Here is a 116,372-nt window from a genome sequence, read left to right on the forward strand (position 1 = left end):
AGCCGCTGTAACTCAGCTGATGTCCTTGCTCGTTTATCAGGGGCACAGATACAATCAACTGTTTTATTAAAGGAATAAAGAATAGCTTATCAATGTGAATTTACCTCAATGTAGACCAGGGAGACTATGGTCAAAACAAAGCAAGGAATAGGATAGTGTCAAAAGTCAGATGTATACATTCTGAAAAGTCTTAAATAACAAATACATCAATACCTTAAGGGCCATTGTTTGAAACTTCAATACAAAATTACAAAGAATTACTGGGTCTCTCTCTTTATTGGCTGATATGTGTCCACCAAACAAGAAGGCATTGGTGCTGACCCTGTGTCCCAACCTCCCAATCAAGGATTTACCCCGGCTTTGTCAAACCAAATCTCGTCTCTCAAAGTACTATCCAATTTTAGAACCAGAACATTTTCCTTTCAAGCAATTACATACCTCTTGGCAAGAGCTCACAATTAAACAAATTATTATATTTTGATACCCGTAATTATACGCATTCGCATGAGGTCCCCTTTTAAGTCCAACGTGCTTTTTATTACACGCATTTCTCCCGTGATGAGATTATGCATAGCGCAGGTTTGGATTGAGTTAGGGTACATTTAATCGAATAAAATGAGAATAACTCTGTAATGGAAGCATGCTGGAAGCAGCACTGCACAGCTCAGGACTTTCTCTTTGAGCTCGGTTTATGTTTAGCAAATTTCAGAAAATGAGAATGTTATGAGGGGGGAGCGTAGACGGAGTAGGCTAACCACCCTTCAATCTTCCTATATGTAGAGCATATGGCACATGACGTGGGCATTTGAAGTTGCATATCAACGACTGCAGTGTTAATCAATTTAGTTTGGTAATGAAGAGAGTATTATGGTCAATATATAAATCTATTTTGAAACAAGGTCAGGACCTTGCAGGAAGCGTCTGATAAATGAATACATTATCTTTGTTCTATCTCACATTCTGTGTTTAACAACTTACACAGACCTCATTAGTAGGCTATGTGGTTATTGTTCATATACTTTTGGACACTGGCTTTAACTATTGACCCATGAGCATATAGGCCTACTGTAATGCCTTTGAGATGTTAATGCTATGTATGGACTGCCCTCTTGAGGTGGGAGAAGTGCTAGTGCAGTTGATTAACAGGCTATCCCGTCCGTCGAAGTTCATAGGCCTCTTTCCTGAAATGTAGACTAATTCACCCAACTCCAGCAATGGCAGTTAAACCCTAACCCATTTAACGTACATTTACATTTACATTTATTCATTTAGCAGACGCTTTTATCCAAAGCGACTTCCAAGAGAGAGCTTTACAAAGTGCATAGGTCACTGATCATAACAACAAGATAGCCAAAAAACATCGCGAGTAGCCAAAATATGAAGCACACATTGTGAACAACCAAAGTAAGTGCCAAAGGGAAGAACCATAAGAGCATGTAGTTAAACAAGTTACAATTAAACAACATGAACAGCTATAAGTGCAAGTGTACCTGTGGAAAAAAGCAAGCAACAGTAATAAAACAATATATCACAGCGAGAACAAAAATTTAAATCAGTTACCACTAACCACAAGAGCAACAAGTCTCTAAGCAAGAGTCATTGTGATCCTTGAGGAAACTAACATCGGGTCAAGCGAGCCGTTCCTAAGTACCGTTGTACTCCCGGAACAAGTGCGTCTTGAGCCTTTTCTTGAAGGTGGAGAGACAGTCAGTGTCTCTGATGGAGGTGGGGAGTTGATTCCACCACTGGGGGGCCAGACAGGAGAAGAGCTTGTGTTGGGACCGGGTGGTCTTGAGCGGTGGGACCACCAGGCGGTTGTCTGAAGAAGACCTTAGGTGACGGGTGGGGGTGTAAGGCTGCAGGAGAGACTTGATGTAGACGGGTGCAGTCCCGTTCACTGCTATTATAGGCTATTATGTTTATTTTTATTGTTTTTTTTCTCCTGTAATGATTTTCATTCTGTAATGAAAATCTCATTTTGGTCCCAGACAAACATTTTATTTGAGTTTCAGTGTTTTCAAATCAAAATCTCAAACAGAACATTTCAAAGTATAATTTGCAATATGCCTACGACCTAATAGTATCTCACCAACGACCCATTAAAGTTAAAGTCCAATAGCCCTACTCCCTACTTTGGCCGATAGGCTTAAATGGCGCGTCCACACTTTTCTTGGAAGATGAAAGTTCCCCCTATTCATATGCAAAGATGACGTAAAAATGATATCATTCGGAAATGAACTTTAGCACACTTAAAAATCTGTACTCCAAGGCTTTTGCCCTTGTTGTCACCAGAGGGCGGCAGTGATCATCATTCAGTTAGTGTCGCCTACCATTAAATGTCGCCGTGAAGCAAAAGGCAAATTCAATGACATATTTATGGATTTGTGTTTTTATTTGACAATTCGTCAGCTGCTGATCCGAACCAAGGTGATCCTTAAGTGGGGCTAGGTCTATCATGGGATAAACAACATCATTAAGAATAGAACTTGGAGCATGTAGCCTAATTCTGCCCTTGGCAATACTCTCATGAGAACCTTTATCTTGTTAGCATGTGATCCTTTCTGGGCCTCTTTTTTCGTTTATATTTGTCTTTCTTTTTTTTCCCTTCTTTTTCTGTACATAGGCTACATAATGTTTTTCAAGACATCTCAATATTATTCCCGCCCCTGGGCATTGAGCTAGGCACCGCTCGGCACGACCTCCGTATCAAAGAATGAGACATTCCAGATGGATTCAACTCGGCCAACATGCTCGCATTAGAGATGATTTTTTTTAGATAATTCATCAGTCAGAACTTTCTATTTCCGGGTGAACTCACGGCCCCGAAGTTTTTGAGCCGGTTGTAGGCTGTAGATGAGGGAGAGCGTTGCCGGTTAGAGCACTGTTGCTAGAGCAGATACACAGGGAGGGGGATAGGAGGCGGACGGAAAAAAATAAGAGCAGCTAAGTAGTGCGTGTCCGTGGTGTGCACCTTCTGAAAAACAGGAAGCGACGCCTATCTGCCCACCTGCGCTCGGCATTGTCCTGCGTGGAAGACACGGGGCTTGCGGACTCTGAAGCGTAACTCAGATTTGAAACAAAACTCTTCAGTGTTCTGGATCTCTTCGAGCTGGAAACCCAGACTATTTTCCCGAACGTATGTTCACTATTCTACAATTGAAAACAGAAGAGTACCCCAAGGTAAATCCGTGGCTTTCTCCCCTTCCTCTATACCATTAATGAGTGCGTCGATCGAGTTGGACTTGGTGTCATACGCTTCATTGAAAGGCAAATTCACCGGTCGTTTGAAGTGTTTAAGCTACGTTCTTGCACTTGTGGTCGTTGATGTACCTCGAGTGAGTATTTGGTTGCTCGTTTTTGAATACGAATATAGAGGAACGGCAACCTTTTAACGGTGCAATGACATTCTTGCCAAATTATGTTCTTCCATGTGTTATGTCGGGATTTAGGGACCGTCACTTAGCGTAGCCAAATTGGTTGTTATGGACACTTCGCGCTCTACGCACCTTTTCCTGTCTTGTGTTCCAAACATTGTCTTGTTATGCTGTTTCAACATGCAAAAGCACAGACACACCACGTTATCGCATGAGAATTATGAAGCATATTCAAACTCAGCCGTTGTGATATGTCAATGTATGCAGCTTGCGATCCCGTTATTATTATGAAGCATATACGAACCCATTCGTTATGTTTTGTCGGTTCATACACCTTGCAAACCAACTTAACCCTTGTTGTCCTCTGGTAGTTAATTGTAGCGCCCCTAAACTGCCTTTGGCCAGATATTATGAAGCTCAAACACTTTTCAACACTTACTTAACTTTTTGGCTCTGCCGGCGTTCTACGTTTCTATCTTTTAATAATGAGATCCGAATTGTCATTGGGATATAATAGTTTAGGCTTGCTAGAAAAACGTGGGATGACACTTTCTTGGATTATGACGTTTTATTTACAGTGGCCTTATTCAATTTTAGAATAGGTTTCATGCTAATAGGCTACTGTAAATACGATGCGTGTTGGAGCATGTCTGGCATTCTCTTTTCCTCCCCCTCTTCCTCGCGGATTTCTCCAGTCTTCAACAAGGCGGAGAGGGATTTGAGTTCTCAGTAATGTGTTTTTGTCCACCTGCTATTCACATTCATATGGAAAGGATTGTTCTTATCTTGTTGATCAACATGTTTGCACACACAGACTTGACTGCTGTCAAGGCCACTGTTTGTTTTGAATTGCCTTACAGAGAAACTGAATTCAAACATATCTGAGGTTGATAGTGACAGACAGTCTATGAATATGCTGGTGATTGTTTTTGTGAATCATCATTGGGCTGGGACTCAAGCACCATGTGACAGTAGGTCTGGCCAGTAGGACGGGGGAGGTGATGATGTCACAGGTCAGGGGACCAGCAGGGATAGAAACTGTGTGTGAGTGTGTGTGTGTGTGATGTAAGTGTTGACCATGTAAAGCCCCTACCCCCTGAGCACCAACACACGAGGTCTGGGGAGATGTGGTGGTGGTGATTGGAGCCATGAATAGGGCAATTCTCTAAGTCATGTAAGAGCTCTCTGTGCTACTGAGCACACATTTGAGTATACATATATATATATATATATATATATATAATGTAAATATACAATATACATATGTCTTGGTCACTAACACACACCAAACATGGGACGCACACAACATGGATAGATGTACTTAAATATATTGATCTCTCATGCTTTGAGAACACCCCCTCTATAAACTCCCCTACGGGCAAGCGTGATTATCATTCAGCGCTATCGTCATTTTCTTTGGAAGGTCAAAATTGACGTGTGACAAGACTACCGCTCCCCACAGCGTGGGTGCACACGCGCACTCCCTGTTCAGCAAATGGCATTTAGGTCAAGATCTTCAAATGGACATCCTCGAGCAGTTCCCACCTTTCCTCAGGGTTTGAGTGCATGTGGATTTGGCCAATGGCATGCGTGAACTGTTTGTGATCAAGCACAAGCTGTGGGCTGGCTGCCCTTGTGTAGGGTGGGTCTCCTCCTGGCCTCCTCTGTGCTGCGAGGAGGACTGATAAGGCAGTGTGACGTCATTCTCTCGGTCTCGACACAGGCCTTTACACAACTCTGGGTTTGCTTTCCAAACTGACCTCTCCCAGGAAATGTCTCTTCATGGATCAGAAAGACCTGCGTCCCATTGAGAGGGCTTTGTCCCAGTGTTCCGATATCACTTCCTGTTTCAGTGTGGTCCCGTTGGTGCACCCCCGTGAGCAGGACAATACAGGATACATGTTCCAGTAGGCCCTGCATACGAGGAGCCTAAAGGGGAAGGATGGGAAAGGAAAGGAATTGAAGGATAACATTTAAAGCTAAAAAAGAACTAGCGGAGAGAAATGTGTGTGGGTAAATGTTCAGTCCAGCTGGATTTTTGATTGGCAGCCCTCCACCAGCATCAAGACACCTGCTTCTTGTGTGTCTGTCTTTGTCTCTGTGCTGTCTGCCTCCTGCTCTCTCTGTGACAGGCTGCTCTCTGCTGAGTCTCTTAGACCGAGTTGGATGTATGATTGACAGCTCCATTTAAGAGAGATGGAATAGGAGTAGCTTTGTGAGTCACTGGCTCTGTGTGTGTGTGCGTCAAGTGCGTTTTTAATTGAAGCACGCACATACAGGTGCCCTCACAGATATAGAAATGCATTCACATGCAGACACACATACAGATTGTAGTCACACACATGAACGCCCACTAAAACGCACAAACAGACTTACACAAACTGTCACACACTTCCTGCTGTCACAGCTCTAAAGTAATCAGGCCTCACTGCCGGTGATGGCTTGTGTAACATCCTCTCTGAGACTCAAATCTGAAGGCAAGCAGAGGGAGGGAGGCATGTGGTACTGTCTGTGTGTATCTGTCTGCTGTGTGTGTCTGCGTGGGTAGGGGGAGGTGTGTGTGTGTGTGCTCCTGTGTGTTTGTCAGGTAGGTCACTGGTTGCTCTGTGAAATAGCCCCATTCGGACCTGAATTTTTATTCAGATTTTGGGCAGTCCTATACATCCACTCACGCTATTGCACACACATTTAATCAAAATCCATCTATGAAAAACACATTCAATTCAAAATACACACACAGTATCCCAAGATTGGAGTGTTTAGGACGAGCTAGGCTAGCAGAAACTGGAGAGAGAGGAGCGCTACGTGGAATTCTCCTCTCCTTCCTGTACAACAAGCTGTGACCTGCCAAGGAATGCAGGGAAGAGTGGAGTAGATGAGGAACGAGGGAAAGGAAAAGAGAAAGGCAGAAGGCCGAGGAGGAGAGGCGCGGTGAGCGGTCAGGTAGAAGGAGACAAGCGCACGGGAGGACTGCGGCAGGGGAGGCTAGCGGGAGATGGAGGGGAAAGGGAGGTAGGGAGGAGGCCGGGAGAGATAGAGGTGTTTGAGTTTGGGGAGAGTTTGAAATGGTGAAGAGGCAGTGAAAGGAGGGCTGATCGTGGTGGATGGAGGGAAGCCATGCCTCCGCTCAGGTGAAGCCATGCCTCCGCTCAGGTGAAGCCATGCCTCAGGTGAAGCCATGCCTCAGGTGAAGCCATGCCTCCGCTCAGGTGAAGCCATGCCTCAGGTGAAGCCATGCCTCAGGTGAAGCCATGCCTCAGGTGAAGCCATGCCTCAGGTGAAGCCATGCCTCAGGTGAAGCCATGCCTCCGCTCAGGTGAAGCCATGCCTCCGCTCAGGTGAAGCCATGCCTCAGGTGAAGCCATGCCTCCGCTCAGGTGAAGCCATGCCTCCGCTCAGGTGAAGCCATGCCTCAGGTGAAGCCATGCCTCAGGTGAAGCCATGCTTCCGCTCAGGTGAAGCCATGCCTCCGCTCAGGTGAAGCCATGCCTCAGGTGAAGCCATGCCTCCGCTCAGGTGAAGCCATGCCTCAGGTGAAGCCATGCTTCCGCTCAGGTGAAGCCATGCCTCAGGTGAAGCCATGCCTCAGGTGAAGCCATGCCTCCGCTCAGGTGAAGCCATGCCTCAGGTGAAGCCATGCCTCAGGTGAAGCCATGCCTCAGGTGAAGCCATGCCTCCGCTCAGGTGAAGCCATGCCTCAGGTGAAGCCATGCCTCCGCTCAGGTGAAGCCATGCCTCAGGTGAAGCCATGCCTCCGCTCAGGTGAAGCCATGCCTCCGCTCAGGTGAAGCCATGCCTCCGCTCAGGTGAAGCCATGCCTCAGGTGAAGCCATGCCTCCGCTCAGGTGAAGCCATGCCTCAGGTGAAGCCATGCCTCCGCTCAGGTGAAGCCATGCCTCAGGTGAAGCCATGCCTCAGGTGAAGCCATGCCTCAGGTGAAGCCATGCCTCAGGTGAAGCCATGCCTCAGGTGAAGCCATGCCTCCGCTCAGGTGAAGGTGCAGAGAGGCGAAGGAGACGGAAGGAAGGAGCGGGGGCTGTGTTCTCTAGTCGTAGCCTGCAGCGTTGGAACTGACCCACGCTGAAACCTGAGAAACAATTCCTGCTCCTCACCATGGCAACGCTGCCCTCAGACGGAATCTCCCCGTCCGTCTCTGCTTCAGACACATCGCACACACACACACACACTTTTACACGTGGAAACGTGTCGCTGGTCAGTGTCCTCCTTCACTTTTCATCCCCGAATCACAAACCCTAACTTTTTACTTTGAGTACGTACCGTACTGCAGCTGCCCAATCACAGTATGCACTGGTGCATGCAGTATGCATACAAATGAGACATGGTACTTAGCCATATGACCTTGCCTTGAACTGGTTAATGTTCTCTACATGGTTCCTAGAAAAGCATGCTTGTTCGTATTCGTAATATTCTGGGGGTATTGTATCGCAACATACTAAAAGATTTTCAGGCATACTACAAAGAATGGTAGTACAGGTATTGGGATGCAGTTTGGGGTTCAAACTAGGGTCTTGAGTGGAAACTCACACGACAACTGCCATTCACATCTCTATAGCCAGCTACTCAACATGTTGTGCCTTCATAGCCCACGTAAAAGCGTGTGTGTGTGAACTAGCGATAGTGTCACCACTTACGTCCTTATCCTGCCCACATAGCTCCACTCTGCTGTTTATTTTTAAACAACATGCACCCACAGATGCCTGCACCCACAGATGCCTGCACACATCTTATGAGGACTTCAGATGCACAACAGTAGGTGTCCTGATCACCCCATATGGAATAGGAGAATAGAAGCATGTTACTTCATCAGCCCTACTGTCTGCCTGTAACCTGACACCTGCACTGCGAAAACAAATGTTCTTTTGACAAACCTCAATTGGGAAAAGGATTAGAATATATCGTATTTTAATACTAGAAACAGAAAACCAAGTGCTTAATGCGTTATGGATCCAGGCACAGTGACGAGCTTTGAACCCCGTGAACTTGCTCCTATCCAGGCCAGCTGAAGGAGCGGGGCCCCGTTACATAAGGACGTCCAGGCCTGGTCTGGTCCGCAATCTCTCCGTTTCCTCTTCAAGCTGGGACTTTGTCTACCTTCACATGATCTCCCCATACTGTGTCTGTGGACACATGCTCAATGCCTACATTTTCTCTTCCTGAATTTGTGCGTGTTGCCCTGGGCAGAGACGGACCTTTGTTCAGTCAGGCAGGCAGGAGGTAACTGATTTACAGCATCCTAGGGAACTCTTGAGAACTCTACACACACACACACACACATAGCCCTCCCTTTCACAACGGGCCCTATAAATAGGGAGAGAGCTGAGGAAAGGCCACAGGCTGTCTCACACACTCCAGGGGATCAACTCCCACATACACTTTCGCACACGGTGCAACACACACGCTATCGCACACTCTCTTCAACATACAAACACACAAAATGGGATACGTAGCCCACTTGCAATCATAGAGTGCTTTGATAAAGCATGCACCCAATGACCTTGTTGTGTTGGTAGTTTCAGCGTGAGTGTGTGTTGTGTACTACCTTGGGCGAAGCATGTGGGGGGGGGGGTTCATGTGTCACTTCGTGTGTGGGTTTGTGTGTGGCAAGCATCCCGGTGTGGGTGTGTGTGTTGTGTTTGTGACAGATAGACAGTGACCTTTTGTTTACGAGTCAGCCATGATGACGTTGGGCGTTCTGTAATACCCCCTTGAGGGCCCTGTTGTTGGTCAGTCCATAATGTTTGTGTTTGCCTGCATTCCTGTGCTGTGTGAGCATGCTCCCCCAGGCTAGACCTATCAGTGTGTGTGTGTGTGAGAGCCTTCCTCAGCGACAACCTAACTCGCTCACGTTGAGCAAGCACAGCCGCATACGTTCACAAACTTTACCCTGTGGATATCCGAAAATCGACAGTCGTTTCGTCCCTCTTGTTTTGGAATGGCCTACTTCCTTTATCCCCTTCCTTCGCGATAACCGTGCCAAATGTGATTTGAAAGGTGGAAGTGATGTCATCAAAGGCTCTACGATGCGCCTCTGGCCTGCAGAGGATATGAAAGGAGATGAGTTCATGAAAATACTACAGTCTTCGACCCAGAAAGCTCTCCTCGTTGAAGGCCACAGTACCTATTGTTTCAACTGTGCGTTAACGCTCCACCATCATGTTATTGACTTGAGAGAGAGAGAGGTGCGGCTAACCCAGGTACAAAAAAACAAAACATGGCCTTTTGTCAAGATGAGGTCATTATTCCTCAGGAGGCCCGTTTACAATACAGCCCCAGGGTCCTAAAACCCACCTTCCATTGTCGTTGATGCCTCCAGCCAGGAGCAGTTAGTTGCCCCACTGGGGCAGTAAGTGTTGTGAGGAGGAGGGGGCGGGTAATTGATTCTCCGGGCATGCGTTTAGGGGAGACTGTCAACAACTCTTTGAGAGAGTGCGAATGGCCTTTGGATAGCGTTGACGGTGAGGCTGTTTAGCGGCGTTCAGGATACAGCCATCTTATCAGCAGCTCTTGGGCTGATGATGCGGTCCTTGGTGATTTGAGAATCCTTCATTCCTCGCATTCCACAATAAGAGGATGGGTGGAGGAGTGGAAGGGGTGTGTGTGTTTGGACTAAATGTGTGTGATGGGAGACTGAAAACGGGGGTTTTGTGTGTGCCGGGAGAGGGAGGTTGAGAAGGAGTTGGGTGTGGGTTGGGAGAGAGGTTGAAAAGGGAGAAGGAGCGAGGCATGGAAGGCCCGAGCCAGACTCTGGGGTGTTTGTACAGTGAAAAGGGTGGGACGGTTTGGGAGGATGCCAAAGCTGGTAGATTTCAGAGGGTGATTCTGCAGGTATGTGTGTTTGCATGTTGATTGTACTTGCACTCTCCATACTAGGTGGAGTGTGTGTGTGTGTGTGTGTGTGTGTGTTGAGGGATGGGGTGGGGTGGGGGGGGTTGTCAGTGTCTGCGTAAGCTTGTACGCTCCCAGCTCTCATAGCCTGCGTCACTAGCCACTACATTGTGCATTGTGTATGTCCGGCTAGCATTGTTCGGCTAGCTAGCCCCAAAAGCCTGCAAGCGTTGCCTTCAATGAAGAGGCCTATGTTTTTTTTAGCCTGTGGATCACTCTCTACAAACAAGGGAGCTTTTCTGTGGCACTAGGCAGCTTAGACGTCCCTGGAATTCCAGTAATATCGCTCTCCCTCTCTTTCCTCGTATGTGGAGCTGTGCTCTGTTGCTCAGAAAGATCAATACCGCCAGACATGATGTGGGAATGTCCACAGTCAAGGGGCTTCAGTGTCACTTAGCGTTAGCTTAGCAACACACAATTAGCATAGCTATTGGCTAGGTAGTCAAAGGAACTTTTGACCAGTACGCTAACAGGGAAAAATCCCTAGATGTGCGTGCGTGCGTGCACATGTTTAGGGAGGGGAAATGTAACGAGATGCGCGCACTCGCACACACGTATTCGGATGCCGGTTGGTCATGTGATAGCCTCTTCTGTGATAAGCACAGCTGCAATGAATCCATCCAGTCAGTCAAACATTGACTCTCCAGACTAAAGATCTTATCATGATGTTCAACAGCCAGACAGTTCCTGGAACGAGCATGAATGGGTGGCACTCATTGTCGTTTGTGTGTGTGTGTGTTTCTGTCTGGGTCTGTCATTTGTCATGTGGTGATGACTGTTTGGGGAACAGATATTAGTGTGTGATGCTGGTGTCTTTTCAGAGGCTGTTTGAAATCTTCTCTTTATACTTCAGACTTAAAATACACACTATCGATAATCAATAGGGTTAAATTGATACTGATCAGTGAGTTTTTATGGAGTAATGGTTTTCAAGAATCCCCATACTTTCTTAGACCAAGAAGTATGCAAGTAGCAGTACCATTGAAGAAGCAGGTAAGTTGTTTAATGAAACATCCCACTGCAAGGAATTCTGGGATGAAGGCAGATGTGTCGTGTCACAGTTGTCTGGACTGGAGAGATGATCTGTCATGTCTGGTGGAAACATAAGTATTTAGTTTGAAACCTAGTAGACGACCTTCTACTCACCCACAAAATGCCTATTATATAATTTGGAGTATAGCTGTGTTAATGTAACTCACACACACACACACATTGTTTTTCTTTGGCCATAAGGTCACGCCCTTGTAAACAAGATCAGGAACATCTCGACCATCGGGGAAAACGCAGGAAGTCTGTAGCACTCAGTCTTGGAACTTGAGGCTTTAGGGCTGCATCTCAACAGGTCTTCCTTGATTATTGAAGCCTCCTTAACATCCCTGTTTTCTATCTCCAATGAGTGCAGATGTGAAAACAATGAGTGCGTACGGTAAACGGTACCGAAGCTTGTCGGACGCGCAACAGTAGCCCCAAAGAGCTTTGTCTGGTTTAAGTGGCCTAAAAAGTGGCTTGGGCTTGTAGATAAGTGGACGAGGCTCGAGTTCCATGCCATCTGTTGCTGAGAACTCACAACATCCATTAGCAGATATTTGCTGAACTTGATGTAGAAACGGGAATCACCGTTAGAAGGCCGTTCTGTGTGATCTACTCCAAATGATCGCACCGTACAAAACATCATCTCTACCCCTTTTATTTCTCATGCATTCCTTTTGAATGTACTTTATGGCTTTTGGAACACGAGCGAGCAGTGGTATTTGGTCCAATACCCTCAGATGTCTGTTTAATGTGATACGGTTTTATGTAATTGGAATTTCTATTCTATTCTGGGATAAGTGTTTTTGTGCTGGATGTTGATGCGTTGCTTTGAGGGATATTCTCTAGGCTCAGCAATGTTTTCAAATGTGACATGGTACTGGACTGAACGCAAGCAGGAGAGAGACAGGGAGGGATGGAGGCCGGGCTGAAAGAGGGAGCAAGTGAGGTGTTGATGAGAGAGGAAGACAAGAGAGATGGAGGACTGGATAGGGAGGGGGAGAGCCACTGTTAAGTACTGAATGCACTCTGATGCACTTAGTCACACACATACAGAGCACAAGTCCCCCAGTCGATCTCTCTCTTTCTACTCAGACACTTCCACACCTCCTTCACTCACTCCCTCTTATACCTCTCTCTCTCACACACACACACACACACACACACACACACACACACACACACACCCTGACAGCCTCCTCCTCTGTCCACAGATGCAGTGTCCCTTCAGCACCCCAGACTCTCCCAGCATGCATCAGAGCCACGGGAAATAAAAGACTCCAGGAGAGAACAAGTAAGGTGTGTGTGTGTCTGTGTGTGTGTGTGTGCTGGAATCTGGTAGGGTAGTGTCCTGACAGGTGGGGAATGTTGGAATCCTGCATGGTGTCTCCAGGGAAGGCAGGACTATGCTCCTGCTCTTCTCCTGGGCCCAGTCCCAGCTGTCTGTGCCCCAACCTCACACTGCTCTGTAGATCCAGCTTGGCTGGTCTGGCTTAGATCCAGCTTGGCTGGTCTGGCTTAGATCCAGCTTGGCTGGTCTGGCTTAGATCCAGCTTGGCTGGTCTGGCTTAGATCCAGCTTGGCTGGTCTGGCTTAGATCCAGCTTGGCTGGTCTGGCTTAGATCCAGCTTGGCTGGTCTGGCTTAGATCCAGCTTGGCTGGTCTGGCTTAGACCCAGTCTGGCCTGGCTTAGACCCAGTCTGGCCTGGCTTAGACCCAGTCTGGCCTGGCTTAGACCCAGTCTGGCCTGGCTTAGACCCAGTCTGGTAACAACACTGGACTTGATTGCCTTTAACAACCTTACTACCCTCAGTTTATAGGCTGGTCTATGATTCGTTTATAGCAGGAGAGAGAAAGTGTATGTGTGTGTACACAATGTACATAGGGGTGCTTGTTGTGCCCACAGACAGGATGTTCCACACACACTGTTTCACTCAGAGAAATGTACTGTACCTCTGGAAGGGTTTGTATCTACACTGTGTGTCTCCAGTGTGTCTGTAGCCAGGTGCAAATGCATAAGAGTCTTGGCAGCTGTTCACTCCACCCCCCCCCCCCCCCCCCCCCCACACACACACACACCAACACGCACAAACACACGCGCACACACATTCCAGCTGCAACCAGGTACCCACGGCATGAAATCTGTCACTTTGTAGCATAGCAGCCTTCTAGCCTTTTGTCACTCAATACCGTCTGCCAATAAAGCTCCAGCCAGCTACTCCCCCCGACACCCCCCCCCCCCCCCTTCGGCCCCTACTGTCATTTGGATTCATGTGGAAAACTAGCCTGATCCAGTTATCTTCACTTAGGCCCTGTCTCTTTGATCAGGAGGCTCGTTCCAACTCATTCGGCATCAGTGCGGAGCGCTGAATCTTTATGACGTTCCAAGCGGCTTACCCAATACCTTCCCTTTTCAGCCCAGCGTAAAAACCAATGTGCAACGGTACCGCCAGCGCCACTCGAACGCAGTCTCAGCATCGCAGCAGCCGAACGTAGCTTTGCTGAAACATGGGGGGGTGGGGGGGGGGGGGTGTTGTGGAGAGTTAGGGTTTTTGTTTTTGTACTTTTTTTATTTTATTTTTATGAAACTGGTTGGCAGATTGGCGTGCCAGGCAACCTTCTTACGCACACAATCCTAGGAAACCCTGCCCCGATGGCCTATTCTTATTACTCTGTGTAATGCCCCAATGCTCTCTGGGAGACAGCCTCAACATTGTAGTGGATGGGAGGCTAGCCTGAACTGTAGGGACTAGCAGTCTTCAGTTGACTCTATATAGTCCGAGTGTGGAGATGGGTGCCTGACACATTAAATGGAATAATAGTGAGGCTACACATTCAGCAATGTCACCAATGAGATATGGCTGAAGGAACATATTGAATGGTTAAACTGTATATAGGGTGCCGATATTGCTGGTATTATTAGAGGATTTTCTTTGAGTTCTTTCATGCAAAAATATTTTCGACCACTTCCTGTGATGTGGTGCACCTGGTTCACTGAAGGAAAAGGGATACGGGAGGGAGAGAGGGAGGGAGGGAGAGAGGGAGAGAGGGAGAGAAGGAGAGAGGGAGAGAGGGAGAGATAGGAGAGAGGGAGAGAGGGAGAGATGAGGGTGGGCGGGGGAGAGAGAGAGAAACGGAAGAACAGACAGATATGGATGAGTATCACTTACTAGAACACAGTATCCCTGGCAATCAATGTTCCTGGGCATCATGAGGCCTTAGTGGGAGGAGAAGACTGGAGCCAAACCATCTCCCCATTACTGCAGGAGTGAGTGTCTCTTATCGCTGTGTGTGTGTGTGTGTGTGTGTGTGCACGTTCCTCTGAGTTTACAATGTGTGTGTGCGTTGTACGTGTGTTTGCGAGTGTGTCTCGTCGTGCCACACACGCTGCAGCTTGATGTTATTTTTATCCGGTGGTTCCGGTTGCTGTCTGCTGCGCTCGGCCCACCGTCCTCCTCCTCTCCTCTTCCTCTTCTTCCTCTTCCTCCTCTCCTCTCCTCCTCTCTCCGTAGCAGTGAGGGGGACTGATATGTGAGGAGGGGTAACTGGTGCAGTATGCCTCAGCGCAGGTGGTGACCAGAGGAAGATGCACTGAAGAAACAGGAGAGGAGCGAAGGGAAGTGGAGTTCAACAAGGGGTTAATATGTCAAACATCACAATGTCAGAAGCAGCATGATGTACACACACACACACACACACACTTCTGTATTGGCTGAGAAACTGTTTCTCTGTGGACTAATATAGCCACAATTGACTTCCTTCCTTCGTATATAGAACTTGAGTATTAGTATTAGACTTAGTATTGCTAGTTATGTACCCTTAGTATAGTTAGTCCTCATATTACAATTTTAGATGTTTGCACCTTCCTGCCAGAGCAAATTCCTTGTCTGTGCAAACTTTCATGGCGAATATAACCCATTCTAAAACCCATACTTCTGAGTGAGAACTTACATTTCCAAGCAGAAAATCAATCTGTACATCTCATTCTGGAAACGTTATCGGCGTTGGGGAAAACCTGCGAGGGTCTGGGAATGGACTGTGTTGGGTAAAAGGTTGTGACAGAGTGGCGAGAACAAGCCTCTTGACATCCGATAGTTGAGGAACCCCTCTCTGACATCAGAAGACTCGTCGCCTCTCACCCGCCGTCACAGTTTCCACGTTTACTCATCACAACCAACTTCCTCAATGTACTTAGTTCTTTTCACAAAGAGTGTGTGTGTGTGTGTGTGTGCGCGCGTGTGTGTGTGAGACTGAACAAAGACGTCTCCTTGCCGCAAGAGAGATGCTGCTGAGGCAGCAGGAGAGGACCAGACCTAGCAGCCCGTGGCTGCACACTGAAAGAGCTGTTAGCGCCATCACTAGGGAGAAAGGGGAGGGCTGTTCAACTCCAGACACCCAGAAGTCGCTTATCTCCGATTTGGGAAAGGAATCAACGCGGGTGGGGTTGGGGTAGAGAAGAGTAGGCCGTGGAAATGATACCCTTGGTTTGTTTTGACACTTAATCTTTTCTTTTATTCATGGGATCTGGTTAGACTTGACTGCTTTGCATTTGTGGTTTTTCCTTCGAAAGTGTGTGTGCGTGTGTGTGCGCGTGTGCGTGTGTGTGTGTAGGGGGTAGGTTGCTTTGAATAACGATGAGGAAAAGATAAGAAAATGTGAGCTTCTGTAGAACCAGTCGTTCTATGGTAATATCCTTCCTTAAAAATAAATACAAAAGGGAGTTCCCAGCAACTTTGTTGAACCACTCTACCACCTGTTCCCTCATCGGCACTGTGCAGACCAAACACTGTGTGTGTGTGTGTGTACTGGTTGACCCCTGGGGCTGTGCGTGGGGGTGCACCGTACAGCATGTGAAAGTCTTGGAAAGGTCCATGTCCACCAACTAGACCACAGACGTGTGCGTGTTTGAGCGCATGTGACCTAAACTTGTTTAACCTCTGTCCCCCCAGGCCCCAGTGTTTGGCCTCTGTGCTGCACTGAGCTCCCTCTGCCAAGCTGTTGTCTCTGAGCTGGGGATGGGGGGGGGATTAGGGGCAGGGAGTGCAACTGGGATGATGGGGGGTGGGGGGGGCGTACGGGTGATACAAGGGTAGTGTTTGTGCTGGGCACGGGACTGTCCTCACTGACACCAGCGAGAAGACACACACACACACACACAGCCGCCGAGCTGGGCTGGGACAGAGGTCTATTGTGGAGGCCCAGCCCAGCCAGCACACTCATGCATTGTAGCTTTGCCTTCTCTCTCTCTACCTCTCTACCTCTCTCTCTCTCTCTCTCTCTCTCTCTCTACCTCTCTCTCTCTCTCTACCTCTCTCTGTGTACCTCTCTCTCTCTCTCTCTCTACCTCTCTCTCTCTACCTCTCTCCCTCTCTCTCTCTCTACCTCTCTCTCTGTACCTCTCTCTACCTCTCTCTCTCTACCTCTCTCTACTCCCAATAAGTTTCATCCTGCCTTCCATCCCTTTCTCTTTCTCTCCTTTTTACTCGTGTTTTTGCCATTTTCTTTGAAACTGTTGGTAGGATTCTAAAGACCCATTCCAGCTCTGGTTCTCCTCCTTTACCCCCCCCCCTCCTCCTCTCATGGGGGAGGTGTGAAAAGTGGGACTGACTATGTCATGGAGACTTCCTTGTTAAATTGATGTGTGTGTTTGTGCAGGTGTGTTGCCATGTATGTGTGTGTGTGCATTTCTTTTATGACTGTGAAATGAATCAGATCCCATGGAACATCAGATCGGCACATCTGACTCACCCGCTGTCAATCTCTCTCACACACACACACACACACACACACAACCCCCACCCGACAAGTACACACAAAATCCTACACGCACTCATAATAGGACTTCAGTAGAACGTGAACTCGATCCCCCCATTTTACATGAACATAATATGGTGACATCTTATTAAAGGCATAGACACATTTGATGTTGGATTGTGCTCTCTTTCTCTCTCTCCCTCTCTCGTATTTGCAGCTGTAGCCACATTCTTCTCAATATTTGTATGTTTCAACTGATCCACTTCTGAGTCACACCACACTGAAAGATTGACAGTAGAGTGCATTAGCACGCACAGCAGAGGTATTTGTAACCGAAGACGCACCTCCATCGAACATCACCGTGTCCTCAACTCTCACTCTCTCTCACTCACTCTCACACACACACTTTCTCTACTTATCTCATTCCCTATCTTGCCATTCTCCCCTGCTGGATCCATCTGTACGTCACTGTTTCCCTTTTAACGGCCCTCTTACTTCTTGTCAATCGCACTCCGAGTGAAAGAGAGTGCTCCTTCCCCGCTTATCTCTCTCTCCCTCTCTCCCACCCATCTCATCTGCATCCTAGAGGACCCAGGTTGAAGTCAAAGAGGGGGGGGGGGAGTCTCTCTCTCTGTGTCCCTGTCTCTCTGTCTCTGCGTCTCTCTCTCTCTATGTCTCTCTGTCTCTGCGTCTCTCTCTCTATGTCTCTCTCTGTCTCTCTGTCTCTGCGTCTCTCTCTGTCTCCCTGTCTCTTTGTCTCTGCGTCTCTCTCTCTCTGTCTCTCTCTGTCTCTTTGTCTCTGCGTCTCTCTCTCTGTATCTCTGTGTCTCTCTGTGTCTCTGTCTGTGTCTGTCTCTGTGTTTCCCTCCCTCCCTGCTCACAGGACCTGCTTCTCCATTCCTAATCTCTAAAATGTCACAATTTTCAACAGTTTCATTTCTCAACACATACACCCAGAGACAACCTTTTGTTACAAATGTCAGTCCTGCTATTTATAAACACACTCAAACTCCAGCCTCCGGTGTTGGGATTCGTCGCGCAGGAAAATAATCTGTCATCCCTTCATCCCCTTTTCCTCTACCTGCAGTGTGAGATGCAGGGCCTGTCCCTTAGCATGCAGCCCTTGTTCTCCAACGAGCTCTCCCAGCACCAAGATTTTGCAAACTCCCTCACATCTACTTTGGCCCAAACGCATGACTCAGGCCCCAGGCACGACCCGAGTCCAGACACAGACACGTGGGGCGTTCAGAAATACTACGTACCGGAGAGCGACTTGTTCATAGACTCAGCGGCGCGTTGTGCTGGGACGTTGGTGTGTGGCTGCGGGCAGAGAGAACTCCCAGATATCACACTGCTCCTTTCCCACAGAGTCCCTCCTTCTGTCGTTTCATCCTTCCTGACCTCTGTCCTGCACACAGCCCTCTGTCCTGCACACAGCCCTCTGTCCTGCACACAGCCCTCTGTCCTGCACACAGCCCTCTGTCCTGCACACAGCCCTCTGTCCTGCACACAGCCCTCTGTCCTGCACACAGCCCTCTGTCCTGCACACAGCCCTCTGCCCTGTACACAGCCCTCTGTCCTGCACACAGCCCTCTGTCCTGCACACAGCCCTCTGTCCTGTACACAGCCCTCTGTCCTGTACACAGCCCTCTGTCCTGCACACAGCCCTCTGTCCTGTACACAGCCCTCTGTCCTGCACACAGCCCTCTGCCCTGTACACAGCCCTCTGTCCTGCACACAGCCCTCTGTCCTGCACACAGCCCTCTGTCCTGTACACAGCCCTCTGTCCTGCACACAGCCCTCTGTCCTGTACACAGCCCTCTGTCCTGTACACAGCCCTCTGTCCTGTACACAGCCCTCTGTCCTGTACACAGCCCTCTGTCCTGTACACAGCCCTCTGGGGGGAGGGGGGGGGGTTGTGTTACAGTTGTTTTATGAGGTCACAGTAAAGGCTGAAGATGTCTGACTGAGGTGTCAAAATGGAATCCTTATGTCAGAATCAGTGCTCACTTTATTATGTCACAGTTGGGTGTTGAGATGCATACTGTTTATAGTGTCACTATAACACTATAAACTATAACACTATATATAATGTCCTGGATGCAGGATACACTAATTCAGATTTATAAATCAGTGACACCTTAATTAGCTACACAGTAAATTGTATTTGTTTTGTACTTCACTTTGAAAAAAAGCGAAGTACAAAACAAATACAATTTACAATAGTGCATGAAGGAAGGACAGGAGTGCTGTGTCCCACCAAGGCAGCGGGCTGGAGGAGGTTCCCGTCTGTGATGTCACCATAGCTGCATTATGAGGTCACATTACGTGTGTGTGTGTGCTTCCATCCCTCCATGTAATATCATAAGTGGGGCTAAGAGGATTGGCCTCTCGTGACTCGGGCTGCTCGTAACTCAGCCTGTGTGGCTCACGGCTCTTTGACTTACAGTAGGGAGGTGGGGTGGGGGGAGGAGGGGTGTTGAAAAGGTAAAAAAAAAAATGGGAGGGAAAGGAGAGATGTTCAGAGACGTGAGGCGGAGAGATGAGGTGTTCAAGTTTGAGACTTTCAGTAGATAAGCGAGGAGGGAGAGGTAGAGAACGGGGGAAGAGGGAGGGAGAAAGTGAGGCAGTGCAGATAAGCTAATCCAATTGCTTGCGCTGCATTTATGCCACTTCTCCCCCCCCCGAATTGAAAAATAAAAGATAAGTATTTTGACGTTTACCTGCGCACGGGCACAATGCAAACAGTGGACTGTGCTCCTGTGTCTCTGATACAGTACTACGCTGGATACAGGGCTGAAGGGCTCAGTGTTTTACTAGGGTGCTTGCGGTGTAGGTACCACACCTTCAGAATGAATGAAAACACTACTGTTTATTGTGTAATGCAGTTCCATTCTCTTGATTGCATCACTTCCTGTTTCAAGATCACAGTCCCCCCTGTGTGTATTCTGCCGTGGGAGGCTTTCAGAATCAGGGAGGATGGGACGGATCCTCACGCACACACACACACACTTACTAGCACTTCACACACACCTGTCAAGTCACAACAGAGACAGTGAGTCACAGTTTTCAAGATCTCTGCTGTCGAGTCAGTGTTTACCCTGCAATCTACTATGCCGTTCCAAACATCCCCCACCTACCACTTACACACACACACACACACACACACAGCTCATCTGACCCACACAGACACAAACACTACTTAGCTCTATGTCAAGTAGAAACACACCCTCGTGGATGCCACCTGCCAGCTCAAAGGCCTTTCTGCCAGTCACTCACTCACTCATTCACTCTGCGTATGGTAGCCCACGTGGACACCCCTGTGGAGATCAACTGTGGATCAATGTGGGCCACACACACACACACTTGCCTGAAGGTAGAACTATACACTCAACTAGCTGAAAGCGCTGACTCATGTTCCTGGTTGGTGAGTGTGTGCGTGTGAACTCTTTCACACTTGTACTGTATTTATAGCAGAATGTGGAGGCGCAGGGTCGACGGAGGGGGGGGGGGGGGGGGGGGAGAGGGAGGATAGGGGAAGGGTGGGTGGGTGTGTGGGTGGGGGAAACAGGGTGGGTGAGGATTGAATCCCTTTTTCAATGTTATTTTTAGAGGGAAAAACTGTCATAGGGTCCTTAGTCACAAAGCATGACCTCACACAAACACACACACACACACGTCCCATTGTACAGAAAAGTAAGGGGCTTCACTGTGTGTGTGTGAGAGAGAGGGGCCTGTCAGAAGGGCTGTCGCTTGGGGGAAGCAAAATGCATTTGGGCACAAAAGCTTTGGAGATGTCTCCCGGCTTGCTGAAACTTACAGTTACCATGGAAACAGGCTCCTCTTCCCCGATTCACTGACCATAACTGTCACATTCATAAAAAATAGAAATAAATCAAAGTAAAATCATTGTCAGGGGAATGGGTGTTCAAATGTATCTACAAAGTATTCATCTTTGTATTGATGTTGGGTGTCTGAGTTTGGGAACTCATTTGGATGTGCCAGACTTGTGAGAACCTCGGGATGGTCATCCAGCTGAAGGGACCGAGTCCCTCTCCCCCTCTGCAATTTACACTCAGCTGTACACTTGTACCCAAACAGCCGTGTTTACTTAGGAGGACAACAGTTCCTGGGGCCCAGTGCAGTTCCCCAGTATGTTCCCCAAGGTAAGCAGGTTTTGGATTAGAAGCAGAGGTTTCATTTTGTTGGTCCGGAAATGTACAAAGAATTTGTCCGATTTTTAGGTCAATTATATTTTGATTATGGCCAGCAGGAAGTGGTCGTAGTCTACATGCAGACATAATGACCTCATCAGATCTCCCCTTCGTCTGGTCTTCCTGCTAAATCCAACATGACTATGTACTTATACACTCACTGTATGTTACACTGTGTTCTGTTCCCTGGGATTACTGGATATAATGTGGGATTACTGGATATGATGTGGGATTACTGGATGTGACGTGGGATTAAATGTTCCACTGGATCTCCGTTCTACAAGTTTCCCAGTGACGGAACACACTGTCGGCCTGCGTATCTAGACACACCCTCCTGTCGCTGGCCGTGTCTTTAGGAGAGCAACCGAGAAGGCTCTGCAGACGAGGTCCAACATGCACCCTCCCCTTTAGCCTTCGTTTGTCCTCTGTTCTCCGACCAGCCTCTCCCCCTCCCCCCCTGTGAAATCTGACGCAGCACCAGCCTCTGGCTCCCTGCCACTGTGCACCCCGTAACCCTGCTCACCTGTGTGGATGTCTGCACAACTCCGGGCGAGTCACTCTGCGACAAAAAACAACAAAACATTGCCTTGTCTTAGCAGGGAGAAGACTAGACACTGTGCGCGTGTGTGTACTGCCGACCATTGTCTTGATATGGGCAGGGCCTCCGCCCTGTCAGGCTGACACTCCAGGGCTCGCGTTTCCTTTCATGTGGGTAAGGAGGCACCTGGGTGTCGTCTGTGAGGCTCGGGCCCACTATGGCAGCACAGGCCAGGCTTCCTCAGCCCGTCTGACGGGGCTCATCCGGGACAATCCATCTGTCACACCCTGTCTGCTTCTTAGCTGTGTGTGTGTGTTTACTGGTGTGTGTCTGTGTGTGTTTACTGGTGTGTGAATGCACGCATTGGGAGACACTCAAGAGCCTATGTACCATGCCAGAGTGTTTCAGACGGTGTGTGTGTGTGTGTGTTACGGGGGGCCTCCCTGTCCCTTTAAGAGGGCGTCCTCCACAGAGAGGAAGCGCCCGCCTTCGAGCCGTTCTTATTTGCATAGTTGATGATGTTCCGTAGTCGAGATAGTGGCCCCTAATGGCCACAGCACTGCCACGATCCAGGCCCATTACACAGTCTAATCCACAGTTACCTCAGCCATTTAACACAGAGGCAGGATGTCCAGGTTGAGTTGGTTTGGATGTCGAAAGGCCTGGTAATATTCAGCCAAAATGGAGTGTGACTTGTGGTGCGGTGGGCACTTAACACACATGCTCTCCAGGAAAGGGGACTTCCTGAGGAGTTTATTAGGCGTTGGTGGAGGCCAGCATGGAAACCAGCCTGTGGTCATTTCAGCAAAGCAGCTGGAGCACTTTAGCACTTTACTCTGAAGCTTACTGGCAATGTGTGTGTGTGTGTGCACACATGCTTTTGTGTGTGTTTGTGTACATCATTTGCATGCAGCCATATATGTGTACGTAACTGACTAATGAGGGTCAGTGTAGTGCTGGGTGAGCGGTTTGTGAGCGATTGATTTTGTGGGCTTCAACAACAGTCCTGGAACCACAACCTTTACTAGGCACATTTTACCAACCGGACGTTTTGCTTGCAAATCTGTGTTGACACACCGGAGGGATTTAGAACCTTGGTCTAAATTGACCCCCTCACCAGGTTTGATTGGATGTTTGCCTTGACAACGACCAGGGGAGGTGTGGGGCTGGGGGTTAGCAGGTTGTCACTGGTGAGGGAAGAGTGGGATGGAGGGGAGAGGGTGACCTTTTGTTCTGCTGTTTGCTTCGTGGGCATTCCTGGGAGAGCTGGCGTCCACCCAGGAACAGCCGCCGGCCGCCTCACACGGGGGGCCCCCTCTGTAGGGGAAGACGGGGTACTGCACCCCCCCTAAGGCCTTACCAGGAGGAGACCTTACCAGGGGGAGTCTATCACTCTCTCTTCCATCGCTCGGGGTTGAACTACAACTACGGCAACGACAGTGGTTAAACTACAAGTATGGCTGCATATTCACTGTCTGTCACTCCCTGTCTGTCCCCCCACAGCTCCTTATGGTCAGGCTGGCTGGCTCTTCCTGCCATGCCTCCCGCCATGACGGACCTCCTGGACATGTGGGCGGCCCACTCCCAGCTGGCGTCGTCTGGAGAGGACCTGGTCACTGTCGACTTCCTGCTGCCCACCGGCATCTACATCCAGATGGGCGTGCCCCGCGAGGCCACCATTCAACACATCAAACTGGTACGGGGAGCGCGTGTGTGTGTGTGCGTGCGTGCGTGCGTGGGGGGTGCTGGTCATGAATGTTTGTGTGACCATGTGTCACGCTGCGAAATGTGGAGCCGGATGTCTGGTTGAAGACTTTTTTTTTTCTTCTTCGTTTTCGAAGCCCCGGGCAAAATCTCAATGGCCTTTGGCGCATGGCTTTCACTCCAAGTCTAAAAATGAGAATGAATGAATTAAAAACTCCCCCCAGCACCGGCGTCAGTTTGTCTGGTTTCCTCGTTCTCCACACCGAGCAGGCTCCGGGCTCCGGGTGCTGTCTGAGAGCCACACACCCGCCTCGCGTCTGCTGTTCACAGAACAGCCTGTCCAATGACGGGGGTCTGTTCCTACAAGCCCTCGCCGACACCGACACTCGCAGCATGCAAATAGCTCGTGACGTCACGCCCGCTCGCCCTGGGGTTGGGAGGTGAAAGTTTGCAGCAGCGTGGTGTTGCTCAGTAGTGATTGGCGGCTTTGGCGTGGTGTCGCTCAGTAGCGAATGGCCTGGAGCTTTGGGGGGGGAGTCCCCTTGGCCGTGTCTTGTTAGCGTTTTGGACAGTGCAGGCAGGCTGTGCTCTCTGGGGAGTTCAGCTGCTCTGCGGAGGGATACACCTTCCATCTTCTCTCTCCTTGTTTTTCTTACTTTGGTTTTTCCCTGCAGACTCCAATTCTGCCCCACACACACACACAGCTTTTCTCAGACTGCCTTTGGGGTCCAGTGCCTGCTGTCGTCTTGACCCCTCTGCCCGGCCCTCTGGGTGTGAAAGTCACTGAGAGGCCTTCTCCCAGAGAGCTTTTGGCCTGCAGATTCAGCGTTCTGGCACATAACGAGCGGAGCTCTCGGATTCACACAAGTGTTTATCTCTCCGTCTGCGAGCAGAGAAGCACACCGACTTAGAAGCAGAATCTGTCGCACATTGTGCACATTGTTTTTTGTCTTTTGTCTTTCTTTCTTTTCCTTAAGTGTACTTCCGCAACTCCCCAGGGCCATGTGGAGGGGAGGGGTAGAGGCAGGTGTTGTGAAACATGGTGGGGTGCCAAATTGATGGGAGAAGGACGTCAAAGGAGGGGGGGGGGGGGGGGGTGCAGAAAGAGGGGTAGATTGGGGAGATTTGGGGTCAAATGATTTGAAGTGGAGGGTAAGAGAAGGAGCAGAACAGCCAATATGGCCCCCGTAAGACACACTGCCTCGCTTCCTGTCGCTGCCATTTCTGACGTGTGAGGGTGTCTTGATGTTGGGTTGTGCTGTTGAGATCATGGGATGGATGGGACAAGGAAGCCGCCTCCAGCTCGCACACACACACACACAGAAGACGTCCCTGACAGAACTGGTCTCACACCTTTCACTAAAAGGAAATTCAGTCTGACACTCATTGGTAGTGCAGGGCATGTTGGGACCTGAACTCTGCTGCGATACGATTCTAGAGAAAGACTATTCCAGAGAGTCAGGCACCAAACTGTGGGAAGAAACACACAGAAGACCGTTGGTTTATGACGTCATTCGATTTGAGAATGGGAAACCATTATTTCAAGGTTACCCCTGGGAATGGTTTGCCCTGGGCAAATAGTAAAGCGGCGTTATATGATCCGTTTCTTTCTCTTTTGAAAGGGACTCGTTGTGTTGATCTAGTCTGTACATCGGTTATGACCGGGACTTCTCCGAAAAGTGGAAGAGAAAAGTGGTTTCATGGGTTCCACGATTCCAAGAAGAGAAACACAAAATCCAGAATTCCCTGGAGGGGTTTTGCCTGATAGAATCTCACACTGTGCTCTTGTCCTAACAGCCTTGGGAACTGCTCTGGAACTGTGGAGAAAATGTATATATCATTATAATGCTAATCACCAGAGTAGAATTATTCAAGCCCTGTTGGATGTCATTGCGTACAAGACAAAGGGGTGCAAGGATGTGGATGTAGGATCAGAGGGTAGGGCCGGGCCATCTTCTGGAGAGTTTCTGGGAGAACGTACACATGCTTTCTTGGACACGATCCTCTCAGGTCATTCCTGGTGCCAGCGCAATTCTACACATCAAAGTAAACTAAACAATCATCTCAGGATGTGACTAAGCACTGGTCACATCCTGAGATGATTGTTTAGTTTACTCTGATGTGTTTTTTATGTGATGATGCAAAGGCAAAAACAGTGAGTAGAATTGCTCTGGTTCCTATGAATCCAGTCACAGCGCCCATAGGGATAACCACTCACCAGAAACAAATAGTAAGTCTCTTAACCACCAACCCCCACCCGCTCTCCCCGCATACCTTACTTTGAGATCCCTGGGAGGTATGCAGGAGGAAGATATTAAGTAAAAGGGCAAGAGTCTGTGGTGAATGAGCTGAATCAGCGAGCACGTTTGTTGCCATAGTGTCCGATTCCCCCTCATTTCAGTGATTGAGGTTCCTGAGAAGCCCCTGCGGTGCGTTCATCCTGCTCCTTTCACACCTGCTGTCCTGGCTGTTTCTCTTCTCTACACCGTCTCTTCATCCTGCTCCTTTCACACCTGCTGTCCTGGCTGTTTCTCTTCTCTACACCGTCTCTTCATCCTGCTCCTTTCACACCTGCTGTCCTGGCTGTTTCTCTTCTCTACACCGTCTCTTCATCCTGCTCCTTTCACACCTGCTGTCCTGGCTGTTTCTCTTCTCTACACCGTCTCTTCATCCTGCTCCTTTCACACCTGCTGTTCTGGCTGCTTCTCTTCTCTACACCGTCTCTTCATCCTGCTCCTTTCACACCTGCTGTCCTGGCTGCTTCTCTTCTCTACACCGTCTCTTCATCCTCCACTCGCCTCACACACAGAGAAACATGCACACGAAACGGTGACAAACACCTTCCCGCCCAGCCCCGGGCATCGAGACATGAGTCAGGCCAGCCATTGGTTGGTGGTAGCATGATTCATGAGCCCGATTAGCTAGTGGATCTGACATCATGCCTCGTCCTGGAAGGCATGCTGTTACATCACCGGCCCTTGTTGTTGACTCGGTATTCACCCTCCAATAGGTCACTTGCCACGTCAGTACAGTCACCTCTCACACTGTGGCCCACAAGTCCCAGTCTGACCTACTTTCAAAGCAAGTCCCAGTGGGAAGCGTAGTCCACTCTCACACCATTGCCTCCACGTCCCAGTAGACACGGCAGTGCCGAGGGGTGTGTGCGATCGGGTTCCAAACGGCCCCCACCGGAGCGTCTGCGAAGGAAAGCACGGCAAACGGAAGACCGGTGGAGAATCCCTGAGAACTCCGGCCGACAGTGATGTTTTAGGTGTGCGGATCAAGTGGAGTTGACTTTGTCCTTCTGTCTCTTATCTTGTTCCCTCACTGAGCCAAGACAAGCGGAGCCAAGCTGTGCTGGCCTGGCCTGCTTCACCCTGCGCCACTATCTAACCCAGGCAATGAGCTGCTGTGTTGATTTAAGGGGCTTTGTGAAAGCGAAGCGATACGGGCCGGTTCGGCGCGGTTCAGAGGGGGATCGTGTTGTGAAAGGTCGCGCGGCCTCCCTCGTGACGTCCGCTCTCCCGCGAGCTCCAGTTCAAATGGTAGCTTGCGTCCTCTCTCTCTTGCCGAATTCCCTCGCTCTCCCGTTCTCACGCACAGAGTCACGCACGCACACTCTCAACGCTGTCTCTCTTCCCTCTGTGCCTTTTGCGACGGGTTAACAGCAAGCCGTCAAGTGCCCTAAAAGCAAGACGTCTGCCCCCCTCCTGACAGGACAATGAAACGTGTATTCCCCCCCCTTCCCCACAGCTCCTATGGAAGCAGGCCCAGACCTACCCCCTGTTCCCGTCGCTGGGGGAGATGGAGGGCCACATGTTCGAGTGCGTCAACCAGGCGGCGGTGCATGAGGAGCTGGAGGACGAGAGCCGGCGGCTGTGCGACGTGCGGCCCTTCCTGCCCGTGCTGCGGCTGGTGACGCGCAGCTGCGGCCGCGCCGAGCGCCTGCTGGACTCCAAGATCGGCGTGCTCATCGGGAAGGGTGAGGGGGGCCATCTCTCACACACACACACACACACACGCACGCACGCGCGGTGGTGCGCACACTCATGCTCACACCCCCCGGCTAATACCACGCCAACACACACACTCTGTGTTCATCCCCGTATTCTTTCAAATGGGGAACACATTGACCCTTGACCCTCATCAGAGGGAGAGAGGATGGAGATCCAACCGCAGGGCCGGTCTGGAGAGATGACTTCCTTTCCATTTTTACACAGACACCCACACACACTCTCAGCCACACACACACACACGCGCTCCTTACCACTGTCACAACAACACATCGGGCCCTCTAACCTGGGGCGCGTCACCAGATGTCTCCTGTCATCAGTGAGTCATCAGCAGGGGCTGATAAGAGCAGTATTACGTTTGAAAGGACTGAATCAAACGGTTCACGTCACTTTATGTTATGCATGAGGCCTGGGATGAGTGAAAGAGATACACGCACACACAGAGCCCATCACAGTAGGAGGGCACCTCAGGGAGGGGATGATAGAGTGGTGAACACACACACACCCTTTGTCCTTGAGTCCCTGAGCGTGTGGTGTGAGGGCAGAGTTAGGGTGGGGGTCTGTGGAGGTCCTCCAGGCTGCTGTCCAAACAGAGCTCCCCACAGAGACCAGGCCCAGCAGGCCAGAGCCACGTCCAGCACGTCCCACGTCCAGCACGTCCCACGTCCAGCACGTCCCCTCACACACCACCACCAGCCCTCTCCCTCCGCTTTCCCCCAGACAGGACCTTCAAAGGCCTCCGTCAGCAAGCGCTGCTCGTCCTCGCCACGCACACACACACGCGCGCACACACATGCGCGCACACAGACATCCTCCCTCTGTGCTGCTAATGCAGTCTAGAGGCTGAGAGTCATATGAATCTTTAATGGTTTGAAATGTCAACATGCTGTTTGGATTAGCCAGACCATTAAGTGTCAGCAGCGTAGAACCAACTCGCTCAATATCATCAGTCTGGGATTTAGTCCTGCCCTGACCTATAGTGTTGAACACTGTAGGCTATAGATTTGCTTCTAGTCTAACAGTGTCTGTGGAGTGCTGGTGATGCCTGAGTGGAGTGCTTCTGGACGTAAACAGATCTGACTGGATGTTTGTCCCAGCAGGATCACAGGGCCGTGCATCACCCAGGACAGTCGTTTCCAGGTTCTATGTGTAAATGGGGGGGGGGGGGGGGGGATAAAAGGATTGTACAAACATGTCCTGAGAGGAAAAATGGAAATAAGTGCTCGAACTCGATACTAAAAAAGGAGTTGAAGCTCCCCGACAGAGCCCTCGAAGGGTTAGGGACGTTTATACTCGAGGCTACAGGTGCTACGGGAAGCGGCCCCGTGATGTCATGCTCTCTCCACCCCCCCCCCCCCCCCCCCCAGGCCTCCACGAGCTGGACGCGCTGCAGGACCAGGAGGTGAAGGACTTCCGCAGCAAGATGTTCCGCATCAGCGAGGAGAAGATGCAGCAGGTGCAGATGATGACCTGGAGCGAGTGGCTGCAGGCCTGCTTCTCTCCCCAGCTGGAGCAGCACGGGGCCGGGCCCGGGACCGGAGGGGCCAACGGGCTCGGAGACAAGCAGCAAGCCGTCGACTCCGGCCTCAAAGTCACCATCCACTTTGACCAGTCCCAGGTAACTATGGGTGTTGTGCGACGCACACATTAACACAAACGACTGCACGTGCAGCAGCAGTTAAATACGCTGAGACAAGTAGGTGACATTGAAACGAAAAAAAACTGCTTCAGTTCAGCAGCAGAAGGTCCAGGTCGTCTGTCTTCCTCTCTCTCCCCACATTTCATCTGTTCTCTTCAAAGCAGCGTATTTGCATGGACACACAGGTCTGCTGTGCGGACACATGCACCCAGCCATTCCCTCATCCTGTTTGCATGCTATCACTAGTAGTGGGGCCATGTGACTGGGCTGTCCCACTGCCAGTCAGTAGGGCACAAACTAGGTCACCACCATCAGCACAGTCATGCCATTCGCACCGCACACGCATGCATGCACACATGCAACGCATGCACACATGCACGCATGGATACGGATATCAAACGGACACACTAATACGCAGCGTAAACACGCACACACACGGTCACCACCTCCAGGGATTTGGTCGCCCCACTCGCTTTTCCTTCTGTCCATCTAGTCGAGATCTGTTTCGATCCGTCACACACCTGCGCGCACAGACAGACACACACACCAATGAAGCCATCTGACGTGTCTCTCTGCTGAAGTGGTCATTGGCTGGAAGTGTATTCAAGACCACAGACACAATAAGCCACATTAAGCACAGGAAGCAAGGTTTTTATGGCTGTTTTACAGAACAAAGTTTCCTTAACCCAATTGTTTTAGTTGGGTAGGTTATTTTTAGTCATGAAACACACAATGGTTTCAGGGGTGCTGGCATTTGTATGGTGTAGAGCATGCTAAGTTTGTCCTAATTCACTGTATTACTTTACAGTGTCTGCAGTAATGCCGAGATATCAACTGTACAGTTGTCAAAAGGCTGCTGTAAGCCGTGTGAAACTGTTAGAGCCCGTTTGCTAGTTTGTACGAGGCCCTAACTGGAAGGTTAACTCTGCGAGCAGGCTGGGAAATGTAGGAAGAGCGGGGACGGCTCTCTGTGACATGAACTCTCTGGCCCCGGGGAGAGAGGAGAGACGGGGAGGGGCCCCGCTCGAGCTGAATGAGGCCTGAGCTGCATGTCTGGGTGGGTCTCTGCGTTAAGCCCTGTGGCTGCAGACAGACGCTACACTGTAATCCCTCTCCTGAATCTACCGCTCGCCTGGCTTTAGCCATCTCTCTCTCTCCCTCTCTCTCTCTCTCCCTCTCTCTCTCTCCCTCTCTCTCTCTCCCTCTCTCTCTCTCCCTCTCTCTCGTCGCGTCCCTCACTTCATCACCAGCTTGTTGGCTTTTTGACAACGACAAAAGAAATGCATTTAGGTTCAAATTGAGGCAGAACCCCCCCGCGCGCGCACACTGCTCAAAATGTCTTCATCTAGGGGTGCGCTCAAATGTCTCTTTTGTCCCCCCCTGTCCCCCCACCAGGACACGGCCAGTCTGAAGGTGCCGTCGTCGACCACGCCCAAGGAGATGGTGGAGCAGGCCCTCAAGAAGTGGCTGACCACCCACGGGCCCGGCATGGACCCTCAGGAGCAGCTGGACACAGACGAGGGCCAGTTTGTCCTGAGGGTCAGCGGCAAGCTGGAGTTCCTGTGTGGAGACCATCCCCTGGTCCACTACAAGGTACACAGCTGTTCCACTGATGGGCAAGGCGCTCACATATCTGGCTGTAGCTTAGCTCGACACTGGGACTAAGGCCAGTGTCGGATGAAACGATAAACTACACACAACTTGGAGACTGTCAATGTGAGGCAGCGACAACTGTACACTTTACATTGGAGAAACGATTTGCAGTTGAGAGTGTAGTGAGGGGAAGCCAAATCTTTTCCAGTGCTCCAGGAGCCTTGATAATGATATGGTTGCTTGTTTTTCCATTAGTATTTACTGTTGAGTCTACTTAGAACAATCTACATAGACAAGGCTTTCAGTGGAAATACAAACACACACTAAATGGCTTTAACCTGTCCATCTTGAATGTAGTGACTCTCACATAACCGAACTCTTCTCAACCGTCACGGTCAGGGCGCCACAGCCCTGCTCTGGTTCATGTTTCAAGGTTATTCTGGACTGTGGTCAAGGTAGAGGATTGTGTTTATCCCTAAACTGGAGTCAATGGACCGTACATGGTCAGCTGATGGCCCAGTATTTGCTCATTAATAATAGTGTGTGGGTGTGTGTGTCTGTGTGTGTGTGTGTGTGTCCATGTTCATTGAAGCAGACACTGAATATTGCAGCTTGTGAAGAGACAGGTTCTGGCTGTGCCCTTTACCAGAAGCGTGGTGCAGACACCATGTGTTTTCACAGTCTGGCAGCCGTCAACACACACACACACACACACACACCATGTCCGGCCCTCCAGCTGTTAATGTTCCTTACTTGTTGTCTGTGTTTATCTGTTCCTAATATTCCTAAACCAGCCATGTGAATGTATCAGTGTGTGGTCAGTGCCCTCACCCTGCCCTGTGTCTGCAGTACATCCGGGCGTGTGCCCAGACTAAGGAGTGCCCTCACCTCACCCTGGTGCACGTGAGCTCCGTCCAGGCCATGTTCGACAAGGAGCTGTCCGCCATAGGAGCCGTGGTCAACCGCAAGAGCTCCAACCCCCCCTTACCCCTGCCCCCCAAGAAGAGGGGCGTATCGGTCAGTCTGAAAGAGAGAGACACCATAGTATCTATTTGTGTGTGTGTGTGTGTTTGTGTACCAGTAGTGTTCCTGTCAGCTGTGATGTCACGCTTTTGAGGCGTTTCGAGTGGATCTCCCACCCCGCCCCCCCCTCCTCTGATCAGACATCACGAGCCGCGCTCCACAGGTGGTCCATGACATCTCTCTTTGATGAGGTGTCATGTTGAAAAGGTCGGTCAGAGTTTTAATTGGCCCCTCGGCTCGTTAGCGAGGTCTCCCCAGTGCGTGATTGTCCGGTACCATGACAACGGCATCCCATGGATGTGTGGTTCAGCTGCAAATAACCCAGCATTCATTCATCAGTAGGTTTAATTTTATCCCCACAGATAAAACCAAATATGTGTGGATCGTCGAGTCAATTTAATTTGAACTTTTACTCATCCGTGTGTTTTTACGTCATTGAGAATTTAGGACAGGAAGCAAGCATACCAGAACATGTAGCTAGCATACAGGAACTTCAGGCTAGCATACAGTATAATAACCATATTCTGATTTTTGGGGAGGGGGTTTCTATGAATGCAAACTTTAGAACAGTGAAAAAGACACTCAGGGTATGAAAAAGAGGACATGTCTGGGGGAAAAGGATGATTTACCGTCACCCTAAAACAAGGACAGGACGCTAGCATACTGGGACATGAGAGAAGGCAAAGACGGGGCCAAATGTGAGTTCTGGCAATATGAAGAGAATGAGCAGGGCCCTGATAGGAACAGAAAGCGACGGCGGTTGGGCAGGGATGTCTTGTGGTTAGAGGAGAGACACAGGGATGAAAGGAGAAGTGAGAAGACGCCTCGCAATGACAACCTCCATTCTTCTATGTTTTCTTTCTCCTTTGTGTCAGTCGAGCTGTGTTAGTAGTCAGAGAAGTGACGGGTTAAGGAGAGAGGACACGGTGTTCTAGTAGGGCCGCAGTAAGAAGCACACAAACGCACAGCACAACGTTTTTAACCCACACATACAATATGAAACACACATGATATTAAATACACACCTAATTTCAAAACCCAGACAGAAACATTTGAAATGCCTATACAGGCACATGCAAAAACAAACACATGAAATCTTCCTTGTATATAAATGCATGTTCTTTCAGTGGGACCCATGCTATGTATGTATGCACCAGTTCACATGATCTGACACACACACACACACACACAGTGAGTGAGTGAGTGAGTGAGCAGCAGGAAGTGTGCTGGTTAGTCATGTTGATGTTGCCCAGAACCAGAAGAGTCATGTGATGGTGTTGTTCCTGTCCAGTGCTGCTGACCCTAGCAAATCCACTCTGCTTCACACCAGCCTGACCGCCCTGACCTTCACTTATGTGTGTGTGTGTGTGTGTGCGTGTGTGTCTACGCTTGCCAACATTGGTGTGTGTGTGTGCACACTGAGGAGTGTGGAGATTTAAGTGTACGGTATGTAGCTACATACTCCCATTCTCCCAGTTGTCATAACGACTTGTGTTCTGTGTGTTCCACAGCAGCTGCACACATATGTGTGGGACGTGCCTTCGCCCTTCAAGATCGTCCTGCTCAAGGGCAGCAAGGTGAACGCCGAGGAAACTGCCAAGGTAACCCCGCGCTGCTCGCACGCCGACCTATGACTTGACCTCACCGGCGACGACCCTCCCAACCTTTGACCCCCACAGCCCCATGGTCGGGGACCGGGTCCCTTGACACGAACATCCGTCCTGGAAATCTCTCGCCCGTTTATTAATACCCGTTATTACCCCCCGCTCCCCTCTCCCTTACCTATCCCCACGCCTTCCTGCTTCACCCCTCTCTCTGTCTCTCCGTCTTATTCACTCACCCTTCCCCCCCCCCAGGTCCAGGTGCGCGCCGGCCTGTTCCACGGCACCGAGCTGCTGTGCAAGCCGGCCGTGAGCAGCGAGAGCGGCGGGCGCTCGGAGCACGTGTGGAGCGGCACACTGGAGTTCGACATCGCCGTGAGCGACCTGCCGCGCATGGCCCGCCTCTGCTTCGCCGTGTACGCCGTCATGGACAAGGTGAAGAAGCAGAAGTCCACCAAGAACGCCCACCCCAACAAGTACCAGACCATCCGCAAGGCCGGCAAAGTGGTGAGAGGCAGGGCAGGGTGGCGCGCGCATGCACGCTTGTTGGTGTGTGTTTTCTGAGGCCACGATGGCTCTCCCCTGTGTGTGTCCTCAGCACTACCCTGTGGCCTGGGTCAACACCATGGTGTTTGACTATAAAGGACAGCTGAAGACGGGAGACATCATCCTGCACAGCTGGTCCTCATTTCCTGGTGAGAGCACGCTCACACACACACACACACACTGACGAGGTGTGTCTTCAGCAGCAAACGCTGTGCACTCATTCCTGAGCTTTTACATACAGCATATGGAGCCACGGTGTGTGTGTGTGTGTGTGTGTTCCTCAGATGAACTTGAAGAGATGCTGAACCCCATAGGGACTATCCAGACCAACCCGTATACGGAGAACGCTACAGCGCTACACATCAACTTCCCAGAGTACTGTGCACACCCCATTGTTTTCCCTCCCTTCGACAAGGTCAGGACACACACACACACACACTCACTATGCAGACATTGTCTATAGCCTTAGAGCACAGAAACAGGCTCATAAACAAACACTTGGTCCTGTTCACAACTTGGCTTAGTCCCAAGGAGTGTTATAGTGTTGTTTTCCTTTCATGAATTCCTCTAATGTGTTCTATACATGCAGTCTGTACAACACGCTCTTTAACGTAAACACACACACACACACGCAGTCTAGCTTGGCCCTTACCTTCAAACATGCGTGTGTGTGTGTGTGTTCTTCTCTGTGTAGATACTAGAGAAAGCTGCCGATATCGCCGGATCCAGTGACTGCTCACCAATGGTAGTGAGTTCCAGCCACACTAACCCTAACCTCACACCTGCATACACGCACGCACGCACACACACACACACACACGGTCAGAAGGACAGTTCCCAAAGAAACGAACTGCGTCAGAGATCCTGATCTCGCTGGGGTCCAGTTTCCAGAGCAACCCAGTTGATGGTTTTGGCAGGGTGTCACGACACAACGCCTCGCCTGGCCAGATCAGTGTCCCAGATCAAAACAGGCCAGACGCACAGTCTCCCTCTCCGCCCTCCCTCCCTTTCCTTTCTCCTCCTCTCCTCACTCTTCTCCCATCTCTCTCTCCCCTCCTCTCCTCTCCTGTCCTCTCCCAAACCACTGAAAGACTACAGCTCATTCAAAATTCTGCAGCTAGATTATTAACCAAAACTAAAAGGAGAGAATACATTAGTCCTGTCCTAGCTACTTTACACTGGCTCCCTGTTACCTTCAGAATTGACTTTAAGGTCCTCTTCCTCACATACAAAGCTCTACACGGACAAGGACCTAGCTACATTGCTAACTCCTTTATAAACTACACACCAGCTAGAACACTGCGATCATCAAATGCAGTCCTATTAGAGGTCACCAGAAGCAGTCATAAGAAGATTGGTGATTCGGCCTTTGTCAATTACGCCCCAAAACTATGGAACAAATTAACCATAAATATTAGGGAAGCAAACACTCTAGACATTTTTTTAAGACAGCTTAAAACCTACCTTTTTACCGAAGCATTTAAGTAATTTTATCTCAAAAGGGTTTTCCTCCTAAGTTGTTTTCTCTCTTGAACAGAGATCTTATTGGGATTTTTATTTTTGTTTGAATGTTTATCACTTGTATTATTGTTTTTATTGATTTTATGTAAAGCACCGTGAGCTACAATTCTTGTATGAAATGTGCTATATAAATAAAGTCTTACTTACTTACTTACTTACTTACTCTCCCACCGCTCTCCCTGAGAGCGCCCGGGGAGAGGACGGATAGTTCTAGAACACCATGTGACAGACAGGGCTTGCCAGAGCTTGCCCCCTTGCAGAGCAGTGTGAGCAGCAGGGCAGTTGGTGGACAGACAGACGGGGCAAAGGACCAGGACATGTGCAAAACACGGGTCCAGTTCTATATGTAGTCCATGAATGCGCGTATGAGAGACTGGCACCAACCACCTCACAACTCGACCAACTCGTCTTTTTAAAACGTCGTTCGGCCCCAGCCTGATCCATCTCTTGCCGCAAACATCTAAATCCCCTGTCCTGCACTGCCCCCCTGTGGCCGCCGGCCCTCACTGCGTGCCCCGCTCTGCCTCCGCAGGGTCGAGGAGGGAAGAAGTTCCACATCGAGCTGAAGGAGATCATGGAGCGCGACCCGCTGTCACAGCTGTGCGAGAACGAGAAGGACCTGATCTGGACCTTGCGCTACGACTGCATGGAGAACTTCCCCCAGTCGCTGCCCAAGCTGCTGCTCTCCGTCAAGTGGAGCAAACATGAGGACATGGCTCAGGTCAGCAGGACAGCGCACACGCTAACATCTTCTGCTCAATGAGCCGCTAGTCTCTGAGGAGGTTAAGCTCCAAGTCAGTCTTGAAGTCAGTGTCGACGAACTACATCTGTCTTATGATTGCGTGTGTAAGCATACAAACTCACTCACATCTCACACGCACTCTCTGTCTCTCTCACACACACACACACACACACACACACACACACACACACACAGCTGCAGGCTCTGCTCCAGATCTGGCCCAAGCTGAGTCCTCGGGATGCTCTGGAGTTGCTGGACTTCAACTATCCTGACCAGTACGTCCGGGAATACGCTGTGGCCTGCCTGAGAGAAATGAGGTAGGCTGCACACACACACACACACACACACACACCCACACACACACAGTAGACAGATCGAGAAAGGTCAGGTACCCCCCCCCCCCCCCCACACACACACACACACACACACACACACCAGATTAGGATTTATTTATTATAGGTACAGGTCCTTTATTGTAGGTTTGGATAGGTTGACATGGTTTGTCATAGGTGTATACAGGCCTCTAGGAAACTGTCAAGAGAAGCAGGAAGCAGGCATTCCAATGCACCTGGACTTGTCCTCCCCCCCCCCCCCCCCCTCAGTGACGAGGAGCTGTCTCAGTACCTGCTCCAGCTGGTTAGGGTTATTGTTCTCACTGTCCACTGACACTGTCCCCCTTCCCCCCTGTCCCCCTTCCCCCCCGTCCCCCCTCAGTGACGAGGAGCTGTCTTAGTACCTGCTCCAGCTGGTTAGGGTTAGGGTTATTGTCCTCACTGTCCACTGACACTGTCCCCCTTCCCCCCTGTCCCCCCTCAGTGACGAGGAGCTGTCTTAGTACCTGCTCCAGCTGGTTAGGGTTAGGGTTATTGTCCTCACTGTCCACTGACACTGTCCCCCTTCCCCCCCGTCCCCCCTCAGTGACGAGGAGCTGTCTCAGTACCTGCTCCAGCTTGTGCAGGTGTTGAGGTACGAGCCCTACTACGACTGTGCCCTCACACGCTTCCTGCTGGAGAGAGCCCAGGGCAACCGCAAGATAGGACACTTCCTCTTCTGGCACCTCAGGTAGCGGTGACATGTGTCTGTGGTGTGTGTGTGGTGTGGGGTGTGTGGAGCTGCGTAGTAACGGCGGCTCCCCCTGCAGGTCAGAGATCCACATGCCGGCTGTGTGCGTGCAGTTTGCCCTCATCCTGGAGGCCTACTGTCGAGGCAGCATCCCTCACATCGAGGTCCTGAAGAAGCAGGTAGGACTTCAACACCCACACACACTCTCTCTCTCTCACACACACACACACACACACACACCAACCTGCCATCTGAGCCTGTGTAACCTCAACATGGTGCCCGGTAGGGGCTGTGGTCTGCCTGTCGTTCACGCTTGCCATTTAGCGTTCCCTGTTTGTCTGGGCTAGTTTCCCCTCACCTCTCTCACCTCTACAGACACGGGACAGGAAGTGGCCTTCTGCTCGTCAAGCAGTGCGAGGCTATTTGGCTTTGATTTTCTGAAAATAGTTGAAGTTGAATGTTGGCACACCTTAAATCAAACACCCCCCCCCCCCCCCTAAAAAAAACGTTGGGGAGCGTACTTTGCTGACAGATTAGGAGTATTCAGTGATCCTAAAGATGTTGTTTATTACATTGAGTGACTTCGTCGAACATTTGAACTTGTGATATGAAAAACAAGAAGAGTGGGTCCTAGCCCGATTTTAAAGATCTCTGACATGAGGACCTGTTAACCGGCTCTTGTCACACCCTGTCCTGGTAGCAGCGTACTGGGACCAGTCCAGCCAGGAGCAGGGGTTATTTATAGAGGCAGAGTGACAGCAGAGCGACCTCTAACCTCTAACCCCCCCCCCCCCCCCCGTAGTAGCTCCACTTCCTTCCACTCCCTGTCCGCAGCTGTCCGTCACTGCTTCACTTCCTGTTTTGGAGAGCTCCCTCTGTGGGGATGTTTCAGGAAGATGGGGGGGGGGGTCACAATGTGCTTGTTTACCGTTGACAGTTTCGACTGACCTTTGACTCGTCTTGTCTGTCTTCCTCTCGCTCTCTCTGCTCCTCGCTCTCTGTCTCTTTCTCTTCTCTCTCTGCCACTCTCTTCCTCTCTCTCTCTCTCTCCCTGCCCCCCCGCACCCTGCTCCAGGTGGAAGCCCTGAGCAAGCTGAAGTCCGTGAACGAGCTGATCCGGCTGGGCACCCTCAAGAACGCGCGCAGCAAGACCAAGGAGGCCATGCTGACCAAGGAGGCCATGATGACCTGCCTGAGACAGAGCGGCTACACGGAGACGCTGTCCGACCTGCACTCCCCGCTCAACCCCAGCATCCTGCTCTCCGGCATCAAGTAAGGGGAGGGAGGAGAGGGAGGGAGAGGGGGAAGGGGGGCGGGGTAGAGTGTATGGGGTGAGAGGGAGGGGGGAAAGGTAGAGGGGAATGGAGACCGGAGGATTCCGTGTTTTCTTAGACCCCCACTATTCGTCGTACGTTTCTCATCTTGTATTCAGTTCTATACCCATCTTGTGCTGTGTCTCATTTACTTCCCGTTCTTCTCCTCTTTCCCTTGACGGCCTCCTCCCTTTCCTCCCTCTCCTACCCCCCTGCCTTCTATCCATCCCTCCCCCCCTTTGTTCTCCCTCTCTCCCCTCTGCGCGTCAGTGTGGAGAAGTGTCGGTACATGGACTCCAAGATGAAGCCCCTGTGGATCGTCTACAACAACAAGCTGCTGGGAGGAGACAGCCTGGGCATCATCTACAAGAACGGAGACGGTGAGGGAGGGAGGGAGGGAGGGAGGGAGGGAGGGAGGGAGGGAGGGAGGGAGGGAGGGAGGGAGGGAGGGAGGGAGGGAGGGAGGGAGGGAGGGAGGGAGGGAGGGAGGGAGGGAGGGAGATGAAGGGGGGAGGGGAGGGAGGTACAGGAAGGATGAGGAGTCAGGGGGGGGGGGGGGTGACAGGGGAAGTGAAAGGATCAAAGTGGGTCATGATGGAGAAGCATGTGAATGTGGGAAGATTGACAGATCGCTGGAGAGAAAGAGTAGCCTGGCTAGAGAAGTGGGTCATGGGGAACTGGATTGAGGAGAGACGGAAATGATGTAACAACTTCCTTTTTCTGCCTTCCATCTCTTTCTCCCCAGATCTGAGACAAGACATGTTGACTCTTCAGATCCTGAGGTTAATGGACCTTCTATGGAAAGAAGCTAACCTGGACCTTAGGTTTGTGTGTGTGTGTGTGTCGTGAAGATGAGCGAGGTGTCTGTTTGTTCCTGTGCTCAGCAGGGAAGAGGAAGCACTTTTGTGGGGAACAGAGTTAGGGGGGGGGGGCGGGGTCACTAAATCACCCCCTGCTAGACTAACCTTTCACTTCTCAATACACCCGATATCCATATCTCACACACACACACACACACACACACACACACACACACACACTAGTCGCCTCTCATCCTAATCAGATCCACACATGTGCTTTGAAATGCAAACACTCTGACACACACGCACTCAGGCACAAACACACATCTGGAGCGAGGCAGTGGAGGGCCTGTTTTGACAGTTGAGCTGGAAGGCAAGCCTCAGGGTCACCAGGACAAAGGTTCTGCAGGAGATGAAGCTCTTGGAGTCTGGGGAGGAGGAGGAGGAGGAGGGTGGTGGTGGTGCTGCAGAAGATGAGGCCAATGTTACAACGACTCCAACATGTTATGTGTGCGTGCGTGCGTGCCTCCGATGCGTGTCTGCTGGGTAATTACTCAGCGCCTCTGCTATCACGTGTACTTCACATGTTGCGGATTTCTTTTCTGCGTGCGTCCTTTCTACACACATCCGACACGCTTCCCACCCTGTCGAACATGCGCCCACGGGGCTCTGACACAGTCATAGGTCCCAGGGTTGTGCCCTGTCAGGTGTCCACCACGCCCCCTAGTGGACACATGGACAACAGTCGTTCCATAACTCGGGTAAACCTAATAGTGGAACCAATATGACAGCCAAGGGGTTTAATCTGGACAGTTTGATACAAACAGGCATCTGACCGCGAACGGCACGGATAAGCACCTTCCTGGTGTCGATGATGCAGCTTTGAGTTGCTCATCTCATCACACCAGCAGACACACAAACAGCCAGCCTCAGTCAGGGCGGGGGGGGGGGGGGGGGGGGGGGGGATCGTTTTCCGTTACGACTCTTTACCAGAGCGTCACATGTCGGAGAGAGTGTTCAACATGATCCGCATGTGGATCCCATCGCCAGGCATCTGCTGCTGGCAGAACAGTCCTTCACACCCCGGCCTCCCAGTTTAACCCCTGATGCCTGAGCAGCAGAACGTGAAGGATATTCAACTCACTAGTCTCAAGAAGGATACTGGTACTGTGGTTGAGGAGGAGAAGGTTAGGGTCAGATTGGGTCTGCTCCTTTTTACTTGTATTTTTCTCTTTATTAATAAAAAAAAAAGATGGACAAATAAAATTCCAATGTATACAAATAAAAGAAATGCGAGATCTAGTTTAGTGACGGTGTCCTGCTCTGGGACGAGGCTGAGTGTGCTCACACGTGTTTGTCGGCGTTCAGAATCGTGCCTTACGGTTGCCTGGCGACGGGGGACCGCTCCGGCCTCATCGAGGTGGTGTCGTCGGCGGATACCATCGCCAACATCCAGCTGACGAGCAGCAACGTGGCGGCGACGGCGGCGTTCAACAAGGACGCCCTGCTCAACTGGCTCAAGGAGAAGAACTCGGGGTAACGGCACGCTTGGCCAGCTCTTTATCTGGGTGGGCTCTCAGTTGGGGTGCATCATGGGGGCTGCTGGAGGAATAGGGTTCATGAGCAGGACAAAACCAATTCAGTGTTTCGTGTAAAAAACAAGGAATGGTCTGGAACATTCCTGGACATTTTGAGCTGGTTTAAAGCTCTTCCCCAGCCTGTGTGAATACGATATATTAAAACCAACACTAAGAATAATTCAGGGCTGGAATAAGCCAGAACACCTTGAATCTCCTCGAGAAAATGACCCCTGACCTGTTAACTGTCCTGCTTCAGTTTCAACTCTGTGGAGGTTCATGTTTGGCCCTGGTGTGTTGTACAGGGACGCCCTGGAGCGGGCCATTGAAGAGTTCACGCTGTCGTGTGCAGGCTACTGTGTAGCCACTTACGTCCTGGGCATAGGAGACCGCCACAGTGACAACATCATGGTTCGCAGTACAGGCCAGGTGGGTGACACTGTTACTCCTGGGGAATACTACACACATACACTGCCCTGGGGAATACTACACACACACACACACTGCCCTGGGGAATACTACACACACACATACACTGCCCTGGGGAATACTACACACACACACACACTGCCCTGGGGAATACTACACACACACACACACTGCCCTGGGGAATACTACACACACACACACACTGCCCTGGGGAATACTACACACACACACACACTGCCCTGGGGAATACTACACACACACACACACTGCCCTGGGGAATACTACACACACACACACACTGCCCTGGGGAATACTACACACACACATACACTGCCCTGGGGAATACTACACACACACACACACTGCCCTGGGGAATACTACACACACACACACACTGCCCTGGGGAATACTACACACACACACACACTGCCCTGGGGAATACTACACACACACACACACTGCCCTGGGGAATACTACACACACACACACACTGCCCTGGGGAATACTACACACACACACACACTGCCCTGGGGAATACTACACACACACACACACACACACACACTGCCCTGGGGAATACTACACACACACACACACACACTGCCCTGGGGAATACTACACACACACACTGCCCTGGGGAATACTACACACACACACACACACACTGCCCTGGGGAATACTACACACACACACATACACTGCCCTGGGGAATACTACACACATACACTGCCCTGGGGAATACTACACACACACACACACACACTGCCCTGGGGAATACTACACACATACACTGCCCTGGGGAATACTACACACACACACACACACACTGCCCTGGGGAATACTACACACACACACACACACACTGCCCTGGGGAATACTACACACACACACACACACACACACTGCCCTGGGGAATACTACACACATACACTGCCCTGGGGAATACTACACACACACACACACACACTGCCCTGGGGAATACTACACACACACACACACACACACACTGCCCTGGGAAATACTACACACATACACTGCCCTGGGGAATACTACACACACACACTGCCCTGGGAAATACTACACTCACACACACACTGCCCTGGGAAATACTACACACACACACACACACACTGCCCTGGGAAATACTACACCCACAAACATTGTTCTTGCGAATACTACACACACACCCTGTCGTGGGGAATAGTACAAAAACACACACTGGGAATAATCTGTGTGTGTTAAGTCACCGCAGTAATGTTGACTCTGTGCCGCTAGGGGGCGGTCTGGTCACTGACTGACCCAAGGTGGCAACCACGTCACTGATGGGGGACAACATGTTTACTATCTGCTTCTTAATCTTCATTCATGTGTGATTTGAATTGTTCTTTTTTATGTATTTATTCATTGACATGTTCTACCCTTGGTTCTCACTGATTGGACCTCTGCCTCTGTCTCTTAGCTCTTCCATATAGACTTTGGCCACATCCTAGGGAACTTCAAGTCCAAGTTTGGGATAAAGAGGGAGCGCGTTCCCTTCATCCTCACCCATGACTTCATCCATGTCATCCAGCAAGGCAAAACGGGCAACACAGAGAAGTTTGGCAGGTAGCCCTTCAACTCTTACTCCACACGGGCCAATACACACACACATATGTAACCTTAATCCTTCCTGATTGGTTTAGCGAGCCTGTGGGTTGACCTAAAGAGTTTGTTTTGCATGAAGCCAATATCCTGCTTATGGAAAGAATCCTGTTTCTGTGGTTGGTTGGAAAGGTTAGCAGCATTTGTTTTTGGAATGCTGTCACAATTGACTGTAAAATGTGTGTGTGTGTGTGTGTGTGTGTCTCCCCCAGTTTTCGTCAGTACTGTGAGGATGCCTACCTGATCCTGAGGAGAAACGGGAACCTCTTCATCACTCTTTTCGCCCTAATGCTGACGGCCGGCCTGCCTGAGCTCACCTCCGTCAAAGACATCCAGTACCTGAAAGTACGCCCGTTCAATCAGGACAGGATGTGTTGTGTGCACACAGATGAAAACCACTTATGTACTGGGCTTAACACGGCATGGTAAGATGTAATAGAATTGACCCCTCTCTCTTTTTCACCTCCCCTCCCCACCTCTCCATCCCAGGACTCTCTGGCCCTGGGTAAGACAGACGAGGAGGCCCTCAAACAGTTCCGGCAGAAGTTTGACGAGGCGCTCCGAGAGAGCTGGACCACCAAGGTCAACTGGATGGCCCATAACGTCGTCAAGGACAACCGCTCTTAAAGCAAAGATACCTTGGGTGTAGGGTGGGGGGGGGGGGGGGGTGTAAAGAGTGCCACGGTGCTGGATGAACCCAGGGGGGAGTGGTTTTGTCCTTGGTATGCCTAAGGACAAAGAGGACATCAAGAAGGGAATCTAGAGGAGGATTGCATATGTGATCTGAAAATACACTCTGCAAACACTGCACACAGAGATACTGTAAACATTCATGCACACACACCTACACACAACTCCCCAATCCCATGGCATGACGTTCTCCTCCCTCCACCCCTCCTGGTCGCACACCTGGCCCCTGTTGCTGACCTGTCCACCAATCCCATTCCTCCCTCTTGGTCACGTATTATATCTCTGGGTTTGAGGTAGATCTGATCGCGAGCTTTGCACACACACAGCACCTGTGGAACAGCCAGAACAGCTGGTGGAACAGTAGAACCAGGCCCCTCCCTCCCCTCATCCCCTTCAAATGGACCGCCCCTCAGTCCATGGAAAAGGATGGTCGGACCCACGAGTACTGAGAGAATGGGTACGGGGAGGGGGGTCGTGATTGGACCAAACCCAGGTAGACCAATCCCAGCCCCCGTGATTGCTTGACTGACAGCACAGACAAAGAGGGGCTGTTGAGGACTGAAGAAGCCGCACGTCTCACCCATGTCTTAAAACAGCGCCAAAATGTGCACATGCCCAGCAGAAGTGCTTCTTGTTGGACGTTCCCTCTCATGCCTACTGCGGGAAGATTGTATTCCGTTTTTCTTTAGTTTTCTTTTCTTTGTTCGCCTTTTTTTTATTGTAATGTTTCAGAGATGTATGTGCCAGACTACTTTATGACTGCATTAAGAAAGAGAGAGTGATCGAAAGCAGAGATGGGATGGAATGTTAATTTAGAGAACGAAGAAGGATGAGAGTGTTTAGAGAGAGCGAGAGCCTAGAGACTCAGTTCTGAGGCTAAAAGGCGAACTGGACCCTGACCACGTGAGCTGTTAGACAGTACAACAGTGATAGCAGGAGTGTTTTTAAAGTTTTAAAAACACACTTTTGTTTCTTTAAAATGTTTGTTTCACTTTTCTGGGTTCAAATTTTTGGGGTTCCATTTCTCTATCAGTTGGATGCTGAAAAAAACGGTTAACCAAACCACGCAGTCTCCAAAGCTTGCCTTGCCTAAAGTTTGTCAGACTTGACTTTGAGAGCACCAAACACCCACTCACACTATGAAAGAACTCAGACTCATGCATAAAAAATGCCTTTTTGGACCAAAACAGTTATTTGGTTTGTTCGTTTTTACTGTGTTTTAATTCTGTTCCGAAATTGAATGTCAACGCAAAAATGATGTGCCGTTCTCAGTGTGATTCCTTTTACGTTTTCAAATCAGCAGGTGTGGCTGGAGTTTCTACAACGTGTGGGAGGGGTTCGAAAGCAGAGGGCCTGACACTGCGATTCTAAACTACTTCCTGGTTCTGACAGGATGCTCCTACAGCATCTGCATTTGTGTTTTGTGCAATATTCGTACATATGATATATATACATATATATAAGTATGATGATCCCTGGGGCCCAAAGCCTAAGTCTATAATGTTGTCACTGTGGCTTTACTTGTGATGCTGCTGTATTTCGCACCGCTAGCCTTCAACAAGTCAACTCAGACACTGGATTTTGTCAAATGTACAGGCTTTTATTGTTTGCTGGTTTTGTTTTCATAGGAGTTTTATTAAAGTTATTTTCCATCGAACTGAATCTTCTGTCTGTCAGTGCGTTTCAGTGTGTGGCTACTGGAGCCAGTGTGCTGCTAGTGGTCTATATAGTAAATCCATGTACTTGTATCTGCCGGGAACAGCCTGAGGACCTGGCTCGGACACTGATGGCAGACACACACTGATCCCAGGCCCAATGTGTGCGTCACAGAAAGCACCGTAGGGGCGCTCTGTTCGGTATGGTAAGGTTAAGACAATCCAAGTGATTAACCATGAGCCTTTGCACATTTTGTGAAAGTAAATCAGTCATGGACACTTTTTTTTCCAAAGTCAACTATCACTAACTGAATGCATAACAATGGATGTAAAGATTTGCCAAATTTGGCTTCTGGGTGGATTTATACAGAAATTCCCCAGATTAAATACTTTTGATGTGATAACTTGGTTGTACTGTTGTTTTATTAAAAGAGTGACAGGTAGTTTCCTTTAGTTTTGAAACTAAATGGAGCACACAGCCTTGGCCTGGTCTAGCCCACTTCTAGTTAGTCGACCGCTCTGTATGGTGGCCTTCTGTCTTAGTCCACGTCACATGTCCTCCCTAGGCCTTGGGTTCTCTCTCCCTGTCCTCCCGAGGCCTGGAGGTTCTCAGGTGGGTTCTCTCTCCATGTCCTTCCCAGGCCTGGAGGTTCTCAGGTGGGTTCTCTCTCCCTGTCCTCCTGAGGCCTGGAGGTTCTCAGGTGGGTTCTCTGTCCCTGTCCTCCCCAGGCCTGGAGGTTCTCAGGTGGGTTCTTTCTCCATGTCCTCCCCAGGCCTGGAGGTTCTCAGGTGGGTTCTTTCTCCATGTCCTCCCCAGGCCTGGAGGTTCTCAGGTGGGTTCTTTCTCCATGTCCTCCCCAGGCCTGGAGGTTCTCAGGTGGGTTCTCTCTCCATGTCCTCCCCAGGCCTGGAGGTTCTCTGGAGGGTAATAGCCAGTGCAGCCACCTCCCTGAAATGAGTTTTTGCAGGTTGGGATGTCTGTATAATTTAATGTGGTTCCAAACAAATTAATGATGTAAATGACAACCTCACGAGAAAACCAATAGGCTATCTCTCAAAATGTATAGTAGCCTATCGCGCTGTGCTAAAGGATCTGTATCACACAATGCGCGATTAATTCAGGTTCATGTTAAATTCTTCTCATTATTCTTGCACCTTCCACAACAGGTTGTTGTCGTAAAAACGGACAATAGCTACATGTCCAACAGACTTCCTGTATCACATCTGAAGCTGCATCAAATATTGTTTACACAAAATAAGCCTGCATGCTCCTGAGCAGGTTTAAGATAAATAAAAGGACTTTTTGCTTTGACAGCAAGTCCAGAATGAGCGTCGAAGAACCGAACAATACAAGATCATTACAAATCATCAATAATCAATCCAGCTCGCTCTGAGTTAGTGATGTACAAAGAACGGACCCCTGAATACATTCCTGCCAGCACTCACATCACCTGACTCCAGTGTCATTCTAGCCCTCACCTCAATCCTGCAGCATGTTCTGGTCATGAATCCAGTGTTTCGCTGTTCCATACCTATAGAAAGGGTTGGAAAGGAATGTTGTCTAGGATGTCTTGTGTGGTCAGTCATTTGGTGCATCTGGCCCTCAACTTGAGTGGGTAATTTAATACCCATGAGTGGGAGTATTTGTCCATCAAATAAAAAGGTATGTTGACAATTTACTCAAAGCCTTCATCAGTATTAAAAGGTAATCAACTCATCTCCAGTTTTGCCTATAGAGCTAGATCAATGTGATAGTCTGTATGCCTTTAGTAAACACCTCTAAATGAGTAAATTTTGTGTCAGTGGAACCTACACAGTATGCTATGAAGTTGGCTCACTTCAACTGAGCACTTTACTGAGTTGGTGAGTGTGTTTTGCTTTAAACTCTCTTAATCCTTATCTTTTTTTAAAGACCCTAACCCCTAAAGCACTCATTATGTTGTACCCGATTGAGTTGACAGTAAAAGGACCCTGTTATGACCACTATAGTTGGCTTTAGGCATCACAGTCAGGTGTTTTGCTGCCTCTGAATATAAACAATGAATAACAAGGCAACGGCGTCATTGGACCAGGTGTCAGCTAAACAAATAGCAGACTGGACTGTTCCACCCAATGACGCATCCCTGACATCAATTTCCAGCTGTATGTTGGTTGTGTAACGGTTTGGGCCCTCAAGTTCCCTTACCTGCATATGAAGCTGCAAAATGATTGACTGGGAGAACACATAGCATTTGAGTTGAAATACAGTATAATACTGTATATATATTTATATATGTGTGTATATAATTAATGATAAGCTGATCAGCGGGTATTGTCTTATTTAAAGAAAATCTGTAATTCTACAAATGTTCAACAGCGGTGGCTACAGTTTCTTACTGCAGACACTGAGACTTCTGTCTCCCTGACCTCTTTAGACCTAAGTTATGTAATATTGTATATTAATAATAGATCACATGAAACAAGAACTGATCATAGTAATTTGGGGGGGATTGAATGACCAGCCACAACTCTGAACTGACAACATTGCTCTTTGACATGTAAAACGTTTTGTTTGCAGAGCAGAATATTAAATATCAAAGTATTACAAACTAGTTTTTGGTCAACTAAATGTGTGCAAAGTAGGCCTACAACACAAACAATACATTTGATAGAAAACTGCTTTAGACTTCTAAGTACAGGCTATGAAGTATATGTTTTTATCCAACACTTTTTGCATTGAAGGTAAAGATGATTTTGTGGTTGTTTACATTTACTCAAGCGGGCACATCCTTTAGCATGTCCGCCCACCCTCCAGTTGCCCTGGTAATGTGACTCAGCATCTGTCTGGTATAATATCCCACCCACTACTGGAGTAGGAAACTTTATGAATTTACCATAATCAGTGAATGTGTGTCTGCATGCGTGTATGCAAGAGTGTAGGCCTTTTGGCTTCAAATGTGAAAAACTCCGGAAACCCATTCTCCCGATTAAAGTTGCCTAAAGCGCTCTACCTCCGACTATAATACGTTTTGCGTAACATCGTTTTTGTTTGTTACCATTAGGCCATCATTTATTTTTATTTCTACGATTAGTTGCGTTTCTGGCCATACTGCTGGGAGGTGTGGTGTGGGCGGCGCTCAGCCACCACCTATGTTGCCTATGCCTGGATACAATGCTGTGCCAAAAAGCTTTCGGTCCTGACATTCGAACGCAGTTACGAAAACAGGCCGGACACTTTAGGGCACGCTTTTTGGCATGACAACGCCCCTGTCTTCATCTTCATTCAAAACATCTTCACAACCAGAGACACGTCAATAATATGAATAATTTAGGGTTCTGTTGAATGCGGCTGTTTGGTGTAGGCCTACGTTGGCCCCCAACCCCTCGATGATGTGTTAATTTACCGACATAAATATTAATTATTGCTTTGTTAGTGCAGTCCAGTCATTAAATTGTAATAGCTAAACAGATTTTAGACATACATCTCAACAACAGCATTGGTTTATGGACTTCTGGTTTATGTAACAACTAGGCCTATTGATAACTGTACCACTCAATCACGTAAGATTCCGTCCGATCCATACTTTTCAATTTCTGAAAGAATACTGTCTCACCCCTCCCCACTTATGTAAACGCGTTGTTTTGGATGCGGTCCAATTTCCACAATGCCTGCTATACACGATCCAACATGGGAATCCACGTGGGGAGGATGGCCGTTTTATATAAAGAGACTGGCGGTGATTTAGACCAATGAGCTTCAGATAATGTTCTTTCGTCATGTTTTCCATGGAAACCTCAAGTAGGTAGCCAATGAAGTACAGGCAGAGGAGGAGTCTGAATTGAGGTCACGCTTTCAGAGCCTGGGTTTACCAGTCGGCCAGCTTTGAAGAAAGCCGGTGAAGGATCTTAGACCAGTGTGTCTTTAAGTCTGCTGTTCCGGGACTTTACATTCTATAATTTATCGGTTGTGTACAGTATTGGAAGAGCTTTGTCAGAAAGTACCTCTACATTTGATTCAAACGCACAGGTAGGCTTTTCTAATGTTTATTTTACGAATATAGGCTAGTCTACACAATGTTACATAATGTTTCAAGTAGGCTATGCGCATGCTCTAACCTTTCGTTGGTTTAAAATACATAATTCTTCATGAAATATATGAATATATATATATATATTTATACAGGGTTCAATACTTACGAAAAATCTGTTTTTGTCTGCTCCTTTTTTTGTCCCTTATATATGTGCATTGAAAGAAAGAGTGACTTTTACGTAAGTGTGTCAGTGTACCGTAGTGTAGCCTATTGCAGGTCAACGTGAGTGTCTTGAATAGCAGGTCGGGAGTTAGATGGGGGAAGATGTAAAACTTACTTACTTACATTAATTTTTCAAAAGATTCTGACAGATGTGATGAACACATTTAAAACACGTCAGTTATGCATATTATTAAAGGCTACTTGGTTGATGTAGCAAAGTATAGTAGCCTATTGGTCCAATCACTGCTGTGTGAAACGTTACGTTGTACACTTTTCACTCACTGTGGGACATTGTATCAAGCAGAGTAGACGTCACTATAACATTTTAACAGTAGACAAGCCCAAAACTTATTCCCATCCGCGATAGAGATTCAAACTGGTAAAAAGGACTGAATGGATCATCTAGGGCACATATAGGACGTAAAATACTGCAGTCGTAGCCTACCGAAAATTGCTAAATAGATGATTTAGCTAGGCTATTTTATATCCAATAACTCGATGTTAATGTTAAAGGATGGGAGGTCGTTCTCCATGTTACAGTGTATTTTCTAAGTATAAGATTAAACAAGAATATTAGACCACATGACTAAATGTCATGCCAGGTCATGCTACACACCGCAAACACTTATTTTATTCGGTTACAATAAACGTTAGTTTCACAAAGATATATGCTATGGTACCTTTGCTCTTACCACGGACAATAAGTTATGGAGGACACATTCGTCTAGATAAGAGCACCTGTAGACGTAAGTGATATGAACTGGGCGGACAACATCCGCGGTCAGAAATCTTTTTTTGGTAGAAAGTCACTTTTTGGCACGGCTAGCCACATTAAGCCTAGTTCAGTTGTACCATGTACAATTTTGGAGTATATGTACTCTGAAATTCACTACGTGAATCATTTGTAGGCTGCTATCTGACAGTAAACTTTATTAGACATGTTCTAACTACAAGATCGTAAGCAGCCTAATATGGTGTTTTAGAAAAACGATTTGGAAACGTTATTTGACAACAGTCCGTCTTTTTTCTTCGTCAATGTGTTTCTATTGGCCTCTTTCTAAGACCTCCATGTGGTTTTATGAAACACTGGTCTTTAACCAAGCCCTGTTAACATGTGACTGAGCTTCCGTATTGTATAATGCCTCAGATCTGTGCTAGTAGTGCATTGGTTGGCTGGATCCGCCCCTTTGCCGGAGTTGCCTTATCCACTCCACTCTGAAAGACTGTGATTATATTCTGAGACTCATGTCCCTGTTAAGTAATTGTTTGGTATTATTTAGCCATATACAACCTTGTCACTAAGGGGTAGTGTAGGTGTATAATGAGGTGTGTGCAGCCTGCGTTGATGAAACCAAACTGCTTTCATTACGTGGATCAATTTAACATGTTATCAGGATCATTACATATTTTCCAAGTCTTCCTAGACTTTTTCTTGCGTAATGTTTAAGATCTAACTTTGAACCATGATTCAGTTTGTGGGGCTGTCATAGTTCTGGCCACTTGAAACATATGTAGCTTACTCCACATTCTGTGCAAGACTGTCTATGTATTTCAGTGAGCAGATGTCCTTATGTGACAGTACAATGGCAGGTATCAAGCTGCTTTTATAACTCCCTCCTGTGGGCCCCTGATTCGTCAGTTATAACAGCCAATGCCAGTTGGTCTTGAGCATGTGGCCACTCCCTCTTCATCCAGCCCATGTGTGTCTGATGGTCATCACTGCATATGATCATGTGTTGACGGACCTAAATTGGTAAACAATAAACGTTTTCTCAAAACTAACGATTCCATGAGTCATTATGTAAAAGTAGAAACAATCCTGCTACACAAAAAGGGCATGATGCTAGACTGCTTAATCATGTGGAGTAGGAAAGAAACTCTTGTTTAGCTTTTACATAAGCCTTGCCAACATTCTCTTTTGACGTTTGATTGTATATAAGACAGGGCGTCCTTGCTGCTGTCCTGACAGGACTTGAGCAGACAGCTAGTGGAGGAGATGAAGAGTGTAGATCCAACAGGACAGATGTGTATACATTTGGTCAGTGTGGCAACCCAGGATTCTAATGTTTTAGGAAGGGAGTTAAGAAGATGAAATTCTCTTATTTTTTTTTTTTGGGACCCACATGATCTACTCCGCTTGCGATCATGTCATAATTCCCCCCCACAGACAAAACTAAATGTGTGTCTCTGAGGATAGGTGTGTTTTTACCACTGGTATCAAATCACCTTTGGTTTTGAAGCGTCTATCTTTTCAAACGATTTGAACGAGGTCACACTGAAAAGAACATGAGGCTTGGCCTCATGTGCGCGAGAATGTGCCTCTGCCGTATGGTTTGCCTGTTATTTTAAGATCAGTTCTCAAAGTAAAAAAGATATTGATCATTCAAAGGCTATAGTTAGCTTTTATCTTCAATGAGATTATAGCGGCCCACCCCTGAGGTAGTCCCTGTTGTCCCTGTAGATTAGCCTGCAGTAGTTCTAATAATAGGATCAGGTGTATATCAATTGACCCCATTCTACCCCACTGTGTCATTGCTTTACCTCTCTGCTTCTCAACTCAGCGTGTTTCTGTCTCTCCCAGCAGGACACGCCCCTTGGTCTGGACAGCTTTGACTCCACTTCCAACTTGGTTTGATCCTTTTCACAGTAACGCCATGTGGAAGATAAGGTAACTTCCTGCACTAGGCCCTTTTGAACACTGACCTGATCTCCAATGTCTGAAGACGGCGACTCCAAACGATACCTGTACGCGGCCCTAGAGGGGCGGGAGAGGAACCGAGAGAGGAGTGGCTACCAGAGGGAGAACGCCTCCGCCTGTGGCTCCATGGCACAGCTACACTGCAGGGGCGGTTTTGGGGAGGGACGGGGGCGGGACGGGGTGGAGATGGAGACTGAGTTAGGATTGGCCTCTGAAGGGAGTGACAGCAGTCACGACCACTCTGCCCCGCCCGGCCCAACCCATGGCGACAGGGAGCGTCAACATTCCCCGCTGCACGAGGACGTGGAAATGGGCGGGAGCGGAAGTGGGACAGAGTCCCATGGCAACGAGTCCCATGGCAACGAGTCCCATGGCAACGAGTCCCATGGCAACGAGTCGGTTGGCAGCTCCAACGGCAACAGCAAGGACTCTGCCCTACTGGAGTCGTCGGGTAGCAACAAGAGGTGAGGCCTGTTGTGGTTACTTCATGGTCATCTAACCACAACCAGTGGAGAGACCCTGTGGCGCATGGAAGTATGCCTTGTTAGAGGTGATTGGCTGGGTCCTTCAGGAGTGAATCATCGATTGTGAGTCATTAGACCAATACGGTTTATTTATATGACTTCCTCCTGGAGGGAATGAGAGGAGTAAAACCCTGGCTGTTCACCTGAATACGTTTATGTTGTTTTCCTTCCATTGTGTGAGTCATTTAGAATTCAAAACACTTTGGCAATGGTTCAATGAATGCAGTTGGTTGTGAAACCACAGTAGGATTACATACCCTACTGCGGGAAAATAACATTCTACGCCATGTAATGTGGTGAAAAAGTGTACCTCAACTTTAAGCTCGCTTTTATCATTATGTCCCACAGATGTTTCGCAACCCTCTATTGCATCTCCTTCAGATACTGTTAATGAACATAGCCAAAGGGAAAATATAGAACAATGGATGTTGTGTCGCTTCGGAGAATACTAGCTTATGAACATCTTTGAAAATGGCCCACACAAGGGTTGAATATTCTGCCTGGTAGAACCACTTCAGGAAGTGACTTCATTGTTCAGGGAGCTTCGATTCAATAGGAAGAAGACACCCATCCTGGAAAAGGAAGTTAGCGCCTGTCAGCCTGTTAGTAGTACAGTCACATTAAGAGGTCAAACTCCTACTACACTACTGGACCAGGAGAGAAAATCCTCCACCAATCTTTAACAATGTCCCCCATTGCACCTTGTTCATCCATATTGGTTGTTATGCCCCATCTCTAAACCTTGCTTTTCTCAGCTCTTGTCAAACTAAACTACCATGTGCGTCGTCGAGAAGTGGGGCTATAGGTGGAAGTCGATTATCTTAGTGGATCTTTAGGTATCTATTTCAGCGTTTAAGATCTATATTAAACCTGTCTCCAGTCTTCCCCATCAGGTTAATTAAAGAGTGTGTCTAGGTTGACCTAGTTGACAGAAGTAGTAACCTTTAGCCGGAGGCTAATCCTTAGTCTATGTAGCTAGTGCAGCAATCTAGGATCACACTCTAATGAGAAAGACTTTGGATTTTCCTATCCTTATTGTTGAATAGTTGTAGGTCCGCAAAACATGTTGGTCTTTTCCACAGAAGATTTAAACATAGATTTGTTTTAGTATAACTATCATTATTTAATATCGGTGGATGTCGGACCTGAACCCCAACCTGTCTCTATGCCTGCTTCTTTCCCCGCCTCACCCCATTCCCCTGCTTTCCTTTTTCTTCTCTCCTTAACTGTAATCACAGTGGAAAATTACATAAACCTTATCCAATATTCATATGTGTTTAGAGGTGACTCATTTCCGCTTTCAGATCTCTGTGGGTCATCTCAGACGTAGGGTTCAGTAGGCTTGAGAAACACAAAGCAAGCACCCCCAGTGCTGTGTGAGTGACATCACCTCCTGCTGTGATTCTTAACCACCGTTTGGGGAAATGAGGAGTTGGGTACAGGGAGAAAAATCCACTTGTCTTCTGATCATGTTTCCTGTCTGTTTTGGTGTTGCAGCTCTAACTCCCATAGCCCATCACCCCCCAGTAGTTCCAATGCCTTCAGTCTGGTGAGCTCAGAGCAGGACAACCCTTCGACCAGCGGCTGCAGGTCCGTACCCTCCAACAGCCCCGAAACTACACCCCACAACGAATATACTGTTGATATCGATGAGGAATTCCATCCCCTCTCCCCCTCTATTCATGTGAATCAGCGCTCTGCGACTTTGTGCTGCCTGCCACTCTGACCCACCTGTGCCATATGTTCCCCTCGCAGTAGCGAACAGTCTGCCAAGGCCAAGACGCAGAAAGAGCTGTTTAAGACCATCAAGGAGCTGAAGATGCACCTGCCCTCCGAGAAACAGAGCAAGAGCAAGGCCAGCACGCTCAACACCCTGAAATACGCCCTCCGCTGTGTCAAGCAGGTCAAAGGTAGGCAAGCTCGCACACGCGTCCTCGCACGCAAACACGTGGGGACGGGCAGGCCTGCGAAGGCAGCGTCCCACGCAGCGCTTAGTGTGAAGACGCACGCCGCGAATGTGCATGCCCTCTGTCACCTGCCTCTCCGCATGCAGACGCGTGTGTGTTGACAGGGCAGGGTGTGGATGCTAACCAGGAGCGGGGATTGCGTGGGCCTGCTGGAGCTGTGCTCGGAACCCGGGCTTGTGTTTATTGAGAACATGTGATCCGTGTTCCCTCGTGATGTCTAACCAGTCACGTTGGGAGAACGTCCTTTTGCTAATATATGTATGTTATCACTATATATATATTACCTTGGTATCAGCTTTTGAAAAGGGTCTGCTACAGTGTGTGTGTGTGTGTGTGTCTATTTGGGCTCATTGGGTGATATGTTTGAGTTGATGTTGTGTATGTGTGTTTAAAGCGTGTATGTTGTGTCCCGGCAGCCAATGAGGAGTACTACCAGATGCTGATGATCAACGACAGTCAGCCTCCAGGTGTTGATGTGTCCTCTTACACCATCGAGGAAATCCACAGCATCACCTCAGAGTACACCCTCAAAAACACTGTAAGGACAACCTTCCACCATTTACAACCTTCCACCCATTAGAAACTACAGCCTTAAACCAATTACACATTACAACCTAACACTAATGTATTTAAATGCAGTAAAATAATACATATTCAACACATTGGTATATTCAGTTGAAATGATCTTAAGCTATTCATAAAGAGTATTGTGCAAACACACACTAAGATGGTTTTCCCACATGATTAGAGCCATATACGGCATAGCCACAAGGGTTTCTGTTCTATCTCTGGCCCAACGGAGCTTTTGAAAAGCCCTCATATCCTCCAGCAACATTCAGTCTGCTGTTGACAGTCTGGACAGAGCAGCAGGACTGCATGTGTCGAGTCACTTGAGATAGAAACGCACACAGATCTTTCAAAGCCACCGCTGGCTGAATAACAACAAGGCCGTAACCAGCCTGTTCAGGAAATGACTCATTGTTCCCTCCCACCCAAACCTTTCTGTCTTTCCATCTCTATAGGATATTTTCGCTGTCGCCGTGTCGCTCATCACGGGCAAGATCGTGTACATCTCAGACCAGGTGGCGTCGATCTTGAACTGTAAACGAGAGGTGTTCACCAACGCCAAGTTTGTGGAGTTCCTCAGCCCGCAGGACGTCAGTGTGTTCTACAGCTTCACCACGCCGTACCGCCTGCCGTCCTGGAGCATGTGCACCGGAGCAGGTGAGCACCTCTCTTCCTCCAGACACACTACCCCCCCCCCCCCCCCCCCCCGCCCACACACACACATACAGACACGCGTAGTATGCAGAAGAATCACCGTAGCACAGATGATGTGAGATCCTCATTTTATGGCTTAGCATCTTTCACAGTTGCACACACTGTCATGGAAACCGATAATCATTTCCTGAATATTGATGAAAACCAGATGGAGCTGTTACATAGATGCAAAAGCATCTATCAAGTCTGTTGGTTGTTTATTTATACTGTTTCGTTTTCCTTCTCCCTCCCTCCCTCCCTCCCTCCCTCCTCGCTTCCTTCCTTTCTCCCTCCAGAATCATCTCCCACAGAGTGCATGCAGGAGAAATCCTTCTTCTGTCGTATCAGGTGAGTGACAGGGCTCGTGACGAGTCTTCCCTTTTCCTGCTTCAACACGTCTGTCTCTGCTATGTTAGAGAGCAGAGGAGAGAGATAGGCAGAAGGAGGGAAGAGGGGATGGTCAGTAGCTTTAGGTCTGTACTGCCACACCTGTCCTTACACAAGCCCAGGTACTGCAGGGATAAAGTTTGTCTTCAGATAATATATCTTCAGAGAATATATTGTAAACAAGTCCAATAAATAGAAAAGAGATGCAATTTCACACTGTAAGTACAACAGCCCTGGGATATTATTTGGTATGTCAACTCCTTAGACTGACATAGTTCTTTTTGTGTCAGGTACATTTGTTGTAGCACTATAATTTGGGCATTATGGGTAATGCTGTTTGAGATATGCAGATGGTGAATAAAAGGGCCTCATCACATCCCAACAACTTCCACACGCTGATGGCTCTGTCTCTCCATCGCTGTAGTAAGGGGTGGTCATTTCCTCCCTCTGATACTGTAGCTCTGACTCTGTGTGCCATAGAGGTGATTACCTCCACACACTGACCTCCTCCTTCCCGTGTGTCGCAGCGGCGGCAAGGAGCGCGAGGGCGACCTGCAGTACTACCCGTTCAGGATGACTCCGTATCTGATGAAGGTGCAGGACTGCAGCCTGGCCGAGGAGCAGTTCTGCTGCCTCCTGCTGGCTGAGAGGGTGCACTCCGGGTATGAGGGTAAGCCTCTCTCTCCAGTCAAACACGCACACATACATATGCATTAACATCCTGTATGTTGCACTTCCCATTGACTGTAGGACATCTCACCTAAACACACACTCCAAAGCCCCCTTACACCTGGTTGACCCCGATGCTGTCCCCTCTCTACAGCCCCCAGAATCCCCTCTGACAAGCGCATCTTCACCACGACACACACGCCCAACTGTGTGTTCCAGGATGTCGACGAGAGGTGAGTGCCACGGTATACAGTGGATTAAGGCGGTGCCGAAAAAGTACATACCTGAGCATAGACGGGAAATTTGTGGTGCGTGACCCTGGGAACATGTTGTGTGCAGGGCTGTTCCCTTGTTGGGCTACCTCCCCCAGGACCTGATAGGAACCCCCGTGCTGCTCAACCTCCACCCCAACGACCGGCCCCTGATGCTGGCTATCCACCGCAAGAGTGAGACCCCTCTTTGATTGACAGATCTGATTGGTTGATTGGTATAACACTTTCACAAAGACGTGCGCTGACAGTAAGTCTAGAGGAGAGGTTCCCGTGTAAACGGGGAACATTCTGGAGGATGGGGGACGGGGGGGGTCATTCCATTCAAACACTGGCGAGAAATGGAACATTCACTCAGAAAGTAACCATTCCTGGGAGTGATTTGAATTTGTATTTGTGGACTGAAATCGCCGTGTTGAAAGGAATGAACCCCCTCTCCAAAGGATGGAGCCAAAAAGAAATATGCGGGAAGTGGAGATCTTACTCTTCTCTTGGTCTCTCTCCCTTTCTGCTCCTCTCCCTCTCCTCCTCTTGGAACAGTCCTGAAGTACGTGGGGCAGCCCTTCGACTGCTCGTCCATCCGCTTCTGCACGCGGAACGGCGAGTACATCACCCTGGACACCAGCTGGTCCAGCTTCGTCAACCCCTGGAGCCGCAAGGTGTCCTTCGTCATCGGACGCCACAAAGTCCGCATGTGAGTGGTCCTGCTTACGCACACACACACACACACACACACAAGGAAGCGGACGTACATTAAGAGAAATCAAACGGTTGCGTGTCTGTGAAACTCTGTATGGCGTGATATAGTGTGTTTGGGATGTGTTGAGGACTGTCCGTCTAACACGAAGGTGTGTGTTGCAGGGGTCCTGTGAACGAGGACGTGTTTGCAGCTCCAGCCTTCACTGAGGGGAAGATCATGGACTCAGACATTCAGGAAATGACTGAGCAGATTCACAGACTGCTGCTGCAGGTACGTGGCAAGCATGCACACACATACACAATCACCACATGCACACAGACCTACCTATACACTCCTACTTCAATTCAAATTAAGACACGCCTACTATCTCTCACATAGCATATACAGACACACACATTGTGCTGTTCCTATAAAAACAAAATCTATAACAACAACCGTGTCTTTCTAGCCGGTTCATAACATTGGCTCCAGCGGTTATGGTAGCCATGGCAGCAACGGTTCCCACGAGCAGCTGAGCCCGTCCAGCGAAAGTAACGGGACCGCCACCGGGAACGCAGTGGAGGAGCCGGGCAAGGCCAAGCCGGTGAGAGGATACACCACCTGGGGTCACACTTCCTGTCTTGCACTCTCGTGGTCACGTTTGCAGTTGTTTCATTTCAAAAACAGGAGACGAGACATCTTAACGATGCCATCGGAGACTTTATGTAACTGTCCCCCCCCCCTCCCCCTTGTAGAGAACCTTTCAGGAGATCTGTAAAGGGATCCACATGCAGAAGACCCAGGACCAAGCGCTGTACCTGTCCTCTCCCTCCTCATCCCCCTCCAAACATGAACAGAGGAAGAACGCTGAAAGTAAGTCGCTCGGTAACACGTGATGAAATGGCCTGGTTTTGTGTGCATGTATGAATGACCCTGCATATATTTCGTCTAGTGTGCATCATCGATTGTGTGCGGTTCTGTGTGTGTGTGTGTGCTGACGTCGCCCCGCCCCTCTTCCAGCAGGCGTCCAGCGGGGTCCACTGGCGCGTCCGAAGGACGCGGCGCGGGACGGCACCACCGCCACGGTGGAGGAGCTCATCTGCAAAGACCAGAGCGTCCACTCCTACCAGCAGATCAGCTGCCTGGACAGCGTCATCAGGTGCGTGGGCCTACCCGGGGTGTGCTGGAGCCGTGTGTGTGTGTGTCCCGATGTGGCGTGCGGGCTCGTGACGGAGCTCTCGCCCTCTCTCTCTCTGTCAGGTACCTGGACAGCTGCAACATCCCCATCACGGTGAAGAGGAAGTACCAGTGTTCGTCCAACACCACGTCGTCCAACTCGGACGAAGACCGGAAGGGCTCGGACGACGGCATGCAGGGGCCGCAAGGTGAGACCTCGGAACGCTCTGCTGCCGTCTCCAGAGCTCGGGGAGGCGTGCGTCGTGGGGGGCTTTTCACATCATCATCATCCCACTCTCACTGCAACTGGGAGTCAGATGGCTGAGTGGTTAGGGAAGCGGGCTAGTAATCAGAAGGTTGCTAGTTCGATTCCCGGCTATGCCAACCAAATGACGTTGTGTCCTTGGGCAAGGCACTTCACCCTACTTGCCTTGGGGAGAATGTTCCTGTACTTACTGTAAGTCGCTCTGGATAAGAGCGTCTGCTAAATGACTAAATGTAAATGTAACACAAGGAGGCTTTGTCCGGTCGAAACACGCCGCGTGTCCTCAATGAATCGTAGTCTATTGAAGCGCCCACGATGAGTTGTTAGCCTATCTCCCGAGAGCGCCGTCACGCTTGTGCTTGTGTGTGTGTGGAGCCGGCTGCTGGTTGGTGACGCACGCTGCTCTTCCCTCCAGAGTCTCTCATCCCGGAGGCCAAGGCAGAGAGCCAGTGCAGCTACAGCAGCACCATCGTCCACGTCGGGGACAAGAAGCCCCAGCCAGAGTCTGGTGAGAACACACACACACACACACACACATTGAGACAAACACACACGCACTGAGACACAACCACACACACGCTCCCAAACACACACATTATTATGAGAACACAAAGATGAGCTTTTTTCTGACTCTCCAACCCACCCCCACTCCCAGAGATCATCGAGGACGTGACCGAAAGCCCCGCCCCCCCGCCACTGCCCGTCAGCGTGGCGTGCCCGCCCCCTCAGGAGAAGGAGGCCTATAAGAGGCTGGGCCTGACCAAGCAGGTGCTGGCTGCTCACACCCAGAAGGAGGAGCAAGCCTTCCTCAGCCGCTGCCGCGAGCTCCGCCCTGCCAGAACCTCCCAGAAGGACTGCTCCACCCACCTGCGCAAGCAGAGAGGAAACGCCAACGCCGACCGTACGAGCTTGACGCCGGGCACACGCACACACGCACACACACACACTAGTGATGGTTAAGACGGGGACTGACGTGTGCGTTGTCTCTATCCAGGTGTCAGGGGTTCCACCAAACCGGGAGAGGCTGCCAGACCCGAGAACGCCACCAAGAAGGGCGGCCGCAACAGGAAGTCAAAGAAGCCACGCATGAGGCGCCCGGATTCGTCAGACAGCGCTGTCTCCCACCGCAAGCCCCGCCCTCCTCTTCAGGGCCTCAACCAAACGTCCTGGTCCCCTTCGGAAGCCTCCCTGTCTGCTTTCAGCGTGCCCTATCCCACCATACTGCCAGGATACCCTCTCTCGGTGTACCCGTCTGGCCCGGCACCCCCTAACCAACCCTCTCACCCCGACCCCTCTCTCTCCACCCAAACCAGCCAAGCTCAACCCAAACTCAACGCCACTCCATATCCTGCCCCCATAGTCACCCCTGTGGTAGCATTGGTTTTGCCCAACTACCTGTTCCCCCAGATTGGACAACTAGGGCAAATGGGGGCTGCCCCAAACGAGCCGGCCTACACTTCCCATCAGCCCTTCCCAACCCCACCCACCTACACTACCCAGCAGCCCTTCCCAACCCCTCAAGCGGCCTACACTACCCATCAGCCCTTCCAAGCCACTCAAACAGCCTACCCCAGTCAGCAGCCTTTCCACACTCAACCTGCCTACACTACCCAGCAGCCCTTCCCGACCCCTCAAACGGCCTACTCTACCCATCAGCCCTTCCAAGCCACTCAAGCAGCCTACTCCAATCAGCAGCCTTTCCAGACCCAACCCACATACACTACCCAGCAGCCCTTTCAAACCCAACCCGCCTACACTACCCAGCAGCCCTTCCCTGTACAGACCCAGTTCGTCCCCCAGGCCAGCTATCCCCCCCAGGCCTTCCCATACAGCCTGGCCCCTGAGCCCTCCAAAGTCCCCACCATGGAGCCCACAGAGGGGGTCGCCTCACGCTCCTCCACCCCTGCCTCCGGGGGCCACGAGCCAGCCGCCTCGCCCCCGCTGTTCGAGTCCCGCTGCAGCTCCCCCCTGCAGCTCAACCTGCTCAGCATGGAGGAGACCCAGAGGTCTGTGGAGAGGCAGGACAGCTTGGCGCCCCCTTGTGGAGCGGCATTGAACAGCACGACCACAGCGGGGCCCGTGGGGCCCACGGGGGAGAACAGCGGGGCTACTGTCACGGCCTCAGAGGACCTGGAGCAGGTGAGAGGAGGTGTTCCTTTGGAAAAGACCCGTGTGTCAACTTTTCTTCATTGAGCCGTTGTTAGAGCACACGTGCACACACTCTGAATATAAGTAGGTGTTTCCATGAGAACTAAGACACAGACCACAAACGGTTCTGCACAGGGATTTGAGGCGTGCATCTGTGGCTCGATGGTTTGGACTGCCTGACCTAGTCTCAGACGCTAACGTTGCCCTCCTCCTGTTGGTCCTCAGCTGGCGGGAGACGATGCCCACAGCGAGGCCCCCTCGTCCTCCTCAGACCTGCTGGACCTCCTGCTGCAGGAGCAGGAGGACTCCCGCTCCTCCGGCTCCGTGGGCTCCGTGGGCTCCGGGTCCAACCGCTGTGGGACGTCCGCCAGCGGCGCGTCAGGAAGCAGAACGGGTCAGTTTAATGTTTGGTGTCGGCAGCACCAGGTTTAAGCCTGGCCATTGAGATCACAATAGGTTTCGGACTTGTCGGTTTCAACATTAGGTTTAAGAGTTATTCGTGTTGTGGGTACAAACCACCTTGTGTTAGCATTAGCTAATGTCCAGTGTTGACCTGACCTCTGCCCTTCTTTCCCCCTGCAGGGAGCAGCAACACCAGTAAATACTTTGGCAGCGTTGACTCTCTGGAGAACGACCCCAAGATGAGGGCCCTGACAGAGACGGGCTCCAAGATGACCCTGGACGAGGAGGACAACTTCAATTACGCCCTCCAGGAACCCATATGGCGCCTCATGTCCAACACCGACGAGAATGTCATGATGACCTATCAGATGCCCTCGCGGTGAGTGACAGACAGGATGGCCAATTGTAGGGTTGTGTTGCCCCTATTTGGAGCTATTTTTCATCTGACAATGTCTAAAAGGGATTTGAGTCAACAAATAGTGAACGTTTGGCAAACAGTTAATGATCTGGCTGGACCTGAGTCATTACTAAAAATACAGTTGATGACTACACCATAAGCAAATGACTTAGCAAGCACTAACGTTATGCTAAGCTAACCCAGATGTGTCCATGTGGTCGGTGTTCAGGGACATCCAGAAGGTTCTGAGAGATGACAAGGAGCGCCTGCGTCAAATGCAGAAGAGCCAGCCTCGTTTCTCCTCGCCCCAGCGGAGAGAGCTGGTGGAGGAGCACACCTGGATGAGGAGGGGGGGCCTGCCCAAGGCCATCGACGTCAAGGTGGGTCACACACACCGTCACGCACACCGTTATCTCTCACATTACGGTGAGAGTTGTTCGTGAATTGCCTGAGGAGCTGCAACACACTTTTCTCTTTTCTGGGTGTCAGATTTCATGCATCGCACATAGCTTGTATTCATAATTGTGTTTCTGTGTTCAGGATTGTGTGTACTGTGAGGACGACTCCTCTGCCCCCCCCATGGAGGAGAACCTTCCGGACATGGAGACCCAGGGTTTGGGAGGAGCGCCTCCGCGGAAAGACCACCTCCCCCAGACCACGACAGCAGCCTCTCGCCCAGACCCAGACTCTGTCACCTAGCGACTCTGTCACCTAGCGACTCTGTCACCTAGCGACTCTGTCACCTAGCGACTCTGTCACCTAGCACCCTCTCACCAGCAGAGGGCGCTTGTCTGCTGGTGGACCAGCGGACCCCAACACTTTACCTAAACACACATAAACATACACACACACTGAAGATGTACAGATGTGAACACTCCCACAACAGTTCCAGGGTTGTGCACAAAAGACAACAATGACCCAAAATTAGCATAAGTATTATGATGGCCAAGATGCTGTTTGGTGTGTGTGTGCTCGCGTGCGCGAGAGGGAGGGAGAGAGAGAGAGAGAGAGTGAGAGAGTGAGAGAAAGAACAACTGATTTGCAGTACTCACAGGGCCCATCAGAGGGTAGTAGTATCTATGTGCAGTCATCCCAAGTCATCAGTATGTGGACCACACAGGTCAACCAAAGACAAGAAGCTGGTGACAGTTCAGGCTCTCGTCTTACCCTGGTCCCTCAGATAGCTGTGACAAGCAGTTATCCACTGGTACTTCTCTACTCCTGTATTTATTTTGCTTTACATATTATATATTACAAATATTTTTGATACACCAAAGCCAAATTAATTCATTTCCCCAACTTGACTTTGCTCTAGAGCTGCAGCTGAACCTTGTAAAATGTTCAAATGTACACCAGTACTTGTCTTGGTCTGTGGGAATGTCCTGTTAGACAGGTGTTGCAGAAGTTGTCAACTTAAAGGAAATGTGAACTTGGTTTTATAAAATGTGTGTAGTGTTGAGCTTGCCTGTTCGTTTGAAAGTCCTAGTATTGGAAGGCCAGTACTTCTCATTTGGACAATTTTCTAAATACTTCAGTTGAAGTCTTTTTCTTTAACCCCTGTAACCTCAATTCTCTTGTAGCATTTACAGTGCGATTGTATTAACTTTTCAAATATTGTCTTTATATTGTTCTATAAGGCTGATTGCACAAGATACCAGTCTTTAAATGAGAAAAATAAGCAAAGCATCACTGCCTGAGCTTTTGTCACTGTTGTTGTCGTTTTGTTGTAAAAGTGGCATTCAGTTTTTTGGGGTCCAAAGATGTGAAGGTTACAGTTATGTGGTATTTTACATCACTACTCAAAGACACCAGCACCGATTGTAATGATCGAACGCCAGAATTACATACATACAGTATGTAGGAAATACACTAGCCTATCTGTTTTTACGAAATGAGGAACCATAATATCCAAAACAGTAGTGGGAACTATAGTAATCGGTGCTAGATATTAACTGGGAAGCTTTCAAGTGGTGCTGGATATTATCTGGGTCAGATCAGGTGGTGCTGGATATTATCTGGGTCAGATCAGGTGGTGCTGGATATTAACTGGGTCAGATCAGGTGGTGCTGGATATTAACTGGGTCAGATCAGGTGGTGCTGGATATTATCTGGGTCAGATCAGGTGGTGCTGGATATTATCTGGGTCAGATCAGGTGGTGCTGGATATTAACTGGGTCAGATCAGGTGGTGCTGGATATTATCTGGCTCAGATCAGGGGACAGCAGGATGCCATCTGGACCAAGTGCATGTCACTGGCTTCTTACATTTCGTCTTTACAATATTTTATGTCTGAAGATCATATGAACAATTTACTTATTTTCATTCATTATTTTTCTATTCGTCATATTTTCTTGTGTGTCTAATTGTCTATTGAACAGCTCAAGTGTCATTGGAGACCTAGTGATTTCACCGAGCATGGATGTACTGTATAATAAGACTGGGGCTAAACTGCAATTGACAGAGATGAGAGATTTAATCTTTTGTCTTATTTTTTGTACAAAAAAACCTTTGACTTAACTGCGTTCATATTGACAGGTAGAATAGCTGATGCTCTCATGGCATGTGAAGGATTTCACATGTATGTATTGATAAACCTACAAGTTTGTTATCATTGATTGATCAGGCATTCTGAATGTGCTTACAAGTTATTAAACCGATGGATTGTCGAAAGTGTTCTCTGTAAACGCATACCCCTGGTATCAGCGCATGCAAATGGTTGTGTGTGGTCATGGTTGTGTATGGTCATGTATATCTGTGTCATTGCCATTATGGGAGCCTATAGACAGTCCTATCCAGTTTCTGTAGGTGAAACGATGAACTATGTGAGACATTCAGATGTTATAAAATGCATAAATAAATATCTACTTGTTTATATTTGTTGCCAGATTTTATGTCTTTGCCAGCTGGTCTGGAACTTCCTTAAACTTAATGACACTAGGCAGAGTGTAGAAACGAGAAGCGTAGCCATGAGGGGGCCTTGGGGGGGCTAGGCCCCCTCATGTACATGTCCGGCCACTTAGATTTCTGATGTCTTACAATAAATTAAGGAATTGTTGATACATATATGATTATTATTATTATTTTTGTGGCCCCTTCATTTTAAGATGGGACCCCCCCCTTAATACAATTTTGGCTATGGTGCTGGGAGAAACTATCATAAATGGGGGGGAGGATTAAAACAAATCTACTTATATAAAAAGAGGATAAAAGTTCTGTAGACACCCTTTTGTGGAGTGAAGTGCAGTAATAAATACTTCCCCAATAAAGGGACCACCTTTAATTGACTGTATTGAAATGGTAATCAGGTTCTCACCCATGTCAGTCATGGGAGCTACTGTACAATGTCTTAAGATTAACTTTTTTTCATTTTATTTATACCAATACCAAAGTATGGGTAATGAATACAGCTGGTCATCTATACACAATCATTCAGAAATAGGCTACGGTTAATATTCTAGACTATTAGCCTTTACAAAAGCGCTTACTTGACTTGGCCTATTTACAATTGATATATCAATATATACATTACATTAAAAATGAAGAACTACTTTGTATTGTAAAAAAGTGGCGCTATCACAAAGCAAGCAGTTTAGCCTATGTGCAATGAATTGCGTAGCCCATATGCCACGTTAAACGTATGTGTAATACTATAGCCTATTGTTAGGCTACTTTAAATTATTATATCACAGCGCAGAGAGGTCCTGTAGTCCTATGTAAGAGAACCGTTCTGATCACTGATTATTCTTTCAGAGTCAAAGACAGTTGAGACGCGCAGCTCGGATGGGAATCCCAGGGGATCCGTTTCAACGCCATATGCTCTCATGCACCGTTTGAAATGGCCGAAGCCAACAGGCAACACTCAGTAACCTTTAAACTCCGGAATTTAAATGCATTGTCACGAATGCACAGCTGATTCGTTAGCTTGCTGCTCAATTGTCCCCTCTCTCTTTTGTGTATGAGCAGACACTAAATCAAACGTCGTAATGTTTGCCGAATGTTGCTATCATCCTCTGTGATGCAAAAGCCTATGTGTCTGAGAGGAATCTGTTGTAGGCACATGTGCATAGGTTTGTGTGCCATTCGTTAATATAGCCTACTAGGCTACTATTAACCTAAAAATGCAAACGTTCATGGTAAAGTAAGCGAAGCTACGTAGCAGTAGCCTGCGATGTCGCCTGCTTTTGTCTTCTTCCTTAACTTTGAACCTAAAACCGGGTTGTGGTGTCTACAATGTGCCGGCTTTGACGCCTGTCTGTCAAATGGTTGACTGCGGACAGACAGCTTTGATCACGTTCCCCTCTGCTGCTATTTCCATGTATTGACATTCACACCTCGACCGATGTGCGGTGCAGGTGTGAGGAGCTACAAGACCCCTGGAGCTCGCGCAATGCTAATCCTTGTTAGCCAGTGTCATAAAAAGGTGACGACAGTCTTTGAATGTAATTTGTGGATTTGCAAATAAATTAAGATGTTTTCAAAATCTCAATAGGTTCTCGAATGAACTCACAGCCATTTAGCCTAGTCTAGCTATATCAAATATGAGCTATTATCAGCTTGAAGACCACCTGGGCTCCATAAAGCTTGTAGCCCTATAGGCTATTCAAAAAGCTCTGAATGTTGTGCCTGTCACACAGCGTAATTCTACCTAATCACGTTTAGTGGTTTCTTAGTGCCTAATATCTCTCTCTCCAAAAGGCCAGCCTGGTGTACCTGTGACTGGTGGTGGCTTCCTCGGACAGGATCTAACAGTCCGCTGTTGAATACAGCCTTTGTACCTGACGTGTTACCAGTAACACCTAGTTCTATCAAGGATATCCGAGGTGTGACTTTGGCCAGAAAGTGGTGTCTGTCTACCGCATGCAGAGCCCTTTCATGTAGCCTATACACTGGGGGATTGGGGGGAAAACGACACAAAGTGTGTGCCTTTGTAGAGTTTATCTTTTCAAGTGTATTCCGTCATTTATAAGATATTGAATTATATTCTAATGATAATACCCATGCGCATGAGTAACATCACAAATAGGCCTATATTAATGTGATTTTATATCTATACCTTTCCATGAAGTTACCATAAGACATCGGACCATTAATGAAACTCTATTCAAATGCAATGAATTATCTTGCCTATCGTTGCCAAATGGTTTCTAACTAAACAAACACAATCACAATGTGCTTAAATTGCACTCCCTTAGGTCAATTAGATGGAATTAAGTTGTTCTTCGCTGAACCTGCATGTACGACTGTTTATTGTTGATGGTAATTCAACCAATATCAGAGCTATTAATGAGATATAAATTAAAATGTTGTTTTTATATAAATCTATATAAAGTCCAGGGTAACACCTTTCCACTTAAAAACATAATGACTTCGGGTGGTCACTGAAAATCGGATGCCCAATTGACCATATGGTAGGCTAATTATAGGTCTAACTGAAAAGTATCATTTCTAACGGGCGCCCATATAACATGATAAGAAGGCTGCGCCTTTCTCATATCCTTGCAATGTGATTTGTTTTATTTTGTGTGAAATACTTTCAATTGATTTGTCTCGCAGATTACAGTGCACTGCGTTATGAGTGAACAATCTTGGATTAATATAAGTGCAAATCAATTAATACGTTTCATTAAATTATTTTATTAATCCAATTCAAAATAAAAACACAACATTTCTACACATTAATACAGCAAGTGTTTCTGTAGACGGTTCTCTTCAGTTCTCTTTTTCTACAGGACAAATAAACTATAGGCCTTTAGGCCTTTTACTTATCAGAAAATAAAAAGACTTTAATTAAGGCGCAGCCGAACTCTTTCGGTGTCTAAAAAGAGCTTTTCCCCATGTGAATCCTTCTCTACTCATAAAAAATATTTACACAAATCAAAGATGAGCGAGCAACAGACCTCCCCAGCTCCCCATTGCGCAAAGTAAGTGAATATCCGTTGACAATGATCACGCGCTCTCCAGGTAGTTCACCCAGGCAGACTCAAAACTATTATCATAAATCCCCAAAGTAGCGATTTGACTTAATACGGGCTATACTACCACGGCCTCCACATGGATTTGGAGTAGGTGATAGTAGGTATGTTCTGGGCCTCTTGGTTCTGCGAAGGCTCACTGGCACTCTGGTTGTGCTCGCTGTCGGTGTCGTCCAAGTCCGAGCACAGGTCCTCGATGGAGGAGGGGGCGGGAGAGAGGACCGAGGACAGGCCGCCTATACTCCTGCCTCCGGGTGATGCCAGCGCAGCGCATAGCGCCTCCCCAATCGGCCAAGTGCTGCCATTGTTACTTGAGGTATCCGATATTAAATCCATGAACATGTCCTGAAAGTGTTCCTCGTTAAGGGGCATGCACTCTAACAGATGGTTGAGGAGCTCTGCTGCGACCGTTGCATCTATCCCGGGACAGTTAGACACGAACATATGGACCTCGTGCATGCATTGGATGTAGCCAGCCGCGAATCTCTCACTGGCTTCTCGGTTCAATGATTCCGTCTCTACAAAGCAAAAAAAGAAAAAACAAAGAGGTGGAATAAGACACGTTGAATAATAAACACATGAACAGGTGGAGATGGTAGCCTTACAAATGTTAATCTTCATGCAAGGCCAGTCAGTCATTAATCATTATGTGCTCTATTACCTTGAGTACGATTTTTTAGAATGTGTTCCACTCTCTTCACTGTCATCTCCAGAACCTCTGCGTTCTCCATCTTGGACTGAAGCTGTGAGGACAAGAAGTAGACACGGATTACGTTTCATATGTTGTATTATTCTGTAAACATTTGGGTTGAGGCTCCCGAGTCTCTGCACAGCGTAGGGGAAGGTGCGGAGGAGGTGCGCCAAACTCACGTCAGTCTCGGTAAGCATAGTCCGGAGCTCCTGCAAACTCTCGTTGATGCGAGCACGCCTCTTCTTCTCCACCAAAGGTTTTCTTGTCTGTAACAAAACAAGACAGGATTCCTGTGTAAATACTTTGTAACAGGAGCGCCATATAGCCAACGATTTACAATGCGCACAACATCGTAACTCCAGTTCAGACGCCCCTACCTTTCTGTCTCCTTTATTCACTCCATAGTATTCATCCTCATCCAAGCAGAGTCCGTTCTTGTTGGGTCGAGCCGAGGGGGCCATGTTGTTTGGAGCCCGAGCGGTGCAGAGATAGCCGTTTTGTATTCCACTGTGCTAGTTCTCCGGTCCGGTAAGCAGAGCAGCTGGCAAACGGACCCGTTCAGAGAGAATCTATAAACTACAGGCGCAGCACCACGCGTTTATTGTGCAATCCTAGCGAGACGTGCTGTTGGCGCTGAGTAGTTGTTGTAAGTATTTATAGCGCCTCATTTGCATATGAATGCCGGATTTTGGCTGCACCAGCCAGGGGACAACAGCGCGCACACCGTGGGAGCCAATCAGCGCCCGCTCCTTTGTCTTTGACCAGCCCTGGCTGCGCCGTGCGGATCAGTAGCGGTCACAATAAATCATCTTGTGGGTTAAGTGACCGACGACGATTTTTTTGTCGTCATACGATAGCTGTACAACATTTTGAAACCGTTGAGATGCGCATTAAGTAGCCGACTGTTGGGGATGGGATTGTGGTCAAAATATTCTATGAATTAATGGAAGGGACACTGAGGACATTGTCATGCTACACCAGGTAGTGTAAAATGGGAGTCAGATGGCTGAGCGGTGAGGGAATCGGGCTAGTAATCCGAAGGTTGCCAGTTCGATTCCCGGTCATGCCAACTGACGTTGTGTCCTTGGGCAAGGTACTTCACCCTACTTGCCTCGGGGGTATGTCCCTGTACTTACTGCAAGTCGCTCTGGATAAGAGCGTCTGCTAAATGACTAAATGTAATGTAGTGTTCAGTTATTACATGCTTGTAATGACTGACCTGAAAACGAAGTATGAAATTTCATTTTTATTCTGACAACGAATAAAGTAGCTAAGGAATGAATGGTTGGAATGGTTAATGGTCACATTGTGCAAGCTGTAATTTTAAAGACGTATTATTTTGGTCATTGTTCTGTAGATGTTCATTATTTAAATTATATACGACATGTTTCTGACAACCATTTTGTTCTAATATGACTTGAAAGATTACATACAGGACTACCTCAAAACATTCATCCTTTTGTTCTGCCCAAACCCCTTCCCATTTTATAGTGCTTTGCCGTCCAAGACTCTAAGGACGTCTCTCTGCGCGGATTGGCGGATGTAACGCGATGCCTTCAGTTAGCAGCTGCTGGCGGCGGCCCCTTGGCCAAAACTGAATCAGCCCGGGGAATTAAGGGCCCTTCCCCAAAGAAAACGACAGGTGTTAGCCTGCGCCTCGTTTGTTCTCGTCGTTGTTTAGTGACTCTTCTGATTTGTGTGGAATGGCACTCTCACGCACTGCAGATAGGAGATATAAGAATAGGAAGCACTGAGTTTCAAAGTTGTATGTTGCGCAGACTATAGACTATTGCTTTTAATTGTATATTGTGCAAGCTGAGCGAGTACACTTGTAGGCCTATGTTAAAGACAACAGCAATTGGGTGATGGTTTCTCAAATTGGTCCACATCACATATTAAGATGCCAAATTTCAACGTTAGTTAGTCTTTTACACGCACAATGTACATTTCCTTAGCATATATGTTTGAGACAAGATCTCAACTCTTGCCCTTGTTGCATGTGTTATGTATGTGTACAGCGTATTGTCATGCAAATTGCCCCCACAATAGAGCATTGGTGTTCATTCCAAGTGCAGGAGATTTTATTTTTCAGGTAGGGTAAACAAAATTATATCGTTTGGGATCACTTTTTACACACGGTGTTTCCGCCAGGGCAATAAATAGAGTAGGCTATCTACAATCCCAAATGATGACAGAACTCCGGGGCTTTGAAGTGGAGGGATTTGGCACCTCGCCACCCCCACGCTTCGCTCCAGATCTCCCTTAATGGTCTGGACTGTGGAGAGCGCAGCTGTCTCGGCCCGCTTTTGTTCGGGAACTCGCAGAGGGGCTGCAGGCGCCCCTTCCCTCCTCCACCACTCCTACCCGCGGGCTTCATTAGATCTGTCGCCAATTATAATGGGTTTACCATTGGGAGGGAACAGACAGTGTACAATTTTTCACACATAATTCAAGTAATGAACCATTCCCTAGTTATGGTGGCAACAATGTGGAGTTAAAAACGCGGGCATACATATTTTCAAATTTATTTTAAGATGATGACTGACTAAAATGGTAACACGTTCAGTAGCATAGCATAACGTCACTGGCATATTCCCAGGGTCATTGTCCAAGTACCCTAATGTTGACCTCCTGTGGTTTCTAAACCACCTGTTAACCAAAACATACACAATCCACACCCTCATCAGCATGCAGCTTTATCATAAACATCAACGGAAGTTTACAGCATGACAGTTGTATATTCTATACAATTAATGTAAGCTTATGGTTTTCTTATAATCTTTCTTGACGGTTTTATTTTCTGCATTTGATTAGTGATGGTTGGATCACATCACAGCTTCTGAATCAGTAAAGGGTAGTGTAGGTAAAGTTTAGTCAAATTCAGATTAGCCAACTCATCAAAAGAGAATGACTATCCAAAGGCAAATAATTGAAAGTATGTCAACCAGATTATTATTTCAAAATCTGTGGTATGTAATAAAATGGTTTGAAATAAGGTTTGAAATGTGAAAAAGAGACCAAGTGTACATTGCCTATACATTGTACTTTATTAATATTGGTTAAAATACAAAAAAGGAGGAAGTATAAAAGGTAAATTATGCATAGAAGCTAAGGAGCAAAGTTGAAACATATTATTCAAAAATAAATAAAAAGTTAATACAATAAATATAAGAAAATATTAATAAGAGCCTTCTACAATGCAGGCTACAGGAAGTCAACTTCTGACTGGAAGTACTGAAAGGTCTGTATAGAATCATAGCACACCTAAAATACACTGGAACAAAACCGCCCCACACTTTAGTCTTCTGAGTAAGCATATCTATAAGATACATAACAGAGGAGGGTCTAACATGGAAATTGAGAGCACAGGCCAAAGTCCCACAACATCCTTCACCATGGTCTCCACATCTCCAGCATGCCCAGATGAGGGCTGTGGAGGTGGGGACTGCTGGCCAGGAACAGGGCCCTTTCCTGGGCCCCAGAGGGAGAGAGAGACCCCTCTCTCTGGATCAGCCTCCCAGGCCGTGGGTCTCCTCGGGCAGGTGTGCTTGGGGCAGCAAGTCCCTGTCTGGGTGGAGGGACATCATGCCGGGTGTTAGCCTGCAGAGTTGGCTCTTCTGTGGATCTGGGCAGGGACTTGAGCAGGTGGTTGAGCAGACGTGAACCCAGGGTTTTGTCCATCCACTCACAAGTGAGCAGCATGTTATGGACCTCGTGCATACACTGGATGTAGCCTGTGCTGTACTTCTGTTGGGCCTCCAGGCCTAGAGTTGGATCTGGTGTGGGATGGGCATGGATGGAGATTGTCAATTAAACATGTCATAGCGCCTCTTTGTGGAGGCATTTAGGAACTGCAAGTAAACATTGTAAGTTTGTCATAGTCCTTTCCCAAGCCAATATTAACAAGTTTTCTTTTTTTATTGTAATTTATACTTGTTGTCATTGCCTTCTGCTGACTATACGTGGACAGTATTCTAAAGGCCTACTATGTACAGTTGTTGTAAGAACAATACTATGCAACAGTTTGCCCAATAAACAGATATTGTGATTTGTTTGAAAACTTACCACAGAATGTGTTGCTCTGAATGTTCTGCAGATGTTTCACTGTCATCTCAAGAATGTCAGCCTTTTCAAGTTTCGATTGCTGATGAGGATAACTGAAGTTAGACTACAATCCGCGAATACTGATGGGCTAAAGAGCTACACAATTCTATGAAAATTCTAGGCTACAGAAAATAATACACTCACGTCAAGCCTGAAAGCTCCGACGACAGTTTCTTTAAGTTGGTCCAAACAATTATTTATCCTTTCCCGTCGTTTCCTCTCAATAAGTGGCTTTCTCAGCTGAAGATGAAATGAATGAAAATGTACTCGGTTAATGTTGAGTAAGTGAATATACTGCATATGCCTAGTCACAAACTAAGGCACAGATTCACAAACACTTAAGATGAAGCCTACATCCTATATCCGATGAAAGACACCTGTGGATGTAATCCAAGGAAAGTAGTCAACTACCTTTCTCTCTTCCTTGGCACTTGAATGTTTCCCCACGGTATGCGCCATGGCAGAAGCGGTCATGTCTCCTATACTGCGCGCTGGTTGTGTGAGAATGACTTGCCTGTCAGAATCTTAGATCGTCTTTGGGGCAATCCGCGCGGAGCACCCCTCCTATTTATAGGACAGAATTAGCATGTGAATGCTCAAGCTCTTTGGCTGAGGTATTTTCCCACACACGGGGTCGCTCCCAGCGGCCCGCTCCCATCAGTCAAGACTGACAGGTCACTGCCTCTATTCAATAGCCGGGCTACCCGCCCTGAAAAAAAAAACACACAAGCGACAGATGTCCAGCCTGAAACCATGCACCCCCACAAAATCCTCCCGTTTCCTCTCCCTCACTCGCTTCTCATAGGGCATCACGTGACGCAAAGCGCGCGGGTTCCCCCAGGATTGTCATTCCCAGGGACGAACAAGAGTGTGCAATTACCGTCGATACACCGGGGACCATTCTGCTATTCACGTCAATGAACTTGAGCAGCATTACCTGGAAAAAGGCGAAACCAATCCCCTGAAATTTCACCAAATAGGCTAGACCAATACCCATGCCCCTTCGGCTATTGATGTTTGTTTTTTTACTTTACAAGTGTAGCTATACTGTGAACCACACGTTGATCAACCTCACCCACTTGTTAACATTTAAATTAAATAAAAAAAGTGTTTTGGCGTACATTTGGTAGAGATATAGCCTTGATTTTGAAGGCGTGCATTCAAATTTATGTTAAGATACAGGTAGGCTATTAACATTAGACCAATCAGATAAACATTAACATTGCTGTGGACGCAGGGTTATTGTCATGACATTCCACACTCATTCCGATGCTGTATTTAAATTGTGTTAACATTGTTGATTTGACAAACATACATGGTAGCAGATTGTGCTTGTTGATTATCACAAATAAAACTCACCCAAAAAAATATGATGGAAAATTTTTGACTTGAATCATATCGTCATAAAAGCAAGCAACAAGTGTTAAAATGCTCAACATCTGGACAAAAGTTACGTGCACCGAGGAAGAAAGAGCAGATGTCACCAAAGTGACCAGGGACAGATGTCCCGCGCGCTGGTCCTTGTTGAATTTGAAGGAGGGGTGGTGGGGGGTCTGTTTGACTTGAGCCACGCGACTGCCAGGCGAATGTCCGAACGTGGGAAACTTAGTCAAACAATGGGCTGTATTCAGGCAAACTTAATCACTGTGAAGACGGTAACCCCGCAGTTGAGTTGACAGTCCAGTCGGAGAGGATGGTCTTTCTGATAAAGGTGGCCGAGGGGCAGTTATGGCAGGTGCGACCACTGACCGCTCGGTAGGTGTGGCCCACACAACGCTATATGTTCAATTGTGCTGTATGCTGCCTTTATTGTTTATTCATACCCAATTTGAATTCAACAGGTGTCATAGGCTACAGTTAACACTTGTAGATTTTGCACGTTACATCAATAATAAAAAAAAAATATTCGAACTATTTACAATTGGATCTTTTAAAACAAGAATATGCCTGTGCAGGGATTAGTATTTATATTCAGTATTGCGTCTCTCACTCTCACTCTCACTCTCACTCTCACTCTCACTCTCACTCTCACTCTCACTCTCACTCTCACTCTCACTCTCACTCTCACTCTCACTCTCACTCTCTCTCTCTCTCTCTCTCTCTCTCTCTCTCTCTCTCTCTCTCTCTCTCTCTCTCTCTCTCTCTCTCTCTCTCTCTCTCTCTCAAGCAGCTGGTATAAAGCTGATAAAAGCAATTCAAGACGGAAGGGTGTTTGTGCTCCTGGAAACATTGACAAGATTTGGGGAGGAGTTGACAGTACAATGCGCAATGGGACATCTGGACACGCGACCCACGTGCAGTCAGCCTCCTGTCGTTTGTCAAGTGGGCCACACACATGCTTGATCGGTGAAGGACAGAAAATAGAGACCTACGGTTTAGCCTGTTGCTTCAATTATATCGCCTGTATTACAGACATCATATAAAAAGATCGGCAATCTGGTTTGTCTGTAGGCATTAAGGAAACAATTAAACGTCATCAAAGTGCTTGAGACTTAGTTTTCATTTTAAACGTGGATTTGTATTATAATGATATTGGGTTATGACAAAGATAAATTGTCTTGGCTGCTAAACTGTTCGGGCAAAAGTGGAAAAACTCAGACGTAAAAGCTAAACAAGTAAAGAGGGTGACTCTTTCATTCCATTCTGTTTTACCATCTGGCCACGCGTCACCCTATAGTCTACAAAAGGCGTGGGAATGACAATGGCACAATGGTTGCCCGCATTCCCAGACCCAAGCCTTGCTTGCGTCTTGGTCATTAATTAAGAAAAACTAAATGAGTCGCTTTGTGTCGTATTGGACATTGGTGTTTGACATAAGTCTGCATCTAATGTTTGCAGCACCTAACCGCGGACAGCAAAGAATGCTCGAGCAAAGTTTTCCCAATTGAAAGCTGCACTAGGTCATCTTATAAAACAAATTCAGAAATTGTGTGAGCTTCCGCTCACACGGCTCTCTCATAGCTAATGAGAGGGCCTCATTAGCTAACACAACATGTTTGACCCCTTCACTTTTAGCACATTTTATTTTATTGTAGATGTAATTGTAAATGGTTACATTTACTTATCCTTGAATATGTGTCTATAACTTGATTTGGCTCCACCTGTGGAAAAATGAATTGATTGGACAAAGTTTACAAAGACACACGTGTGTACATATGGTTCCACAAATAATCCATGATAAAATTAGGCATAGATTACAGCAATTTCTAAAACTTTGAGTGTCCCACTGGCCTCAATAATAGTTAAATGGAAAAAGTTTGTTACCACCAGGACTCTATCTAGTAGGCCATCCGGCTAAACTGAGAAACTGGGCAAGAAGGACCTTGTCAGGAATAAAAAGTAAAAAACCTTGATTAATCTCACAAGTCGTGGCACACACACATGCATGCAGGGTGAGGTGTAACACACACACACACGCATGCAGGGTGAGGTGTAACACACACACACATGCAGGGTGAGGTGTAACACACACACACATGCAGGGTGAGGTGTAACACACACACACATGCAGGGTGAGGTGTAACACACACACGCATGCAGGGTGAGGTGTAACACACACACACATGCAGGGTGAGGTGTAACACACACACGCATGCAGGGTGAGGTGTAACACACACACACATGCAGGGTGAGGTGTAACACACACACACACACATGCATGCAGGGTGAGGTGTAACACACACACACACACACACACATGCATGCAGGGTGAGGTGTAACACACACACACATGCAGGGTGAGGTGTAACACACACACATGCATGCAGGGTGAGGTGTAACACACACACACACATGCAGGGTGAGGTGTAACACACACATGCATGCAGGGTGAGGTGTAACACACACACACACATGCATGCAGGGTGAGGTGTAACACACACACACACACACATGCATGCAGGGTGAGGTGTAACACACACACATGCATGCAGGGTGAGGTGTAACACACACACACATGCAGGGTGAGGTGTAACACACACACACACACACATGCATGCAGGGTGAGGTGTAACACACACACATGCATGCAGGGTGAGGTGTAACACACACACACATGCAGGGTGAGGTGTAACACACACACACATGCAGGGTGAGGTGTAACACACACACATGCTAAAGCGTCCACCAGATAAATAAGCCTTTTCCTGTTTCCCATCATTCTGACCTGAGAGCGTTCTATTCTGCAGGTTTAAAAAATATATATAATTGGGGTTCTTTGCAGAGAAAATATATGTGAGTACAGGGAGAACCTGCAAACTCCACACAAAGGCCTGGTTGATGGCCCACCTAAGCACCGAACAGTACAGTACCCCATGTGTCCCAAGGCACTGCAACACCTCTCCTCAGCAGAGACGGGGAACCTGCCGGAAGGACAACCCTTTCAGCTGCACTCTGTCAATCAGGCCTTAATAGGAGAGTGGTTAAACAGAATCCACTCTTGAGTAAAAGGCACATGATGGCCCACTTGGAGTTAGCCAAACGACAATTAAAGGACTCTTGAGAGCATGCGGAAAGAGATTTTCTTGTAAAACGGGACAAAAATTGAACTCTTTGGGCAGATGGTCGAGCGCTACGTCTGTCAAACACCAGGCACTGCTCATCACCTGCTAATCCCATCTCTATGGTGAAGCTTGGTGGTGGCAGCCTCGCTGCTTCTAAGTGGCATGGGCAGGGAGACTGGTCAGAATTGAGCGACCTCAGACTGGGGCAACAGCTCAGGACGACAATGACCCAAAGCACACAACCAAGAAGTCTCTGGCTGCACTTGAGTGGCCCAGCCAGAGCCCAGACTTGGCTTAATGGCTTATTCACTTATTTAACTATTATAAGTCCATCTAATGGCAATTCAGTATGCATAAGCCACTTTATCTCAGTATCCGATTGCACTATGTTGACCATTCACGCTGCTCATTCTATTCTTATTTTTATATATATTTATATTTAAATTGTTGTATTCTTAGATTGTTTAGTTCTTAGAAATAGTTAAACTTTTGTACTTTTACTTAATTTAAGATCTGTATATGTTTAGTGTTTTGCACCTCCCTGCCACAGTAAATTCCGTGATTGTATAACATACATGGCGAATAAACCTGATTCTGATTCTGAGACTTTATCCCCATAAAACATCTGTGGAGAGACCTGAAGATGGCAGTTCACAGACCCCTCCCATCTGCCAGGAAGAATGGGATAAACTGCCCTGACCCAGCTTTTACAGATGTACCCAAGAGGATTCACTGCTTTTTTGGGGAGGGGTTCATTTAAAATTGTATTTACGACACAATACTTTCTGAAGCCATTATGAACTCCTACTGTATTCAATTTAATTATCTAGTCTACTTATTAGTAACAATCAATTAGGTAGCCTAATAGGCAAGAGAAGCGTTCTACATTCTACATGTTTTAAGTAAGTTGTCCAACTACTATAATTGTTACTTTTATAGTTGTTGACTTATTATTCATTTAATTATAGACTATAGAAAGACTAAAGACTATGAAAGTAGCTGTGTTGAAAACTATTAGTTTGATGCCATCCTAAAAGTATTTTGAGTTATTTTTGTTTGATGAGTATTTTTAATTTAATGACTATGGTCCTTTAGATGAAATGTTTTAGATAGATGATACCAATAAATATATTTAATGTTAATCAAAAATGGGTATTCATACATTCATACAGTACAGCAGAAAATTAAGGATCAGAAGTGCAGGCCTATACTTTTGTTGAACGTGAGCGCCACCAAATGGACTCACATAGAACATAGAATAGAATAGTCACATGGCATCCCAAATGTTCCCTCGCTGTCGCGTGTGACGGGGGCAATAGACCAAGCAGAAAAGGGCCAGATAAATGTAGGTCTATTTTGGGGTGGATATTTTCGAAAGCTTTAACCCAGAATTATTTTCATAGGGTTGCTGAAAAGATATGCAATGTTTTATTATTATTATTATATGTCGTTTCAATCAGTGTCATAATCCAGGCTACAGTAATTAAATAGGTTACATACGGACCAATATATGTTTGGGATACACGACAGTTATTGGCAAGAGACAGGCTACAAACAACATATTTGTGGGCATTAAATGTTTGACCACAAAACACACCCTTGGCTCAGACTGAAAACAAGCCGTCTCTTTGACGCCCCCGCCAAGGTCTAATAACAGAGTGCAGTAGGCTACTTTACAACCCGTAATAACCGTGCTGCAACTATTGAGTGTTGGCACTGAGCCAACGCGCCTCCTCGTTAGAGAGAATTGGAGCCTGGGGATCAACAACATAGACCCGTTTTGTCAGCCTCACATTAAAACCAGTTTGACGGGAAAAGTTGCGTGGGAGGTGCTTTGTCCCCTCACGTTTACCCTTCAGAGCAGCCAGGTAAAGCCAAGCTACACCCGGAGTACCCGGAGAAAAGGTGATTTTATACTGCCCAAAACTCAGCATGGCGTTTACGTTAGTGCTTACCACGTTTGTAGGCTGTGTTTTTATCGCCATGGGCCATTTAGAAAATTCTCGGTTGGCGTCCGTCGATTTTAGTTCGTCTGTTCGCTCGGTGTGCAAACCAATTCCCAACACACTCTCTCTTTGCCACGGCGTCGGTTACCGGGAGATGCGTTTGCCAAACCTGCTTGGCCATGATTCGTTAAAAGAAGCCCAGCAGCAGTCTGCAGCGTGGCTGCCCCTGGTGTCCAAACTCTGTCACCGGGACACAAAGAAGTTCCTCTGCTCTCTTTTTGCGCCGGTATGCTTACCTGAGCTCACCGCTCCGGTGAGTCCGTGCCGAGGACTGTGTGAAGCTGTACGGGACGGGTGCGTTCCTGTCATGAAGGCGTTCGGGTTCCCATGGCCCGACATGTTTAACTGCAGCCGCTTTCCACACGGGACTGAACTATGTATTCCCGTCACCGGAGAATCAAATGCCAGAGACGTGGGACAAAAGAACAGGGGGCACGACGAGGATGCTCTGAAAGGTAAGTGTTTTTTAGTAGCTGTCGCATGTAGAATTCTGCTACACAGTTGTGTTTACATAAAACCAAAACATTCTGTGTCTTCAGGAGCAGTGATCTGTGACGCGTGCAGCCTGGCCTCTGAGGGAGATGTGGACATTCAGAACAACTTCTGCAAAAGTTCATATGGTGAGAAAGGGAGTAGATGTATTATACAGGGGTTACACTATGTACCCTATCTGCCCTTATAGAGCGGACCAGTGAAGGCAAGCTATTGAAAACAAATCTGTGGTCTTAATGTTGGTTCCCTTTTCCTGTTTATCGTCCTGCAGCCTTCAAGCTGCGTCTGGGCAGTGTGTCTGTGGTGGGAGGGGACCGCCGGGTGGTCCCACTGGGCCGGAGCCGTATCCTGAGGTGGGGGGGTGGAGGAGCAGAGAGGGCGGAGGGGGTCGGGGGGGCCATGGCCCACAGCGCCCTCTGGCTGTTGGAGGGGGGCACGTGCGCCTGCCCTGGTCTGGATGACACAGAAGGCTCCCAGAGGGAAGGGGAGGAAGGGGCCCATGGTGGGGAGGGGAAGGCCTGGTGGTACCTGGGCCTCGCGGAGGCTCAGGAAGGGAGGCTGGTCCTTTCAAGGCTGGTGAGGTGGACCAGGGGGGACAAAGAGCTGAAAAAATTCATCAGGAGTACCCTAAAACAGCCCTGCTGAGGAGGGAACAATCGACCCTTCCCCCCACCTCCCTCACTCTCCATCCAAGACACAGAAGACTACCAGAACCAGGTCACTATTTTTCTGGACATACAAGCCATAAACACATGAAAGTTGAAGAGAAGCTCTCACCTTTCAGATGAATTAACAGTTTTGAGAATGGGCTGCTGTGCCATGACCCGACAGCTGTGGTGCTGAACAAGAACACATGGGGTGGGGTGGGGTAAAATAAAAGGTACAGTACTGGGCCTAGGAGCAGCTTCCAGAACCTGGCAGAAGGTTTTGTTCAGACCTTGTTGGATTTACATGTAAAATATCATTTCTACGGCATTAATTCAGCAAAGCAACATTTTCACTGTATGTATTTATATTAGGAGCTCAAACGTAGCCTCTCAGAGAATAGTAAGTCAATGTTATCAGATGTTGTTGATGTCATTAACTAATGTCCAATACATTTTCATAAAAATGAGCCATAAATACTGCATTCATTGGAGTTCTCGATCATTCTGTTGTTTTTGTGGGAGAAGGCAACCTGACTCCACACACACCTCACACCTGGCACTGTTACCTGAACCCCAACCCTTCTGTATGCATCTCTCTCTCCACCCTTTTTACCTACTGTCCTTCTTCTTCTCGCCTTATGTCTATGATTTTACCCATCTATTTCGCTTCCCTGGCTGACTGGCTGTGTGTGTGTTTGAGAGGATTGATACAGCAGAGATAGGCAAGTCCCTGCAGCAAGACTTTTGTTGAAATCATGCCCCGTTTGTGACGAAGCATTGAAGCCGCAGGTAATAATGAATAATTGAAGTCTCAAGCTCTATTACCTTGTCTCCTTCCCACACAAACGCAGTCAGATGAGCTCGTTGGACATCATCTTCTCAGTCACTCTGCTTACACCAAACAAGTAGTTTCAAAACAGGTGAGTTTCGTACTGTTCTGTGTTTGAAAGAAAACAAAAGCTATGCTAGTGGATTTTGAGCTTCGATGTTTCTGACTGCAGACACCAATTTACTTACGTTAACTTACATTTCACATACAGTGGGAAGATTGTAGTACATCTGTGTAAAATAAAATATTTTCAGTAAACTTAATAATCATACTGTGATGCATTATGATGCTGAGGTTATAGTCTACATTGGGTCTGATTACTTGTGTTAAACATGTGAGGTATGCTTTGCTTTTCGCAGCTTAGGATGGTGTCACCTGCCATAGCGCTAGCTCTCCTCCCCCTCCTTCTCACGTTTATCATCCGCTACCGGCACTACTTTGTACTGTTCTACCGGGCGGTACTGGTGAGAGTGTGGAATGACTGCCGGACGGGGCTGAGCAGGGAGGAAAGGGCCTTCCAGTTCATTCTGACACATGCCACCCCTGGTGACCCAGACAGCATCCTGGACACATTTGACTTATGGTGCAGCAAGGTCGAGTTCATCAGTAATATTGGGCCTAAGAAGGGTGAGCACACCATAGAAATGTCTTTGGCCTCGGTCATACCACAGTCAGCAGGTTCAGCCTCTCCAAAACTGTGCTCAATGTTTTCTTGGTGCTCTGCCTAGGAAAATACAAAAGTAGCAGATTTAAATCTCATGTCACAAGTTCATAGACCTCATTAAACACGGTTTGGTATTTTTCCTTGAAGGGACCAGGATGAATGAAGTCCAGGTAGATCTGGGCTGTGTTTACACTTCATGGTAGATAGCAGATGGGTATTAGGTGTGTGGTACTAAGATTAGTAGGAGGGAGATGTGATGTTGTATCTTCTTTCCTATCCTTACAACATGTAATTTACCCCATGAAGAAATACAATTATGGAAAGTGAGCCACTGAACCAGCTGATGGCGCCAGTCTGCTCTAAGAATCATTGGCAAACTTCTCTTGACCAAACTGGAACTTTTTCACATCTGAGTGTGTGTGTGTGTGTGTGGGGGGGGGGGGTGGCTGTGTGTATAGGTAAGATCCTGGACCGCCTACTGTCTGAGCAGTGCCCCCTGACCGTGTTGGAGCTGGGGGCCCACTGCGGGTACAGCACGGTGCGCATCGCCCGGGCACTGCCGCTGGGCGCCAGGCTCTACAGCGTGGAGATGGACCAGAGGAACGCCATCATCGCTGAGAAGATCATCCGTCTGGCCGGCTTTGACGATGACACGGTGAAAGGGGATGGGGTTATTATGACCACCTGTTCGTCATATCAGAATGTGCTACTACTAATGACTTACTATCCATCTGGGGATCACGTATATGTCATGTGTACATCTGGGGATCACGTATATGTCATGTGTACATCTGGGGATCACGTATATGTCATGTGTACATCTGGGGATCACGTATATGTCATGTGTACATCTGTGGATCACGTATGTGTCATGTGTACATCTGTGGATCACGTATGTGTCATGTGTACATCTGTGGATCACGTATGTGTCATGTGTACATCTGTGGATCACGTATGTGTCATGTGTACATCTGTGGATCACGTATGTGTCATGTGTACATCTTCCCGTATGCGTGTGGCAGGTTGAGTTAATCGTAAATCCGTCCGATGAGGTAATCCCTAAGCTGCGGTCAGAGTATGGGCTGGAGCGGTTGGATTTTGTGTTTATGGACCACTGGAAGAAGTGCTATCGCCCTGACCTGCAGGTGATACGACAGACTTACAACCTCACCTTCCTGTAGATTTGTATAATACCACGGATCTCCCTTATGACATCTTATAAGATACATGACTTCACCCATAAGATTTTAAAGGGCTTATGACCTCACCCATGATATATTGCAGTTATAACTTAACCCATAATACATTCTAGTACTGACTTTACCGTTAAATCTTCCATTACACATGACCTAATTCATAGCGTCTTGGCAGTTATGACTTGAATCACCTGAGCCTCACCTCCCTGTCTCTCCAGGCCCTGGAAGGCTCTGGCCTCCTGGGGAAGGGCTCCATGATCCTGGCTGACAACGTGCTGTTCCCTGGAGCTCCTAACTTCCTCAGGCATGTCCGTGGGTGTGGCCTGTACGAGTGGAGGATCCACAGGTCCTCTCTGGAGTACATTAAGGGCATCAGGGACGGCATGGCCGAGTTGGTATACCAAGGAGTCAAGTAGACACACAGGTTATATAGCAGACAGAGCTAAACACGTGAGCACACAGCTGTACAGTAGAACTGAAACACACCAGCATTAGATGTGTTCCAGTCCCTGCCATGTTTGTTACTAATGTTCCCTCCCCACTCAAACGCTGGGTTAATATGGTTGTATTGTCCCCTGGTGGTAACCACAATTACACATTTTATGAGAATAAGAATGTTTTATTAAAAAATCTGTGGATGCATGGAAGTTTCCTAATTATGTACATGAACGTTATACATTCTGTTTTATTATTTACACAATACACTCAAAGCATAACGTCTCGTAAACTGTTACAGCACATTAAGTCGCCAGTGTGTTTTTGGTGGTGGAAATGTTCAGCCAGGAGGGGAACACGTTGACCAATAAGACTTCAAGCAAAGTGCAGCCCTGGAGCTTTGTTCCTTTTCACCTTTCAGCCCGTTCAGCTGTGGCACATGACTGCAGACAGACAAGAGGTCCAAGTTCACACACTGAGGCCACACTGTTTTTAATACTGAGCACGTGTCCTTGGGACAGAGGAAGGATGGGAGGGTGTGTGTGGGTGTACAGTAGATAGTATTCGGGTCTGTAGTCACAACACATCTCGTGACCGGTACGAAAGGACAAAATAGGGTGGAGGAGAAACTCGAAAGGCAAAACAGTGTGAATAGTTTTCATAGCAGTTTCACACAAGGTTTCTGTGACACACACACTTCACTCCTGCGGTAAAAAAAACTGACACCCCCCCTTGCAGTGTCACCAGTTTTGGAAGGTGTGACAGTGAGATCAGCAGACTGTTCCAGCAGAGTCAAAAGACATGGGACCAAGACTAATTTAAATCATCCATTGGTCCTGGTCCTGGATTGCTCCCTCCATATCCACCTGATACAAAAGAGAGACATCATTAGTTTCTTGGTGGAAAAAACCCCCCCACAGTGTAACCCTAGTATAATAGACCGTAACCCCACAGTGTAACACTAGTATAATAGACCGTAACCCCACAGTGTAACACTAGTATAATAGACCTTAACCTCACAGTGTAACACTAGTATAATAGACCTAAACCCCACAGTCAAACTAGTATAATGGCCCATAACCCCACAGTAATACTTGTATAATATACCTAAACCCCCACAGTAACACTAGTATAATGGCCCATAACCCCACAGTAATACTTGTATAATAGACCTAAACCCCCACAGTAACACTAGTATAATATACCTAAACCCCACAGTGTGGGGGAGTCCCAGTAGTGTGGACCATGTAGGCTGAGGCCTTACCGCAGCGGCCTGGGTTCAAATCCGGCCATGGCCCTTTGCTGCATGTCTTCCCCTCTCTCTCTCTCTCTCTCTCCCTGCCTTTCCTGTCACACTTCACTTACAAACTGTCCAATAAAGCATGAAAAATGCCCCCCCTCATATATATATTTATAATACAAACCCCACAGTGTAACACCAGTCTGCTAAACCCCACATTGTAACAACAGTGTGACAGTAACGTCTTGCCTCATTGATCTCTCCATCGTCGGGTGATTCGTTGTAGTCGTTCATCTCGTCCATGTCCTGCATGTCCTCTTCATCCTCAGAGTCCTCCTCACTGTCCTCCTCGTCTTCATCATCCTCCTCTTCCTCCTCGTCAAACGTTGGCTACATGGAAACACATGAGACCAGGGAGGACCCAGTAAACATATCTTAATACTGACATCAGCTTCCTAGGAAGCAAAGGATCCATTTATTTGTTCATTGCTAATTTTAAGAATCTTAAAAATAAGGTCTGCATTAATTGATGATGTCCCCCCACCAACCCAACAGAAAGAGGAAAAAGAACATGTATAGTCCTAGGTATTTAGTACCTGGAAGAAAGCTTACTAGGTTGTGCATGATTACACAATTACAGACTTCAGAGCTCTATGGAGGAACCCAATACATGTGGCCGGGGCCTGTGCCAATAACCTTTACCCCAACACCTAGTCATAAAGCTCACTTTTGATAGACCTCTGCAATGTAACAGGCCACAAATTACCTTTCTTAGGTGAGCTAGAGCTCTCTAGAACATTCTACAATGCCAGACTTCCTGGTTCCCCACAAGGAACATATGAAGAAGTATCACATGTCAAAAGATGTCAACATTGGGGAAGTGCATGGGATACTTCAATGGAATTATATCTCCTTTTCTCAATGCAACAGGAAAGGAGTTAGAGGTAGAACACAAATTATGTCTGGCACTTTCTTCTTCACATGTGCCTCGGCCTCCACTTCACCTGCTCTGGTACTCAACCCTTTCACTTTACCTTCTGAGCCTTTTCCTGTGTGAAAAGGAGTGAACCTGCTTTAGGCTGAGGGATGTATGAGTTCTGAGAAAGAATACTACACATAACAACCAAATGGACCGTAGCTGCACTGGAAAGGCTTAGCCAGCTGTACAATTTATGAAAATCGAGCTTTTTAAGTAGAGTTGGATTACCTCAAAAATTGGTTTTCCAATTGGCATCAAGTTGTTGTCCTTCTCAGCTATGCTCTGCAACTAAAAAAGAAAAACACAAGTTATGACCATAAGGAATTGATCAATTGCATGACCCAATATCCATAGTCTTACTGGTAGGTAGCTACCCAGGTCTGATGCTGCTGCTCTTGTTGGTGTAACTCGGTCTCGTCGACGCACGGACGATCCAGGTTAAACCATAGTGACTCCGTCATTCGAGGAAACAGTGATGGGAAAAGCGTCGACATCTGTGTGTCAGGCAAACATAACATAAGAGAACACACGGATGATTTCCAACATAACAAAAAAACGAGTGCAAACGTTAACTAGGCTACATTGTCAACTACTATATTTCGGTAATGTCGGTCGGCCAAATTGTTACGCACTGACAGGATAGGTGGTTATCTTGAGCTAGCTTGCTAACAGTACTCTGCTGTAGGTCGACATCAATGTTTCGTTTTCAACCCAACACAGGGTATCTGACTTAACAATTTGTAACCTCACCTTAGGCACCAACAATTGTTGTCCAGAGAAGTAACCAGGTACCTTAGTGGTTAGTTGATAAATAAAGTAAAAACTCAAAACAAATTTCAAAAAACTACTTCCGCTTTCACCGGCAACATGTGCTCACCCATTACTCAGTCGTCTTGTTTCTTTCACATATAAACAGTTCCCATACAGTGTGTCATTGTAAAGGGGTTCTCCGAGAAAATATGTTGTGCTTATTTTGAATACTTTTTTATTTTTTAAGATAATTTTTAAGATTACAATTTTAAATGTCTTTTGTCAGTTTGGTTTGTGATTCATAAAAAAAAAACAGGACGTGTGCAGTTGGCTACGACTATAAACCAAGTCTAAAATGTATACTGCCTTCATGGTGTGCTGGCTCTTGGTCTTTTTTCTGCTTATTCACAGTAAAGGGGCAGATCATGTGAGCCTGGGTTGAATGCATTCTTTTTCATGTAGGTATCCCAATACAGGGAAACCTTGACCTCTGAGTCAGCTAACATAAAATCTTCAGGAGATTACACCGCAAAAATAAACTGCCTTTCAGTAAACGTGTATTAAAGATATAATGAGTACTTCATGGACACACACACGCGCACACACACACACAAGAAGCAGACTTTGCTCAGTGGAGAACTTTCTCGAATGACAGTGGGAGTCATTCACATACCAGAAGACAAGTGGGATACAAGAACTCCTCTCACCCTCTCACACACCACAGTCCACACGGGGTCACAGACACATTGGCGAGTTTCCAGAACACTAGAAGAAGTTCTTCGAACATAGGGTTGGGACTTTCGTGTGAAGGTAAATCCATCCACTAACTTTTTTTTCGAATGAGTGATTTTGCTCTCTCACGCTCTGAATTTATTGTTAGCAAATGACAATGACATCTTATTCAAATTATATTATTCTGTAATCTTTAGATACAAACATTTACATATTAGGCATTCAAATGTACAGTTGTTTACATACTTTTCATATTATTGTAGGCTACATGTGTTGTGTTACTTTGTGTATGTTTGCAAATCATTATTTAATGTTTGTGTTAAACAAATTAAGTTATTATGTTTGGCTATCTATGTGACCTTGGACTTGGACAATTTGGTGCAGGACGCAGTAGATATGAGTTTGGAGTTGGTAACCGTGTTGTAACTTTCCGACAGAGGGATGTGGTGTGTGTGGATTTTGCTGCTAGCCCTGGTCAGTGGGACTCTGGCTTTAGACAAGCTCAATATGTGCATGGATGCCAAGCACCACAAGACAGAACCAGGACCGGAGGGAAAGCTCTACCAGCAGGTACTGACAACAAAACTCTGTCACGTGTGTGTGCTTGCATGTCTCTATTAAACAACCAGTCTCTCTTTCTCCATCTTGGGCTCTCTTACACTAACTCTGTGTGTCCAGTGTGCCCCATGGCGTGACAATGCATGCTGTAAAGCTAACACCAGCGAGGAGGCTCATGCGGATGACTCCTACCTGTACAACTTCAACTGGAACCACTGCGGCATTATGTCCTCCCAGTGCAAGAAACACTTCATACAGGATACCTGCTTCTATGAGTGTTCTCCTCATCTAGGGCCCTGGATTCAGAAGGTAGTGTGTGTGTGTGTGTGTGTGTGTGCATATTTATGTGATTTAGGACCAAAAGCATAAAGACAGCATAAGAACAGTTAGGTTGAGCTAGTATCTGTCCCTGTAACACTACATGTTCAAGTTCAAGTTTAGTTTATTTCCCCAAAACATTTGGAAATGTGTGTGTGTATGTATGTGAGAATGTGACGTATGTGTGTGCAGGTGGACCAATCCTGGCGTAAGGAGCGGATCTTAAATGTTCCTCTGTGTAAAGAAGATTGCGAAAGCTGGTGGAATGACTGCAAGAATGATATGACCTGCAAAGAGGACTGGCACTATGGCTGGAACTGGACCACAGGTCACAGAAACATTCTCAACACTAGGGACTTTGTCACATTTTAATTGTATTTTCTTAATGTTGAATCTTTGCCAAACCCAGAATCTCACACTTGCTCTCCTCTCTCCCAGGTCATAATGTCTGTCCCAAGGGTTCCTTCTGTCGGAAGTGGACCGATGTGTTCCCCACACCTAAGTCCATGTGTGAGGGCATCTGGTCCAAGTCCTACCTCTACACCACTTTATCTAAAACCTCAGGGCACTGCATGCAGCTCTGGTTCACTGGCGAAAACCCCAACAAGAAAGTGGCAGAATACTACCTGAACCATGCCACCTGGCAGCGCCTTTCTCTGTCAACACTCCTCTCCCTGGCCTCCTTGTCTGTAGGCATAGTGCTCCTGTAAATAAAAAGTGCCATTTCCCTTCACTCCAACTTCTCCTTCCTTCCTCCTGTAATCTGCCGTTCACCTCCATTCCCTCTCCTCTCTGCCAAGGCCTGCAGCCACACAGCCACAAGGATCTCAGATTCCCCCTGCAGGATAGGAGGGACGTTTGAATGCCCCACACAGCATCACGTGACCATCCTGAGGTTTTGTCTGCTCCAATGCTCAGTAATTATGGGGTTCTGTTCGAGTGCGTGTGTGCCACGTCTGTTCATTTTTATACTCCCTTTGAAGACAAAGATGCTTTTTAAATTATTGGCAGCAGAGTGAGGTCATCAAATAAGTAGTAATAAATAAGGGTGTGGCCACAGGCACCTGAGGTGTGGTTACTGTCACTATGGTCTGTTACTACACACACATCATTTTGCATTCATAAGATATATCTTTATTTTGTATACAGTATTTATTTACACACACGAGCACATGCACACTCAGTCTGATGACATAACCAGGAATTTCAGATAGATGGCAGTAGTCCACATGGCTATAAATACCCAGTTCCTTTTGACAGCTCCACCTTCTTCACTGTGTATGACTGTGTGAATGTGTGTGTAGGTGTGGGTGTATGCACACAAAACATGTGGATAACAAGTTAAAAGCAAACATAATACTGCAGGAGTTGCTTACAAACATATTTACAAAATAGTCTACAGCATTTGCTTGTTATTGTTTTCCTGCAGTCTGTCACTATAGCCCCTAGGTGGACCCCTACAACTTTGAGCCCTTCAAGTCCATAAAGTGTTGAACAGATTCTTTCAGACGGTTCTGATATCGTTTTATATGGTTCCATAGGACTAGCACTTTAACTGTGTTTTGGGAACTAGTGACTGGAGATATTCAGATATGCCGTATTTGACGGAAACTGTCTTGAATCCAGTAAACGCAAAACAGGAGCCTATAAATGACTGAAGTCGTGTAGGGAATACGCTGGGTCACGAGATGAGCTCTTGTCTCAACGGAACATCAACAGTATGCTACTACTCTGCTGATGGGCCTGGTAGTGTTTCAACAACAGGATGTCAATGCAACTACTGTGGTCAGGTTGTGAGAATCCTACAAAATAGCTGATCACGATTAGATTTTATTGTGGAGTAGCCTAGGCGAAATTGTGGCTCGCGACATTCCCTGCTGTTGTTGTGTTTTAATGCAGTTAAAAGGAAATAAAAAGCAGTGGTCTGGAGCTTGATAGCGTGCTCCATCTCCCTCTATCCCCCCACTCCCTCCAGCGCTCTCAGGATTTACATACGCTGATTTCCGTGGGAAGCGCGAGCAGCAGATCCTCCATGGCAGACTTTCAGGAACTGAGGAAACAACGACAAACGAAGTTTTGACCTTGCATTTTTCCCCGCACATAGCCTACTAGTACGGAATCCTCGTAACCGGGTATCGAAATCACGAGTGATTGGGTTGGTTGCGCAGTTTTAGACTCGGGAAACCGAGTTTTCCGAGTTGTGGGGCTGTGGCTATGGCCGGCGGTGGTGGGGTGTCGCCGCTGGGGCTTGCGCCTCCGTTATGGTATCACCGGGACCTGAGTCGCGCGGCCGCCGAGGAGCTTCTGGCCCGGGCGGGAAGGGACGGAAGTTTTCTGGTCCGGGATAGCGAAAGTGTGAACGGTGCTTACGCTTTGTGTGTGCTGTAAGTAGTTTACAAATTTATTTTGATACAATTTGCCATTTTGACGTAGCCTAAAAGTGTTCTCGTTCACTCTTTCACATGTCGGTCAAATGCGTTTCTTTTAGATGTTTATTTGTTCAGTGTTTACTACATTGAACTATCCAACACCGTTTGGTAACACCGTTTGATACATGGGATATGATTTTACTTGTTTGTATTAATGTTTTAGATGACCACAAATGCAGACTGGCAACCTCTTACCAGGCCCGCCTGTCCAACTCACCAACATTGAGGGGCAGAGTTCAGTGTGAAACTGTCTGTCTTCGGTGGTGGCCTACTAGGCTAGGCTACTTAGTATAATGATTATAGTGACTCATGATGTGAAATCCAACTGTCAACAGTACTGAAATAGATAATTTTTATCCTGTATGGTGAATGTAACGCTGTACACATATGCCCCAGGCTGCATAAAACACTCAGTAAGCCAGAAATAATACAGCCGTTGACAACTCATTGATCCCACATGTGTTCATAGTTAACCCCCAGCAGAGAAATGTGTGTGATTCATGGACAGTTTCACCCTGTATAGACTGGTAAATGTAAATATAGTTTCCTCCCATGACAACGACCACTGACTGTCCCCAGACCTAGGGGAAGAGATGCTGAAACAATTCAAACAAGGGGTTCTGTCCTGTCCTATTTACGTGAGGGAAATTGCATTGTGCAGATTCCCTCTTCAATGCTGGTACGGATGTGATAAAACGAGATGACAGAAGTGTCCACAGAGGTTTGCTCTGCTCCTCCAGGATGACCTGTAAGCCGCTCTATGATAACACCATGATGACCCAGTCAGTTCAAAGGTTCAGGGCGAGTTCTTCCAACCAATCAGAAGACATCTTTGAATTCCCAAATGATCATACATTCTGGAGCAATGCTGGCAGTTCAGCCTGAAACTGGGGGCACAGCCATGGGTTCGAGTGTTGTGGTCAGAACACACAAACGCACAGATGTCAGGGTGTGTCCGTTCAGCTTGCTGAACACACACATCCCCACACCTCCCTTCACCCATATCTGTCCAGTCCTGTTAAGCCGGTGTTTATCCATCTGACCCGTGGAAACAGACCCCGGCACAGTGCAGTGCAGAGCAGAGCAGAGAGGAGCCATGTGAAGTCAGGTCAACTAGTCTCCTAGTTCCCCTTCACTGCAACCCTGACCACTTTTAGGTAAAAATACTATATATGAATGTGAAGGAGCTGAACCTGAGTGTGTATGTGTGTGTGTGTGTGTGTGGGGGGGGGGGGGTGGGGGGAAGCGACAGGTTGAAACTTGCTGACTGGGGGACTTGGGGGTGGGAGAGAGTGTGTGTGCGCGCACGGTCATGTATCGACAAAGGGGGTGATCAGCTAACATTCCTTTATACAAACACGAGAGCGTCTGCTAAATGACTAAATGTAAACACGTGTGTGTGTGTTTTGCCTTCATGGTGATGTGTTTGTAATACAGTAGAGGAGATGGTACTCTAAACAGACTGAGATCATTGACACCCACAGCACTGTGTTGGTCACACGCATGTCGGCCGTTTTCATGCACTTTTGATGGCAGTTTATTTTGTGGTTGATGTTGACTGCTTGTGTGCACTTTCTTTGTCTCCCCCCCCCCCCACACCACCAATTCATTCCTGTTATAGTTTGGTTGCAGCTGAAACAATGGTATTTACCCCACAGAAACAGCAGCAACCTACCCTGACGGCAAGAAGAGGGTTCTGATGATTGTGTGTGTGTGTGTTTGAGTTCCCTCTGTCAAGACTGCATAACCGCAGAGACGGCATGGAAATCAATCTATATTAAAACCCTCGAAACCAAACAAATATGGGCCCAGCCCTGAGGCTGTGTGTGTCTACGCGTGTGTGTGTGCAAGGTTTTTATGACAATAAAGAGACTGGCGTACAAAATCATCAAAGCCAGTTTCATCTTCTGACCTTCAAAATTATATTTTACAGTCATTTATAAGGAGAGAAGAAATAAGCAGTAATATATAAAAATATATACCCCTTATCCAAATGAGTATAAAGCACACTTTTAATATGTACACACACGTTCAATTGTGAGTGGCAAGTTCCCATGATCCTACACGACAGCCCGATTTGTATACAGAAGCGTAGATATTTGTGAAAGAGGTGTGTTTGTGTGTCTGTATGTGCTATCAAGCCTCACCATGCTCATGAACTTGACGGACAGCGACAGGTTATGCCTCCATGCACACTGCCTGTCAGGGAATATGTCATTCCTATGGTATCCGTAAAACGTCATTGTGTGAACTCACCCCCCCCCCCCCCCCCCCTCCTCGCATCTCTCCCCCTCCTCACATTCCTGCTTCTCTCCCTCTGTCCACCTCTGCTTTCCTCCCCTGTTGTCTCTCCCCCTCCCCTGCTGTCTCTATCTGTCTCTCTCCTTCTCCAGGTTCCAGAAACATGTCCACACGTACCGGATTCTCCCTGACGATGAGGGATTTCTTGCTGTCCAGGTACGTGCGTGCGTGCATACACACACACACACATGCAAATAATCTACCGTGGTTGTAGCACCAAGGAAGTGTGTGTCGCTGCCTGTATGACTGTTATGACTGTAGTATACTGTAACACAAAGAAGTGGTTCTATGAGAATCTGTTAAGTAGCAGCTGGCATGCTACAGTGCTTGTGTTTGCTTTGTGCTCCATAGCATGCACACACACATTCAGACCCTGCCTCTCTGTCTCTCTATCACACACACACACTACCTCTCACACACAGACACACTTACACCCATATATGAACACATTCACAGCGGCGTCTTTGTGCTTTTCCCAACAGCTGTGTCCCCACCCCCACCCCATCATCACCACACACACACACACACACACACTGTACCTCCTCCACCCCTACCCACTCCAAACCAGCTCAAACCATGTCCATGTCCTGAACATTTGAAATAGGGTGGCCAGATATGTCATTCAGATATGTTAGGGTGGCACATGGTATATGAACTAGCTAACACGAGCAAATCACTCCACTGAAGAATAATGATAAAACAATCTGCTTTACATAAGACTACATATGAATGAGGTGACCCCCGCCCCCGAATCGCCACAGCCTGGGACCCCCCCCACCTTGTCCCATCAACCATTCTAAATTGTGTGTCTCTCTCTTGCTTCCTCTCTCTCTTCCCCCCCGCCCTGTCTCGTTCTCCCTTGGTCGGCCTCCCTCTCTCCCCTGCTGCTGTCTCGTTCTCCCTTGGTCGCCCTCCCTCTCCCCTGCTGCTGTCTCGTTCTCCCTTGGTCGCCCTCCCTCTCCCCTGCTGCTGTCTGGTTCTCCCTTGGTCGCCCTCCCTCTCCCCTGCTGCGGTCTCGTTCTCCCTTGGTCGCCCTCCCTCTCTCCCCTGCTGCTGTCTCGTTCTCCCTTGGTCGCCCTCCCTCTCTCCCCTGCTGCTGTCTCGGTCAGACGTCTCAGGGTGTGCAGCCGAAGCGCTTCAAGACGTTACCAGAGCTGGTGCTGCTGTACCTGCAGCCCAGCCAGGGCCTGGTCACCACCCTGCTGTACACCGTGGACCGCGAGGAGACCAGCTCCGAGGAGAGGGACTACTCAGGTACACTCACACACACACACACACACACTAGACCACAAAAACACAATAGAACACACATACACACACATAAGAACAGGCATGCACACATTATAATCGGAATATACACACATACAGAGACAGTATACACTCTAAAAGGCACACACATACCGGTATACGCCAAACACACTGACTCGTCACATGTGTTCTTTTCCTTCCTTCTGATTGGTAGATGGAGAGGATGAGAAGCCGCCGCTTCCTCCTCGCTCCGCCTCCACATCAACGTCTACCGGCCCTGACACGCCTACAGAGAGGTATCCACGCACGCACACACACAGACACTTCTCTCTGCCTGAAGGGGGGGGGGGGGTCTTTGATAGGAAAACAACTTCCTGTTTAAAGCCACATCTCTAAAAGAGGATGCAGGGCTTTGTTTTCTCTTTTAAAGGAACTGTATGACCCTGAATCTGTCTGGAACAATGTCTGGACTCCTCTACCTCTTTTGTTCGGTCACGATCCTCCTCCTCTCTGTTCTCCTTTACCCCTCCATCTTTCCCTCTTGTCAACCCCCCCCCCTCTCTCTCAAATGATCTTTCGTTCATTAGTTCCCTCTCTGTCTCTTCTTCTGAAGAAGCACTTCTTTGTAGCAAACTGCTGGGCTGTCTTTACTTCTCTGGTTCTGTTCTTACTCTGACGTGGTGGACAGTGAACAGTGACTGCTGTGAGAAAGAGACCAGTTGACAACTCCAGTTCCCCCCTTCCCACCTCCAGTATCCCGCCGGCGGCGGCTAACGGCCTGAGCACCATCTCCCATGAGTATCTGAAGGGGAGCTACGCTCTGGACCTGGAGGCTGTGAAGCAAGGAGCCAGCTCTCTGCCCCACCTCAACAAGACCCTGGTGTCCTCCTGCAAACGCCTCAACGGGTGAGATGCCGCACAGGGACAGACGCACACAGGGAAACACAGGGACAGAGACACACAGGGGCAGAGACACACAGGAGCAGAGACACACAGGGGAAGAGACATACAGGGGCAGAGACACACAGGAGCAGAGACACACAGGGACAGAGACACACAGGGGCAGGGACACACAGGGACAGAGACACACAGGGACAGAGACACACAGGGACAGAGACACACAGGGACAGAGACACACAGGGACAGAGACACACAGGGGCAGAGACACACAGGGGCAGAGACACACAGGGGCAGAGACACACAGGGGCAGAGACACACAGGAGCAGAGACACACAGGGGAAGAGACACACAGGGACAGAGACACACAGGGACAGAGACACACAGGGGCAGAGACACACAGGGGCAGAGACACACAGGGGCAGAGACACACAGGGGCAGAGACACACAGGGACAGAGACACACAGGGGCAGAGACACACAGGGGCAGAGACACACAGGGGCAGAGACACACAGGGGCAGAGACACACAGGGGCAGAGACACACAGGGGCAGAGACACACAGGGGCAGAGACACACAGGGGCAAACGCCCAAAATCCAGGAGGGGTTTAGGCTGACTGTGTGGGGGGAGGGAGGGGGGGACTAAGTGTGTACCAAATATGCACTTGTCTGTTACATAATCCTCAAGTCATACACACATAAACAAGGCCCCTTCCTACATATATGTAGACAGGCACAGGAAAACCCCCAAGATGGATCCCAAGATTGTTTCCCATCTCTATGTTTCTAGGGAGGTGGATAAGGTTCTCTCTGGACTAGAGATCCTGTCCAAAGTGTTTGACCAGCAAAGTGCCTTCATGGTGTCCAAGATGATCCAGCAGGTGTGTGTGTGCACCTTTCACCCATGTGTGTGTCCACGCATGTGTGTAAATAACCATGTTCCCATGAATGAATGTGGTTTGTGTATATAGCTGTGTGTATTTTCAGTAGAAAACCAAGGTGTTGCATGCCTACGCTTCCTGTTTTGTCCAGTCATATAGGTGTGACCACAACAGCTGTCTCCTGTAAACATATACATGCACGCACACACACACACACGGACCAGAGTTTACTGAAGGTCATGAGGAAAGAGCTCTTTTGTCTTACAAAGGAGGAACCCGAGTCCCTGGAGACAGCTGGACTAGAGAGTCACATTGTCACAGCACACACACAGCAGGCATACAGTTCCTTCTGGGGGGGTCAAGGCCATTTTATATGTGTGTGTTTCCATGGTGTAATTGCTTGTGGTCTTCAGTCAGTGAATCAGGGTGGAGACCAGGAGTTGGAGAACCTCGTCACCAAGCTGGCTATCCTTAAAGATCTGTTGTCCTCTATCGAGAAGAAGGTAAACAAACACGCAGCCATACAAACGTGTGCATGCACACACCCACAGATGTTTGCACGCATAAATAACACTTGCACAGCTGTTGTAGAGTATGTAGTCCCTAGACCAGCTCTGTGGTGGATCATCGGCCCTGAGGGTCAAGCTGGAGCAATGGCCTAGAATGAGTTGTCTTGTCTGGGGAAGAAGGGAGGGAGCGAGCCCCTCTCTGGCTCGTTTCTGGAGCTTCTAGTAGCTGAGGGGGAATATGGGGCGAGAGGTATGTTAACATCCTGAAACATCCAGCTTTTCTCTCTCCTCTCTCTAGGCCCTGAAAGCTCTCCAGGATATGAGCTTGTCTTCTCCCTCCTCCCCTCCTCCTCTCTCCACGCGCCATAGCAAAGCCATTCCCGTCCAAGCCTTCGAGGTACACACACACACACACACACACTGACTGTTTCCTTCCATCTCTTAAATCTGTTAAAGATCTTCCTAGATGTTCCTGGTGTTTCTATGTCTTAAGACTGTAGAGGTGCTCCCTATGCTCATTCAAAACAATCGTTTTATTTTGGGACTTCCCATTTGGGTACCTCGACAGTTCAGCAAGTGTCGTTTTCAAGATTCAACATGTTCAATGTTATGAAAGACTGAATACAAACATACAGCTTTGTTGTGACTTCCGTACGTGCAGCAGATTATTAAGTCATGATTTTCACCCTTTTTAAATACTTGTGGCTTCTAGAGTAGCTGAGAGACTGAGGCAGGGTGAACCTGCAAACCATTTCCTCATTTACCGTATGTACCACTATCTGTGCGGTGACCTCCTTCTAGCAACTTCCTGTTGACTGAGGAAGTGGTATTGTGATGATAATGAAAGGAGGAGATGTGTCTCCCTGAGCTCAAAGGAATGCCGTCAGACTTGGCCCTGGGAGGCGACAACAACCCATGTCATGTCTGAAGACCAACGATGGCCCGGGATTTAGTCCACGTTGTCGAATTAGCCCACATTAAAGTAAGATTAGGTTTTAAAGTAGATTCACTTAAGAGTAGATACGTGATTGTGATGTAGGCAAAGGGCATGTAGGGATATGGAAGTGCTGAATGGAGTGAGTCCAGGTGAGCTTCCTTCAGCCATGTGGTCTGTAGTTTCTGGTGTGCTGCGGCGCCCCCTGGAGGTGGAGCCAGGGTATGACGGGTGTGTCTGCATCAGGTGAAGCTGGACGTGTATCTGGCCGACCTGACCAAGATAGGGAAGAGCCAGAAACACACGCTGTCTGTGGACGTGGAGGGAGGAAGGCTGGTGGTGATGAAGAAGATGAAGGACAGCCAGGAGGACTGGAACACCTTCACACATGAGAAGAGTGAGGACCCACTCACACACACACACACACCAACGTTCACTGACTAAAATGCTGTTGATGAAGAAACGTATTTATCGTTTATATCTCTCTCTCTTTATCTCTCCCTCTCTTCCTCTATCTCTCTCCCTCCCTCTCTCCCTCTCTCTTTATCTCTCTCTCTCTCTCACTCAGTCCGTCAGCTGATTAAGTCCCAGCGTGTTCAGAATAAACTTGGCATTGTGTTTGAGAAGGAGAAGGACAAGAGTCAGAGAAAAGACTTCATCTTTGCCAGTGCCAAGGTAAGCACACATACACACACATTATCAAGCATCTGGACCATTTTTATTGAAACAACAGCCTTTTCTCTTCCAAATTCAAAAAAACATTCAAAATAATATGCAAACGCAAAAACATTTCCTCCCGCACAGACACACACAACTTTCACACACATTTTTCCGCTTGTGTTTCAGAAGAGGGAGGCCTTCTGCCAGTTGTTGCAGCTGATGAAGAACAAACATTCCAACCAGGATGAACCAGACATGATCTCCATCTTCATAGGCACCTGGAACATGGGTGAGACTCACACGCTCTCCCTCTTCTCCTTCTCTCGCTCGTTGACCCTCTACACTACTGTTTCTATGACTATGGCTAGTTTTGTTAAAGCTATATGATGTGTGTCTAAATAACATGAATGAACACAAAGGCTGCTTTGGACTTTTTATTTTATTCATTTAGTATAATTAAATAGTTTTTAATTTGATCCAAACCAATGCACAGAGGGTGATTTGAACCTGTGACCTCTTGACCTGAAGTCAGATGCTCCAGCCAATGAGCTAAACCTTTCCCACCCAGTAGTCAATGTTGTACCTCCCCACCCTTCCCAGGCTCGGTGCCCTCCCCTAAGTCGGTGGCCTCCTGGGTGCTCTGCCGGGGCCTGGGGAAAACCCTGGACGAGATGACCGTCACCATCCCTCACGACCTGTACGTGTTCGGAACCCAGGAGAACTCTGTGTGTGACCGGGAGTGGGTGGAGTCCCTCCGCATGGCCCTGAAAGAGCAGACGGAACTGGACTACAAACCGGTAGGTGGGGCGGAGGAGAGGGAGAGAGATCAGGAGCTTCTGGTTGAGTTTTCTCTCCTGAAGAAGCTTCCACTGTGTTCTCCTGGGTTCTAGATTGCGGTCCAGACTCTGTGGAACATCAAGATTGCTGTGCTGGTTAAACCAGATCATGAGAACCGTATCAGCCATGTTGGAGTGTCTAGTGTGAAGACAGGCATCGCCAACACACTGGGTACAACACACACACACACACACACACCACAGGCCACCATGGCCATTATCTGAAAAGACAAATGTAGGAGAAAAAAACAAATATATAAGACAATATTCATGTGGAATTTTTTTTGCTTTTGCACAGTGCCGTGCAGACTCACCCAATATATTTTACATTAATATTGTCTCAAATACGTAGATTTTAGTCTTCTGTATTTGTTCGACAGTGTGAAAGTGCAATGTTGAGAATTTTAGTTTCATCTTTTCATTGCATTATTTCTTAAAGTATTTTTCCATTACATCTTTTTTTACTGTGAATATGTATATATATATATCTGGGTCATTTCTCAGGTAATAAAGGAGCAGTAGGCGTGTCTTTCATGTTCAATGGGACGTCGTTCGGCTTTGTGAACTGTCACCTGACGTCGGGCAATGAAAAAATAGCTAGGTACAGTCTTCTTACTTAATCACTGACTGACGTACACTCACACACACACACACTCACACACACACACACCCTGACCGGTGAGGTGTGTTCCTGCAGGAGGAACCAGAACTACTTGGACATCTTGCGTCTTCTCTCTCTGGGAGACAAGCAGCTGAACTCCTTCGACATCTCTCTCCGCTTCACACACATCTTCTGGCTGGGAGACCTCAACTACCGTCTGGACATGGACATTCAGGTACACACACACACACACACACTAACACACACATGCTTCTCAGGCTTGGGGGGCCTCAACTACTGGTTCCACGTGGACGTATACACAAACACGTCTGTTTTGTCTGAACCTGTGTTTTTCTCATCCTACACCTCTCAGGAGATCCTTAACTACATTAACAGGAAGGAGTTTGACCCACTCCTGAAGGTGGACCAGCTCAACCTGGAGAGGGAGAAGAACAAGGTGTTCCTCCGCTTCGGTCAGTACCACCCTGAGATGAGGAACGAGAATTCTGTCAGTTATATTTGCCACTGTTCTAAGGAAATAGGTCTTTGGATAAAATGTGAGACTGGTTGTGATTTTGGGGGGGGTGTGTTTGTGTTTCCAGCTGAGGAGGAGATCTCCTTCCCACCCACCTACCGCTACGAACGAGGCTCCCGGGACACGTATGTGTGGCAGAAGCAGAAAGCCACAGGGGTATGTACACACACACACACCTTACATTGTGTGTGAATATTGTTTGCCGTTCCAGTTCGTTAACTCTCTTTCATTCTTTTCTCTCGTACTCTCTCTCTCTCTCTCTCTCTCTCTCTCTCTCAGATGAGGACTAATGTTCCGTCATGGTGTGACAGGATTCTGTGGAAGTCCTATCCAGAGACTCACATTGTCTGCAACTCGTATGGTAAGACCTGCACTGTCCCCTGTAGACAGTCTGGATGGGACTGACACTCCGCTGTAGACCGTGGTACACTGTGGAGATTAGCTAAGCATGATGACCTGAGCGCTGTCTCTGTTGACCAGGCTGCACGGATGACATCGTCACCAGCGACCACTCCCCCGTGTTTGCTACCTACGAGGTGGGAGTGACATCACAGTTTGTCTCCAAGAAAGGTATGGCTGCAGAATCTTAGACCCAGAAATATATTAGACTGTCAATGGCATATCGTCATTTTTATTGATATTATGCAGTCTGTGTTTATTGTTGTGTGTTTGTAGTATTGTAGGAGTTTAGTGTCAGACCTGTGATCCTGCTTCCCTCTTGTCACCAGTTATCATTCCTGTATTCCCTTTCTCTCTCTCTCTTCTTTCTTTCTTTCTTTCTTTCTCTCTCTCTCCTTTTCTCATCTTTTCCCTCTCCTTCTCTCTCTCCAGGTCTCCCAAAGTCTTCAGAGCAGGCCTATATAGAGTTTGAGAGCATCGAGGCCATTGTCAAAACAGCCAGCAGAACTAAGTTCTTCATCGAGTTCTACTCCACCTGTCTGGAAGGTGAGGTGCACGTGCTCACAGAGTTTCCCACACACACACCAGAGCTCCTCCTGTCTCTGTCTCTGTCTCTCACTCACTCTCTCTCTCTTTTCTTTTCTTTCCCTCCATCCCACTGTAGAGTTTAAGAAGAGCTATGAGAACGACAGCCAGAACAGTGACAACGTCAACTTCCTGCGTGTGGGCTGGTCCAATAAGCAGCTGACCACCCTCAAGCCCCTCCTCTCTGAGATAGAGTACCTTCAAGACCAGCACTTGCTTCTCACCGTCAAATCCTTGGACGGCTACGAGTCCTATGGTACGTGTGTGTGCTCTGATTCCAGGAGAAAAGGTGACGTTCCCGACTGTTGGACGTTTTAAGGATTAACGTATTACGTTGACTGTGTGTGTGTGTGTGTGCAGGGGAGTGTGTGCTGGCTCTGAAGTCTATGATAGGCAGCACAGCGCAGCAGTTCCACACCTACCTGTCTCACCGGGGGGAGGAGACAGGAAACATCAGGGGCTCTATGAGGGTCCGGGTGCCGGCGGAGAGGATGGGCACCCGGGAGCGCCTCTACGGTCAGTGTGTGTGTCTGTGTGTTAGTGTGTGTGTGTCTGTGTGTTGTGTATGTGCTAACCTGCCCTGTACTGTCTGTCTCAGAGTGGATCAGTGTGGATAAGGATGAGAGCGGTGGTCCCAAAGGCAGGACCACCCTGCCCCCCCGCCCCGGAGGACACGACTACGTCAAGTGAGCTATCCACCCCTCCCCCCCCCCCTCTCCTGCACCCTCTCCCTATGCCGCGTGCAGCCTCCGTGTCCAATGAGCGTGCTCTCAACGTGTTCTTGGCGTGTGCTGTTTCCCCCAGGCCGTCGCTGACGCGGAAACAGGTGGGGGCGGAGCTAGGGAAGGTGAGCGAAGAGGGAGAGAAGAGCGGGAAGGAGGATACTACCGCTAGGTAAACACAAACAGTTAATCGACCTTGATTATCTTATCAATGATGCCTTTGATTTTAAAATGATCTATTTGAACACCACAGAAAGTCGAATGTGTTTTAAACACGCCTCAAAAGCACCAACGTGATTGTTTGTTTGGAACGGAATGGACGTCCCTCCTCTCCGGTCTACCACACGCTCATTCTGCTGGTCTGTGTTGCAGGATGAAACAGCCGGACTCTGACGACCCGTCGTCATGTAAGAACAGCTACAACAACCCCGCCTACTACATTCTGGAGGGCGTCCCCAACCAATCAGCAGCCGCTCTGTCTCCGGAGCTTCTCCCCTCCTCCGCCTCCTCCAGTGCCAGCCAGGCGGGTAAAGCCCCTCTCCAGGCGGGGGCCAGGACCAAGCCCCTCCCTGGCTCCTCCTCCCAGCAGCGCAGGCACACCAGCGGACAGCCCGTCAGGACCATCAGCGAGGAGGGCTCCTCGGAGGACGACGTCGGCGCCGCCGCCGTGGGGGGCGGAGCCACGCTCAACCGGCCCCCTCCGGACTTCCCCCCTCCCCCCCTCCCCAAAGCCGCCCTGGAGACAGCAGACCCCAAACCCCGCCCGCTGTACCCAGACATGGCCGAGGTGCGAATCCCCTCAGCCAATCCTAGTCCCTCCTTTGTCCTGGGGGAGGGGTTTAGGAGGGGAGGGGCCGGGGCTCTGGATGACCAATCATGTTCGGTGCTACAGATGGCCAAGACCCTGAGTGAGAGTGAGTTCCCCCCCCAGCCTCCACGTGCCCCCTCGGCCCCCCCCCACCACCTCAGGGGTCAGGGAGCGGGGCTAGGGCTGGGGGACGCCTGTCGCACCTTCCCCCCTCGCGCCCCCCTCCCAGAGAGCATCGCTGAGGACCTGCCTGAGGAGGTAGCTTCCTGGAGTCACCACAACCTCACCCATCACCTGTTACCTCAGTGCTCTTCTCTAGTGCCTCCGTCTCATACACCTGTGTGTGCGTGTGTGTGTGTGTGTGTGTGTGTGTAGGCTCTGTGGGGCAGCAGCAGTTCGTCTCTGTCGGTGGGCGAGTCGTCTGTAGGGGAGTGGCTCCAGAGGCTGGGTCTGGAGAGATACGAGGAGGGACTGCTGCACAACGGCTGGGACGACCTTGAGTTCCTCAGGTACACACACACACGCACACACATGAGCACACACACACACAGTCTCTCACAGGCACACAGAAGCAGCAGACAGAGAGTGACACCCTTGTCATCCAATCCCGTTACTCCACAGTGACATCACAGAGGAGGATCTGGAGGAGGCGGGAGTCCTGGACCCCGCCCACAAGAGGATCCTGCTGGAGAACCTGAGACTTCAACAGCCGCAGAAGTAACCCAGGCTAGGATGAACCAGGCCAGGCCAGGATGAACTGGGCCAAGCAGAACTGGGCTGAGACGTGCCAATCAATGCCACACTGTGCCTTCTGAGAGAATTTGCACTCCAATTTTATCTACGTTGGACAAAAAAAACAAAAGAAAATCATTTTTATTTTGATGTATGTAAGGAATTTGTACTGGTGGTTGCCATAGTAATTGGTCTTATTTAAGAGATAAACATTTGAGTCCCTTATCGCTGCCAGACCCTCCTGTCCAGAGAGCACACTTCACACCTCCATTGATCTTTTTGTTAATTATTCTGTTCATTTTGATTTATTTAGTTATAATTCTGAGTGCAGTTAATATGTTTGTTAATATGGGTCAATTGTCTCTGCATGTTTAATGTCTCTCAAAGTAAAAGGGAATGGAGCAACACCAAACCAGCACTGTGAGACTGAAAACTCTCTAAACTGAAGCTGTTGACATGTTGCTTAATCGTTGTCCTGGTCCTGGGCCTGCCCCTCAGCCTGACCAGGTGTGTTGTTGAAAGTTAGCTGTTCAGCCAAGTCCAGTAGTACAGGGTATTTCTACCCTAACAGCTGATTTTGTTTGTTTTTAAGATGGGTGTTTAGTCTGTGGTTAATGTGTTTACCATAACTGAGTTAATAGCCTGTATTTGTAAGTCCAGCTGGAGGTCTGCCTAGGCCCTAGGGCATGGTCTTAGAAAACTTCCTAGAATGAAGCTGCATGTGCCTGATCTTAACACCAGATGGCGCTAAAGCTCTCTAAACGTCAGTATGCGCTCACTTAGCTACTTTTTTTTTTTTTAACCCTGAAACAAGCTTGAAACACCAACATATAAAAGGACTTTTACTTTATATTTCACCATTATTTTATGTATGTGTATTGTGTATTTTGTACAACACATAACATCATACGTTTTCTTAGATGAGCGTTGATGAGCTGGACAGCAGCTCGTCTCAACTCCCAACCCAATGACAGGATCGGGACCATACACTACAGTGTCATGTTTCCTTAAGGAACAGGAAACTGTGTATCTGGCCAGATGTGAGGTATCCCGGGCAACTCTTTCTTTAGAGCCCTCGTCATGTCGCCTCATTGTAGTCCTCTGTCTCAGAACCTCCTGCCAGTGTAGTTGCTGTACAGAGTGTGTAGGTTTCCAGTGTGACTGTCTCTCCTATGTTGTCCAACATAGGCCCTTATTTGGCGGCGTAGTAGTCTTAACACTCAAGTAGTGTTGGCCTGTGTGCCTAACTGTCTCTATACGTTGAAGCTCTGGTTTCATGTTGTTTTTGTTGGAAGCATTTACCAGTCTGAGATTGAATGTGCGTCTGTCTCTGTCTGTCTGTCTGTCTGTCTGTGTGTGTGTGTGTGTGTGTGTGTGTGTGTGTGTGTGTACGTGTGACCTTCGCAGAACAACGCTGGAGTGTCTGTCCATCCACACACTCCACCATTTAGAGTTTTATGATTGTTTTGTGTTCTTAAGTTAATAAATGTCGACGACTTCATCTTATCAGTCTTTTTCGATAAATAAAAAGAAATTATCTAACTTAATGCTGCCTTGTTTGATTGTTTGTTTCAGTGGTCAATAATGAAAGTCACACACACACACACTTTTGCTCTCACACACAAGCAGATCATGTTGAGTTCTGAGCAGTGCTTTTAAAGTGTAGATTTATTAGACAGAATATGACAGTAGTGCTATAACCTTCAGTACCTCTAACCTTCACAGGACTGCTCCAGCCCCTCCCCACAAGCTGCCTCACACACCACCATTCCAAAGCTGTAGGGGGGGGGGAACACTACCTAATACTTATATTACTATTTACAGTATAATTTTCTTAACTCACAACATTGGATATCTATCTGTTTCAAAAGGGCTTACAGTTGTACGTGGTCACACACACACACACAGTGAGGCAGCACGGGGCAGCAGTGTGAGTGTGGCGCTGGATTTCGACTCAAGGATGACGACCATGGTCGTGACAGTAAGGTAAAGGGTGTCTGGTAAACTTGTCCCACGACAGTGTTCATGTGTCCGCAGCAAGGGACACTGGGACGTGTGACCTCACTCCATCTGCTGAGTCAACCACGCCAGGGACGAGGAGGGAAGGAGGCTGTCTCACGGGTGGAGCCATGTGTGTGTTCTTGATGTTTGAGCTGGGAACTGTGTGTGGGTATGTGTGTGTGTGTTAGAAAGAGAGAGAAAAAGAGAGAGGGGGGGGGCTGCTGTGCCAGTGAGACAGTAGCAGTAGTGTTTGGGGTTGTCACTGAGAGGGCGCGGTGAGGTGGGCCGAGTGGCGGAGGGGTCCGGGGCGGAGGGGTCTGGTCTGGTCCCAGTGGTTCTAATTGGATTTGGGGGTGCCCTCTCCTGCTCCAGGGATTTGAGGGTGCCTCTGTTCAGGGCTTAGAGGAAGTTGTGCTTGCTGGTAACAGGTTTTTGTCCCCTAATTTCTGCCCTGGGAGACACTGTGTTTGTCTTCTCCCTCTGATTACAATTCTAGTCAGAGCTACTGTCACTGGGGGGCCACTAAGTGCACGACAATGTCTCCCAACTACTTTAATACTAAGTTTGTGTGTGTGTCTGGGTGTGTGTTTGTGTGTGTGTGTGTTTGTGTGTGTGTTTGGGGGTAGGTTCTTTTGTCTATGTTTTGTATTTGTTGAGTGAGAATTAGGAACCTACACGCTGTTATCCCAGTCCTGTCCAGATAAACATACACACACATACAGTTTTCATTGAACAGTTGCGGATGTAATAAATTAAAGGGGTTTGGGTGGGGGTAGGGGGGCGGTGTAAATAGGGTGGTATAGATATAGGTATACTGGTCTCTGCTCGGTGTCTCTCTTCAGGATCTAGTCTCCAGAGCCAGGAGTCTGTGGAGCAGGGAAACATTGTCTGATGTCTAGAACAGGTTTGTCTTCAGTCCAGGGTTGGGTTTTCTGTGGAAGGTGGACAGCACGCCAGCGAACGGTCCAGTCATACTGTCTGCTGGCTGCCAGGCCTTCAGCAGCTCCGGAGCCTGGGAAGCGGGTTGGGCCATGCTGGGGTTAGAGGGGCCCAGACTGGGCCAGCTGGGGGGCTTGAGCCCCTGCAGAACAGGGGAGCTGGAAGTGTTAGCGTAGCCACCATTAGTAGGTGCTGGACTGGGGCTCAAGCTAGCCGGACTGCCCATGTTCCCATTGCCTGAGCCGGGCAGGGAAGCAGTGCTGTCGGGAGTTGGGCTGCAGGTGGATTCTTTTGATTCGTCGTCGTCTGAAGAAGACCTGGGCTCGCCCTTCTTTCCTCCGTTGCTGCCAGTACTCCCATTACTACCCCCGTTGGCGTTACCGGATTTAGAGTTTGCCGCACGCTCCTGTTTACGAAACTTGGCACGCCTGTTCTGGAACCAGACCTGAGAGAACAATAACATTTCAGAATATACTCAGAGGGGAGATGGTATGTATTCTCTAAGGAAGAGGGTGTGTGGCATTTGTAAGATTGACCCAAAATCCCTTTAAACTTTAGAATCTTTTCACACTGGTTCATCCTTTTCAAATGGTCTTTCCAGGCAATATTTTAGAGATCATATATATGGATCCATTGAAAAATAAACACACTCAATATAAACAATCTAAAGGGAATACATTAGATCAAATGAATTTCTGCCATTTCTGCACCAAATACAGAACAGGCAGGGGAATTGTACAGTCAATGGAACACTTCATACAATCATTAGTCTCACCTGCACCCGCGCCTCAGTCAGATCAATCTTGAGGGCCAGCTCCTCTCGAGTGTAGATGTCTGGGTAGTGAGTCTCCGCAAACACGCGCTCCAGCTCCTTCAGCTGGGAGCTGGTGAAAGTGGTCCGGATGCGCCGTTGCTTCCGCTTCTCGTTCAAACCAGACGGGTCGGAGAAGAATTTGTAGGGTACTGTGGAATCAAACAAAATAAATTAAATCTGTGAGTTTTGACCAAAAAAACAAAGGTATGAATACGAAGAAAAAGTGGACTTTAAGTGGTCTATTCTTGGTTGCCTCAAGCAAGTAAAGACCACTTAAAGTCCACTTTTTCTTAGGATAGATTAAAAAGGTGGTCTTGAATGTATAATCAATAAATTAAGATTGTTACAATACACAATTTACCAACCATATTTGCTTCATGGCACCGTACAAACAGGAACATAATTATAGAAAATAAAATGTTTCATTTTAATACAATTTGAAATAGGCTAATGCATGCAATTAAATAAAAATAAAAACACGTTTACCAACAGAGCAATTGCCTAACTACAATTTGTTGCTTTAAGCGTGTAAAATGGTCCGAATAACGGGAGCGCACCCGGTGTATTAAATCGCATTTGTTATGAATGTAGCCTCATGCTTTGCCAATTACTATTGAACGAGGGAATATTATTTTGCATTTCAAGTTAACGTGGTAGCCTAATTAATTAATATAATTTAGAGGACGAATAATTGTTTGTGGATCAAGGTTATCGACAAGATGCACAGGACTATGCTACATAACCCTAACAGTCTTCAACCAGATAACAGTAAAAGATGATGATAGAAACGATTTTGTGTTTTGTTTAATATTTCGTATCGAATTATTAGGCAGGCTTTTATTCAAGTTAAAAGACAGGGTCTAAATCAACTTTGCCAAAAGCTGGAGAATCTTTGATGAGTGGATATAAATGTGAACGTCAAATATTATAGGCTATACATATGTTAGACGTAAATATTATAGATGCATATTTAATTGGGGATCATAACTTAGAAAAATAAGAATGTGTTATTATTAGCGACATGCAGGCACATCGGTTCAGTCCTCTCGCATGTGGTTAAAAATCAAATTATGGAATCCACGCTAAATCGTACATTTAGTGCGAACTTAATATTGGGTTAAGGTTTTGATTTATTTCAGTTTAGGTATTTAGTCGTTAAGTCTTATCGCAAAAAAGAAACTGAAATCTTATAACAAACAGTTCTTCGTAAACTTGTGTACAATTTAAAGGGCTAATAAAGCATGTCAGGCCTACATGATTCCTTTCAGAACAGTTATTTTCTTTTCACGGAATCTGTCCTCTTGCCCCTGGCCTATGCTGCAATTCCTCCCCGAGGAAGCGCACCTAGTGCGCTCTTACCTGTGGAGTAGGGTGTTGGTTGATGTTCGCGCAGGGCGCCCAGCGTGCAGCTCGCGGTGCTGAGGGGCGTGCAGCCCGGGTTGGTGAAGCCAGTCCGAATCGGGTTATACTGGAACGAGCTAGCCTGGCTGCATGAACTGAAGTCCGCGTAGGCCGACGCTTCCATTGCCGCCATGCACGAGTCGTAGGAGTTCAGGTAGGAGTAATCCATTTTATACATGGAGGCGCGTAAGGCCAACTCTTGGAGCGCTGGATCCCGGTTTAAAATCAAAACTTCAACGTTCTACACTTAGAATGTTTAAACGTGGACAATACCGTAGAGACTGCGGAAAGATGTCTCTAATATCTCCAAGGAGGTATCACCGTTAGGTTTGCAGTGCAAGTCCCAGTCGCACTCTGTTTTTCAGATTTCTTGTTTTCCTTGATCCAATTTTAATAAGGCTATTTTCCTTTCTTGTTTCTGAAATATCCTCTGTCTTTTTATATGTTCATCAGTCAGTCGCTTTTGTCTTTCGTTCACGTCCACTCTGTGTCTCTCTTACTCCCGTGCTGACTCGCGCTCCGTTTGACAGCACACCGGGCAGCTCGCTCAGTGTTTATAATAAACTTGGCAGAACGCGAGACAAAAGCGAGGCGGTGGTCTCTTTCCATGACAATGCCTCGAGAGTCTATTGGGGGGCAGCTCGGATGGCCAGCCCCCTCCCACCGCTCATGCATCACCAATGCGCGTGAGGTTAACCCTCTCAGTCAGACGTCTTTATGTGAGATGCAACTCAGATATGATTTTGATTTCCGAAAATTAAACGCTTTATTTGATATAGCCCATCAGTTGGAGATGTGACTTCAGCCTCATCTTTAGTGAGGATGATTAGGATTAGGATTAGGATTGAATGTGGTGACACCTCAGCCGACTGAAGACTAGTGGTTAAAATAACGCCAGCGAAATCTGTATAGTCCAGAAATAAAATGACGCCCTATAAAGTGGAAAAGTTATTATTGTTATAGCTACAATGCATGTAGGCCTAAAAGGAACCTATACAAACAACAACATAGGACTCCACACGATTGCGGAAAAATAATCCACCTCTTGGAGAGGAGGTTTTCCAGGTTTCTGAAACATCAAAGTATTCTTCATATTTAGTCATGTCTGCTCTGTAATAGCCTATTTTGTAGGGCTAGATATCAAGATAATATGCTTCCAAATAATATTCACAAAACAATATCATATCCTGCTAAATTTATTATTATTTGCCGGTAGCATTGTGTGCCTATGTGTGTGTGTGCGCGCGTGTGTGTATGGTTGCCTGTTTCCAAGTGTGCTCTCCTTAACGCTTGACCAGCACACCAGCATAATTAACAATCCGTTTCTGATGCCAGATTACCCATGAAGACACATATTAACACACGTTTGAGATCAAGTCTAACTACAAGAAACGAAGATATGCCAAACGCAATGCATCTCCAAACGCTGATGGGCCTGGGAAGGAACCCAAAGGAGCACCTGTACGACACCAGCAGAAAATAATAATAGCCTACAATGGTGGTACATTCGATTACTTATAGATTTAAGATTTGTATGGGCTTTGTTCGATTTTTTAAAATATCTTGTTTTCAACATTTTCTTTAATAAATGCCCATAGTCATTTTCTGATGATTCGTTAAAAACGGACCATTTCCCTAGAATAATAAAAAATGTAGCAGCTATCTTTCACGCCATTTACATTTATTAGTTTATCGACACCATTTTACTATAGGGCTTTATATTTCTGTAGATCTGTAATTGCATTCATATTGCCACACAAGTTGTGTCAATACTCTATGACGCATAGGCTAATTTAGGATTTTCAGAAACTATCGGGGACCTGAATTTGGATAGTTATAGGCCTAGGATGAGTTCTTTTCACCCCTCCAGATACCTGGCACCACCAGTCAGATATCTGTCGCGTTCCCGGGCTTTAACCCGGTTAGACACGGACTGCCTCGAGCGGGTGCGTCACGATGCATTTAGGTAATTCAGGATTGAATGTCTGGTGAGCCAACGGGACTCCCTTGCGCCACCGTCCCTCATCCATCACTGAGTAAATCATATGCACGCGCCAGCTATAGTCTGCACCAGAAATGTAAACGGGAAAAGTGCAGTGTCTTCCTTCACTCTCAGAGGGAAGGGAAGCTGATGCTGATGCTGACGTGACGAAGTGGCACACACACTTTAATCTGCCAACCTGCCACAGGTGGGACAGTGCAAGACCCCGCGCGTCCTATACCTGCCGTTTCAACGCCATGTCAGTCTCGATGACTTTAAATGCTGACCAGGACAGTGAGAAAAACAGGACTGGTGAGTGCGCCACGGGCCATAGATAGGCCTACCCTGTGATAGGCCTGTATGCTGGCTCAATTAGACCCTCCAGAAACATGAAACCAATCCTTGCGCATTCAAGAAATTGAAAATAATTTGAAGTAGAAAATACGTTTTCACCTAGGATAGGCAACTACAAACTCAATTGAACAGGCCCGGTATTTATACCATACGCATTGCATAAAATAAGCATTAACAGCCTTAACATTAGTTTTCTAAACGTATGGCTATAGATTGAATTCGTTTCAATATTCGACACTCTTTGCTCTAACTAATATCAGACACTCTTGCAAGAAAAATAATGCAATATGCTTAAACAAAACAATGTAGGCCTATAATTCACGGGATATAAATGTTTCCTCTCATTGATTAGTATACTTAGGCCTATCTTTGTGTGTTTATCAGTGTATTCTCCTTGATTAATTAACATTTAAAAGGTTAATACAACAGCACAACTCGTATTATATAGTAAATATGCTGACTGACATCCTCTGCCGAATTCTTTGTAAATATTCTGATGACTCCGTCTGACTGACAGTCCCTCACCCCAGACCACCGCCATGTGCCGCGGGACAGATACCGGCAAGACCCCCTGTTGTCCCGTCCTTTACTGGTCATCCTCCCCCTCAGTCTACTCTCTGCATCCCCTCTCTCCCTCCATCCATCTATCCATCACAGCGGCAGTCTCTCCCCGCCTCATCAATCTCTCCCCACACTCCTCCTCAGTGCCCCTCTACCACTGCTTCATTAGCCCAATCTGCATTCACCAGCCATCGGTCTTCCCACCCCACACGTCTCACACAGCCCTGTACACGGTACCGGCAGAGAAACGGCCTCAGCTTTAATGGGAGGACGATCGGAAACGATTACCGTCAGAAGAACTGCAGAAACCCAAACAACAATGAATTCAATTAATCTGCAAATATGTGCACCGTTTTCGTTTTTGTGACTTATTTTATTGCATTGCAGAATCATAATTTTTATTATCATTAAAAAAAAATTACACCAGGTAAAAGGGTTAGGTTAAGAGACCCAAATTATGGCCGAGGTCTAGTAACAACCAATGGTATCAGAACAGATAACGGAATGTTCTATCATGAGAGGAAAGTGTTTGAATATTCCCAAATGCTTTATCCCCATGTGTCACTGCAGGGTCTCGAGAAGGCTCTTCTGACCATTGTTCCATGCTTCTGTTGACTCAGACGTCATGAATGTTAAAGACCGCCGTTACTGTTTCCGTTAAATCGCCCATGAATTTAAAAGTCCAAAGTTAAACCTCTAGCGCCCATGCAGGCCCCTGCGAAGGGGCATTAGCGGGGATTAAAGACCGTGGGGAGACGAGGGTCTTTGAAGGGATTAAGTTAAAACGTTAAACTCGCGGGAGAAGGTCGCTTGCTCTTTTGGGTGACTGGCGACGCAGTGAGTTTAACTTTGGAAACAGTTTAACTTCCACAGCAAACTAACCTCTTAACCCACCAGAAGGGACCTTTACACACAACAGATGGGCCTCGACCCAAAAGGTCTGTTGTGAAGTGAGAGAAGGACAAATTGACACACCTCCCTTAAACCCTGAATAAAACAGAGCTTGCCCTGCTGCAAAAAATAGCATAGTCCAGGATTCTTTCCATGCTGGGGTATGCTGGTTTGGTGCTTGTTTAGCTGGGGGACCGGCATGATGAAACTGGTCCACCAGCAAGCTGTCATTATAATGCTGGTCCACCATGGTCTTGCTGGTGAAGCTGGTCCACTGATTTGGACTCCCAGGATCAGAGCTGCGACATTGTGAATTCCACAAAATTAAATGTAGATTAGCTACCACATCCAGACCTAGTCCTTGACAAAATATTGTTTTATCATTTGGTTATTATGCCGTCCACATCTCCACAACGAACGACCAAATTATCCTAATGGACAAAGGCATGTTAGGCCCACTCTAAAAAAGGCATTTTAGGATGAAAACTTGACTAGCGGTCCCGTGAGATCACACACACACACACACACACGCACACACACACACACACTACACACACACCACAGCTGGAGAAGCAGGGATGGCCGCGCGCAGGAGAGCTTCTCCAAACACGCTAATTAGATCTGGAGCTCTGGCCCCGCGCTCTGAAAGCAGGCCCAGCGGCGGGGCGCGCGGAGCTGTGGAAAGTTAATTGAATTAAATTCTCTCTAAACTAATTAGACTGCAATCTGCCACGCGAGCTGTCCCTGAGCAAGGTTCGAATTAGGCAGAATGGATCTGTTCCTTTCTTTAAGAAAAAGAGGGCAGACTGGTATGTTTCGTGGTCTTTTATTCGCATTTTATGCTAATTTTCCCGAGGGACTGAGCGTGAGGTAACCGTGCGGGTTTGGCAGCTTGTGTCTGGAGAGTCTCCGGTCTATGTCTCGAGAACCATCGCGTGACACATTCACTATCCTTTTGGTCTCCTTCATGTGGCGGTTAGCTCTATTCCCCTACAACCTGGAGACGGCTTTTCCTATTAACACTCAATGTTCAATGGGAGCACTGCGAGATTCTCTCTTGCTTATCTGCTTAACTTCCCATCTCTGAGGAAGATGGGGTGGGGCATAATAACAATCTAAGGTTTGTTATTCGTAGGATGAGCTGAACTGGGGTGGGGGTAAAGGTGCATCGATCCGTGCACGGCGTTCGGGGGGAACTACGTTGAAGTGATAGTGGAGAGGAGCGGAGGGGAGGGGAGGAGGGGACTAGAGGAGAACAAGGATGAAAATCCTTCGTTAAGAGCGCAGACAGATATGATAATGGAGAGCGCAGGAATCAGAGCTCTGTTATGCGCGCAGCGGTGCTGAGCTTTCACCGTCCGGTCATCAGAACCGCCTGATGCCGTGGGCCGCCAGCAGTTAAGGCAGATAGATGACCGCGCTCGATGAAGGTGAAGAAAAAGATTCGATTTGCTAGACTTTGCAGAAGAAGGCTTCAATGTGTAAAATATCCTCTAATGCAATGTTATCATCGAATCCTTGCCAGCACACCAAACGGTCTCCAAACAAGTACCCGGCTGTACAGTAGACACCTGCCATTACATGCGTCCGAACGTTCTACTTTGTTCTTTCACACTACACCCTCTCTCTACTCTTCCCTTCCCACTCCCTTTAAGTATTCATCACCATCTCTAGACACTTCATCCCTGCTCCCCCCTTCATCTCTTCTCCTGAACTCTCTCCCCTCCATTAGACGGGGTACCTCTGGACATTGGCGTGGAGGACGGTGGGACTGAGAAAGAAAGAAAGAGCGAGAGAGGAGGGTGGAGAGGGTAGGTTTCCGTTTCCCTTTAATCTAATCAGAGAAATGGCAGCAGGCAGAAATAGCCTGACGGACAGACTAAGAGGCTCTCTTTCTCTTCCTCATCATCTCCTCTTCCTCAGGGAGGGTAAACGGATATGCACACTCTCTAATACACCCTTACACGCACACAAACACACACACACACACAGACTCACTAATACACTCTTACACACACACACACACACACATTTACTGATACACCCTTACACTCACGCACACTCTCTCCAATACACCCTGACACACACACACACTTTCTCTCTGATACACCTTAACACACATTCTCTTATATACCTTAAGATATACACCAATTCTACTACACCCTTACACACACTCTCTCTCTTTATAATACACTCTTGCAAGTATTCTCTCCTTAATACAATTTATACACACACACACACACTCCATAATACACCCATACACACACACACTCACACACAGACACACACACCTTATACACGATGCAGATGTGCTTCACATAAAAACATGTAATGCAACAGGATTTTCAAAAGAATCCATAAAAGTACATTTTAATTTAAGACAAAAAAAGCAGTATTATAAGAGTATAAGCATTTTCTATTAAAGAGCAAAATTATAAGTACAAGGATTAGTATAGCCAAAAGCAGTGGTCAACATCAACGTTTTCAGTCTGGATTTAAAAGTAGTCAACGCTGGAGCAAGTCTCAAATGTGCTGGATGTTAATGACAGCTATTTGTTGCATAATAGCTAAATGCTGCTTTTCCATGTTTTGTTTAGACTCTGGGGACAGTTAAGAGACTAATCCAAGATGACCTGAGGGCTCTAGATCATGGTCTAGGTTCATATTGTAAAAGCATTTCAGTGATGTACTATGGCCCAAACCTTTTAGTGATTTATAGCTGAGCAGCAATATTTTGAAATCAATTCTCTGACAACGTAGGGATTTGGGAAATGATGTAATGTGCTCAAATCTTTTTGTCTTTGTTAGCACTCTAGCGACAGCATTCTGAACCAGATGTAGCTGCCTAGACACTTTTTTTTAGGGAGACCTGAAAAGAGAAAATTGCAATAATCTAACCGGTAATAAAGGCATGCATATGTTTGTTTATCTAAGACTTGTTTGGAAATTTGTCCTCTAAGTCTTGTTATGTTTTTAAGGTGATAGTAGACTGATTTACTGACTTGATGTGGCTGTTGACATTTAGATCTGAATCCATGATAGCACCAAGATTTCTGGCATGGGTTTTGGTTTTCAAAGACAAGGAGTCAAGGTGTGAGCTAAATTTAAGCCTTTCTTTTTTGGCGCCTAATCATCTTAGTTTCGTCCTTATTTAGTTGAAGTAAATTCTGACACATCCAGTCATTGACTTGTTCAATGCACTGGCACCGCAAATCTACAGGACAATGTTCATTTGGTGATAGAGCTATTTAGATTTGAGTGTATTCCGCATAACTATGGTAAGCAATGTTGTTATTTCACATAATTTGGCCTGGCAGGAGCATGTAGAGGTGCACATATACACACACACACACACTCGAATACACCCGTCCACACACACTCTGACATCTGTGCTTCACCAAACATTTGCAGTTTTATTGTGATCTCTCTATATGCGTGACTGTGTTCAGGATCTGGTCTGCACTTCTCAGTGTCACCAACCATCTCTGGAGGAGGGGAGCCCTCGCTGAACTGCTGCTGACAAGGTCTTTCCTTGTCTTCCTTGAGGGTTTAGGCTGGTTTAGGTGCAGTTCTATGGGCGTATGTGAAGCCTTCTGTGACAGTGTATTGCTTGTAAGGGCTCTACACATTGCATATATATTGTCTCGTTTGTGTAGGCCTACACAAATACGATTCGATCAGACTAGTATGTGTTGTGTTATGACAGTAAGTTGAGAAGGTTGTGTGTGTGTGTGTGTGTTCTGACCAAAGGTCCTCGGGTGTCATGGGGGGTCCAGCCTGGGCACAGTAAGAGGGACTGTGT

The 116,372-nt window shown here is 47.8% G+C and overlaps 10 protein-coding genes across 18 annotated transcripts; 6 read left to right on the top strand and 4 right to left on the bottom strand.

The window, feature by feature from the left end:
* Positions 1-2,871: 2,871 nt before the first annotated feature.
* On the top strand, positions 2,872-45,371 carry pik3cb (phosphatidylinositol-4,5-bisphosphate 3-kinase, catalytic subunit beta). Of its 4 annotated transcripts, none has more exons than XM_067246038.1 (24): positions 2,872-3,180; positions 12,524-12,603; positions 23,319-23,511; positions 27,273-27,501; positions 28,900-29,150; positions 30,567-30,764; positions 31,614-31,781; positions 33,299-33,388; positions 33,644-33,895; positions 33,987-34,083; positions 34,219-34,349; positions 34,629-34,682; positions 35,988-36,176; positions 36,393-36,514; positions 37,116-37,259; positions 37,339-37,438; positions 38,335-38,531; positions 38,843-38,952; positions 39,318-39,396; positions 40,741-40,908; positions 41,255-41,378; positions 42,838-42,983; positions 43,232-43,364; positions 43,509-45,371. In XM_067246038.1, the coding sequence occupies exons 3-24, from the start codon at positions 23,353-23,355 to the stop codon at positions 43,644-43,646; spliced, it is 3,279 nt and encodes a 1,092-aa protein (XP_067102139.1). In that variant the 5' UTR covers positions 2,872-3,180; positions 12,524-12,603; positions 23,319-23,352; the 3' UTR covers positions 43,647-45,371. The 4 variants fall into 4 exon arrangements, with proteins under 4 accessions (XP_067102139.1, XP_067102140.1, XP_067102141.1 ...); XM_067246039.1 differs by having other exon boundaries at positions 34,629-34,679; XM_067246040.1 differs by having other exon boundaries at positions 33,302-33,388.
* A 3,888-nt stretch (positions 45,372-49,259) lies between these two features.
* On the top strand, positions 49,260-65,309 carry per2 (period circadian clock 2). Of its 2 annotated transcripts, none has more exons than XM_067245658.1 (23): positions 49,260-49,370; positions 52,178-52,758; positions 54,316-54,408; positions 54,574-54,728; positions 55,202-55,323; positions 55,808-56,009; positions 56,342-56,393; positions 56,960-57,102; positions 57,256-57,334; positions 57,441-57,547; positions 57,911-58,064; positions 58,232-58,340; positions 58,519-58,653; positions 58,805-58,922; positions 59,070-59,208; positions 59,310-59,434; positions 59,906-59,998; positions 60,146-60,391; positions 60,485-61,629; positions 61,864-62,032; positions 62,221-62,419; positions 62,667-62,817; positions 62,978-65,309. In XM_067245658.1, the coding sequence occupies exons 2-23, from the start codon at positions 52,310-52,312 to the stop codon at positions 63,134-63,136; spliced, it is 4,344 nt and encodes a 1,447-aa protein (XP_067101759.1). In that variant the 5' UTR covers positions 49,260-49,370; positions 52,178-52,309; the 3' UTR covers positions 63,137-65,309. The 2 variants fall into 2 exon arrangements, with proteins under 2 accessions (XP_067101759.1, XP_067101760.1); XM_067245659.1 differs by having other exon boundaries at positions 52,181-52,758.
* Positions 65,310-68,059: 2,750 nt separating this feature from the next.
* LOC136951877 (transcription cofactor HES-6-like) lies at positions 68,060-69,711 on the bottom strand. The gene is made up of 4 exons (XM_067246521.1): positions 69,478-69,711; positions 69,280-69,366; positions 69,071-69,152; positions 68,060-68,927 (listed from the first exon to the last, which is right to left on the bottom strand). Exons 1-4 carry the CDS (start codon positions 69,559-69,561, stop codon positions 68,473-68,475), a joined length of 708 nt encoding a protein of 235 aa, XP_067102622.1. The 5' UTR covers positions 69,562-69,711; the 3' UTR covers positions 68,060-68,472.
* Positions 69,712-72,164: 2,453 nt separating this feature from the next.
* On the bottom strand, positions 72,165-73,745 carry her8.2 (hairy-related 8.2). The gene is made up of 4 exons (XM_067246343.1): positions 73,616-73,745; positions 73,349-73,444; positions 73,166-73,244; positions 72,165-72,876 (listed from the first exon to the last, which is right to left on the bottom strand). The coding sequence occupies exons 1-4, from the start codon at positions 73,676-73,678 to the stop codon at positions 72,491-72,493; spliced, it is 624 nt and encodes a 207-aa protein (XP_067102444.1). The 5' UTR covers positions 73,679-73,745; the 3' UTR covers positions 72,165-72,490.
* A 5,715-nt stretch (positions 73,746-79,460) lies between these two features.
* sfrp2l (secreted frizzled-related protein 2 like) lies at positions 79,461-81,336 on the top strand. Its single transcript, XM_067246341.1, has 3 exons — positions 79,461-80,167; positions 80,252-80,332; positions 80,476-81,336. Exons 1-3 carry the CDS (start codon positions 79,639-79,641, stop codon positions 80,847-80,849), a joined length of 984 nt encoding a protein of 327 aa, XP_067102442.1. The 5' UTR covers positions 79,461-79,638; the 3' UTR covers positions 80,850-81,336.
* Positions 81,337-81,512: 176 nt separating this feature from the next.
* On the top strand, positions 81,513-83,971 carry tomt (transmembrane O-methyltransferase). Its single transcript, XM_067246121.1, has 6 exons — positions 81,513-81,577; positions 81,707-81,771; positions 82,040-82,307; positions 82,803-82,999; positions 83,367-83,489; positions 83,759-83,971. The coding sequence occupies exons 3-6, from the start codon at positions 82,046-82,048 to the stop codon at positions 83,954-83,956; spliced, it is 780 nt and encodes a 259-aa protein (XP_067102222.1). The 5' UTR covers positions 81,513-81,577; positions 81,707-81,771; positions 82,040-82,045; the 3' UTR covers positions 83,957-83,971.
* A 180-nt stretch (positions 83,972-84,151) lies between these two features.
* anapc15 (anaphase promoting complex subunit 15) lies at positions 84,152-87,065 on the bottom strand. 4 transcript variants are annotated; one of them, XR_010877769.1, is made up of 7 exons: positions 86,945-87,065; positions 86,569-86,688; positions 86,423-86,482; positions 86,250-86,264; positions 85,465-85,605; positions 84,720-84,841; positions 84,152-84,418 (listed from the first exon to the last, which is right to left on the bottom strand). XR_010877769.1 is itself a non-coding variant. In XM_067246119.1 (6 exons), exons 2-6 carry the CDS (start codon positions 86,686-86,688, stop codon positions 84,794-84,796), a joined length of 384 nt encoding a protein of 127 aa, XP_067102220.1. In that variant the 5' UTR covers positions 86,945-87,065; the 3' UTR covers positions 84,153-84,793. The 4 variants fall into 4 exon arrangements, 2 of the variants coding, with proteins under 2 accessions (XP_067102220.1, XP_067102221.1); XR_010877768.1 differs by having other exon boundaries at positions 84,153-84,418; positions 84,700-84,841; XM_067246119.1 differs by having other exon boundaries at positions 84,153-84,841.
* A 532-nt stretch (positions 87,066-87,597) lies between these two features.
* On the top strand, positions 87,598-89,285 carry folr (folate receptor). The gene is made up of 5 exons (XM_067246610.1): positions 87,598-87,754; positions 88,114-88,246; positions 88,355-88,543; positions 88,745-88,880; positions 88,991-89,285. The coding sequence occupies exons 2-5, from the start codon at positions 88,118-88,120 to the stop codon at positions 89,260-89,262; spliced, it is 726 nt and encodes a 241-aa protein (XP_067102711.1). The 5' UTR covers positions 87,598-87,754; positions 88,114-88,117; the 3' UTR covers positions 89,263-89,285.
* A 1,283-nt stretch (positions 89,286-90,568) lies between these two features.
* inppl1a (inositol polyphosphate phosphatase-like 1a) lies at positions 90,569-105,129 on the top strand. Of its 2 annotated transcripts, none has more exons than XM_067246156.1 (27): positions 90,569-90,936; positions 93,375-93,438; positions 94,392-94,536; positions 94,745-94,826; positions 95,284-95,436; positions 96,217-96,307; positions 96,721-96,810; positions 97,115-97,213; positions 97,997-98,147; positions 98,319-98,425; positions 98,597-98,699; positions 99,011-99,207; positions 99,301-99,418; positions 99,751-99,847; positions 99,944-100,082; positions 100,221-100,320; positions 100,450-100,538; positions 100,662-100,743; positions 100,863-100,952; positions 101,214-101,327; positions 101,446-101,622; positions 101,727-101,882; positions 101,965-102,052; positions 102,171-102,260; positions 102,461-103,154; positions 103,272-103,405; positions 103,518-105,129. In XM_067246156.1, exons 1-27 carry the CDS (start codon positions 90,767-90,769, stop codon positions 103,615-103,617), a joined length of 3,720 nt encoding a protein of 1,239 aa, XP_067102257.1. In that variant the 5' UTR covers positions 90,569-90,766; the 3' UTR covers positions 103,618-105,129. The 2 variants fall into 2 exon arrangements, with proteins under 2 accessions (XP_067102257.1, XP_067102258.1); XM_067246157.1 differs by having other exon boundaries at positions 94,401-94,536.
* Positions 105,130-105,297: 168 nt separating this feature from the next.
* phox2a (paired like homeobox 2A) lies at positions 105,298-109,270 on the bottom strand. The gene is made up of 3 exons (XM_067246565.1): positions 108,742-109,270; positions 107,344-107,531; positions 105,298-107,013 (listed from the first exon to the last, which is right to left on the bottom strand). Exons 1-3 carry the CDS (start codon positions 108,959-108,961, stop codon positions 106,525-106,527), a joined length of 897 nt encoding a protein of 298 aa, XP_067102666.1. The 5' UTR covers positions 108,962-109,270; the 3' UTR covers positions 105,298-106,524.
* Positions 109,271-116,372: the final 7,102 nt, after the last annotated feature.

The sequence above is a fragment of the Osmerus mordax genome, chromosome 11, assembly GCF_038355195.1.
Source record: "Osmerus mordax isolate fOsmMor3 chromosome 11, fOsmMor3.pri, whole genome shotgun sequence".
NCBI classification, from domain to species: Eukaryota; Metazoa; Chordata; class Actinopteri; order Osmeriformes; family Osmeridae; genus Osmerus; species Osmerus mordax.

Bases quoted from the DNA above. Each gene is read 5' to 3' on its own strand.
- per2 (XM_067245658.1), top strand. From the start codon at position 52,310: ATGTCTGAAGACGGCGACTCCAAACGATACCTGTACGCGGCCCTAGAG. The intron at 57,548-57,910 runs GTGAGACCCCTC...CTCTTGGAACAG, and splicing joins GCTGGCTATCCACCGCAAGA to TCCTGAAGTACGTGGGGCAG. The intron at 59,209-59,309 runs GTGCGTGGGCCT...TCTCTCTGTCAG, and splicing joins TGCCTGGACAGCGTCATCAG to GTACCTGGACAGCTGCAACA.
- folr (XM_067246610.1), top strand. From the start codon at position 88,118: ATGTGGTGTGTGTGGATTTTGCTGCTAGCCCTGGTCAGTGGGACTCTG. The intron at 88,247-88,354 runs GTACTGACAACA...CTGTGTGTCCAG, and splicing joins AGGGAAAGCTCTACCAGCAG to TGTGCCCCATGGCGTGACAA. The intron at 88,544-88,744 runs GTAGTGTGTGTG...ATGTGTGTGCAG, and splicing joins TAGGGCCCTGGATTCAGAAG to GTGGACCAATCCTGGCGTAA.
- inppl1a (XM_067246156.1), top strand. From the start codon at position 90,767: ATGGCCGGCGGTGGTGGGGTGTCGCCGCTGGGGCTTGCGCCTCCGTTA. The intron at 100,083-100,220 runs GTACACACACAC...TACACCTCTCAG, and splicing joins GTCTGGACATGGACATTCAG to GAGATCCTTAACTACATTAA. The intron at 101,883-101,964 runs GTCAGTGTGTGT...TGTCTGTCTCAG, and splicing joins CACCCGGGAGCGCCTCTACG to AGTGGATCAGTGTGGATAAG.
- tomt (XM_067246121.1), top strand. From the start codon at position 82,046: ATGGTGTCACCTGCCATAGCGCTAGCTCTCCTCCCCCTCCTTCTCACG. The intron at 82,308-82,802 runs GTGAGCACACCA...CTGTGTGTATAG, and splicing joins TAATATTGGGCCTAAGAAGG to GTAAGATCCTGGACCGCCTA. The intron at 83,000-83,366 runs GTGAAAGGGGAT...TGCGTGTGGCAG, and splicing joins CCGGCTTTGACGATGACACG to GTTGAGTTAATCGTAAATCC.
- phox2a (XM_067246565.1), bottom strand. From the start codon at position 108,961: ATGTATAAAATGGATTACTCCTACCTGAACTCCTACGACTCGTGCATG. The intron at 107,532-108,741 runs GTAAGAGCGCAC...TTGATTCCACAG, and splicing joins ACCAACACCCTACTCCACAG to TACCCTACAAATTCTTCTCC. The intron at 107,014-107,343 runs GTGAGACTAATG...TTGTTCTCTCAG, and splicing joins TGACTGAGGCGCGGGTGCAG to GTCTGGTTCCAGAACAGGCG.
- LOC136951877 (XM_067246521.1), bottom strand. From the start codon at position 69,561: ATGGCCCCCTCGGCTCGACCCAACAAGAACGGACTCTGCTTGGATGAG. The intron at 69,367-69,477 runs GTAGGGGCGTCT...GTTTTGTTACAG, and splicing joins TGAATAAAGGAGACAGAAAG to ACAAGAAAACCTTTGGTGGA. The intron at 68,928-69,070 runs GTAATAGAGCAC...TTTGCTTTGTAG, and splicing joins TCTAAAAAATCGTACTCAAG to AGACGGAATCATTGAACCGA.
- her8.2 (XM_067246343.1), bottom strand. From the start codon at position 73,678: ATGACCGCTTCTGCCATGGCGCATACCGTGGGGAAACATTCAAGTGCC. The intron at 73,445-73,615 runs GTAGTTGACTAC...TTTCATCTTCAG, and splicing joins GTGCCAAGGAAGAGAGAAAG to CTGAGAAAGCCACTTATTGA. The intron at 72,877-73,165 runs GTAAGTTTTCAA...ATCCCACACCAG, and splicing joins TCAGAGCAACACATTCTGTG to ATCCAACTCTAGGCCTGGAG.
- pik3cb (XM_067246038.1), top strand. From the start codon at position 23,353: ATGCCTCCCGCCATGACGGACCTCCTGGACATGTGGGCGGCCCACTCC. The intron at 38,532-38,842 runs GTAAGGGGAGGG...TCTGCGCGTCAG, and splicing joins ATCCTGCTCTCCGGCATCAA to TGTGGAGAAGTGTCGGTACA. The intron at 41,379-42,837 runs GTGGGTGACACT...TCTGTCTCTTAG, and splicing joins TGGTTCGCAGTACAGGCCAG to CTCTTCCATATAGACTTTGG.
- sfrp2l (XM_067246341.1), top strand. From the start codon at position 79,639: ATGGCGTTTACGTTAGTGCTTACCACGTTTGTAGGCTGTGTTTTTATC. The intron at 80,168-80,251 runs GTAAGTGTTTTT...CTGTGTCTTCAG, and splicing joins CGACGAGGATGCTCTGAAAG to GAGCAGTGATCTGTGACGCG. The intron at 80,333-80,475 runs GTGAGAAAGGGA...ATCGTCCTGCAG, and splicing joins CTTCTGCAAAAGTTCATATG to CCTTCAAGCTGCGTCTGGGC.
- anapc15 (XM_067246119.1), bottom strand. From the start codon at position 86,688: ATGTCGACGCTTTTCCCATCACTGTTTCCTCGAATGACGGAGTCACTA. The intron at 86,483-86,568 runs GTAGCTACCTAC...TTTCTTTTTTAG, and splicing joins AGCAGCAGCATCAGACCTGG to TTGCAGAGCATAGCTGAGAA. The intron at 84,842-85,464 runs GCAAGACGTTAC...CTTTTGTATCAG, and splicing joins ACGATGGAGAGATCAATGAG to GTGGATATGGAGGGAGCAAT.